The sequence below is a fragment of the Drosophila grimshawi genome, unplaced genomic scaffold (genome assembly GCF_018153295.1).
Source record: "Drosophila grimshawi isolate 15287-2541.00 unplaced genomic scaffold, ASM1815329v1 contig_1367, whole genome shotgun sequence".
Classification (NCBI taxonomy): Eukaryota; Metazoa; Arthropoda; class Insecta; order Diptera; family Drosophilidae; genus Drosophila; species Drosophila grimshawi.
This window is the reverse complement of record NW_025062889.1, coordinates 10968741-11090293: the sequence shown is the minus strand read 5'-3', so window position 1 is coordinate 11090293 and position 121553 is coordinate 10968741. Positions and strand designations below refer to the sequence as shown.

The 121553-nt window shown below is 40.1% G+C and overlaps 19 protein-coding genes across 42 annotated transcripts; 11 read left to right on the top strand and 8 right to left on the bottom strand.

Annotated features, from left to right (window-relative positions):
- Nucleotides 1-11098: 11098 nt before the first annotated feature.
- Nucleotides 11099-26335, bottom strand: LOC6561349 (protein vestigial). Its single transcript, XM_001986428.2, has 7 exons — nucleotides 26139-26335; nucleotides 20612-21035; nucleotides 19263-19595; nucleotides 12886-12977; nucleotides 12510-12706; nucleotides 11575-11648; nucleotides 11099-11388 (listed from the first exon to the last, which is right to left on the bottom strand). The coding sequence occupies exons 1-7, from the start codon at nucleotides 26232-26234 to the stop codon at nucleotides 11339-11341; spliced, it is 1266 nt and encodes a 421-aa protein (XP_001986464.1). The 5' UTR covers nucleotides 26235-26335; the 3' UTR covers nucleotides 11099-11338.
- A 5251-nt stretch (nucleotides 26336-31586) lies between these two features.
- On the bottom strand, nucleotides 31587-34608 carry LOC6561007 (aspartate--tRNA ligase, cytoplasmic). Its single transcript, XM_001986427.3, has 6 exons — nucleotides 34517-34608; nucleotides 33999-34094; nucleotides 33588-33913; nucleotides 33114-33520; nucleotides 32115-32732; nucleotides 31587-32051 (listed from the first exon to the last, which is right to left on the bottom strand). The coding sequence occupies exons 2-6, from the start codon at nucleotides 34083-34085 to the stop codon at nucleotides 31888-31890; spliced, it is 1602 nt and encodes a 533-aa protein (XP_001986463.1). The 5' UTR covers nucleotides 34086-34094; nucleotides 34517-34608; the 3' UTR covers nucleotides 31587-31887.
- A 291-nt stretch (nucleotides 34609-34899) lies between these two features.
- On the top strand, nucleotides 34900-38469 carry LOC6560473 (protein lifeguard 1). Of its 2 annotated transcripts, none has more exons than XM_001986426.2 (5): nucleotides 34900-34994; nucleotides 35678-35795; nucleotides 36725-37071; nucleotides 37130-37378; nucleotides 37450-38469. In XM_001986426.2, the coding sequence occupies exons 2-5, from the start codon at nucleotides 35756-35758 to the stop codon at nucleotides 37807-37809; spliced, it is 996 nt and encodes a 331-aa protein (XP_001986462.1). In that variant the 5' UTR covers nucleotides 34900-34994; nucleotides 35678-35755; the 3' UTR covers nucleotides 37810-38469. The 2 variants fall into 2 exon arrangements, with proteins under 2 accessions (XP_001986462.1, XP_032591364.1); XM_032735473.1 differs by lacking the exon at nucleotides 35678-35795 and adding an exon at nucleotides 35565-35614.
- A 181-nt stretch (nucleotides 38470-38650) lies between these two features.
- Nucleotides 38651-41049, top strand: LOC6560067 (protein lifeguard 1). 2 transcript variants are annotated; one of them, XM_032735475.1, is made up of 4 exons: nucleotides 38651-38932; nucleotides 39899-40005; nucleotides 40249-40350; nucleotides 40423-41049. In XM_032735475.1, exons 1-4 carry the CDS (start codon nucleotides 38914-38916, stop codon nucleotides 40927-40929), a joined length of 735 nt encoding a protein of 244 aa, XP_032591366.1. In that variant the 5' UTR covers nucleotides 38651-38913; the 3' UTR covers nucleotides 40930-41049. The 2 variants fall into 2 exon arrangements, with proteins under 2 accessions (XP_032591366.1, XP_001986461.1); XM_001986425.2 differs by lacking the exon at nucleotides 38651-38932 and adding an exon at nucleotides 39743-39822.
- A 601-nt stretch (nucleotides 41050-41650) lies between these two features.
- On the top strand, nucleotides 41651-44532 carry LOC6560066 (beta-alanine transporter). The gene is made up of 6 exons (XM_001986424.2): nucleotides 41651-41782; nucleotides 41877-42039; nucleotides 42717-42863; nucleotides 42924-43268; nucleotides 43364-44074; nucleotides 44149-44532. Exons 1-6 carry the CDS (start codon nucleotides 41670-41672, stop codon nucleotides 44473-44475), a joined length of 1806 nt encoding a protein of 601 aa, XP_001986460.1. The 5' UTR covers nucleotides 41651-41669; the 3' UTR covers nucleotides 44476-44532.
- Nucleotides 44533-46176: 1644 nt separating this feature from the next.
- Nucleotides 46177-48982, top strand: LOC6559835. The gene is made up of 3 exons (XM_001986423.3): nucleotides 46177-46396; nucleotides 47041-47318; nucleotides 48423-48982. Exons 2-3 carry the CDS (start codon nucleotides 47116-47118, stop codon nucleotides 48433-48435), a joined length of 216 nt encoding a protein of 71 aa, XP_001986459.1. The 5' UTR covers nucleotides 46177-46396; nucleotides 47041-47115; the 3' UTR covers nucleotides 48436-48982.
- LOC116806191 lies at nucleotides 48690-48982 on the top strand. The gene has a single exon (XM_043214873.1). It carries the CDS (start codon nucleotides 48690-48692, stop codon nucleotides 48825-48827), a length of 138 nt encoding a protein of 45 aa, XP_043070808.1. The 3' UTR covers nucleotides 48828-48982.
- Nucleotides 48983-49717: 735 nt separating this feature from the next.
- Nucleotides 49718-55352, top strand: LOC6571048 (dynein intermediate chain 2, ciliary). Its single transcript, XM_032742328.2, has 6 exons — nucleotides 49718-49875; nucleotides 52795-53460; nucleotides 53538-53964; nucleotides 54023-54100; nucleotides 54160-54973; nucleotides 55080-55352. The coding sequence occupies exons 1-6, from the start codon at nucleotides 49837-49839 to the stop codon at nucleotides 55261-55263; spliced, it is 2208 nt and encodes a 735-aa protein (XP_032598219.1). The 5' UTR covers nucleotides 49718-49836; the 3' UTR covers nucleotides 55264-55352.
- Nucleotides 55353-55598: 246 nt separating this feature from the next.
- On the bottom strand, nucleotides 55599-58166 carry LOC6560327 (fukutin-related protein). Its single transcript, XM_001986421.3, has 4 exons — nucleotides 57696-58166; nucleotides 57178-57628; nucleotides 56635-56751; nucleotides 55599-56580 (listed from the first exon to the last, which is right to left on the bottom strand). The coding sequence occupies exons 1-4, from the start codon at nucleotides 57983-57985 to the stop codon at nucleotides 55714-55716; spliced, it is 1725 nt and encodes a 574-aa protein (XP_001986457.2). The 5' UTR covers nucleotides 57986-58166; the 3' UTR covers nucleotides 55599-55713.
- A 1241-nt stretch (nucleotides 58167-59407) lies between these two features.
- Nucleotides 59408-64777, bottom strand: LOC6559935 (atrial natriuretic peptide receptor 1). Its single transcript, XM_001986420.1, has 13 exons — nucleotides 64552-64777; nucleotides 64366-64477; nucleotides 63443-63608; nucleotides 63090-63167; nucleotides 62619-62895; nucleotides 61994-62549; nucleotides 61817-61932; nucleotides 61682-61760; nucleotides 60958-61601; nucleotides 60521-60851; nucleotides 60031-60370; nucleotides 59686-59959; nucleotides 59408-59628 (listed from the first exon to the last, which is right to left on the bottom strand). Exons 1-13 carry the CDS (start codon nucleotides 64775-64777, stop codon nucleotides 59408-59410), a joined length of 3420 nt encoding a protein of 1139 aa, XP_001986456.1.
- A 1807-nt stretch (nucleotides 64778-66584) lies between these two features.
- On the top strand, nucleotides 66585-67816 carry LOC6559934 (proteasome subunit alpha type-4). The gene is made up of 3 exons (XM_001986419.3): nucleotides 66585-66719; nucleotides 66876-67081; nucleotides 67136-67816. The coding sequence occupies exons 1-3, from the start codon at nucleotides 66717-66719 to the stop codon at nucleotides 67716-67718; spliced, it is 792 nt and encodes a 263-aa protein (XP_001986455.1). The 5' UTR covers nucleotides 66585-66716; the 3' UTR covers nucleotides 67719-67816.
- An 838-nt stretch (nucleotides 67817-68654) lies between these two features.
- LOC6559941 lies at nucleotides 68655-81183 on the top strand. Its single transcript, XM_032735479.2, has 8 exons — nucleotides 68655-68837; nucleotides 74295-75485; nucleotides 75561-76039; nucleotides 76312-77248; nucleotides 77313-77442; nucleotides 77578-78032; nucleotides 78356-78464; nucleotides 78533-81183. Exons 1-8 carry the CDS (start codon nucleotides 68799-68801, stop codon nucleotides 80623-80625), a joined length of 5433 nt encoding a protein of 1810 aa, XP_032591370.1. The 5' UTR covers nucleotides 68655-68798; the 3' UTR covers nucleotides 80626-81183.
- Nucleotides 81184-82742: 1559 nt separating this feature from the next.
- Nucleotides 82743-84691, bottom strand: LOC6560373 (CDK5RAP3-like protein). The gene is made up of 4 exons (XM_001986417.2): nucleotides 84577-84691; nucleotides 84302-84476; nucleotides 83412-84239; nucleotides 82743-83350 (listed from the first exon to the last, which is right to left on the bottom strand). The coding sequence occupies exons 1-4, from the start codon at nucleotides 84580-84582 to the stop codon at nucleotides 82845-82847; spliced, it is 1515 nt and encodes a 504-aa protein (XP_001986453.1). The 5' UTR covers nucleotides 84583-84691; the 3' UTR covers nucleotides 82743-82844.
- A 737-nt stretch (nucleotides 84692-85428) lies between these two features.
- LOC6560595 (transcription factor grauzone) lies at nucleotides 85429-87691 on the bottom strand. The gene is made up of 5 exons (XM_001986416.3): nucleotides 87475-87691; nucleotides 86661-87400; nucleotides 86257-86466; nucleotides 85804-86179; nucleotides 85429-85739 (listed from the first exon to the last, which is right to left on the bottom strand). The coding sequence occupies exons 1-5, from the start codon at nucleotides 87628-87630 to the stop codon at nucleotides 85500-85502; spliced, it is 1722 nt and encodes a 573-aa protein (XP_001986452.1). The 5' UTR covers nucleotides 87631-87691; the 3' UTR covers nucleotides 85429-85499.
- A 169-nt stretch (nucleotides 87692-87860) lies between these two features.
- Nucleotides 87861-91559, top strand: LOC6559376 (U2 snRNP-associated SURP motif-containing protein). The gene is made up of 12 exons (XM_032743567.2): nucleotides 87861-87942; nucleotides 87998-88057; nucleotides 88120-88176; nucleotides 88241-88527; nucleotides 88588-89200; nucleotides 89258-89301; nucleotides 89363-89695; nucleotides 89760-90002; nucleotides 90063-90246; nucleotides 90304-90538; nucleotides 90598-90974; nucleotides 91039-91559. The coding sequence occupies exons 1-12, from the start codon at nucleotides 87937-87939 to the stop codon at nucleotides 91456-91458; spliced, it is 2859 nt and encodes a 952-aa protein (XP_032599458.1). The 5' UTR covers nucleotides 87861-87936; the 3' UTR covers nucleotides 91459-91559.
- A 40-nt stretch (nucleotides 91560-91599) lies between these two features.
- Nucleotides 91600-95128, bottom strand: LOC6559375 (cyclin-Q). 3 transcript variants are annotated; one of them, XM_032743568.1, is made up of 5 exons: nucleotides 95006-95128; nucleotides 92516-92565; nucleotides 92301-92445; nucleotides 92016-92237; nucleotides 91600-91935 (listed from the first exon to the last, which is right to left on the bottom strand). In XM_032743568.1, the coding sequence occupies exons 2-5, from the start codon at nucleotides 92533-92535 to the stop codon at nucleotides 91606-91608; spliced, it is 717 nt and encodes a 238-aa protein (XP_032599459.1). In that variant the 5' UTR covers nucleotides 92536-92565; nucleotides 95006-95128; the 3' UTR covers nucleotides 91600-91605. The 3 variants fall into 3 exon arrangements, with proteins under 3 accessions (XP_032599459.1, XP_032599460.1, XP_001986450.1); XM_032743569.1 differs by having other exon boundaries at nucleotides 92516-92562; nucleotides 95006-95042; XM_001986414.2 differs by lacking the exon at nucleotides 95006-95128 and having other exon boundaries at nucleotides 92516-92743.
- Nucleotides 93020-94905, bottom strand: LOC6560382 (E3 ubiquitin-protein ligase RMND5A). Its single transcript, XM_001986413.2, has one exon. The coding sequence runs from the start codon at nucleotides 94704-94706 to the stop codon at nucleotides 93318-93320; it is 1389 nt and encodes a 462-aa protein (XP_001986449.2). The 5' UTR covers nucleotides 94707-94905; the 3' UTR covers nucleotides 93020-93317.
- A 388-nt stretch (nucleotides 95129-95516) lies between the features above and the next one.
- On the top strand, nucleotides 95517-103883 carry LOC6559917 (resistance to inhibitors of cholinesterase protein 3). Of its 20 annotated transcripts, none has more exons than XM_032734326.1 (11): nucleotides 95543-95586; nucleotides 97000-97462; nucleotides 97591-97707; nucleotides 98368-98522; nucleotides 99225-99368; nucleotides 99432-99558; nucleotides 101868-101992; nucleotides 102347-102517; nucleotides 102612-102704; nucleotides 102857-103006; nucleotides 103066-103883. In XM_032734326.1, exons 2-11 carry the CDS (start codon nucleotides 97234-97236, stop codon nucleotides 103198-103200), a joined length of 1446 nt encoding a protein of 481 aa, XP_032590217.1. In that variant the 5' UTR covers nucleotides 95543-95586; nucleotides 97000-97233; the 3' UTR covers nucleotides 103201-103883. The 20 variants fall into 20 exon arrangements, with proteins under 20 accessions (XP_032590220.1, XP_032590217.1, XP_032590227.1 ...); XM_032734327.2 differs by lacking the exon at nucleotides 95543-95586 and adding an exon at nucleotides 96484-96505; XM_043215045.1 differs by lacking the exons at nucleotides 95543-95586; nucleotides 101868-101992 and adding exons at nucleotides 99807-99827; nucleotides 100277-100602.
- Nucleotides 103884-104058: 175 nt separating this feature from the next.
- LOC6559499 (NADH dehydrogenase [ubiquinone] 1 alpha subcomplex subunit 11) lies at nucleotides 104059-105131 on the top strand. Its single transcript, XM_001986411.3, has 4 exons — nucleotides 104059-104152; nucleotides 104368-104630; nucleotides 104697-104791; nucleotides 104860-105131. Exons 2-4 carry the CDS (start codon nucleotides 104374-104376, stop codon nucleotides 105009-105011), a joined length of 504 nt encoding a protein of 167 aa, XP_001986447.1. The 5' UTR covers nucleotides 104059-104152; nucleotides 104368-104373; the 3' UTR covers nucleotides 105012-105131.
- Nucleotides 105132-121553: the final 16422 nt, after the last annotated feature.

Sequence of the window (121553 nt, the reverse complement as noted above, 5' to 3'; positions counted from 1 at the left end):
TATCTGCCGAGGATATAATTTGATATGAATGAGAACTGCAAATTTGGGGGTGGTCCTCTTCATACATACAGCATACCAACTTGCTTAGCACTATCTCAGTGTGTCGAGGACTATTTGATGAGAAATAAAATTTAAAATGAAATTTTCAACAGCTGCACACATTAGATATATATATATTTATATAGACGACATACGTGCATAACAAGCATTCATAATATATGAGTGTGTTGAGGCGTGTGTGCATATATATCCATATAAGGTATAATGAGTGTCGACAGTTGTTGTTGCGACTACTGCCTTAAAAATGCAAATCAAGTTTCAAATATTTGAGCAATAATATTTGTGGAATGCCACGAAATGCCGAAGGAAACCCCAAACCGAAACCCAAACGGGCGAGAGCATATTTAAAATGTCGCGTGCCGTTAACTGTGAAATGCCACAAGTCGACTCTCTCTCTCTCTCTCACTTTGGAATACATTCTAATTAATAGTGCGAGCGCGGAATGGGTATATGGAATGGCTATTCAAATGGAGGACGGAAAGCGGACCAAAATGAACGGACCGTTGGCGGCATTAGAAAGCCGAGCCAGATGACAATGATGTGGCAGCAACGGTTCTGGCTTATGCAGGCAACGCCTGTCAAATGAATGCATTATGCAAACACACTCGAACCGGGTGCATCGCTCTCCATATCAAAATGTTGAAGGCATTTCCGTCGCTCCTGCCTGTGGTCACTTAGACGCATCCGTCGTTCCTTATCAGCGGCATTTGAACACAGCTACCGGCTGAGCCACCAACAGCAGCAGCAGTTGCACCAGACACTTGAGTGCCAAGCCTTGCCCCACTCCCATTCCCGTTCTCGTTCCCGATACCGTTCCTGCTCCCATTCTCGTTCCCATACCTGTTACCACACCACTTCACGCACCAGAAAAAAAAGAGTTTACTACAAATTTATAAACACCAACAAGATTTATTTACTCATTTAATCACAAAGTTTTGTTTTTTTATAATCCAATTTCATAGTTAATTAATTAAATTTTAATTGGATTTTTGCATTGTTAGTTATATTTCTTAAATACAGAATATATTATTGAGAGACATATCAACATAAAATTTCATCATGCAGTTAATTTTATCTATAAAAATAAAATCTTATTTTCACATCTTTATAAATTCGTTGGCATCCGATAATTTCTCCAAGTGCAATCTCGTTTCCCAGGCAACGTTTCGCTTTGCGTTTTGGGGGCGCTGATTTAGCTGGCCACCGGGTGCGTCCAGCTATCGACGACACATTGACAGGACATTATCGGCACACTTGTAAGCGTCTTATCTTAATTGCTACTGACCTGCACAACGTTCGAGGACGGCAGAACTCGTCGTTCGCCTTGTCGTTGTCGTGCTGTTGGCCAAGTTATTTTAAATGCGTTTTTCGAGTGCCTGCATACGAAATGACCAATACGACAAATGTGACCGTCAACAGAGACAGACATAAACAGACACAGAGACACAGAGAGAGAGATGCCCTCTTGAGAAGAGGGTGCGGTGCGTCTTCTGGCTGTGCGTCATATTTTACATATTTGTGGCAGCCTTTTTGGGGGCTACGCTAATTGGAGATTATGCCTAGCGCGTGTCCCCAACATTCCACAGATCCTCTGCTTTGATCAGCTGCTCGCAGCTGTTGCTAACTGCTTGCTGGGTGGGATGCTTTGAAAACGGGCTTTCAAACCTGAATGCAAACTGGTTAGACATTAGAAGCACACATTGTGGTTTATGCTCCAAAAAGGCAATTGACTGTTTTGTACTTCTTTTTATATTCCGCAGAAGTGTAAATTGCATCTCAATGTGCGAAATTATCATTTCCATATCGGGTCTAGGAATTTTAACGGCCATTTGTGTGTGCGCAGTCAACAACTAACAAAACTAACAAAAACAACAACAGAGACAACAAAATCTCAACGAAATCATGTTGAGTCGTAACTCGCAAGTCACAAGTTTGTTGTCGGATTTACGTGGAATTGTAAGCGGCTATCTTCCTGCGGCTGCTGCTGATGGTTGCACGCAGTCAGACAGGTGGACACCCAATATGGCTATTGAGTTATTCGCTTTGACATGCCGGCATTTCCACAGCAGAGCCAGCAGAGCTAGTGGAGCCAGCGGTGCCACCAACTCCAACCCAGCTGGGCGGTCTGCTAAGCTGCTGCGTATGGAATGCGTATTAGCAATAACACTGGTGCATATTTCATAATTTGGTCAGGCAGGCAGCTGAAGAATTATGACAACGTTGCATAGTTACCAAAGTATTTTCGTTTGCGGCAATTAGCAGTGTTGCTCATTCGTTTCGCTTTTGCATGCATTTCTCCACACACACACACACACACACATACACACAGAGCTGTGTAACCACCCTGTCACAGTATTTTGGCAGCCCTGCAATGTGCCAATTTTCACCATAAGGTCAGCAGTTTGAGTGGTGTGCTGTGTGCATGGAGTTTATCAAAATACGCGAGTGTTCCTGTCTCTCTGTGTGTGTGTGTCTGTGTCGGTGTCCTTTCGCCATTATTGTGTGTATAATCCCCAACGTGGTTGTTGTTGCTGCTTTTGCTGCTGCTGGCCAAGTCCAACCCTTGGCAAAAGATGTCTGCTTGCGCTGCTTGCTGCTCACACACACACACACACACAGCCACGCTCGCAATGACAGCAAACCGGTTTGCACACTCACACACACACACACACACAGAGAGATAGCCAAGGGGTTCACCCTGTACACTTGCATGGGGCGGAGACTTTTCTACTACTGCTGCTGCCACTGCTGTTGCTGTTGTTGTTGTTGCCTTTTTACTTGCTCTTATCTGATGGCAAATAAGCCGAAACCCGAAGCCTGTTCCCCCCCGCCCCCCTGCAAGCTCTTGTTGTTGCTGATATGTTGCACGAAATGAATTGTTTGCTTGCCAGGCGAATACATCACGCCAGCTACGCACAACACTATAGTCGTCCCGCTCGCACGCACGCAAAGCGCCATACCATGGAGCTGCACTGAATACTGAAACGGGAGCTGGAGTTGTAGTTGTAGCTGAAGCTGAAGCTAAAGCTGAAGCCATAACCAAAATGTGTTGCTTTTGGGCAAATGTTGCAACTGCTACTGCTGCTGCTACTGCTGCTGCTGCTACTATTGTTGTTGTTGTTGTTGTGAAAGGTGTGTTTGCTGGCTTTTGTTTTTCATTTTGTTCGCATTTGTTTCAATATTAAAATCGATCCAACGAAGTGAACTGCATTTGCGGCACTTGCACTTGAATGCATTTTAAAGCAGCTCAAGCGCATATATTTTTTTTCTTCATATATTTCACTAAGCTTGTTGTTTTTGTTGTTGTTTGCCAGTTTTCTGTTTTTACCGAATTTCAGCAATTTGAACAATTTCTGTTTGCATCCACGAGGCATTTGGCGTTATGAACTGCATACATGCGAGTATTTCTCTCTCTCTCTCCCTCTCTGGGTATATATATATATGTGTGTGTGTGTGTGGGTTTATGTGTGCATTATTAACCAAATATTTTATATTCATCTCTGAGTCTGCCTTTGTTATTTGGTTGATTTGCTGTCTTTTTCATGGCATTCGGTCGGCTCTCTCTTTCTCTCTCTCTCTCTCGTCTATTTGGGGCAGTTTCGTGTGGGGAGCTGCGGGGCGCAACAGATTCCATTTTAATTAACTCAATTTCATGCAATTTACAATTTTTTTCGCTGATCTGCACATATTTCATATCTGTTTTATTTACACTCAGTCTATTTCCTGCTCTTTTCATTTGCGTTAATCAGTCGAAGCGTTTTTCTTTTTATTTATTTATTTATTTTTTGCTGTTTATCATTGCATAAAATAAATGGGAAAACATTCAAGTCATGCATGTAAAACTATAAACAATGTAATACATGTTTTAATTAACTCCATACATTTTTCCGGCACGCACTACGAACATTAATTATGATTTAAAACCATAAAAATTTAAGTTTGAGATTTAATATAAGCGTATTTGAGCGGAAATACCTATTGAAATGCCTTGTGGGTTATAGTCAGAAAGATGGGAAAGGATTTTATAAAGTAACAGAGAAATTGCAGATTTAAACATGTAGGAATTCTAGCTCGATTTCTGCTTGTTGAACTCCATTCAAAAATGTAGTTCTTCCGATTAAGTTTAATAACAAACACATTGGAGTTTAAAATTAAAAATTGAACGACAAAAAACTATAGCATTTAAAATATGCGGAATGTACTTGAAAAAGGAACCCCAGAGTTTTTCGTTTGATGTATTCCGATGGTATTCCAGACTTTTCTCGGTCTCCTGGATTGCTTACATTCGTTTTCTATTTTCATAAAAAATATTTCACTTTAAATAAATCGACACAAAATAATCTGTTTCGCATTTTCGTATGCATAGTATCTTTTATTTAGTAAAAATGCTTAAAGACTTCAAAATATATGGAAATTGTGTTTAATTAATAGTGTAGTGTTGGGAAGTATACAGCTATGCTAGTAACTACGGCATGTAGACTTCCCAACACTATTATTTACACTTTTACAATGTATTCTAAGTGGAAGTATCGATTACCAACTATAGTAGATACTACGAATTGTAATTGCTTTCATAGCCGTGCTATTAAAAACAATTCGTAGAATTCTACCTTTAATTTAACATTTATTAAACTGTTTTTTGTAGTGTGATTAAATCTTGAATATGATTTTTATACTCTGCTGACTAGTCGAGTGCTCAGTAAAAAACAATTCGATTACTATTATTATATAAGTTGTGCTTCTATAATTCCTCTCATTGTTTGCTTGTAAGAATAACTAAGCCCTAATCCGATACTAAATATTGAAATTGTTTAAAATATAATAACAATTTAAACGTACGAACTGTTCTTATATAAATACAATATTTGAGCGTCTAAGTTCTTATAACTTATCTTATACATGGAACACTAATTCGCCTTTATTAAACAAGTCCATTTTCGATGGTTGCTGACTATATCAAGGGATGCGAAAGTTGTTTGCTTTTATTAAGAAAACGCGCCGCAATATTTTTCCCATTGAGTTTATAATCAAAAAGAAGTGTAGAAGGAAGTCTAGAAGGAAGGACGAAGCCAGATACCACGAGATGGGCTTGGAACTTAGGCCAGGCCAAGAACTAATAAACTCGGCTATTATCCTTCGGTTAAATGTTGCCCAAATCCACATGGACTCTCTTTGTCTTTCAGTTGGAGGAGTGTGCGCTCTGCTCTAATTGCTGTTTAAAGCGAGGAGGGTCCCATCCCTTTCCCCTGTGCCTCCTTCATCCGCCTCAAACAAATTTAGCAAAGTGCAAATGCAGCAACTCGAAGTGGAGCTGAATTTTTGTAAATTATTTTCCCATTATGAACAGATTAGGTTTATTGTGGAGCGTCTTGGCAACGGGGCGCCAAAGGAGTTTCCACCCAAGCGAAAGTAAAACGCCAGGAAAAACGGAAACTCAACTCAACTCAACCCAATTCGAGTCGCCTTGGGGCTTTAGAATATGGAAAGGTCTCCAGCCCAAGCAATGGCAGAAGGTGCTTCAAGGGAAGAACTGTTCATCGACTACTTTCTGTTGTACCATTTGTCTCTCGTCCTGCCTTGTCCTGTCGTCCTGTCCTCCTGTCGGGTTGTCTTCTTGTCATGTCGAAACGGTGAAAAGTTCTCCCGCTTTGCCGGTTGGCTTTTGTGAGGCAAATTGTAAAGAACAAAGGGGGAAAAGTATTTTAACGCGGTCTGAATTTCAAAAGTTTGCCAAGGTGCTCAATGTGAGAGACTCTGTTTTGTGGCAATGGGTGTTTGTTTCACTGTGTGTGTGTATGGGTGTGTGTGTGTATGGGTGTGTGTGTGTATGGATGTGTGTGAGTGTGCGGATAATGTTGGAGCAAGCGAGACACTTGAAATTCCCGCTTTGAAGCGTCTGTTTTTATGCGAATTTTCCATAATTTTCCCTTATTTGTGTAACGTGTAAATTACTGAATAACTGACAATGTCATTCCTTGGGTCACACTACGTAAGCACAACGAATATCTGGATAATTATGTATATACACTCGCAAAAAATACAGAGCTTACAGCTTACTGCAAAAGTTTCGCTTATTTTAAGCAAGTTTTTAGTAGTCGCAGTGCACTAAATCTGATATGGTATAAGAATAATATGATTGCTTTCACTTTAATACATTTACGTTCTTAAAATATGATAAATGAGATATTAATTACTCCTTCTATATATATATATATAGCGTCTTAAAATGAAACTAAATCAGCTTGAACTAAGAATCGAAGTGCATAGAGCAAGTATTACAAGTTCTACACTCGTTTTGAGTACACAAATGCTAGAAATCCATATTTCAGAATTGATTTAAGAGTTTTGGTTGAAGATTTGAATGTTTGTTGAATTTTGAAATAAGTAAGCCGATCTACACTTTTGTAAAATCGAATGAGAAAATGAAGTTGACATTTAAAGAGCAGAAATTCTAGACACGAATTGAGTACGGTGTTTTTCTCCAAGTGTAGTACACATGTAAGCATGTGTACTTTAAGATACATTAATTAGAATATCAATGAAGCATGCCTCTTTTCCAATATGTAGATGTTTGTTCCACAGGAAACGTCAATTGCGCCACCTTAAACAGCATCAGAAGCCGATTCACAAGCTGGGAATGGTTTAGTTGCGGATGCCCAGAGATCAGACAAATAAATCACAATAACGCCAGCTACTGACGTGACCGGCCAACCTACAAAAACCGCACAAACAAACAAACACACACACACACATGCACATATGGAGTTGCAGCACAAATGAACCCAAAATGAGAGAGAGAGATAGAGAGGGAAAGAGATAGAGGGAGAGTGGGAGGGCGAGAGACCCGCAAGGAAAAATGATGTATTGCTTTTTTAACGCTACTGATAGTCTGCGCAAACGCAATCGCAGGAGAACCGGGAACAGGGAATCGGGAACAGGGAGTCGGGAGCCGGGAACAAATGCCACATGGATATATGCGGATGCCGCTGCGACGGTGACGGCGACTGCGGCTGTGGCTGTGACAGTAATATGAAGAAACTGGTAGCTGGCTGTGTGGATTTGGTTTGTGAGTCTTTCGGACGTAATCAGCGCTGCATGTGGGATCAATAAACGGGCAGAATAAAACATGTGGTCGAAATATGTTAATTCCACGTTAATTATAAATTGATTTCGGTCTGCCAGAAAAGGACATACGCAGCCACATGCACCTCAAACACAAACAGCAACAGCTACATCTACAGCTACAGCTAAAAGTCAACAAGCACTCCCCATCTCCAGCCCAATTAGCAGACAATATAGAATTTGATCGAATTTACGATTGGCCATTAAGCATTTAAGAGCCACAGCGACTAATTCACGGGCACGGCACGGCACGGCACGGCACGGCACGGCACGGCTAGAGCAGCGATGAAAACCGTGAAAAGTGAGTCGAGAAACCGTGCAATGCCCCAAAGAAAACACTCGCAACTCTCGCTGGAAAAGTCGTTGTTTATTTATGTTTGTGGCCAGTAGAAAGGTAATGGGGCGTGCGGCGTGTGGCATGCGGCACGAGGCACGCATGGGAAACCATAACGCACTCGTTGGCCATAAAGTGTCAATAGTTCCAATAGTTCGACACTCGACACTCGAGTGTTGAACTCACATGTGTCTGCCCCAAAAATATACCTTTTTGTTATTTCAGTGATTTTATTATTATTGTTTTTCCATCTTATTTATTATCAACTTTTGGTTGTGGTTTTGGTTCTCCTCTGTTTTTGGCATTATTTAACACATCAAACGATTTGTTTGCGTTGACATTCTTCTGTTCTTTTCTTTTGTTTATCTGCACCAAAATTAATTTCCATTCAGCTTCAAATAAAAATGTAGACAATATAAATAGATTTGTAAGGAAGAAAGCAAAGTGACGGCTACTCTATTGAGAAAGTATTTTCAATTTACGCTGACTATATATAAATAACACTTGTACTAATAAATAAATATTATGCATATATATGTGAAGCGAATAATAAATGACCAGAATTCTTTACTCATCAGAGATCTATTATAAATGGTACACGTCTTATAAAACAATCCATAACTTTGTCTGAACCGTTTTTCAAACGTGAAACAAAAGCTATTTCAACTTTAAGATATATTCCAAGTTTAATAAAGATATTTGATATTCCTCTCATATATAGACGCAAAGAAGGACAAGCTGACAGCGCTATATCGACCGATACTGATCAAGAATATATATTCTGTATGAGATGGAAGAGGTCGCTTCAGTGATAATAATATAACAATAGGCAATGATAACCTGTACAAGTTTGTACAAATAGTTCTAGGAATGAAAAATCGCGCCTTAACCGTTTTTATAGAAGTTAAAAGTCACATTAACATATCTTTCAATATATTCAATCTAATGCAGGATTTTTGCTTATCAAAGCTTGTTACTTGTGTAAAAGTGCAATATCAAAAAATATATTGAGTTGCATTTTATTCTACAAATAGCTAAAGTTATGGAATGAAACACAAAAAGTTGGTTTAGATATCCACCGCAAAGTCTGAAGTCTTACTAAATCTTAAGATAAAGAATAAATATTTGTATGCTTTTGAGGATCCTTTCAACTTACCTTCTTGGTCATTCATCCCGATAAGAATCTACATTGTATAACGTAATCAAAGGTTGCTTAACTCGCTCAAATGAAAGCAGTCATAATTTATGCCTAATGATTTCATTCGGAGACTGAGAAAACGTGAGCTTGCAGACAAAACATCAAAAGAGAGAGAGAGAGAGAGAGAGAGAGAGAGAGAGAGGGAGGGAGAGATATGAATCAAGAAACAAATTTAATAATCGTGCATGTTTTCCACGCCATTTAGCCAGGCGCCTTATTAATCTCGGGCTATTTATCATCGGCGTTGGCGGACTGGGTTCCCCGAGACTACCGAAAGCCACAGAAGATGCATAATTAATGAAAAACAAATCTCAGATAGTCGCTCCGTCATAAATAAGACACAATATTTGTGCTCGGGACTGTGACGGTGACGGTGATGGAGACGGAGAAGCAAACGTTGCCAGCTACTGGGAGACCATTGGGCCATTGATACTTAAAGATACATAAATACTGGTATATCCATACAGATATAGATACAGATACAGCTACAAGGGCCTGCCACTTCCTGAGCTGTTTGGCAACGTTCTTATTATTGTTATTGCTATTATACAATACGGCTTGGAGGGCAGGGCGCGTAACATATTATTGACTTTCAATGACTTATCGCACAGTTGGTCAACCGAAGCTATGCAAGCAAGGTCCAACGGGGGAAGATCCCAAGCCGGCAGCCGTTCTCACCAAGAGAACAACCCATCCTCTGCAGCTCTGCTCTCCGCTCATGAATTAAAGAAATGGACAAACGTGCGACAAGCTCCCGTGTGCGTATTTACATCAAGAATTTTTGCCACACTGGCTAACTGGCTGACTGGCTAACTGGCTGACTGGCTAACTGGCTGACTGGTTTCAGTCGAGAGCCCAACTCTCGAGCCTCTGTCCGGCCGGCCTGTGGTCTGTGGGCAGCAGGCAGCAGGCAGCTCAACAAATTTATTACCGATCGCTGTCGCAGTTTGTGGCAGACTTGGTCACATTATTTTAGCATAAGAATTCCATAATTCGGTACGACGACGACGTGAACGTTTCACTAACTGGGCTAACTGGGCCACCGCTGTTGGCCAAGGCACAAGGTGTTCAACAATTGGCCAATGCGTTTGCTTTGGGTTTATCGCTTTTTAATAACTGCCACGTCCACTGTTTAAATTCATTTTTTTACTGTTCTCCTCGCTGCTCCTGTTTGTGGACGTTGTCACTCAACACGGGAATGCGACAGATGGTTCCGTTCAATTTTTTTTCGTTTTTTTTTTTGTTTTTTTGGCGGCACTTCCTTCTTCCGTTTTTGAGTCCTGAGTGAAAGAGGAGAAGTGCAACAGCTTTGGCAGTATCCAAGTTTATTGTCGCATTGTGTGTTAATGAGTTGGTTTTTACCCAAGTCCTGCATATCTTTAACTAGTCTTAACTCTGGATGTTTGTTTGAGTTTGGGAACTGGGTCGCAATCGCTGAAGAGCGGCAAATGTGTGAAGAAAACAAGTGGTTGGAGTTCATATCTAGTAAATCGACAAGGAACACTAAAATTCCAGACTATAAGACTACTTTTGGGGTGTGAAAAGCAGGGTATAAAATCAAATTGAATTTCTATTAATTTGGATTAACAGTTGCGTTTTGAATTTTGATTATTATGTTGCCAAATTATCAATATTAATTTCAATCTCGATATTTTTACAGAACAACAAAAATATCCTCGACTTTTCTAGCATCGATTACTTTGCAATCACTTTGCCCCCAATCAATAAAAAACAGCATTAAGATTTTGATTGTATTCAAATTGTTTTTTTTTGTTTTATTTTATCTCATTTTTTGTTTTTTGTTTGTTTTTTTTTTAGATTTTTTTGTTGTTGCATTCAATTTGTATAACCTAATTTGTGAAATTCCAAAATTGAAGATATTAAACAAAATAAAGTCTAGCTTTCAAATTTATGTCCAAGTCGTTAACTATACAAGAAATGTTGATTATTATCGTTAGTGTTTTATTATCGCTGTAGTAAATTGTTACCAAAAAACTCTAACGCGGATTATGCATAAGAATATATATATATATACGTATATATATATATCGATTTAGATTTATGTGTAGTTGTATATATATATATATATATATGTATGTATATTTTTTATTTATATATACGCTTGTCTAACTTGCTGATATGGGATGCTAAACTTATTGGGGTACAATACAAAAATTACACAATTTTTAATACGCGAATTGTTTACAAATATAAGAGTACAAATAATAATAAATTTAAACCTCCGACAGACTCACACATTTTATAAATTACAAACAAATTGCATTATTTATTATTATTATTATTATTATTATTATTAATAAATTCAGCCCAATAATTATCAGCAATTCGTTTAACAAATAATAATATTTAAAACAAAACTCAGCTGCAATTTCTTTGTTTTGTTTGTGTTGCGTTGTTTAACATAAGTTTTGCATTAGTTGCAGATCCTTCTTAATAATTAGAGCGGAGCATCCGTTTATTGTTTATTTGTTGGGCTGTGCTGTGGTAATTTGTAATTTATGATTATTTATCTGTGGAGAGTCGCTTTCCTTTTTGCCATCAAGCATCAACGAGAAATTCCCCTCACACCAGCTGGCTGCGTGGGATAACACTGGAGACCGTTTCTAGAACCAATACAGATCCTTTGACGATTCCTGCACTTGAGCTTCCAGACCTTTATTTCGCATGTGTGTGTGCAAACAACAAAGAGACAAACAAAACATATTTCATTAAAGCACAGGTCAAACGTTGTAAGTCATCCCATTGTCATGACAATGGCACACAAATGGACAAATCGCCAAATGGCCAAATGCCCAAATATGCCACAAAAGTCCTTAAAGATGTGGAGTCGAGTACGCACCTGCCATTGTTGGGTAGCTCGAGTAGGCTGCCGCACTCTCCAGGGCATGGGCCGTCTGCTGGTCATGGTGTAGTCTGCAATGAGGCCATACACGGGTCAGTAAGTAAGTAAGTGAGATAGTGTATATAAATGCATATATTTGTATGACCTTTTGGTTTGACCTTTTCAATAATACTCAAAGCACTCTTGATCTGCATATAGCATACATTTGCTATTCTTAGCCACTCGGCTATGTTCAGTTGGAGTCAGTGTGTCAAACCGAAAACAGAACCGCAACTTTACTGATTGAAATTCAGAAACCAAAATTCAACATATTGTAAGTATCAGTTACTGATGGCAATATATAATATATTATATAGCACCACAATGGAACTAAATACCGATAACAATTTTGAAACAATCCTTAACCTTTACTGCTCTAAAATCCATTTCGGAGCGGTTCCAAACTTTAAATGTCAAATTTACTTTGTCAAACTTGTATCGATCTATAATCATAGTTTGTCCAGTAGATTAATGCTGATTAGATCTAGATCTAGAAAGACTATTTTCGCTTGGAATTCTTGTAAGACTTCTATCCCAATATATACACTTACGGATGCTGAATAGAACCGATTTAGATTATAATAAGCATATATTAAAGAAAGTAGACTTTATCTGGAGATGAACCATAAGCCAAATAGTTTTGGGACTTAGGATCGTGTTAGTTTTTGAAATGCCATCAGGCTTGGGCACTTTTAGTGTTACATTTTATGTAAAACTGTTTAAATCTTTAAATTTTCCTTATATCTTTTCTTCTCCAAAATAAAATTATAGTTATTTGCACACTCAATTAAAATAGCTAAAGAGCATTGCTGAGTTTCTGTGAAAGACTTTTAAGTTGCTGCCTAGGCTTTTGTGGGCGGGGCGGGGAGGGGCGAGGGTATTTGTGTGCTCACCTTGTGCCGTGGCTGTATTGTTGGGGCAGGCGCAGCAGGCTGCCGTACTGGGCCATGTTGTGGTGGTAGGCGTGCGCGTGGGCCACATGCGCATGGGCGGCGTGCGCGTAGGAACCATAGTGCGCGGCTGCCGCATGTGGCACCCAGGGATCGGTGGCATAGCCAGTGTCTGTCGCTGTCCCATACAAGTCGCTAACCTGCATTTGGATATATACAAAAAAACAGAGAGATTGAGCAGTGCAGATATTGGCCACCGAATTACAACTTATTCAGAGTGCGTGCTTCTGCTGCAACTCGTAATTGCGGCACGTATTGCAGCTTAATCGGTTTTTCGTTGCCGATGCACACACACACACACACACACACACACACTTACCTGTGGATGTGTGGGGGCGGGAATGGGATGCACGTAATTGCTGTTCCAGAACGATGGTGGGAAATTGCGACTGGACATCGGATTGCTGCTATCTGCAAAAGAGTTGCAAGCCAAAAAAGAGTATTGTTGAGTCAGTGTTACTTTTGAGCAAATTTAGTGCAGTTTCCGGTAGAAATATCACTGAGTTTTCTAAGAAAATAAAATGTGTTAAGCGTTTTTGTCTTAAACTCAGAATTTCAGTTTGAGCAACAATTAAGTTTGATTCCACTTAAAAGCATAGTCTGTAAATGCTTAAATGGTTGCATTAGGTATTTTATAATTAACTCATTAGTTGAAGTTCTTTTAGAATAATTTACTGTTAAGAATTAAATGCTATAAAATCCCAGAACAGTTGTTCTTAATTTCATAATAATCCTCAGAGTATACATTGTGTAATGGGGCCTACTTTGGGAGTGTCAACAGCAGCAGCAGCAGCAACAGCAATTTCAATTCATGTGCATAATGATAAACTGAGCATCTGCTGCTGCTGCTGCTGTTGCTGCTGTTGTATTCGCGAATTGAAGCTGGGTGCACAGTCGAGCGGCACAGTGACTGCCACAGCCACAGCCACAGCCAGAGTCAGAGTCGTAGCCTTAGCCACGTACTTGGTTGTTGTCGGCGCCATGGCTTGTTGCAAATAACTGAGCGGAATGTTTGTTGTCATTGTCGTTGTTGTTGGTGTTGTCGGTGCCGTGTTCAGGATCATCACTTGTATTAAATGGTTGTAAATCTACGCGTTTATGAAATCGCAAAAGACGAACACGAAGACATCTCCATTATTGTGGCAAGCAGCCGCCGCCGCAGTCGCAGCACAAGCAGCGCAGCACTCTTGGAGTCGATTGTAATGGAGAGTTGCTGCTGCTGCTGCTGCTGTTGCTGCATGAAAATTGTTGCCGAAAATAGCAACAACTTTTGGTTGGTTGACTGCCTGTTTGGCGTCTGTGGCATGCACATGTGCCAAGGACTGCAACTTGGGACTGCTGAGTGGACTGGGCACACTGCCTCTGCCACTACCACTACCACTACCACTGCCACTGCCACTGCCACTGCAACTGCAACTGCCTCTGGGTACTTGGGACATAGGCGCATTTGCGTTGACAACATTCCAAACTCAATTCAAGAGAAAAATATACAACAACTGCTGCTTCTGCTGCTGCTGCTGCTGCTGCTGCTGCTGCTGCTGCTGTTGTTCTTCTGGGAGGGGCAATGGAAATAGAGACATGAGGCTTATGTGGCATAGGGGAGGCGCAGTTACTCTGCGCAGCTCTACACTCAGCAAAACAAATTTCACCTTGCCTTTAGCAGAACGACTTCATTTTTAAGATGCCCCGAAAGGAACAGAAATCATCTTTAAAACAAATTAAATTCAGCATTCAATATTTGTTCTGCTTTTTAGAAATTGTTGCTAAAATTAATATTTTCATTATTGATTACAAATATGAAGTGTTCTAATTTTTAGAAAGTAATTTCATCATAAAAAGACTTGTTTGATTTCGAAAATAAACAAAAATCGATCAAATAAATGAGATAGGATTTTTCTTTCTAAAAATAAATCGAGCTGCTCTTTTTAACTATGGATTGCATTTTTCTAAGTCTAGCTTTTTTCCAAGTGTAGCTTCGAGGATGTGCTTTGAACTGTTTGCAGCCGTCGCGGACTGCAACTGAGAAGTTGCGACTCGCTGTGGCACGTTGTGAGTGTGCCTTGAATGCTGATGATGTGGCTGACTGGTTGGTTGGCTGACTGACTGGCTGGCAGGCTGGCTGGCTGACTTGGTTGGTTGGTTAGCGATGCCGCGTGCCCCATTCGACGGCGCACAAAAAAAAAAAAACAGAAAAGAAAAAACGGCTGGCGAAAAAAAGTCGTCATCGTCGCCATCTTCAGCGTCATAGTCATTCACTCACTCACTCGCCCAACTGACGGCCAGGAATTCCCATTAAAGTGCAAACAAGCAAGTTGCAGCAAAGATTTGTGGGCGCTTCCTTGCTGCCGCCGCTTGTCGCCGCTTGTTTTCACTTTCAATTCAATGCGGCAATGCCGCATGGCTCAAATGACGCTGCAAAGAGCTGCAAATGCTACCTGTTCACCTTTCACCTGATCGCTGCCGGCCACTAATGAAGTTGCACCTGAATCGGAATCAACTGCAATGCTGATAAGCGACCACACACACAACCAAGAAAAAAAGAGGCGTTTGTCCTTTTAAATATATATATATATATATATATATATATATATATATATATATATATATATATAGAGAACATATAACCTAACCCAAATGGAAATAGTCAAAGAGCGAGCGAGAATCTTTCCTACTCTAAATATGTTGCTCTTCTTAGGTTTCGGGGTACGGTGTACGGTGCATGTTGCACGGGTTGTTCTCTGTTGCTTGCTGTTGCATCTGCGCCAGCGGCGGGTGCCAAGGAATTTTAAATCGAATTCTTCGGGGCATCTAATTAAATACGCGTAGCATTCGAATATCATATGAAAGTGCCACAAACACTGCAAACGAGGGCCAGCGTACACACACACAAACTGAAGGCTGCAGCTGAGGACATCTTTCTCTCTATCTCTCTTTCTCTCCCTCTCTCTCTCTGGGGCCACATAAGTACACAGTGGGAAAAGAGCTGGTGCAAGAAATGCCTGAACTGAAAACAAGTTTCTGTAAATTTGAAGAGCGAATCAGGCGAATAACATTTATTGACTTTAGTATAATTGATATTTGATTTAAAATTAACCATAAATGTTGCTTCAAAGTATATATGTATATGAGGCAAGTATATACAAGTAAGTGGATAATAAATTAGTCAAAAAATCAACAACAAAAATACAGAAAATGCATTAAAAAGAGAGAGAAGAAAAGCAGAAAATTGCACATAAAATGCATCGATTTTGCATTGCTTACATTTGTTCGGAGCCATTGGAATAGTTTCACTTAGTTGGAGTAATTTATGCTTAATTGAAAACTAATTCGTGCTTAAACAAAGTTCTGTTTGACTTCAAAGAACAGCAAAATATAAAACTCGTTTCAAAAAGAAAAGTTATTCTTGAATTGAGTACAGTCAAGAGTCAAGAGCAACATCACTGATTTAATTTCTCGCTGTGTATGCATGTGTGGATCTTCGGGGTGTTTGGTCGCACTGATGACGGCGATATATTTTAGGAGAACAGAACCGAAGCAAACCGAACCGAACAGAAGCCACAACAACTGAAAGTGCAAGCGTGCCACTGAGAATGTATCTGTATCTGCATCTGCATCTGTATTGGTAACTGTATCTGTGTGAGCGTATGCATCTGTATCTGTATCTGTGTCTGTGTACAATGCGATGCGATGCAATGCAATGTGAGTGTATCTCGAGTGAGCAGTTAATTGAAATGCATTTTAAAACCGTAATGAGGAATCTATGCGGCATTCGGCATTGGCACCGCCAGACGAACCACACAACGAACAGCAACAACAACGTCAGCAGCAAAAACAACATCGACCACATCGCATTCCGGCGACATTTTATAGCACATTCCAACTAGATATATACACAAACACATACACACGCACACCACAACAACAACAACAACAACAACAGCAGCAGCATTATGTATGTGCAAATTTAAAAAACAGCAAAAAAGAAGAAAAAACCTGCACATCAAGATAGAGAGAGAAAAATCTATATAAATGCTGAATAGTTTTTAAAGTACCAAACACGGTGTTAACATGTGTGCGAGTGTGTGTGTGTGTGTGTGTGCGAGTGTGTGTGTGTGTGTACTAACCACTCAAATAGACAAATGGCCAAAATGAACTTTAAATACCATTAAGTAGCGTCATACCACAAAAAAACGTGAACAAAGTTTGCTGCTGATTTTTGTGCTTTGTTTTTTATATTTTTTCTTGTTTTCATTTTTGTTATTTGAATTGCGCAAGTTTCACATTTTGCTTAGTGGGTGAGTTGAGTTGAGTGGTTGAGTGGTTTGGCTGGTGGCTACAACAACCACAACTATCATATTGAGAACCACAATTTTCTATAAGCGGAAACATTTTGAGTGAATTTTGTGCATAGCTCAATTAATTTTATAGAGAACAGCATAACATATTAATTACACATAATATTCAAAAGATTCCTTTCAACCGTTTATTGCCTGATGGATACTTGCAACACATAATGTGGATAACACTTGAATTGCTTCACTAAAAATTGTGTTTTTTTGAGCTTAATCATTTCTGAAAAATGAAACAATTTGTAAATGATACAAATATTGACATCCATCTATCTAATTAAATAACTCAACTTTTATGGATCCATTCAAAGCCCGCATTTGCAAAACTATACAAAAGTGACTAGCAGCAATAGAGTTGAAGATAAAAGCAATTTTAGCTTAATAAAAATCCAACTCAATGGAATTTGGCTAGTTCTGGCATATTGTTTTTGGGGAAATCACATCAAATTGAAAAGCGAATCGAATTTGATTGAATTAATCGGGCCTCCAAACTATAAACGTAAATTTCCAATTAACGCGCATCAAATCAAAAGCGTACCAAACTGAAATTACACAATCAAAGTGCCAGGTAGACACCCCCCCCCCCCCCCTTTCTGTACCACCCCACCAGCCAAAACACACACCCCCTCAGAGTGTCTGGCAGGCAGTCGCAGAGAAGCTCAATAAAAGGCAGCTGGAGCAATAAATGCGATTGCGATTAGTGGTAAAAAGAAAATACGCCACAAATTGTTTGAGTGCTCGTTGATTGGCCAAATGTTGTGGGTTGGAGTTGGGGATGCTGAGTACCCAATACAATACAAGGACACGTACGGCACATTAGCGTCACCTGGCGGTGGTTTCTGCTTAGCATGCAAATGTGCTTCGCAATAAAAGCGATAATTGATTGATTGAGCAAAGAACCGCAGTTTGAGGGAAATTTTACTTAACTGCTAAATAAACTTGCAGTTAAATTCGACTCAAAAATAAATTTAATAATAATTAAGACTATTTTTGAGGCCTTCCAGTTTATATAATAATTTAATATTTTTCTGGCGTTTCGAAATTAAAGAGAAACTTTTCTGTTCTTGTTTTGATTTTTGTATGCATGATCTAAACAGATGCAAAGAGGCAAATAATCGCATACACTTTATAAATAAAACGGAATATTAAAAAGAACTTGGGCGACTGCAGCCAAAAGATACAGCAAGTTGGACAGACAGACAGACAGATAAACAGGGGAAGAGGAAGGGGTTGGGGGAGAGTGCGACAGGCATGAACAAACGAAACGTTTATCTTCATTAAAGGAGGTAATTAATTTTGAAATCGAAAGAACAACCGAGTGGCAAGTGGCAACTTGATTTATTCGGTTTATTGTGCGACACACTGGCATTCAGTGCAACAAAGATACGACGAACAACAACAACGCGCCGAGGGAAAGGAAGTGGATTGTCTTGGTGGCATCATCGTCTTCGGAAGGAGTACGCAGCAAGATTGTATTGCCTGCTGAAAAGCAGGATTTGTCTAAAAACAATCCACTCTTCTTAAGCAATTAAATATTAATTATCTATATTTGAATCATTATTTTAATATTAATACTGTATTTTATTTAATAAATATTCTTTTTTCTATTTAGGAAAAATATTCGACTTGCTATTTGTCAATGAATTTTATTCAAGTTTTATGTTTAACAACTTAATGAAAGTTATCGCAAAAAGAATTTGTTGAGCTACACTTGGAAAAATAAGCATATTTCATTTACTCGCCTACGATTGAACAATACATATATATATTGAAATATTGTTAGATTCAATATAAATATAAAATGCTCACTCGAATTCAAGAAGTACTTTTATAAAATACTTAATTTTTTATTCCTTTCAAATCTTTTAGAAGCCGTTTTTAGTTGTAAACAATAATTGCAAGTATGGTTTCCTAGAAATGTAGAGCTGCTATTTAGAGGGTTACATTTTTCTTATATCCATTCAGCAAAACCCGCATCCCCTGCCATTTCCATTGCCATTCCCATTTGCACTTTCATGAGCAATTGCACGCGACATTTTAATAACTCCGCTCTGATTCTTGGCTAATTATGAGATACTTTTTGTTTGTTTTTTTTTTTTTTGGCTTGGCCTGGCCTGGCACCAGCATTCTGGCAACGGGGCTGTGAAACTGATTCTTGTGGTGGTTCTGGCTCTGGCTCTGGTTCTGGTTCTGGGTAATTGTGAACGCCAACACGCAAACTGACAGCTGGGACAAGTACATGACATGAGCGGGCCTTTTGATCCACATGTAAAATGTGGGATTGGGGTGTAACACATGACATGGATCATTTATATATATATCTGTATATATTTGGAGTAGTAGCTACCTTTAGCATCCTTATTGCTGTAGTTGAGCGCCCGGGAGAAGTGCTCATCCACAACGCTGGCCGTGTCGCCGGAGTAGTTTGTGAATACAACGCAGGTGGCCGACAGATACTGAGCGCGTCCTTGATTTCCTCCACCACTGCTGCTCGTGTCCAGTGGCAGCTCCTTGGACATGGCGCCCGTGCCAGCCGAGACACCCCCCGTGGACGCGCCCCCCGCACCGCCGTGCAGCGAATGCGGATGATTGGAGTGCGGATGGCGGGGCGAGTCGGGGCCAGAGGAGCAGGATGATTCATTATGATGATGATGCTGTTGTTGGGAGCCCACCAGGCGCGCTGCAATTGAATACGCATTTTATTATTGGCAACCCAATAGGACAGAGACAGAGACAGAGAGAGAGAGAGAGAGACAGAGAGATAGAGAAAGCTGCGAAGTTCATTGGATAGTTGCAAGTTATTCGCGTTGCATTTCCGCAATAAAATATGATATAAATTATTAAATGTTAACTCGTCGGAATGCCGGCGAACAATCTCAAAAATGTGCAAATTAATTAGCCTGTCGTTCTATCTCTCTCTCTCTCTATATGTGTATATATACATGTCTCTCTCTCTCTCTCTCTGTCTTTCTTTCAGACTATATTAAAACGGGAGCACATTCCACTGGCATGGCAAACAATCGATCTTCGATGCTGACAGCAGAAATGTGAACACATGCTTATCTTTTAATGGGCTTATCTTTGACTAAAGTAAACGTTAATGAATAAATTTCAAAATAAACATAAAGCATTTCAAAAATACTCTTGATTAATGAATCTAGCGGCCAGCATTTATTTCTTTACTGACAACCTTTTACTATGCTTAACTATAAATACATTTTAACAATAACAATTCTAAATTTCTTATTTAGTTGAGCTTTGTTGCAACATTTTAGCTAAGATTTATTTTGAATACACATTTTTATATAAATTTACGCATTTTGTATTTGGATTAGCATTGCTGCGAAATTTTAAAAGATTTATTTCGGATATTCAGTTATATACCAGTTTAGTTATCAATGGCAACTTGTCAAACTATTTTTTATATAACGTATCGAATTAATAATGTTGGTAATAATGATATGATGCTATAAATATATATATATTATTCTTATATATGCAAATAAATACATATTGAAAAAATGTTATCAATGTTTCCTACTGTCATTCATCGCTAGACTTAAGTCTTAAGTAATTTGTTCAATATTCCATTTGCGAAACTCTAAATTTATCCACAATCTTATCTCTTAGGTGCTATCACATATATATATATATATATCTGGATAATTAGGATTAGTCACAAAAGCTAGCACTCACCTTCAGCTTCGCTGCGCGGCACAATGAGATCCTCTTCTTTGGTTTGATGTGTCCGGCTGTGACTGTGGATGCCATGGCCAACACCGCCGGCGCCAGCGCCACTCAGCACCGGACTCATGCCCAGACCGGCGCTCGGAGCCAGATTTGAGCCGAGTAAACCGCTTGATGGGCCGCTGCCAACCACTCCACCACCGACGCCGCCACCCACTGCGCCCAGTTGCAGGCCAGAGGAGGAGGCTTGATTCGCAACCGCTGCAACGGCTGCTGCAGCTGAATTGTGTGCGGCGGCGGCAACAGCTGCTGCTGCCGCATTGGCGCTCACCGACGGCGGCAATATGGGGCTGCAGGGGGAGTGAGAGCTGCCGGAGGCGCTCGACGAGGCGGCCAGCTGTACGCCCGAGGACGAGTACAGATCCTGGTTGAACTGCAAGGAGAGACACAGAGAGCATTAGTTAGTGAGGGGGCAAACTGAAAACTGAAAATTGAAAATGGAAAATTGAAAAGTGAGAAATGAATTATGAGGCGCTCGGGTGCAAATTGAAAATGACACAATACGTAAATTTATGCCGATGGGAAAAAGATTTGAGTGTGAGACCATTAAATTTACGAGCGTTCGCATATTGTCACGCAGGAAATTAGAGCGGGCTGCGGGAGCGGTGAGGGGACAAGGGAACAAGAGGAGTGGGTGGGGGTGGGGGTCACAGTCTAAAGCCGTTCACAGGGCAGCGATAATCATGCCACAATCTTCCAGCTTGGCGACGTGTCAAACATAATGCGGCGCTCGAGACAATTTACGAGCGCAGTGCGACACCTACACCTATCCCTCCACCCTTAGCCCCGACTACCCCCTACTACCTCTGCCAGCGTTGCAACTACACTCGAAGAAAACAACGAAACCTGGCAGCAAATTTCTTGAGTTCATAGGAAATGGGAAAAAGGGTTTAGTCTGAGAGTTAGAGACTTCAAATTTGGAATGCCACGTTGATTTTACGTGTCGATAAAATCGATGCAAAGCAATTTTTGTGCCAATAAAATACACAATTGTATAGATATAGATCAGATTTATATTATTCCCAGACATATTATTGACCAACAATTTAATGAGAAACGCATATTTTGTTAGCTAAAACTAATTTTCATAATAAGGAAACTAATATTTGGATGTCTGCGATGTATTTAACAGCTGGGTGTAGGGTAACTTCTAGTCGAGCTCTTTTTCGACTAGATTATTCTAACTTGTTATCTTTCTGAGTGTTAGAATGAATATTTTTTCTTTTATACAAATATATTTCTTTTAAAAATAAAGAAAATAATTCAAAGAAAAATATGAAACGCTTAATTTTTGGGGATTGTCGATTTCTTGTTTCTCAGTGTAGAGAAATTTATATTTTCATATATTGAATTTTTTCTGGAAGCCAGAAAAACTTTCTAATTTTCAGTGCGATTCTCATTTGAGGTCAATTTTCATTTTACAAAGATTTTCACATGTCAGGTCCTATTTTTCCGAGTGTATTGCACGGCGTCTTTAATGAGCCCATTAGCGCGAGCGTTCTATAAGTGGCTGATAACCGGACGAGGGGCACGCTGCCGTTTCGCCACATTTGCGAGCGCCCCGAAAACGCATCTAAATTTAAACACGCTTCCCCCTTCCCCCAAACCCCCCACGCCTCACTCCACACACCTACGATAAAGGGCGGGCGACGGTTGGGGTGGGGGAGAGAGCACAGCAATTATGATGCTGGCCTCGGGGTTAATAATGGGTTAACCAGCACGATCCATTTGAAAAGTGCAGCGAGCATCGACAGCTCGAGCCATTTTCCATGATTTATGTGGAGCAAACAATGCGACGGCTGGCGTGGGTGTCGTCTGAAGTATCTCATAGATACTTACACTTGGAAAACTATATGGCCCAATATTGGAGTAAGTCGTGTTTCAAAACGCTTGACCTTAGCCGACTGTCAAAAATACATTATTTATTATTAAAGTTACTTTAAATTTGCAATCTTTTCATACAATTTTTTTGGAAATAACCAAATTTGCAAAATAAAATTCGGAAAAGTAGTAAATGTGTCTTTAAACACAGATACCAAGAGTAAAAACTGTTCTAAGTTCAAGTAAAATCGTTATCGAATTCCTTTTATTTACTTCTTAAAGGAATATCTTCAATTTTGCATAACTGGGAATAAAATTCACTCAAGGAAAGAGCTTCTAAATTTCAGAATTAAAATTTTACAGTTAAGCTTACCAAGTTTGATTTAAAATGATATTGATAACATTTAAGGAACTCAGCTACTTAAAGTAAACAAATATCTTAGCCAATAATATAACTCAATCAAATAACTAAATAAAGCTGAAACGTTTTTGGCTTAAGAAATAGTTTAACATATTAAAAGAAAAAACATTTTTAAGAGAAGAACTTCATTCTCCTTTCTCGTATTTCAATTATAGATTTAAGAACAACGTGCTCTTTACTTTTTTTAAGTGTGCTGAGTATCTTGTAGATACATTCCACGGCAGCAGCTGACACTTCGGCTTTTATGCTTGCGGCTTGTTTACAAAGTCTTAATTTGTTTGCCCCCAAAGTGCTAAGGGGCGCCCTAATTAGGCTAATCGAAAAGCGCCAACTCATTGCGGGCGTGAGCAGGCAGAATCGTGGCAGGATACGTTAAGGATAACGTGTTTGTATGCAGCAAGCAGCAAGCCGCATGCTGCATTCGCAATAAGTATCTCTATCTGTATCTTTATCTGTCAATCGTTTTAAGCACATAATCAATATGTTTGCCGCTGCTGTTGTTGCTGCTCTTGCTGCATGCCTTATCAGGCGACACGATCTGGGCCAAAGTGCAGTAGCCAACGATGTGCGAACAATGCTCAGATACAGAAAGTATCTGACTCGGAAACTGCAACTGCTGCATATAGTCACTGTTATTAGCTGCAGCGATATTTCGATTATGCTCAGCGATCAACTCGGCTGCTCACACGGCATAAATCACCAACTTGGACGAAGAACCTGTGACATCCCTCCTTCCCAGACTACTCACTTGGCTCGTTTCGCTTCGCTTTGTATGCCCTTGCTGAGGAGTACTATCATTTTGTTGTGCCGTTTTGTAATATCCTCTATATATGTATATATATATTCGTAATCTGCAGCACTAACCGTGTTCACATCCGCCAAGTTGGGATGTTTTTTTCTATCTATCGAAGTCGGCTGAATCGGTGTGACTCCCATGGGAATAATTACGTGAACTAACTAGACAAACTAATAAGTCTGATTCGTTGGTGGTTAATTATAAAGCAAAAGACTAGTTACGAGTCATTTTATATTGGATAACAGAATTATCCACATTTGACTACTATAATACAGAACTTTCAAAGGTGTTGCCCAATTTAGATGTCAGCAGGTGTTCAATGACTCCGTTTGGCAAAGGGCATCTCAGCTTCGGCGTGCCTACGATAGACGTTCCTTTTTTTGTTTTTTTTTTGTTGGTTTATCTGATCGTTTTTGATGTGCTCGGCAAGAACTAATGGCGATACACGCAATAAATTAAGAGAAAGGGAACACAGCAAAAACAACAACAAAGAGAAAAAAGCAAAGTGTCGACGGGACGACAAAACTGCCAGGGAGCCTGCCTCTCCTTTGTAAGAGGCTTGGGCAAATAAACCGGTCACCTCTTAGAGCCGATCACCGATCACCGATCACCGGTCAGCGGTCACCTGGTCTGGTTAGCCAAGAGCCAAGAGCCAACTGAGCAGACTGAGCAGACTCTGCGCTGCTGACTCAATCTGCGATTGGCTCGAACCCCAAAACCCAAACGCAAAGCCCAAAGCCCAAACCGAAATCCGAAAGCGAAACCGAACCCTTTACCCTTATGGCTTTGGCTTGACTTGGCCCAGGAGCGTCGTGCGGTGATCTCGGGAGTTTATCTCTCTTTCTGCGTCCTGTTTATGGTCATGCAAAAGCATAGAATCAGAATCGTGTTCGTATCGGTTACTTACATAAAAGGCCAATTTCGATTTGGGTGCCGCGGCCTTGTATAATTGGAACTTGCGACACAAGAATTTCTTTGTGCCACAGCGACATGCAGACAGTGGTGTCCAATGGAGTCCCAAAACCCAAACCAAAACACAAGCCCAGTTTCAGATTCAGATTCGGATTCAACTTGAGGGCTTCACTGTGTGTCCCTTTTGGGCCACAAAAAAGAACTGTGAAGCTCGAGCCGCGGCCATCGTGAGAACTTTTCTGTACTTGTCACAAAAAAATCACCAGATATCTTCGAAATCAATGTTTAGCAAAAAACTACAAAAACCACCAAAAAAAAAAAACCAAAACAAAAAATATAAAATAAAGAAAGACAAACGGCAAACAAAGCGACATTTGCTTTGTGGAATTCCTTGAAATCTTGCAAGCCGCATTCACATTGAAAAACGATTTGCGTTTTGCGTGAATTCTTATGATTTGTTTCAGTGGATTTAATTATACAAATGCCCCAGTCTTCAACGTAAACAAATTGCGGGCGGGTTGTGGAGGGGCAGAAGGGGCAGATTGCTGTCGACATTTGTGCGTGTTGATTTCTTGGCTTGTTAACGTTAATTAATATGCACATTTAATTAAGCATAAAAGTCACAATTACAGAAATTATAATGGCAAAAAGTATTGTAATAGCAAAGTTAATAAGATAAGATATTTAGAAATATTTTACTTGCGTCTAGTTTTAATATTTATAATATTTGGCTCTTGCTTGTTTCTTGGCTACACAAGACAAAATGTTCAATAATTCAAATATGCTATTGCTGGCCCAAGGTCAAGTTAATTAATCCATCTTAAAACTGTCTAATTTGGCATTTGACCAAGATCACCTTAGCTTGAAGTAGATCTTAGCTGCTGCGATATTTTCCCAAGTCAATGATAGATAGAAACTATTTTCATGAGCGAACAAGTATAGATTGATCGATACATAAATAAAGATATATACATAGATGTATAGATAGAAGCAAACGATATTTCCTTTGGCTATCGTTGAAGAAACAAGATTGTTGATGTTTTAACATGAAAATAATTTACTGCTATTTTTGTTCCACACTAGTCACTAATGAAAAATCAATTTCCTACAAGTTAAATAGTTTTAATTAACAATATAAGGACTTTAAATTTTGTTGAAATATATTAATGATAATGATATTGATGACTTTAATGCAGTTGCTGTCAAGGATAGCGACTCTTTTGTCTGCCATGAAAAACCCAAACGTGAAACGCAATTATTTCAGTGCAGAAAATGAATGGAAATTTATCTCAGGTGAAAGCTGACCATAAATAAATATAAAATCAGCATTTTCAGCTGCTTTAGCAATGGATTTATACACAAGACCGAGTTAAGAAAAATATGTAAATGGGAGATTTCCTTAATGTGCTTCGTAGGAGCTATGCTCTTAATTTAAATCGATAGCTATGCGAGAGGGATTGATTGATATATGTTATATATCGAATATATATATTATATATATATATAAATATATATATCGAACTTACCCTCTCATATTGATAAAATGAACGACTTGGTCCTGCGCGCCCATACAGATATGGATAATAGGCACCGTACATAACTTCTGGGCAGGACACTGCCATCGTCGCAGTTGCAGTTTGCAGTGGCAGCCCTCAAAACACCCAATCTATCCAATTTCCAATTATTACACACACACACACACACACACACTCGCGCACACACAACAACAATACACTAATCACAATAATCACAGTTTTTTTTTTGCGCGCTGTCAACTTTTCCACAATTTGCCGTTGCTTGTCTTTATTTACTTTTTTCTTTTGCCGTTTTCTGTTGGCTGTTTTTGGAGTCGCTTTCAGCCGTTGCAGTTGCGGTTGCAATGGCCGCGCCTGCGCCTGCGCCTGGGCCTGCAACACCGACGACAGCGAATACGAAAAAAAAAAATAAAAATATATTACTATTAAAAAACTTAACCGCCGGCCAGTCGAGTGATGTGAAGAGTAATTATAAAACCGGCTCAGAGTCGCAGTTGCAGTGGCGTGTTTTTTACTCTTTTTTTTTTTTTAGTTGTTTGATTTGCTTCTTTTTTTTTTTGTTTTTTTTTGTTCGCCGCCAAGTCGATTGGCAATGGCGAATTCCAGGAATGGAAACTCCGCTCGGCTAATTATATTTACATATTGTAAAACACCATCGCGTTTGTTTCAAGTGCTTTAATTACTTTTCATTTGGTTTTTTTTGTTGTTTTTTTTTATTATTGTTGTTGTTGTTTTTCTTCTTTCTTCGTGCTGTGGATGTTGCTGTTGCTGTTGCTGTTGTGTGTCAGTTGCTTTTCTTTGATTTGTTTCGCTAGCTCTGCCGATTGTTGCGTTTTTCTTTTGTGTGCAAACTTCTTTTTCTATGAATTTTCCTTGATTTTGTTGTTTGTTGTTGTCGTTGTTGTTGTTGTATTTTTCTTCGTTTTTTTTCAACTTCAACTTCAACTTTCCTCACCCGCTTTGCTTTGCTTTGCTTTTGTTATGCGCAGGCAATTGCAATTATCATTTCCACATTGCTGACTGCTGTTAGATGTTGTTATTTGTATTATTCTTGTTGTTGTTGTTGGTAGTAGTTGCTATTGTTATTGTTAATATTGTTGTTTCTGTTGCTGCTGCTGCTGCTGCTTTCCGGGCATCCATGTTGGGGCCGGGCCGTTCCCTTGCCCGAGTTTCCGTTGAAAAATTGCAAACTGTAAAAATAAGACAAGGCAATGAAAGGTATTAAAATTGTTGCTTGCGTCAAAAATATAAAATCCGACACATATTTAGTAATCGTTAGACGTTATGTATAATGCATCACTCTTAACAATGTATCTAAGTGTGCATTCATTATTTCTAATATCAAATAAATGCATAATCACATTGTGAACGTGGTCTTGTCACATATGTATATATATATATTATACAAATGTATTATATGAACCACTTTCCTAATTTATTGCAACCACATCCTATTTGCCACATTAATCTTAATCGTTGGCAATTCATTTGAGTTGAGTTTTAAATATGGATCTGTTATTATTGACTTTGCCAGAATGTGCTTAAAATTTTTATTAGTCATCAATCGTTTAAAAACACATTTGGTTTGTGAAATGTGAAAATAAATTCGTGACAATGATTTTGTATTTGATATACACATTTTTCAAATTGTTGCCAAAGTGTTAAGTTGTTGTTTAAGTATTGCATTAAGAATATTGAAATAGTTCACGTCGTATATATCAACTTGAAAGTAAGCACAGTCACAAAAATACCATTTGGCAATTGTATTAGTTCTATGATTTAAGCCTTCTGCATGATAAATGAATCAACTTCTATAATTTCGCTTACCAGTTACAATTTTATCAAGATATAACAGAAATATATCAGTTAATAATGTACATATATCGATATCTATCTATAGCTATTGATTCTATCATTATTACTCAGGTTCTTCCATCAAATTGATGATACTTTTGTGGCCGGCGGCATTTTTTACTGTCAATTTTGGCATCAAGCGTATTTTTTTTGTAAGCAAAAGTAATTTTATTTATTTAATTCATATTTACCCTTAAGTTTACTAACTTCTTAATGTCTAAAGAATGCGATTATATAATCTAATCAGTATCTTCCAACAAGTTTCGTTGCTATTCATTTTAAGTCGCCCCATTGGACATTAACATTTTTAATTGAATAATCACAAAGTACTTTAAAAAATATGAATGCATAATCCCATTAAAATATGCAGTTATTTGCTGTAACTAGAATATCTGAAATATCTGTTAATGTGAATCGTAGAAGCGTGCCTGAATTGAAGATGTAAGTCACAAATATTATAAATTATATAACCTGTTTATTATTATTTAAGTACTTAGCATTGCCAGACATTATATACATTCTTAGCTTATCTTTAAGCTAGGCCCTTGACTAGAACCCGTTCCACTCAGTAGTACATTAATAGTAGATTAATTCTAGCCACTTACCACTTAAAGTCTTTCGTTTTATAATCCAATTGTTCCAAAAATGTTTTATTCTTTGCGTGTTTTTTTTGTGTGTGAATATGACTGATGCACTTCAGCAATAAGCTGAAAACTTATATTTGATATTTTTTATGCTCATAGATTGAGAAAACACTTTTCTTGTTGTGAATCACATTTACGTGGTTTAGATTTTCACTGATTTTCACGGTTTTCTTTTACCGCCGTCATAAAAGCACGCGTTTTCTTTTTCTATTTTTCTTTGCTTTATTTTTGTGGTTGCGCGTTATGCTTTGCAGTTAATTTAAATAGTAATTACATTTGATAAGCACCGAAATTTGCACGTGAATATTTAAGATTTTAGCAATGCCTTTGCGACTGCAACGGGGGCGACTGCGACTGCGGCCAGACAATGAGGAAGGGAGGGTGGGGGATATGCAGGCGCAGCAATCCCGCAGCGCAACGAAAGATGTGAAAAACGAAGCGTACACAAAAACATTTGCTCGCGCACTCAATGAAAATATTTTCGCTAAATCCACAAATGCCAAATTCCATAAATTCTTTCCGAGTTGGCAGCGCAGCGCAAACGGCGACGGCGAAGGCGACCGAAGACGACAACGGAAACGTACTATAACGTAGAACGTTAGCGTAAACGTTGCTCACAATTCACATTAGTTTACGTTACGTATGCAGCATCGCTTGAGCCTAAAATGTATATGCATGGCAAATAAATCGAATAAATCTTTTAATTGCCAGCGTATGCACTCAGAAAATTGAACTAATACGCTGCACTTGCTGCGATCGCTCACATCGGTCTGTGAACGTTTAGAGAGAAGAGTACGCGGAGCGTGTGGCGTATGCGTAACCGCCAAACTGCCGCTCGATTGGAAGGGAGAAAACAAACTGCTGGCTGGCTGGCTGACTGGCTGCCTGCCTGCCTGCTTGCTGCTCGATGGATGCAGTCGCGACAGCAACAGCGTCGCAGCAGAAGCGCAAACAAAATGGCATTTCGAACGCATGCCATCTCCCTTGCCGCGCACATAGCAAGTGTGGGTTAGAGCGAGACAAGCACTGTATACACGATGTGCGAGCACTCAGCGACGCCCACTTTGAATGTGTATTAGTGTGTGTGCCTCTTACGTGCAGCTGTGCAGTGGTTTGTTATTGTTGCTGTCGTCGCTGTTGCTGTGCTTGTCGTTGTTGTTGTTGTTGTTGTTACGGTGTCTGAACTAACGATGCCGCGGTGTGAAAATAAAATGGAGTGCGTCTCAATTGTGTCTTGAAGTAGACGGACTCGCACAGCAGCAAATATTTGCTCCTGGCTGTGCCTGTGTCTGTTTGCTGTTTGCTGTGTTCGCCTCTCTCTTTCTGTTCTGCTGTGTTCTGTTGTGTTCTGTTTGTGCTTCTGTTTATTGTCTGATTTTAAAGTTCGTTTGCCGATAGCTGTGGAATCAACGCACAGAGTTAGTTGCTGTGCAGCAAACAACACACAGATTGAAAGGAATTCTCGTATTCGTATTCGTCCTTTTGTATTTGGCCAGAAAAGTATTTGCCAACTGTGTCAACAGTGTTCCTCTTGGACACATCGTGACGTATGCGAGAAGTACACACTTGTTTATTGATAATAATCTGATTGAGACCGAATACAATTTATTATGTGTGGCTATTGTTGTTGCTGTTGCTCGTCCTGTTGCTGTTGCTGACAAGAACAGCGAACACTTGTCCGATAAGTTAGCAATATATGTATATGTTTGTGTGCATGTCAAGATTCAGTGAGAAATCTTCATCACGATGAGGATAATGCATTAGCATGATTGCTTTATAATGAACTCGTCGTCAGTGGATGGCTGACACTATAAACTGCGACGAGTATTAAGAATGGACACTTCATTAAATCAATTAAAATGCATTTCCAAAATCAAAATAAATAACTAATAAACAAGACTATTGTGCGATAAATCTACCCCCTAATTTCAGCTCGAGTTTAATTCACTTGGTGAACTACAAAATAGTTTTTGTGTTTGCTTAAACGAGTACTTGATATTAAGACATAGTAAGGATGCCAGCACATATATTTATTATAAAGCCAAGATTTGCAGAGCAGTAGATGAAACCATCTTTAGTCTAGGATTGAATGTCTGCGGCTTATTTTATATAATAATATTTATAGAAATATGTTAGAATATTTTTTTGTGGGTATCTGAAGTGTTTTTCTACAGTTCCTCGACTTTTCACCCGTAATTTTAGAAAATACACATTTCCAGCTTGCTTAGTATCATAAATATCAAAAGAGAATACAGGAAAAATCTTCATCTAATCGAATCATTTTTGTCCAAGTTATGGCTGTTAGAAATCTTGGAAGGACCTTTCTCAGGTAATGTCAAAAATTGTATTACTATTTAAGCGCGAAAATCTTCTAAATTATGTGCATAATGAGCATAATGATTTGTGGATATACAATTGGTTTAAAACGGAGCTAAAATTTTGTTATGGAGTTTGAAATCTTAGCTGGACACTTCTAAGCAATTGGAAACTAGGCGATTTGTTTATATTTATATATTTATTTACCTGTTATGTATATTAATTATTTATGTCGATGTTAGTGCCAATAATAAGTATAAGATGCAGCTGGCGGCAAGTATTTAAATAGCATTTTCATTATTACATTTCTAAGCGGTTGTCTTTAATTAGAGTATTCAATGAAATTTCTAGAATTCATTTTTGTTTTGATGTATTGTAATATTGTGTGGTATTTTCTGTCAAACTTGCAATTGCTTTTAAAAAAATGTTGATGAAAGAGCATTAAATATATGTTGATAGAAGTACAATAATTATTCCCATATTGTAACTTTAAAGCCATTTCTAAATAGTCTTTAGATTGACAGATATGGAAGCGTTTAAAAACTAAGCAATATCGACTCTTGTCTGTCCTTCCTCATCCATCTTGACCCAACGTCGGTTCACCAATGAAATAAGCACAAATCAATTACTAAACACACTGGCAAAGATTTATTTCATACGATATTAAACAATAGTGACTCTAAGCAGTCTTTACAGTTCTCGTTGTCAAACAACTTTGCAGCATGCAAGTCTTAAAAAAAAGAGAGCGCACCAACATTAACTGGGATAGATTCTGGGTTCAGGGGGTCTACAAAAATAAAGATATTGAGAGTTGGGCACACAGTTATGGAAAGTTGGAGAAAATCATATAAATTGTTGCGAATTTCATTCATTAAGATAGAATAGGTGTTATTGTAATTATGTTATTGATGATGTGTTGGCCACATTTAAGGTGTTAACCGCTTGGGATCACGTGGGAACATTGATGTCTTCCTAATGTTATCCAAGCCCAGATACAACATAACGACACGTTCCATGCCAATGCCGCCGCCAGCGTGCGGTGGACAACCATAGCGGAAGGACTCAATATAAGCCGCAATTTTTGTGGTATCTACAAGCAAGAAAAGTGGTTAGATTAATGAAGCCTCTCCCCTTCAAGTATGTCGAGACTCACCAATATTGTGATGCTTGGCACGCTCAATTAAGTACTCTGGATCGTGGATACGTTGCGCACCCGAGAGAATCTCCTCGCCACGCATGAACATGTCATACGAATTGGAATAGATCGGATTGCTCGGATCGGGCATTGTGTAGAACGGACGTATCGACAGCGGAAACTTGTCGAGTATGTAGAAGTCCGTATCGTATTTGGCCTTCACCAGACGGCCCAGCAATTTCTCGTTTGGTGTCGACAGATCCTCCTCATCACCGGTTTCGATGCCAGCCTCACGCAACATTGCCACACCCTCGGCAAACTGCAGTATGAGCGGCGGCTCCAAGAACTTAAACGGTTCCACTTTGTACTGCTGTCCAACCGCCTCAATTTCGCGACTGTACTTGTCGCGCAGCCCCTTAAAGATGGCCGTAAACGTGTTGCCAATTGTGTGCAGCACTTCGTGGTAATGATACTTGAAGGCCATCTCCAAATCGAGACCAACAAATTCCGTCAAGTGCCTGTGCGTGTTTGAATCTTCGGCACGGAACACAGCTCCAACTGTGTAAACCTTGTCAAAGTCAGCTGCGATTGCCATCTGCTTGTACAGCTGCGGCGACTGTGCCAGATATGCCGAGTCTGCAAGATAAGCAGAATAAATTAAACTCAGAACAGAATAGCAGAATAGAATAGAATAGTTGAAAGCAGCTGTCGGCTTACAATCCAAGATCAGTTTTACATATTTTTAAGGTTTTAAGGTTAACGAAAAGCGATCAACATTTGGCTATGAAAATTTATGTTTTTCTTAGAAACAATTGCTTTAAATTTAAGTATTTCTTATTTATAAATTACAATTACTTGTTTCACTAATTTATCTATATTGTCAAGTCGAATCTATCTATGTTTTTGCATAAGATACAGACTTTTGAATAAGACAAATTGAAAAATAAACATAAAATTTAAATTCTGCATTAAAACACAAAACACGAATTGCAGATGTTCTTAAAACGCAGAACTTACCCTTAAAGTAGCTGACGGTAAAGACGTTGGCGCCACCCTCACTGGCAGCGGAAATGATCTTGGGCGTGTGGATCTCGGTGAAACCCTGATCGGTCAATATATCACGGAACAAACGGCAAACGCCGGCCTCCAGGCGAAAAATGGCCTGATTGGCTGGTGTCCTCAGATCGAGCACTCGATTATCCAATCTAGTGTCCTGATTGACGCGTATATTAAGTCCATCGGCATCATCTGCATTCTCCGGCCTCGATGCATCCTCAATCTGTAGCGGCAACTGTGCCTTCGCCTGCGAAATGACAAAAATCTGCTCGATGAACAGCTCCAGCAACTGTTCCGTGCACGACTCGATGCGATTGGGCACAGCCACCGCCTTGGCCTGGATATCAATTATGCTCTCCTTGGGTATGCTTGGGTAAGTAAGAAAATTGATTATCTAAGTGCGGAAGTTGTTAAATTTGTATTGTGGTTGCTTACTTTCCGGCAAACTTGACCATTTGCTTGGAGATGACATCGCCCACAGCGAGAATGCATTGGACGGTGCTGCTCTGCTGGCGCAGAATGAGGAAACATTGTTTGCCCTTGGCACGCGATGTATGCACACGTCCACGCACCCACAGCAGACCCTTGTCATTCACGTGGTTGCTCAGCTCCGACACGGAGACAAATTGACGTTCGCTACGCGTCTCCTTTGACTGAATCATCTCGTAGAGACCATAACGATCGGCAGCATGATCGGCGGCATTATCACCAGCAGCATCAACGGCAACGGCAGCAGCATTCTCTGCCTTCTGCTCAGCTTTCTACAGCGAGAGAGAGGGACAGATAGAGAGAGAAAGAACTTTAGACGATGTTTATCAGCTTTATAAATTTAGCCACGTAGCTCACCTTGGCGGCCTTTGCTTGCTTTTTGGCACCTTTCTTGGAGACCGGCTCCTGCCCCGCATTGGCAACATTCTCCTTTTCCTCGACCATTCTGGAATGCTGTAAAATAACAATATACTTTTTATTATTCGTATAAACCACAACTTGATAAGCAACAGGCGAGTGTGTGGCATGGGTGAAGGTGAGGAGAGGGGAACACGCATCCGGTACTCAACTATTGCGTCACATATATACAAACACATACACATGCGTGGGCATATTAATAGCAGCACTAGTTTAGCATATTGCACATTTCGAATTGAAATCGTCTTTGCTGCCGGTTTTTCATTTTGCTGCAGTTCAATCAACCCCGTTACATATGGACACATTGGCAGGGTGGTGGGGCGGTGGAGTCGCCACCGTTTCTTTGTCTCTTGCAGCTCACACACACATAACCTAAACGCAACACACTTAGTTGACTAATTTCAGCATTGTTGCCTTTTACATATTGATTTTGTGTTGGCACTTGCAATTTGGCTTACCAATTCTTGTCCCTTTTAATACACGAATCGAACGAATTTCACGAGTGTCGGCAACTATTGCAGCATGCTCGGCTGCAATGCAATTCGGTGTTATTTAGGTTGTTTTGTAGACCATTATCGATAGTTGGTATCGATATACGTGATATTTTAGAGCAATTCTTTACATTTGAGTGCGTTGCTTATATATACATATTAATAGCTTACACCGACCAACAGCTGATAAAGAATATGCATATTTATTTACTATACTTATTAACAAAACAAAACCTCCTGCCTGTAATAGTTTTGCCAGCGATAAATTGAGCTGCATACCCAACTTTGTTTAAAATTGTATCGATGTTTTCTGAGTGGGATGCTGTGTATCGATGTGCTCATGTTGCATCACTAAGAAACACAATTTTCTAGAAACCACACAACAAAAAAGCAGTTGTGGGAATTGTTTCACTTGTTTATATTTTTATTGTGCGCATTAAGGAAGGTAATTTTCGGTGGTTTCTCTATATTTAGAACACGCGCAGTTGTTGCAAAACAAAGACGAAACAGGTGTTTCATGTTCTCTCCGTATTTCCTTAACTAATTAGCTAAGTGGATAAAGTGACGCGTGAGTCACCAATCGAGAAATCTTTTGCTTAACCCCCGGGAAACTAATTTATGTTGGATAAGAACAGTGGCTGCAAAAAATACCACACATATACAATATGATGACGTAGCCACTTGAGCACAAGTTATATACATACTCATGTAGATAAGAGCGACACGCACACATTCAAAAGTGTGTATTTGTATACGTAAAAGGGGGCGTCAGAATTGACTAATTTTTGCAACGATTTTAGTCCAAGGCCCCCTTCTGCGTGCGCCTCTGTTTGTGTGTCACGTCATGTTTACCATTTGTTTTTGTTGTGCCACAACAAACCACGACTTGAAATTAATTTAGATCTAAAGAGACCCGACCGGTTATTAAAGTGAATTGAATTAAAATTGCTAAAACAAAACGCAATTGTGACTTATTCATCTCTCTTATCTTGATATTCTTTTTCTCAATTTGCAGGTAATCGAAATCGAGCTCTATCGATAAGCGATAACGAAAAAATATGCACGGTGAGTCCTGATGAACATACTCAACTAACTAACAGTTTCTTTGGGTCTTTATTTACTTCACAGCGGTTGATTGATCCTCCCTTGTAGCTAATCTGTAGGAGCAGATTGTTCAGTTCAGAAAAGCAAAAAACAGAGCAAAAAATGTCGTGGCAAAGTGTCCCCCAATATCCTCAATACCAAGGTTTACTTTATATTGACTTTTCATTTGTTGGTTACTTTTGTGCATAATAATTAATTTTGCTTGCTGTCTCGTTTCGTGCCCTCTTCGCATGCTTCTGTTGCCATTAATTAATTAAGTCTTTCTGCCCATTTGGGTAAATTGGCCACTTATTTTTTTTTTCAGTTTTAATCGATGGATGTCCTATATTATCTGTAGGTTCATTTCAATAATCGTGCACATCGATCATCAATACATATCCATAAATGTAATGGAATTCATATTTAACTGCAAGGGTTCAAGTTGCTTCTTCTTTTTGTGCATATAATGCAGTTATCTTGAGTTAATATATTATCATTCCGACCCTTAAGCATTTGTCAGCATTAAAAATGGTTTGTGTTTGCAACAGTAATAATATCTTTCACTTTGAGGAACCCCTGTATATTGTGTATTCATGCTATATCATCGTCACATATTCGATCAGTCATGGAAAAACTGACTCAGATGACAAATAAATTATTCCTATCTTTTCAGCAGAAATGCCCACTTTATTTACTTGACTTTTGGTATCGCAATAGATAACACTTACTTAAAGTTCATTTTTATTTAAAAGACGTGACTTCCCAACAAGACCTTCACAATGATTATTGATTTTATAAACACTGTCTGCGAGAAGAATTATATATTATTAGAAACATAGAGCATGTGCAATAATTATGTTGTTCCTTGTATACATTTTCTTCAGCTGCTCACTAGGCTCATTATTAAAATAGTTTTCCTTTAGGATTTATCTAATGTGTGGTAGATGTTATTGATTTATTGTTTTTATAAATGTCTTGCGAATATACTCATCGAATTTACTTATTAAACATATTATGTGTATGGAGCTCGGAATGGAGGAACGAATCCATTTGTTTTGTCTGATGATAAAGAAGTTCCTCATTCCCATACAGATCCCAATCAGCAGTACAACTACGGCGGTGGTTATCCACCACAAGGTGGCTATCCGCCACAGGGTGGCTATGGCGGTGGTTACCCGCAAGGACCGCCACAGGGAGGCGGTTATCCGCCGTACGGTCAGGGTGGCGGTCAGCCGTATCCTCAGGGACCATACGGCCAGGATCCATATGGTCAGGGTCAACCACCCGGTGGATATGCGCCCCAACCGGGTTTCATTCAACCACCGCCATCGACTGGCTACGGCGCCTACGATGATCCCGAGGGTCAGCCCAAGAACTTCTCTTTTGACGATCAGAGCATCCGTCGCGGCTTCATACGCAAAGTTTACATTATTCTAATGGTATGTATTGATAATGATTCCCTTTTCGAAGATTGCCCTAATTTTAGTTTATTTGCAGGGTCAACTCTTGGTGACGTTTGGAGCTGTTGCACTGTTTACCTTTCACGAGGGCACCAAGCGATTTGTACAAAAGAATAGCTACCTCTTTTGGGTGGCGCTGGCTGTTGTGATTGTGACCATGTTGTGCATGGCCTGCTGCGAGAGCGTTCGACGTCAGACACCAACCAACTTTATATTCCTCGGCTTGTTTACAGTGGCGCAATCGTTCCTCTTGGGCGTATCTGCCAGTCGCTTCGGTCAACAAGAGGTGCGTACGCTTCTTATCAGTCGTTAACAACCGTTATTTCCAAATATATATCTATCTTTTTCATCTGGCAGGTTCTAATGGCTGTGGGCATAACGGCTGCTGTTTGTCTCGCTTTGACAATCTTTGCCACGCAAACCAAGGTGGACTTTACCATGATGGGCGGCATCTTAGTCGCTTGCATGGTCGTCTTTATAATCTTTGGCATTGTGGCCATATTTGTAAAGGGCAAAATTATAACGCTTGTATATGCATCGATTGGTGCGCTGCTCTTCTCGGTGTATCTGATATATGACACCCAGCTGATGATGGGCGGTGATCACAAGTACTCGATTAGTCCCGAGGAGTATATATTTGCTGCACTGAATCTTTACTTGGATATAATCAACATCTTCATCTACATTCTAACCATAATTGGCGCCTCGCGCGATTAGAATCAGGCGCACAATTAACAACATTTTGGTTAGAACTTATTTTGATTTTAATCGGCAGCTTATTAATGTTTTGCTTCCTATTACTAGTTACGATAATCGCGTAATCTCATTTGAAAGCGTTCAGATATTATTGTATTAATCTATTTGGTTGCTGTATACATCAAGTATTTGTTTTCAGTACTTTGTGTTATCAATTAACTAATTTCCTTATATAGATTGTATTAATGTTAAGGTGAAATGAACGGAAAAAAATTCTTAAGTTGTTATGCATAAAAACAAAAATATGCACATATTTAGTTTTCATATGATAATAATAATAATATGTACTTCAAAATTTGTTAAAGCTCTGCATACCTGATATTGATTCGATTGATGGATGATTCCAAACCAAATAATTACCACATACAAACAATAAATAGTCGTGTACGTATTCACATAATAATACAATACAATAATTATATACATACCTCTCTACATATATTTATGCAGCGTTGCGTCGCCTCGCTTGCAGTTGTTAATCATATACAGAAAAAAAAACAATGTTTATTAAATGCAGACTTGTAAGGAAAAACAGAAACCCCCCAAAGAATATTCTACTATATACTGTGCAACGACACAGCTCAAAAGTCAACAATAAAGCGAATCTATTTATTTATTTAATTTAAAAGAAAGAAAAAACACAAAACGAACAAACAACTATCGGCGAATACTGGAAAGCGACTGAAAGGCAAAACTCTAAGACGCTGCATTGTGCGAGACTTGTGGGTCTTCCCCACAGTGGGGCGTTGGCAGCCACAGCAAGTATTGCATGCAGTAAATGCAACAGTTAACTGGTAGCAGTTACTTGCCAGCATTGGATTAGGCAACAGGCAAAGCAAAACAGTCGCAACAGCGCTTACAAATACTTATCATAGTTGGGCTACTTTCTTATCTGGCGATAAGTGTTGTGAGACAACACCAAAATATTTTGGAATTTTTGCGCTACCCGCGCAGTAAAATACACAAGGTTGTCAGTTTTATTCGGTAGTTAAAAGTCGTGCGAGCGTTTTACGGCCAGAAGCAACGGAAATAAAATAAATATCTTTGATTTCTTACAGTCATCAAATGTATCACTACCAGCAAGGCAAGTACCTTAACTGAACAACAACAATAAAATAAAAATCATAATGTGAGAAACTGCTTAAGATAAGATAATCGCCTAGCAACTTGTGTATAAAGTGTGACACATTAAAATAATATATATACAGTCCAGATTTGGTAACTTTGACTTATCAATGCATTGAGTGGTTCGAATTTTGTGTTTTTAAATCCAATTTTATTGTTTGCGGAAAAAAACCCTTAATTGGGACCTACACAGAAGCAAAAAAAATATATATATATAAATAGAGACTTGTGCAACTTCAAGTTTGGAAGTCAAAATTATATCTAATTTAATGGGAATAACAGAAAATTAAACTTACCAAAGTTCGCGTTACAGAAGCTTGACTGTGGTCTGTGGTAATCCCAGCTGAATCTGAAGGTGTCTCGATCTCTTCAACTTACCTCGCCTAATTGAAATCAGTTAAACATTTTCTTTGCATATCTGCACTTTTATTCCTTATCAAGAGCAATTTGATAAGACAAGAGTTATAACTGTGGGTGATTCACACACAGAGAGAGAGAGAAAGAGAGAGAGAGAGAGAGAGGGAGTGGTTTATACACTTTTCCAATCAATTGGTTGTATATAACAGGAATGCCAGGTGTGGTGGCACACTCGTTATCAGAAGCAGTGCTTATCAACAGCTGCAAAAGTGTTACAACTCCTGTCCACCCTCTCTGCTCCTTATCAACAGTTCTGCATTGGTGTGCGTTTGATAGCGAGCAGCTAATCTACAGAGTTATCGGAGTAGAATTGGAAGAGCTGAAATGGTCTGCGGCAATATTCATTAGCCGAACAACTCAGACACATTCAGACTTTATCCCGGTTACAAGCAGAACTAACTTTAGTCATGGGTGATACCCATTTTCAATATGGTCAGTCAGGTTGAATCAGATCAAATCTTGTTTGCTTTTCTTTAAACACTTTCATTCTGCTCTATTCCCATAACAGGCGATGGCAATGGCGTCTATTCGGATGCGGAGGCGGACAAGAGTTTCGCCTTCGATGATCAGACTATTCGCAAAGGATTCATCCGCAAGGTTTACCTCATACTCATGGTAAGTGAGTGATTAATTCATCAAAAACTTACTTTAAGTAAGATATATATTTCTTAATTTGAGTGTTTACGTTGTACAATCAAAGCTGATAGCTTTGATCAAGATCAAGAGCTTTAGCTCTTTAGTTGAAATCTAAAAAGTTTTTGCCTTCATAATGAGTAATTTGCACATGATTCATGTTCTCATTCATTCTCATATCACATAATAAAAGGATTATTAATAGATTTGATTGTTCCCAAATAGATGCAACTGCTGATCACGTTTGGCTTTGTGAGCGTGTTCACCTTCTCAGAGGCGACACAGAAGTGGGCACAGACCAATTACTGGCTCGTGTGGGTAGCACTGGTAAGTTCTACGACTTCAAGTGACTTTTTTTACAACTGTTGTATTAAATAGGTATTTTTTTACTGATTTTAGGCCGTGCTAATTGTGACCATGATCTGCATGGCCTGCTGCGAGAGTGTGCGCAGAAAAACGCCGCTAAATTTCATCTTTTTGTTCCTGTTCACGCTCGCAGAGTCCTTTCTGTTGGGCGTCATTGCCGGCACTTATGAGGCGGATGAGGTTCTCATGGCTGTTGGGATCACAGCAGCTGTTAGCCTGGGCTTAACTCTGTTTGCGCTACAAACCAAATACGACTTTACCATGTGCGGCGGAGTTCTGGTTGCCTGCCTGGTCGTGTTCATCATCTTTGGCATCATTGCCATCTTTATACCTGGAAAAATCATTGGACTGGTCTATGCCTCGCTAGGTGCCCTGCTCTTCTCTGTGTATCTAGTGTACGATACACAGTTGATGCTCGGTGGCAATCACAAGTACTCGATTAGTCCCGAGGAGTACATCTTTGCCGCACTCAATCTGTATTTGGACATAGTCAACATCTTTATGTACCTACTAACCATCATTGGACTGGCCCGCAGTTAAGTGAGGACTACAGACTAGATGTCGTCGTCTATCTAAAACTATTTATTATTATATAACCTTACTGAGATTACGTATCGGAATTGTTCAAGAAATACAGTTACAGCTGACTTATGTATATAAGTATATCTCTTTGTTATTGTACGTTTCTATACCCTTTGCAAAGAGAGAGGCTATTATTGAATCGTTGTGAGATATCTCCGATAAATATATAATATATATATATATATATATATATATGGAGAGGGTAGTCCATTTATCAGTCTCTTTGCAAAATAATCTCTCTGTTTAATAATTTGATGATATATTTCTGTGCCAACTATATATATATATATATTGCTATAGCCGAGCAAATATGCGTCATTCGAAAGATGAGCATTTTCCATAAATCATATTTTTTGTGGCTTTCTCAGTTGAGAAATATTATCAAAATATATGTTTCCTTTAAGAGCATTTAAACTTCGATGGGTAATTTTTTTCTATTGTTTTTTGGCGACTGTTGGTTTGTGCTTTGACCGCTGGGCGATCGCCCAGTTTTGCGATTTGGTCGCGACCCTGTCTCACGCAGCGGTGTCCAATTAATTAAAAGCATACGAAAGGCCGTAATGTAATTATGTCCAATTGAGATTTAGCCGCGTGGCGGAACACAGTACCCGGATTATTCTGGGGCCTGGAAATGCGCAAGGCCCCCTTCGCGATCAGTTGTGCGCGATTTGGAATCGGGTGCTGACGCGGATTCCACAATGGATTTCGATGAAGTACTTAAGGAGGTGGGAGCCTTCGGTCTATATCAAAAGATTATTATTTGCTCAGTGCTGCTGCCGGCCGCATTACCCTGCGCCTTTCACGCCTATAGGTGGGTCAAATAATTTGATCCACTCTCTGCTCACACTCACACCCTCAAATCGGATTAGCCCCCATTCAGACAAGGTCTAACATTCTCTTTGCAGTCAGTTGTTTATTGCAGCGACGCCAAAGCATTGGTGCCGCATACCGGAACTCGAGCCATGGACACAGGACTATATACAGCTCGTTCAAAATCTGAGCATTCCACGCGACGAACACGGATCCTTTGAGGAGTGCGCCATGTTCGTTCGCAACTACAGTGAAATAGTGCGTGAATCTCATTATCTTGATATACTCGTATACATATATTATATATATTACAGTATATATACATAAATAGATACATCCGTGTGGTTTTCTGGGTTCCATGTAGAAAATGCAAGTGTTTAGAAAGTTATAGTCTCTATTTAGACAGTAAAATATTAAATTAACTTAGGAATCTTCTCATAAAAATACCTCGATTATTCAATACTCGGTTTTTAATAGACACCAGTACAACTTGTAGTTAATTTGAAGTTTTTTGTACTTTTGGAACGGCATTGATTTACTTAAGTTTGAAGTTCATTGCTAGATAGTTAAAACATTAAAATCTTTGATTTTGCATACTGAGATTCTTTTATTGTTATAATCGGAAGTTCAGAATACAATATATTTATATATATTTTTGAATTTTTGGCAGCAACCAACTCACAATAGATTTACTTGCCAGACAAATATGGCATATAATTGAGGTTGTTGGAAAATGCAATGAGTGCATACAAAGTGCAATTAAGCAGTTGGCAAGCAGTTCACACGCATAATGAATGTCAAACTGTGGAAAATGTAAGCGATTTTAATTAGTTTTAAACTTTCAAAATTAAAATAGATTTCAATGCAAGGAGCAGAGTAAAGTTTTGTTAATTTTAGATATTTAGATATGATCATGTCTGTCTTGTATTGCATAGGTGCGTTACTTGGAGTATCGTACGCCATATGAGCTGCAAAAGGAGCAGGCGTCCAAGTTGTTAAGGATAGACCAAAATGCAGTAGTCCCCTGTCAGCATGGCTGGCACTACGATAGATCCATGTATCCCAGCACCGTAGTTCAGGAGGTGAGTCAAACTACATCAAGATAAACTGGCTTTTGTTAATATTCTGCTGGCTCTTGGCAGTGGAACCTGGTCTGCGACAGGAGTTTTTACGTCACCCTGGCACTAGTCATTTTTGGCCTGGGCGGTCTAATTGGCAACTATGTGTTTGGCTATATGGTCGATCTTTGGGGGCGGCGTCCTTCCTTCTACGCGTACCTGCTGCTTGAAGTTGTGGCGTGTGCGGCGAGCGCCTTTGCCTGGAACTACTACTCCTGGCTAGGACTCCGTTTTGTGGTCGGTCTTACAGTGCCTGCCATTTTAGCCAGTCCCTATGTGCTGGCAATTGAACTTGTCGGCCCGGAGCGGCGTGTCTTCTGCACAATCGTTTCCAATATTGCCTACTCGTTGGGTCTGGTCTTACTTGCGGTGAGTCTCGTTTTATATTTTTAGCTGAGACATTGTGGATTAGTTAGGACGAAAGTTTGATAGTTAAACGTAAAAATGTTGATAATATTTTCTAGGGTGTTGTCTACTTGGTGCGCGACTGGCGATATCTAACATTGGCCGTATCCCTGCCACTGCTGATGCTCTTCTCCTGCTTTTTTGTGCTGCCCGAGTCGCCACGCTGGCTGCTTGCCGTGGGACAACCAAAGCGAGCCGTTCGCATCCTGAAGGTGATGGCTCGTGTGAATGGGGTCCATGTGAGTCGGGAGTTTGTGGAGCGACTGCATCAGCGGTTGCATTCAACACAGCCGGCGGAGGCGACGCACTATGGTATTATGGATCTATTTCGTGGCACGAATATGCGACGCAAGACGCTAATTGTGACCCTGATCTGGTTTGCCAACACTAGCGTCTATGTGGGACTCAGCTACTATGCACCTGCACTGGGTGGCGATGAGATCTGGAACTTCTTCCTGGCTGGAGCAGTGGAGCTACCAACTTACTTACTACTCTGGCCGGGTCTGAGTTATTTTGGCCGACGCTGGATACTCTTCATATCGATGATTGTCGGCGGTGTGGCCTGTGTGACCACGCTGCTCTATCAGGAGCAGGCTGATGTGATGCTGCTCCTCTACTGCATTGGCAAAATGGGCATCTCATCTGCATTTGTTGTCCTGCCACTGCTTGCCTCCGAGCTGTATCCGACTGTGGTCCGTGGATTGGGCATGAGCTTCAGTTCTGTAGTGGCCATGACGGGCCCCATCATAATACCCATTATCAATCATATGGTAAGTGAGGCATGAGATATCAAATAGCGTATCGTATTTTAAATGTATAATCAAATCCTTGGATAAACGTGCAGGGCCAGCAGATGCTGGTGTTGCCACTGATTGTGATGGGAGGCCTGCTAATCGTGGGCGGCTTTGCCAGTCTCTTTCTGCCCGAGACGCGTGGCAAGAATCTGCCACAGAGCCTGGAGGAGGGTGAAGCGGTGCCGCTGAGCTTTCTGCTCTGCTGCTGCGTCGATACGAAGAAGCGACAGCAAAATAGCCGAAACACAGGACTCGGCAGGAGCAAGCTAATGTTACCCGAGGAAGCCGCAACTGTCTATCACAGAGTCGGTGTTGGCGGTCCTGCAACCTGTAAAATTGTCTGCAGTATTTGTAAAAAAGAAATGCGTACATTGTAAATGAATAAATACGCATATATTAATATATAGGTAACAATTAAATACTTCATTAGTCAATTAGTCATTAGTTAGTGGCTTTTATATCTATATGCATTGAGCGGAAAACATTTTTTTCTTCCGCCTGAAAGTATGCTTTAAAATGTTGCAGCACAAAAGGGCATCTGGCTTATCGTTTGCTGATAACATTTCTCAGATCGACTGTATTTGTAAATATTACTAACCCTTGAATGTGGAAGCATTTTAATTACTTGCCCTCAGGGCCACTCGAAAGATAATAGTTCCAATAACTGAGGAACTACTTGAAGTGTGTTTGTAAATATATATTTATGAAACATATATTTAGAGTAATTTAGATATGAGTTCAAGAGTATTTTCGAGTCGATTGTTTCTGGTTATTTGTGGGTTACAGTTTACAGCTTAAACACCATAATTCTGTCAACTTGTTGTTTTTATTGCTTGGCATTCATTTTAAACCCAAACACAATTCAGATTTGCATATGTAAATCAAAATACTATATATACTACATAATACTAAAGTATCTGTAGTGCGCGTGTATGCTCGAGAGTGTAAAGTGCAAGGGGCAAAGTCCGTCAGTGCATTGAGCGGACGCACGAGTCTCAATATAGACAGATGTATACATATGTATATATATATATAAGTTTAAACAGTTGTCAGATTGTATTCATATACACACATTTATATACCCTATAAGTTTAAACAGTTGTAAGATTGTATTCATCTTATCAATGACAGCAAATGGGTTAAGAAAAATACTCGATTTGAGGAAGTGTGGCTAATAAACAAACGCTGGCAGTGTGACAGGTATTCGAAGCAAATATATAGCTACAAATACACATTTATATATATAAACTTATTTACAGTTTACTTGCGCAACAGTCAAACAAAAGAGGCAAATGCGCTTTAAATCAACTATATATATTTAGATATATATGTAAATATTTATACTGTGTGAGTTTTATAGTATACAAGTTCCAAAAGAGGCTGGTTCAATTAGCATATATTAATTCGTATGGAAATTATACGATTATATTCGCACGACTTGCAAATATGTTTTGGAATTGTATCAAAAGCTGATTAAGTTAGTTGCATTGATATAAACATTAATTTGTATAAGCCTCGCCATTAAGTCAGCAAAATAACGATACCCAAAAATAAACGGTTGTTGATAATTTAATGGGTATTAAAAGTGACAGCTGTATCCAAGTCGTGCCTCGAAACACACCCTGTACATGTTGTATGTGAGTGACATTAGATTAATTGTGTATATGTATGTGTAACAAACACACTGAGAAACAACGATCACAACAAACAAGAAAAACTGCTCCGACCAGGCCGAAAAACATAAGACAACAATACACCAAAAAAAAAAGAAAAAGAAAACAGATGCCAGATGTCGACAGACTCGTTGAAACCCATGTGCATTTTAAAACATAAAGTAATCTGCTTGGTTATCTACACACACACACACACCGTACATAGACATATTTATATAGATACATATAGAAAAACATTCAATGTTGTGTTTGTGCCGCCTTCGCAATTGATTAAATGCTACGAAGCCACCGGCATCGAGCATCGTCGAGCATTTAACGACGCGCCTCGTTGTCGTCACAGCTGCGCTGCTCAGCGTTCAGCGTTCAGTGTTTGGTGTTCGCTATTCCGTTGTTCGTTGTTCAGTACGATCGCAGACATTGTGCTAAACGGTTCATCGCATTAGCTCGGCGCTTTGAGTGAGGTGTCTTGGAATTGAAATTGGAATCGGTCGCTGGAGCTTGTAACTGTGTCAAGCCAATTTTCGAAGTGTGCGGAAAAGGGCGTCAACTGAGGCGAAGCAAAACATCAATCATTTGATTCAATTACAGCAGAAACAAACAACTTGTCGTGTGAACGAACCTTGAGGTAGGTCCGATTCGGCAAAGTGTACACAATATTATTATATATGTAAGATTGTTAACCCCCTAGTGGTACTCAACAGCCATTTGAAGGACTTGCCACGTTGTTGAGAGTAAGTAAATTGTATTGAATTGTGGCGCGTGCTCAAGGCTTTGCTGATTTTGGCTATCAACCTGTTATCAGTGGCGCGAAGTGAACTGTTTTGAACTTGTTCAGTTGACTAAGTTCATTGATAATTGATAATATTCGACGAGTTAGTCAGTGTATATATATTTGGTAATCAACAGAAAAGCAGTGAATCTAAGACGCATTTTTTGAAGCAACCATTTTGATTATTCTTATCATAAAATTTCTTTTTGCAAAACAAGCTAAATATTTGTACGGCAAATATGGCCTTCAAATGCCACCAGCAAAGTTTCAAATCGTACCATTTTTATCATTGAATAATCTTGTATTTGCATCAAAATGATATCAAAAACTTCAGAAGTGGACATAATTTATAAAGAAACAATCAACAAACACCGTTAATATATACATACATATATTTCTATACACATTCGCATATATATATAAATATATTTATGACTTGGCAACGAGTCCACTAAAAACCCAAATTCATACAAAACAAATCACATCTGGTATATTTTTAGATTTGCTTACTTGTTGTCAATTCGGAGGCTCGACATATATCTGCTATCTGCGCACTTAAAAAATAAAAATAAGTCATGGACAGCGTCAGGTCGTTTTTTGCCAATGCAAACAAAGAAAACAATCTCGGAAATCAGCAAAATGGCGCAAGTGGCCGTTGGGCCACCTGGAATAGGAACATGCAATCGCCTGCGTGTCCGGGTTCGGTGAACGCCTCAATGAGGGATGTTAACCGTGGCGATGTCAAGCCCAAGGACAAAGATAATTACTTTTACATCATGTAAGTAGCAAAGATTGAAATATCTGCTAGTTTGAGAGAGTCAAAGATTTATGATTATTAGAGCATTTTCTTTTCATTCAAATGCACAAAGATATCTCTTATCATCTTTTCCATGATTACTTTTCGTTGTCAAATTGATAAAGTACAATTGCCAAATGCACTGCGGCAACAGCAAACATTATTTATAACTTTTTATAGGAAGGTAATTAAAGCAAGCTTTTAAAAGTTCTCTGCTAGCTTAGGTAAACCAGTTTTATTTTCTATCTGGTCGTTGGCGTTGCCATTGTTATTGCCTTGAAAAATACCAGTATTTTATATATAACCCACAATTTCAAATTCACAGACTAAAGCTTTTAACGTACACGCAAAAAAAAACAATTGAACTTGTTTTAGATTTTGTCTTACTTCTAGTAACTAAGACCATTTTTTCTAAGCTAAATTTGAATATAAAAAAATCTCAAAATATAAACAGAAATAAATCTCTCATGTTACAAGACATTCCAAACATTCCTGGGTAAAAATAAAATTTATAGTTGACTTTCTGAACTGTAAGCAATATTTTTTTAAATAAAAAAAAAAAAAAATTAATGTTACATTTCAAATATATTATTTGTTTTCAATAAAAATGACTTTTTAGTTGCAAAGGAATATATTTTTCTGAGTGTATGCTCAATGTTGAGTAAATGAATGTCTAATATTCGCATATAGAACGTTTGTAACGAGACAAAGAGCGAGGCAAAGAGAGAGAGAGAGAGAGAGAGAGAGAGAAAACCGGGTTTTTGGGCGATTACGACGTTCTCCCGTTCCCACATCAGTTACGAATTAGCTGGCAAAAGCGTCAGAGGTGTTTTTGTGGTAAAGCCCCGATTTTAGCTGTGAACTGGCTGGGTGAATATCCAAAAATAAATAAAGCTGGGCTGGCCGCTGAAGTATAAAGTGCGTGATTCAGCACAGCAGCTGCAACAGTCACAGTTTACCAACGGGCAGGGCAAGATTACATGCAGCGTAAGTTTGAAGATTAGATCAAGTTGGATTATTGTATCTCTAATTAAATATTTACCTTATGTAAATCAAACTAATTATCTTTTTCTATATTATTTACAGGTGGCGGGCTTGAAGTTAAAACCCCGAAAATCTGGCATATCATTTAGAAATTAAGTGTAAAGTGAACTATATAATTAGAAATATCGGTGCTGTAATAGGTGTATTTTATACTATTACACAATCTCCAATACCCGGTATTTAGTGATATTAGTTATTTAATTTTTTAATTGTGAAAGTTGTTATTATACAAAACCCATTGATTATTTGTCTGATCGAGACTGGCATTCATCCATAAAGCTCAAACACTTATTTTATATACTATTATATATGGACGCGATAACAGTTTTCGAGTTGATTTACTGGCTGATCTGCATGATTCTATTTGGACCATTGATGTTCTTTGTCTGCGTTTATCTACCCGAGCTGCCAGTGCGATATGTGAAGAGCTTGAGACAGCAAACATAGGTCTTTTTACACCCTACTTAATTGTTTATACATACATACATAGACTATATATATACATATATATATATATTGAAAATACTTATATTTATACTGATGTACTCGTATAATCAATATAACATCAAGCTCTACGTTACAATAAAATCATTGATGTGGAATATTCAGAAGTTGTACTCAATTTATTCTCGGCACTCAAGGCTATGATTTCAGCGATCTACGGAGAGGTTTATTGTCTGGGAGCGAGGCCTTATTTGAACCCATGTTTGGCCTTCTATGGACTACATTCGTTATTTTGCTCAAGACTTCTACTTGAGAGCGAGCGTTGAACTTTACTCGCCCAGTTGACGGCGTCTGAATTGTATTTTTGATCAACTTAGATAAATATGACGTCATTAAGTAAGACAAATGCATTTAAAACGGTGGGTAACTAAAATTATAGACTTGTGTATATTTGATAGATTTTACTTGCTGTAGATTTTATTATTGTCAAACTATTCTTTATCTTTTATTTAAATAAATATACTTTACAATAATATACTTAGCCTTTGGGGTACCACTTTTAACCCCAACAGACTCAGATGAGCTAGCTTCAGAAACAGCTTTTCCCTTGCTATACCAACCTGCTAATAAATATATACCATTCTCAAGGGGCTAAGAGTTGTAACAAAAGCCCAGTTCTGTACCAGGTTGTTGACATTACCAACTTTTTGTGTTGCCAAATCGATATGCAAATTTTGCAGCTAGTGCGTAAAACTGGCTTGTGGCATAAGCGAATTTCTATAGTAACTCGAATAAACAAAACAAGTCTCGTATGGAAAGGAAAAGCAAGCGGCGCATTCTATTGTTCTAATTCACAATTACGTAAAAGTTTAGACTGTGAAAAACAAGAAAATAAAATTGTTAGTAGCCCCGTGATAAGTGTTATTAAATAACAAGTGAGAGACACACTATTAAAACTTATTCACGAGCAGCGAGGAACAATTAAAGAAATAAAAACAGCCACAGCAACATTATGCCGGATACCAAACTCAAGGAGGGCAAACAAAAAAAGGTAAGTCAATTATAAATGCAATTATTGTGACACAGTTAAAATATAGCACACACTGCACAATTGCACAATTGCACAATTGAGACTGGAGTTCTGTGCTCCGCACATCCAAACACTTTGAGGTCTGACAGCATTGTGACTTTGCCATGGATATATATGCATATATATATATATATGTCAAGAAAAAAATATAAAAAAAACTCTCGTCCTTCGGCGGCCTTCGTTACATGTTTCTATTTTCGTATTTAAAAATTCGCGATTACTTTTTAATAAGTTCGCTGAAACGGAGCGTAGAAAAAGTTATTGGCCCTCTGATGGAACTTTGTCACGAAATATAATTTGCAATTTGCTCAAGGTGGCCAAAACGCAGGCGGTTGGGGTAAGGAAGTTTAGCATTTTTGGCATGTGCGTGCTGGCAAAAAGAATATAAAAAAAAGGAATGGAATGGAACTGCCAGAAATTTAGGCACACAGTAGATCAAATTGGTAAATGCAACTTTATCTAAGAACATACACATTTTCTATGGATACCTCAACTAGCCAGGGCCAATTGAGTGTCGATGGCAATCAATGTCGCCTTCGTCTGCACGTCTCATTCAACGCAATAAAATAGTCAATAAATCAGTCAGGGATATATGACTCTCAGCGCACCTTTACTGTGGGCCCATAAAAATATAAATATGTTACTTGAACTGACGCCTGAAGCACTCAGAGAAAATATATATAGAACGTATTTCTTATTTAAAAAATAGTAATAATAAATATTTAATAATAATAATCGGTCAAATTAAATTTGTTCAAAACGGAAACAGAAAAGTTTTGCGTAGATTTAAAAGAATTTATAGAAAAATATAATATAATATAAATATAATTATAAATAGATTTAGCTCTTATTTGGACTAGTTAAGTTAAGCGAATTGTACTCGAAATATGAATAAAAACAAAGTCAGGACTTCCATTCTATTTGAGCTTCAACTAACAAAAGCCTTTGTTCTCTGAGTGTGGGTATTGTAATTGACTTTGATGATAGTTTAGATGGTTGCTATTGTCCCAAGTTGAGTCTACTCCATGACTCCGGCGTAGTTGCGAGCTTTAATCGAGTTGTGTGCAATTTGTTTATTTACGCGCCCAGCTCCTAGCTACTGGCCCCAAACCAAAACCGGAAATGTCAAAACCCCGCTGCTCAAATCGCATCCTCACCTATGACGTGCTGCAGAGACGTCAGCGAGGAAAGTTTTCCATTTCCATTTAATTTTTTTTTTTTTTTTTAGATTTTTGTTGATTGCGAGTCGCAAGTTTTTCGCGAACGTCATCAGGTTCGTTTTCAGTCACATTGCGAAAAGGAGCTGAGCTGAGCTGTTGGCAGTATTCACTCGAGACTGTTCTCGACCAGGTCTCAGTTGTGTTGCGCTTTCCCACAACGAGTTGTCAACGCCTTCAGGCACGTCTCGTGTTTCTTAGTGTGCTCCTCTCCCCCCCTCCAAAACAGATATTTTTGGTCAAGATGTGGAAGCTAGCTAACAAAGCCATGGCGGTATATGCATGAGTATTCAATTGTAGCGATCTCTAACCGTATCTGTATCTGTATCTGTATCTGTATCTGCATCTCTGAGCAGTTTAGAACGCAAAGTTGCTTTTATCGCAAAAAGTAGTGCAAATTCAGTGTGTGTGTGTGTGGTGTGTGTATTTGTGTACAGGTATGAAAGTAGCCAAAGAACATGTAAATACAAGCCAGACTCTGAATCATTGCTCTTGCTCTGCATACTATCTGTAAATATGAACCCAATTTTCAATCTCAGTAATTTGTAGATCTGCTCATTCAGTCAGTTAATCGACAGCTGCTGCATACTGTATATATAAACATATCTATTATATTCAATCCATAAGTAGCTTAACCACGTCTCCCAGCTGTCTGTTTCGCACTCGATCAATTAGTGTTCTACCACATTACAGTTTAGTTGTTGTACAGTTGTTGAAAAAAAAAAAAAAAAAAATAAAATGTCAGCCGCTGATCCAGCGAAATTACCGGAGGACGAGGCTCGTCCTTGTGCCGGTAGTGCAGAAGAAGAGGCTGCAATGGACGAACTGCAACTGGACGAGGTAACTCTAAGCTGTCGACGCACAGAGAAACGAGCTGAGGAATGCTTTTTATTTCGGTACACCGAATACATATGCCCTTTCCAAATGTTTTCATTCAAAGAAATTACTTCCGACTTATGAGCGATATGTGATAAACCCCATCCTCACTAGACTAGCTGTACTATGGTGTTTCAAAGTATTTTAGATCTTATCCGTAGACAAAAAAAGTGGAAAATTACCTACTCTTAAGAACTAAAGTACAACTGCACTCGTCTAGATTTCATTATTTATGAAGATCCTATAACAATATGATATATTTTTAGTATATATAATGTTGAATTCTTAAAATGAAAAGCATTGTTATTATAGAATTTAATTTACCTTATCATAAAAGCAATTATCTTTCAGCTGTTATTGTTCCTTGTATTACCTAACCTTTCCCCAAATCTCTCGACCATTTTGGAAAGAGTATATGATTATATATGTATACTATATAGTAATATAGTTAGATCATACATTTAAAAGATTTGCATGCTGCGTGGCTCTGATTCTATTGTACTAGATGAATGAAATCCACATAATCACATATGTACTTCAAAATCGAAAGCACATTTTATTCAAACAATTGATGTATGATTCCTGTAAAGTATCCTCGCACCGAAGGTAAGTCACTGACCAGTTCGCCTTGTATCCTGCTCCTATCAGTTAATTAAAGATTCACGCGCACTTTTATCAATGTTGCATAGACACACTTTACACCACGACCCACTCCCAATTTTTCAATTGATCAGATCATTAAATCATTATATTAATTATATATATATATATGTATTATAAATAACAGAATAGAGGGTCGAAGACAAAGGGAGAAGGTGGCGGCGGTGGTGGCGATGCGGATGACTTCGATGCTTGGATGAAGTCGCGCCAATTGGTCAAGCCGGATGACCAATTGGATCTAACGGAGGCCGAGCTGGGCGAGGAGGTCAGCAAGATGCTGACACCGACCAATACAAATGTGCAGCGCAATTTGGTTGTGTACAGCTTCAAGGAAGGCGAATATGTGCTTGCACCGCTGCCGGGGAATACGGTGACCCTGATTAGCTTCCCGGGCAATTCGCTGCATGTTGACTCCGAGGAGGCGCGACGTCAGGTTGAGGAATCCGAGGAAATCGGCTATCCACTGCCAATGCCCAACTATGCAGTGGTGGAGCAACGTGAAACTGTCGTTGAGGGCGAGGATGAAGGCGAGGGCGAGGAGGATGAGAAGACTGACATGGATGGCAAACAAACTAGTGCCGGCGATGCTGGCGATGAGGAGGAAGCCGAGGAAGAAGAGGATGAGGAGGGCAAGGCAACGGAAGGTGAACAGGCAACCGAAACTGGAGCCGACGATGAGGAGCGTCCAGGAGAAACGCAACCAGCAACTGCTGCTCCAAGCAAGAAGCGAAAACTCATCAACCAATTCAACTACTGCGAACGCGCCACTCTCACCTACAACAATGCCAAGCGTGTAAGTAGCAACTCTCTGATAGCTTCCAGCTGCTCTCACAATCTCCGCTACACGTTCTGCGTTCTTTGTTCTTTTAGAGCGTGGATACCCAAACGATTCCACCGCCACGATCATCGTTTGGGGGCAATGTGCTGCAGTGGGTCATCTATGATACGTATCAGGAGGATTACGAGGCGACGCAGAAGGCGACCAGTTCGCAAGGCGATCACAAATCCCGATCCAGCAAGAAAAGCTACAAAAAGAAAACCGCTATGGCGGAGCAGCTAAATCGGAAATATATGCGATGCTGGCAGATACTCGAGCGTATGATTAATCAGAATATATTCGATGATATTGGCAACGATTATCGCTACTGGGAGGATCCGGCTGATGAGTATCGCGACGGCGAGGGCAATCTATTGCCACTCTGGAAGTTCCAATACGAGAAGACTAAGAAGATGAATGTCACCGAGATTACATTCAATCCATCCTACTACGATCTATTTGCCGTGTGCTTCGGTTCACGTGAGTTGAGACTGTGTAATACAATTGAAAATCCACACTTAGGTTTTATTCCTGGCAGATGATTTTCTTAAGCAGCCCAACGAGGGTTATCTGTGCCTGTTCACCGTCAAGAATCCCTCCTATCCCGATTACATAAGTGAGTTGAATTCCATGCTTTCTTTTTCTGGCATTTCCTCATCATTGCTTTGGTTGTAGTTCAAGCCGATTGTGGTGTCATGTGCTGTGACATCCATCCACATTATCCATTCCTTGTGGTCATTGGATTATACGATGGCAATGTGGCTGTCTATGATCTACGGGATGGCTGCAAGGAAGCCATGTATGTCTCGAGGGGAGTCAAATGCAAGCACGGCGAATGCGTCTGGCAAATCAAATGGGGACCGGACATGGCCGATGGTGAAATCAACTTCTTCTCGGTATCCTCTGATGGATGCGTCTTCAATTGGATTCTGATGCAAAACAAGCTTTGGGTTACGACCATAATTACGCTTTATTTAGAGAACGGCATTACAGATGGCCCGGATGGCACTAAAGTCGTCCTCAAGAGTGGCGGCTCCTGTGTACAATTCCATCCGACGAATCAAACCGTATTCCTTGTTGGCACCGAGTGTGGCTTGATCTACAAATGCAGCACGGCCTTCAGCTCCAAGTATCTGATGACCTACAATGCACACTATATGTCCGTGTATCGCATCGATTTCAATCGCTTCGACTCGAATATATTCGTATCCTGCAGCGGTGACTGGCGCGTCAAGGTCTGGGAGGATATGCGTGCAGATCCACTTTTTATATTCGATCTCGGCTCCGCTGTCGGCGATGTCAAATGGGCACCCTACTCAAGCACCGTATTCGCTGCCGTCACCAACGAGGGCAAGGTGCATGTTTTCGATCTCAATGTGAACAAATATAAGCCCATCTGTGTGCAAGCTGTGGTCCCCAAGCGAAAGAATAAACTGACACGCCTCGCATTCAACGAGAAGCTACCCTTCATTGTGGTGGGCGATGAGAAGTGAGTATGGAGTAAAGCATCCAAGTAGTACACCCCAGCTAGAAACACAACTTCCTACCTACAAAGTAGAATTTCTTGAATAACCCTCATTCTGTTCTCTTTCCAGGGGAGTAACCACCTCCTTGAAACTATCTCCGAATCTTCGTGTCATGGTCAAGCCGCCAAAGAAGCAGCTCTATCTCGATCAGCTGACACTGCAGAACGCAAAACTGGAGAAGCTGTTGTCCCTGGTGCGTGAGTTGCCAGAGGGTTCCGTAATTCCGGATGCTGCCACGACTGTGCGATCTTAGATTGTGAAATCCATACAAATGTATTATATTTAATAAGTTACCATTTATATATACATATATAAGAAGTACGACTGGTACAGAGAGGTTTATTGTACGGCTAAGTATATATATTACACAGACATGTATTCGGTTGTAGATAGTTCCGAGAGCTTTGGCTTAAGAAATTGTACTTACTAACTTAGATGTATATCTATATGATATATATATTTATATAACAACATAAACATGAAAACACACACCAAAATAAAGGAACACATAACCTCAATTTAAAAATACATATACATATATAAATATATATATATATATATATATATATATCTTAAGAATAACAACCATATAGTACATACAGAAAAAACCATTTTAAAAAATGTATAACTACATCTAATATCCTTAAAATGCAAGTCAACACAATTTATACTAAGTGGAAAGGACATTCTAATGGTATATCAGCTACTCCTCCTCAATGGGTACATCATTGGATTGTACTCGAATGTTTTTGGCATCCAGATACTCCAGCACATTGTTGGGACACATGACGCTCTTGCCCAGAAACAGCACCGTTGACATTGGATGCAAGTAGTCCGACGAGAATGTCGATGCTTTCCAGCCAAAAAATCCACTTGCCCGAACCTCATTGCCATTGATCTCGTAGGGCAGCAGATTGACTCCGACTTGATTGACCTTGGAGAACTGCACCCGAAAGTAATGGCCATCGGTGGCCTTTATCCAGTAGAAGCCCTCGCCGTCCACATGCGGTTTGCTCTGCGATTTCTTCATTGCATTCGATCGCTCCAGATCCTGAACATTGAAACTGATATCAATATCGTAGGCATCCGGCGACAGTTGATTCGTCTCGATGGCACCTTTGAGTGCATAGTTATCCAGCCAGTAGCGAATGCCCACATTCTCAAATTCCTCGAGCACATGGTTAAAGGTGGTCTTCAGCTTGTCCAGACAGCACGGCGGCGTATGCTTGCCCAGATAATAGTAGAAGGGTCGATTGTTGTAGACTTGTCCTATACACGATTTGGTTGTCCTCTCACAGCCAAACAGATCGATATCCGTGACGAGGGGCAGCGAGAAATTTGACGAGGAGAATTGGGCGTCGAGCACAGGACTATGCGGCTGCCAATTGCCTTCCTGTCGTCCTGTCGCTTTGCCACCAATCTTGTGGGTTCTTCTCACCAATCGCTTGATCTGCAGCTTCTTATACATCTCACGAAACTGACGACGACGCAACTCCATTCTCCTTTGCTTCGTGTGGAACGAGGCAAACAGACGGCGTCCCTCCAGAAAGGAGTGCGGAAACACACTCGTCTACAATGCGGTACAATTAGAGAAATGACAAGCATGGAATAAATGATTAGCTACCGTTAGTTCAGCAATCTTGGCCTGCACATAGAGCATCTCCGGAAAGGGCAGAGCGAAGGGTTCTGGCATTGTCCCAAGTGCAGCAACGTCTATTAGAATTGCGTGCTTCTGCAGGAACTATCAAGGAAGAAGCACAAGAAAACATAATAAATAAAATAATAGTTATTACAAGCAAAACTTGAATTCTTCGATTAAGAACTAAATATTTTGCTCCAAGTAATCATATTCTTGATATTGGGCATAGGCAGATATGGGCAGGGATGCTGCTGTCTTCTCCAAATCTCCGAATCTTAGTGAAGTTTAAATTAAATTATTACAATTCGAAATATTACGAAGTGCTGGCTACGCTTGGCTTGTTCTTGATTTCAGAAATATCTAGATATGTTTAAGAACAACCTCAATCAAACCGTCATCTGTCTTGACAACTTTCATACTAATTTGAGGACATCATTTTCTATTTTTGTTTTGAGTGTAACTGATATACATAAATATACATATAAATACATATCTATATATATAAGTATGTCATCTATATCCACCTACCAAGTCACAATGTGTGCTATCATTGCGAGCATCCAGTTTCATCGTCCAGTTGGGCAAATCCAGATTGAGTTTGGCGCAGCTGCTGAATGCCTTCTGATTGCCCGCAAATGGAACGATTAACAAACGACGCACTGTCTCCTCCATGGCGACAGTGACTCGCTGCTGCTGTGTTCCCGATTTGGTGTTCATCTCACGCAGTATCTTCTGCAATAAGTTCTTGCTGCTCAGCCGGACACTGTCCGGCATTAGCAGGGCGTATTTTGTGTGGATAGCTGCCAAGGGATTCAATTGTTCACGTGTCCGGCGCACATCGAAGGCGAGACTCATAAAGTGCACCGTCTGCTCCTCGCCGGTGGTCAAATTGCGCTCGAAGGTGATTGGTGGATAGGCGTATTCGGAGGTGCCCTCTTGCAGCACCAGAATGGGCATATTGGGCACCACGTCCAGTATGCTAATAATAAAATGAATATACAATATATTTGCATATACATCGATATATGTATATTCGAAATTATTACCTTTCGATGCTCGGTCGCAGGTCCTGCTCAAAGTTGTAGTGGCCAAAGAATACAATTGTTATGGACTTGCGTATGTGTTTGTTGGCATTCCTTGCTTTGTCCTTTGGCGAAAGCTTTGCTCCATGCATCGCATCCGCCTTTGGCTTCGTCTCGCTGCCCGCACCACCCCCAAGGGCTCGGGTGATGCGTCGCCAGAGCAGCGAGTTCCATGTGTAATACAACAGTATCAGATTGACAATAATAAAACCGAAAAGCAGCAATTTAACCAAGCGCAATCGGAATATTTTCATCTTATTGCTGGATGAGTTCTTTGGGGAGCTGTCTTGGATGCTGGCGAGGACTGATGACTGAACTAAACAGGTTGCACTTGTAGCTATATCTAGTATCTAGTATCTATTGGATCTACGTCGCTAATTTCGTTGGCCATGCAGCCTAGCGACAGCAAAGCAATTCTCTCGTATTCACTTTTATGTATTTTTTCAATTGGAAACACATTTCATTTAATATTTTCTCACTTTTGTTTTTGTTCAGTTTCCCTTTTCGCCTTCAGCTTTGCAAAGATATTTTTCTAATGTGAGCAAAGCTTTTACAACGCACAAACAGCTGATTCTCTGCAGGGGTTGGCCAACCAGACCGGTTGGTTACCGAGCTAAAATTCCGTTAAACATATCCTTGCATCAGGCTTTCGAAGCGAGCTTTCGCAAAACATACCCTTAACTTTTGTATCCCTTAAACTTGCAGGGAGGCGACGCCAGAAGTTTACAATTTAATTTCAATTTGAGGGATTTCAATTTATACGAAAATTTAATCGATATTTTACGGTTTTAAATATAATTTATAGTTTTTCGTTTTGGTAATTAAAATTCCTATCGCCGATTTTGTACTCTCAAAAATTTTGAGATTTTGCTATTATAAGAAATTAGAAAAAAGTAAGAAATACAAGAGTACAACAAACAAATTTTAATATGCTCAAAATAACACAAATACATAGCTTGTAAAAACTAAAATACAATCGAAAATAGTTTATGTATATATATAAAATCAATTTACTTTTGTTTACAGTTTAAGTACTCTTCAGCTAATACTTTTATTAAATTGATGAACTTAATACATAAATATAAAGGGATACAAAGCTATTAATTATTTTAAAAATACATAAGATAATATTATGGTAAACAAACATAGACTATACGTATATATATACCCTATATAAGCATACAAATTTCATGCATATTAATATGCGTTACAAAATAGCCACAGCAACACTTATACACATAATATAAATACATATTTGAATACATAAAAACATCGAATAATATATTTCAAAGAGTGAGGATCAACTTTGCGAAGATCTCAGATCAGATTGTTGCGATTATTAAATGTGTGTGGAATGCTTATAGAGAAGGATGCATAGTTGTGCTATTTTTAATGGGGGAATCATTCTATATTTAGTTTGTTCAAAATTTGTGCGCTTAGCTTTCATAAATATCACAGCGCTTTTAATGGTTGACTATTTAAAATACTTTGATCTTTTTCAGGTAACTTTAACTATTTTAAGAAGTTGATCAAATAGAAAATCAAAAATAAATTGAGCAACTAATTGGCTATATTTAATTCGATAGCCATTAATCATTAATAGACAGAGATCAAGCTGGATTTGTACTTGGCATACTTTGGTTGGCACTTAAAGGACATTCGGCGGAAAGTTCCCCTCACTTCCCCATGCCGGCAAAAAGCAGGGGAAAAGGCACCTCATCGTTGGTTATTTGCGGCGGAGTTGGAGCACGTGCCTCCGCCTCGGTGGTGCTATTTAGCCAGTAGGTGGTCACCGTACCCTTGCCCTTGAGCTCCACATCGCCCCTGTGCTCCAATTGAAATGTGCCAAACTTGTCCAAGATGGCCTTGGTGGCCGATGAAACATGAATCTTGCCAGCTATGAAAACAAATCAAATCAAATCAAATTATGCATATTATTATAGTGGTGACATACGCATTCCGGTTGTCTCCAAACGTGAAGCGGTGTTTACTGTATCCCCAAAGAGACAATAATGTGGCATCTTCTTGCCGACGACGCCGGCACAGACGGAGCCCGAATGCATTCCAATCCGTATCTGTATTTTGTAATCGGGCTTGTGTCTCAGATTAAAGGAGCACACAGCCTGTAGGATGTCCAGGGCCATCAAAGCGATTTCCCGGGCATGCTTATCGCCATTGGGTTCCGGGAGACCAGAGACCACCAGATAGGCATCGCCAATGGTTTCCACCTAACAAAAAGATAAATATATGGATATATTAGAAGAGTTATCGCTTTAAATCACGTCCAATCTTAATCCACCTTGTACACGTCGTAGAAGCCAATGATGCGATCGAAGGTGCTATAGAGATCATTGAGAAAATTGACCACATCCATGGGCGTACTGCGAGCACAGAGCTCGGTGAAGCCAACAATATCGCTAAAATAGATAGTCACGCTGCTGAACTCCTCGGGCTCCACCAGATCTCCTGCCATTAGCTGTTGAGCGACGGGACGTGGCAGTATCTGATATAACAACTCCTCGGTGCGCTGCTTCTCCAAACTGAGCTGACGGGTCTTCTCCTCCACGAGCGTCTCCAAGTTGTTGGCATAGTGTTCCATGCGATTCAGCAGATCGTCCATTAGATTCTCACAAAAGCCTCTGAAAAAAACAGAACAGAGTTCATTTAATATTGATCTATCTTATTATAATATAATATAAATAATAAATAATAAATATAAACTCAACTTTGAAATAAGACAAAAGACGATGCCAATTTGTTCGATCAATTCAAATTCCTAGATCACCTACTTCATAATGGTGCGTATGTTGCTTCTTATTATGGAGAATGCTGGACGTTCCTCCTGGTTGTCAGCCCAGCACTTTTCCATTAGCACTAGGAGATCCGGTGGGCATTCCCTCTCCCGTATGAGTGGTCGAAATGGGGGATACTCGCACTGGCGCACCTTATGCAGAATGGTGTGCACATCCATGCCCTGTTGTCGTGCCTCCTGATAGGGTCCACCTCGATTAACAATCTCCTCCAAAATAATGCCAAAGGAGTAAACGTCGCCGCGTTGCGTCGCCGGACAGCCGGGAATCGAGGTCATCGGCAGCAGCTCGGGGGCTATCCACAGCAGCTCTGAAATATAAACATCAATATAAAGGTTAAGGGAACACTCGCACAGAAAGACAAATTTCTCTAAGTGCATTTAAGGAATTTTCAAGAGTTGTGGCAGTGATCTTACTGGTATAATAGTTCTGATCGCGCACAAAATCCGAGGGTGTGGTTAGCGTGTTCAATCCAAAGTCGGAGATCTTCAGAACGAATCGTCCATCGATGAGACAATTGCAGGAGCGGAGTTTACCATGGGCGACGACATCGCTGTTGTGCAGATAACTCATGCCCTTGACAATGTCGTGTATCAGCGACATCCGAAAGTTCCAATCCAGCTCAATGGCCTCATTCTCGAGTACATCCTTCAGGCTGCCCCTCGAGCAGTATTCCGTGAGGATGAGGACAGTGGGTCGCGGCAAATCGATGCAGGCACCCACAAATCGCACTGTATTCTCGTGGCTCACATCGCGGGCCTGCTTGATCTCCCAGAGCAGCGTTGAGGTCACCTCCACCTTCTTGACATTCACCTTCTTGATGGCCACCCGTTCGCCCTTGAATTGTCCAATCGTTGTGTAGACTTGAGGCGGCAGCGATGCAAAGCTTGCAATCGAAGCTCTGCCCGAATGTATGCCAAACTGCTGCAGTGATATATTCTCCACATCCAGGCGCTGGAGTCCACCCTTCGAGCCAAACATGCCACCCATTTCGATCAGGACATCTTCGGGTCGCACTCTCCAGGACATATTGTGCAGCTCCTTGCTGAGCTTCATTTGTCTGGCGCAGAAGATAAACAATGATGATTATTTTGTTTTTCATTCAACATTTGAGCTCTTTTAAAATTCATTTTTACTCACTTTTGCAGCAGACAAATGACCAGGAGCACAAGACCCAAAAACAAAGCCAGTCCAAAAACCGAATACATAATTGTCGTCCCTACAACAGGACACTGATCAATATTTCGATAACAATGAATTAATGGTGTAGCTTACCATTACCATGACAGCCTGGAGCATTGCCCAGAAAACCGCAGGGTGGCACATCTGGTGGCGGTCCCTCCCAGCCACCCGGCCAATGTATCTTCTTGCCATGCGCAGCAGCATATTTCCTGCAAATCCCATAAACTAATGAAGGAATTGTATTTATTTAAATCACTAAAAGCAACACACTTGTGGAGACCGTAGTAGTGAGCAACCACTGAGAATTTGCCATTGATGGGATCCAAATCGAGAATCGAGTAATCTGCATCGCGGTCCCCATTGTTATCGATGCGAACCTGTCCCGTTATCCCTTCGAAAGTGCGATTCCACATCCGTCGAGTGATGGTCAACCCATCGCGTAAGTCACCGCCCTCGGTTAGAGTCTCATTCAGCGCCATGCCGAGCAGAAAGACACCATCGTAGAAGGCACCAATAAAGAAATTGACCTCCTCACCCTCGACAAACGTATAATTATACTCGGACAGGGCAATGCCCCGGACTTTATCCGCAAAGTCCTGATAGGTGGGACTCGTCGGCTGTAGCAGGGAGACACGCAACAGTGCCTCATATGCCTTGCGGGCACGCATATCATTCTCATCGCCCAACTCCCAATCCTTGTCGCCCCAGTAGGCGCTCTGAAAGATCTCCACATCGAGGAACACCCACTCCCCGTTCGTCATACCCAAACTGTGTGCGGCGAGCATAAATTTCCGTACGAGAACACCTCGCACAGACAAGATGACCACTGTAATTAAATACGTTGTATATATTGAACATATATAAGAAATAAATATGTATTTATTTGTATAATTACCACGCGCATACATGCTCGCATCCCTGAGATAGTTCTCATAGATCTCCTCCTCGTTGCCGTTCAGTTCGCGCACAAAACTCAAGAGTCCCTCCTGCAGCAGGCCGTATTCCAGATTCTTGCCCACGGTCAACGAGTACAGCTCGGAGCGATCGACGAGCAGCGCCACATGCTTCCACTTGAACTGACGGAAAACGCTGGCAAAGACCAGCTTCAGACGACACTGACAGTAGGACATTCGCGTCAATGTCGGATACTTGGATTTATCCTTGAACATGCCCTACAATTCAGTTATTGATAAGGCAAAGTATAAGCTACAAATTACCATGGACATTAATGTGGCCAAAACATTAAATTCTAACAAAACAAAAAGCCTCTAGATGAACTTCTAGTCGAGATGTTCTTGTCATTAACTAATTAATTAACTAAGTAATTAACTAAGTAATTAATATAGTTGTGTGTAAGTTCACCTACCGAACCCTCGTTCTTCCACTTGTGTATTCTGCCCAGGATGCCCGAGGTGACAGTCACTTCGCCCTCGGATGAAGGTGGCTTTGTGGGAAATGAAGAGATTGAGATATGTTTATGCAATGATTCAACGTTAAATGAGCACTCTTTGTGGCGACTACCAAAGCTGCTTAAAGTCGTGTTTAATTGTTAAGGGTCGCAAGCAGTTTGGCTGAAGGAGGGTCGATGGATTTGTTACCAAGCGGAGCACATAATTGAAAGCCACTTGCTGTGCAGTTTGCTCGAGGAATACGTGCTGGAATGACAAACCGCAGGCAGGATTGCCTCACACACACACACACACTGATCCAGATACTCACCTGATCTCCCATTCCCGTTATAATGGGCGTGTTCCAATAGGCGGCCAAGCGGGCAACCGGCTCCAGAGCAAATGCGCACGCGGGTCCTATGAACGCGATGACATCGTCCTTGAAATGCATATCCGCTGCCAGTCCGGGCGCCTTGGCTCCCGAGCAAGATGGGTAACTATCACGGAGTGGAGTGCAGTGGAGTGACGAGGAGGCAGTAGGCAAAGGCAAAAAGGTAATCGTTTAAGACTGGTTAGCAAAGCGCGCGTGGGAAAAGATACAAACCATTTTGTGTGGAAAACATGCATTGCAAACAGCTGGGGGTTGGCAATGGCAATGGGAATGGGAATGGGGCTGGGGCTGGGGATTAGGAGCAGAGTGCGCCCATGAAATTCGAGTAATTAACTCGACTCGTGCCGCACGCAACAAGCTGAGAGTGTTTGTACCTTGGAGTGCACTCGGAAAAAAATGAAAAAGACTCAAAAACGTAGAAAATCTCTGCTTTTCAGCAACAAAAAATGTTGTTAAATTAATTTCTACTAAATTTAAATAAGATACAACAATTCCATAAACATTTTTTATTTTTATGAATGTTTGAAAGAAAGTGTTTTTAATTTTCAAAAAATAAAACAATGTATTTTAGAAAAATGTTAAAAGAAAAATAACGTCTAATAAAAAATGATGTTTGAAAAAGTAAAAAAAAACGACGAAGAAATTCATAACATAACTTAAAAAACAATAAAATTATGTATAATAAACCAAGATTAATTTCCGTAATTAATGCTCTCGAGCAATGTATCTTTTTTTTGTGAGTGTAGAGCGCATTGGGAGGCGGAGAAAGGCTCAAAAGTCATTGATGGAGCACAAGTTCAATTCACGCAAAGCGAGAAAATGAGGACTGGAGTCAACGATGAAAGCAGCCATCCAGCACTCACCTGGCCTTCTTCTTGACCAGCCTGACATTATGTGGAGCGAGAAATTTTTTGTTAATCTGATCCAAGGCCAAATCGACAGCAGGTCCGCAACGTTCCAGATCAAAAGGTGAATCTGAAGCGCAAGAAAAACAGATTCCGGTTGCTGTCTCCGATTGGTTCCCCCAAAAACTGACAGAGTTCACTCACCCAAATGGGAGGCCATTAGGACGCCAACATTGTAGACACGCATCCTGCTAATGTCGCCTTCGTTGAGGGAGCCTTTTTGATTTTTGGACTCTCGGATGCGCTCAAAGACGTTTATATCGATGTTTTCACTGGCATTACTGGATCGAGCCTGATACATAACGCTATCTATGTTTGGTTCCCTTGGTTCCTCCCACGACTCTATGCCGCTACCCAATGCATGGGGCATCAGTGTAGTCAGATATATAATCTGTTTAATCCACAACATATTGTACATCAAGCTATTCAAAATGCGTTTAAAGAGAGTACATTAAATTTCCGAAATAAAAGATACACTTAGCTGAATTGTGCTTGAATCAATGGAAATAATTTCAAGTTTGAATATCTAAAGACTTTAATATGTAGATGCAAAGAAGTCGCTTACAAATTATATCACTTATAATTATATAACTGAAGACTGCAATGATTTGAGTTTTTTGAAAGTCCTTAAGCATCACTCAAACATGATTAAAAACTTTCTGAATTTACTTCTTAGCAACGAAATTCAAAAGTATGCTTAAATTCAAAGTAAAACAATAATTGTATGTATTCGACTAATTCACTTTAATGCGAAATTAATTCAAATAACACTTACACAAAGATAATGAGGCGCATCTAATTTTTTCGAGCGGCTGCTTTAAAATGTTTCCGAAACTTTTGCCACTTTAAAGAAGGGGGTTGTATTCAAGGACCGTAATCCTTTATTTCTTTTGTCAATAATTGAACTTTTCAGCTTTGCACTAAGTATTCCAAGTCACTTCTGATGAAATGCAACAGGTTCCACTTTAAATGAAGAAACTATTCCAGATTTCAGATGGTTATTGCTTTAAAATGTTTCCGAAACGTTTGCTACTTTAATGGTGGATAGTGCACAGGGGCCGCAATCCTTTAAAGATATGGTGAATAATTGAACTATTCAATTTGCATTAAATTTTCAAAGTCAATTCTAATGAAATGCAACAGGTTCCACTTTAAATAAAGAAAATATTCCAAGGCAAGGATTTGACTTATTCCGAGCAAAGTGTTCACCGAACATTGAAAGGCGCGTTTAACGAATGAGACCAGAGGCAAATGCTTGGACTCTTTATATAGGGACCACTACTCGGGGTGGCAGCAGGAGGAGGAGGAGGCGCAGGACACTCGTGGAAAGCATCCCAAGCCGAGACAAGGCAGCCAATGGCTGGCATTCGTTTCGGTTCGGCTAAATCGTCAGTGGGTGGCGCCACAGAAACTGAATTTCGGTGCCGGCCATCGTCAATTTAAATGCGTAAGTTGAAGGCTGCCACCAGAAGACGCAATGTCAGCCAACAACAGACACTTGGGCAACTGTTGCTTTTTTGTTGTTGTAATGCTCCATTTGAATTTAAACTGTTTGCCAGTCGAAAGGAGCAACAGTCGGGCAACAAAAAACTTGTGTCGCGTGCCACCAACAATTAAAGCGTCTCGATGTTGCACGCTGCGCGTCTCCAGCGTCCAAGCAATAATCGTGTCTGCTTCAGCTGTGTTTATTGCCCAGTGAATCCTGTGCTTCTGCCTAGTCTGGCTGGCAGTTTAGAAACTCACCATGATTTAATGTTGAAAACCAGAACAGAATAAATATATATATACTTTATTATAATTTAAGAAACCACATCCAGAATATCACTGTGTAACCCTATTTAAAAAATGTTCTAAAATTTGGAAATATTAATATTATTATCATATTTTATTCTATAATATGTACATTATTATTATATTTTAATTATTTAATTTGTAGTATTTTAATTATTTATATACTAATAAACCCATAATCAATTTAGAGCATTAACGGCATTTTCAATTGCCAAACAATTCAAATTACAAGCACAAATATCGTTCGAATGACCAGACTTACAGCATACAAAGTAGTCGATACTTATTCGTGTCCATTTATCATTTATCATTTATGGGACCACCAATCGCACGTTGCATCGCATTTTTCTTCAACTAGTGAATGCAAATATATCGATAGCTGCTCTAACAAACATAAGCCTGAGCAAGGCTGACAACTCTGATCGGGAATGACAAGTACAATTTGCAGGGAAAACATTCGACGCCGCAATTTTGCTTGATTTTCACAAAAAATACGTAAATTCTAAAACTAAAACAAAATGGTAAGTTCACTTAAGTGGGCAAATAAATAAAAGTATGTGTAGTGCAGGCAGTTCAATTGAAACAAACACACACTTATATATAATTAACTAGCATGTGCAATTTGCTTAATCACGGCCACTATTTGATTTTTTGGTGCTTCAATTTTTCATTTTTAGGCGCGTCGCTATGATTCTCGCACCACGATCTTTTCGCCGGAGGGTCGTCTGTATCAGGTGGAGTACGCCATGGAGGCGATATCGCATGCCGGCACATGCCTCGGCATCCTCGCCGAAGATGGCATTGTGCTTGCCGCCGAATGCCGCAGCACAAACAAATTGTTGGACAATGCGATCCCATCCGAGAAAATCTACAAATTAAATGAGTAAGACTTGAAAAATCCGTAATTCGCATATTTATTGCTAATTTAAATTCAAAGGAATATGGTCTGCTCTGTGGCTGGGATTACTTCGGATGCGAATGTGCTGACGTCGGAGCTGCGTTTGATTGCCCAACGCTATCAGTTCAGCTATGGCGAGGTGATTCCCTGTGAGCAGCTCGTCTCGCATCTGTGCGACATCAAGCAGGCCTACACCCAGTACGGTGGCAAGCGTCCCTTTGGCGTCTCGCTGCTGTACATGGGCTGGGACAGCAAGTATGGCTATCAGCTGTATCAGTCCGATCCCAGCGGCAACTATGGCGGCTGGAAGGCCACCTGTATTGGCAATAATTTTGGCGCCGCCATTTCCATGCTGAAACAGGAGTTGGCCGATAAGGATAACATTAAGTTGGAAGAGGCGAAGGATTTGGCTGTCAAGGTGCTGAGCAAGACATTGGATACCACAAAACTAACGCCGGAGAAGGTGGAAATGGCTACGTTGCAGCGCATCAACAATGCTACCGTTTACAATGTCCTCGAAAAATCGGATGTGGAGAAGCTAATTGTGAAATACAATAAGTTGGAGGCGGAGGCAGAGGCGGCTAAGAAGGAGAAGCAGGCCCAGCAGTCTAAATCATCCTAAGCATTCTTCATTACTCTCTTATCCTTGGTACATATTTTATTTGTAATTCTAATGGCAAACTGAGTTCATTTTGTAAGTGAAATAAAATTTCAAAATTATGGGATAGAAAATGCAATTTAAAAGCCAATCACGATATTACTGTGCCGATGTGGCAATTCGAGCGAGTTGGCAGCTCTTGTCGCAAGAAATGCGCTAAATATTACCCTTTTATTGTATGCACCAAAAAAATAAAAAAAAATACCGTACAAAACATTTTGTGGAAATTCCGTCGCTTTTTGCAGTTTTCGCTCCCAAAAAAAGTTAAATATATTTGTAAAATTAGTAAATAATCGGTTTCCCATGACGGAATAATACGCGTCTAGATTACGCGCATCGGAAAACCAATAAAAGCAAACGCATAGCCATTTTTCCTACGCAGCAGATCATCATTGAGCGCGCGTCTGTATGAGCGCGTGTGAGACAGTGTGCGTGCGTGCGTGCGTCTGTATGTGTGCGTGTGTGGATGTATGTGTGTGTGTGTGTGCGTGCGTGTGCCACAGAAAGTGGCAATCAGGCAAGCAGCAGCAATAGTTAAGTGTACATATATACATATATATATATATAGAAAGAGAGAGAAATATTCGTAAATCATTTGATATTTGTATAGATTTATGCAATAATAAAATGTGCATGTGAAATATGTGAATCTGTGAAACCAATGGCAATATCTCAATGTTGTCAATACAGTGAAAAGTTGTGTAGAAGCAGCTGCAGCAGCGACGACATCCGCAGTAGCCGTCAGCGTTAACAACGTATAAAAAGCCAAAAGAAAATGAGGAAAATGAAATAACATCAAAGAAAAAAAGGAAAAAAAGAGCTGCGCTGTAGCGAGCAAGTAGAAGAAACGCGAAACACAAGCAAAGAAAAATCGAAATAATAAAATACACACATACGTACGTGTACGTGTACGTGTGCTGTATATATGTAGAAATTGCGCTTGTATGCGCGCTGCAAGTGTATATGTGTGTCTGTGTGCAGTGTATGTGTGTGTAAGTGAAACGTATAAATAAAATTCAGCCAAATGCAGAAACCAACAACAAAATGGATAACAAAACTACACAGTTGGATTTTAAATTACTGGTAATTAAATAATGTTTCCTATTAAATGCCCTGACCCTCCACCTCCCCGTGCACCGACTACTTAAATAAGTACATTTAGCCATACATCCACACACAGACACATGTTTGTTTGTATATGTAAGTCTACATTCCGTGCGACTATCAAATGAGAGAGTGGCAAAACAACGTGTAATGCGTAGGCAAAGAAGAGAGCGGGAGCGGAGCGCACATAGAGCAGCCAGCCGAAAGCAGAGAGAGAGAGAGGGAGAGATAATAAATAAAGTGAAGTACAGTGTGCACTAGCCGCTTATATTAAACAGTATTGTATTTAAATAATTAATTATTGTCATGTTAAATTAAAAATATGTAGTTTTTTATATATTTTTTCAAATGATGATCAATTAGTTTGGATTGTAAATATTTATAAATATTGGCAGGTTTCTTAACTAAGAGATCAGTGACCGTAAATATAAATAAAACATGAATCGTGATCCCTATTTTGTGTGATTCCAGAGGTCAATACTTATTATTTGGTATTTTAGCCCTGCTTTCGAGATTGGGTTGTCTTATTATTTAAAAAAGTTTCATTTAACCTTCTCGATGTTCCCTTTCCGTTTCTCGTCTCTCAATCGGTTCTTCTTGCACAATACCAACACACACACACATAGAGACATTTTGTTTGCGTTTGTGTATGAAGAACTTCCGCAGAGTGTGGCGCGCCCTTGTCCCCCTCTACATCGCCCCTTCCCACTCCCAGCCACCCACCTACTAACCCATAGCACTCCCTTTCCTCATTGCCTCATTGCCCCAACCCGTGCCACACATAATAGCATTCTTCTCTTCTATTTTCTATTTTTCTTTTTTCTAAAATGAATTGTAGTTTTGTTTCCCCCACTCCTCCCCTGCCCTTCCTTAATCCATAGAAGCCAGTCAGTTTTAGGTTTTAGTTCTCCCACTTTCGACCCATTTATTCCTTATTATTGTTGTTGTTGTGGGGCTGACTATTATTCACTTTTGTTTTGTTTTCCTCGTCGTTTTGAGAAAATATTTATTTTTATTTTTATTAGTTTATAACCACATTACATTACTTGAACACACACACAAACATACACATACACATACACACACACATAGCAAGCAATCTTATGCTTAATATGAACAATGACATTTACATACTATTAAATATGTATGTATGTATGTGTGTATGTTTGTTTGTATCTATGTATGTGTACACAAATACTACGAATACTACGAAATTCAACTTGTGCGCGCCACTCTGACTACAAATACAATAAAAACAACAAAACAGCGAGAGCAGCGGCAGAGAGAGAGAGAGAGAGTGCATGAATTTGATTGTGTTTGTGTTTCTGTTTTGTGTTTGTGTTTGTGTAAGGGGGAGAGCGAATGGACGAGCAAAGCACAAGTAAAAAATTGTAAACAGCGTGCACAGTGGTACAATAACAGGCTTCTAGCCTCTTTTTTCATTTTCTGTTCTTGTTGGAATGCACTTGAAGAAGAGACTTGTGTTTCTCTTTCTGAGGAGAGCGAAATCGCCAATTGGGGACTCCCGAAAACCCATTAAACTAAGTAGAAGACCAGTGTCGGGGAATAGAAATCCATTGCAGTTTGTTGTTGTTGTTTTTTTCATTAATTGAGCTTGCCAATTAAAACTTTTATCGCTTCTAATTGAGTTTACTTCGTCGTAAAGGAAAGAGCATTTTTTCGGCTTGTTTCTTGTTTAACAGTAAAACTATATTTGAACAACTATTAGCAAATACAAAAAAAATATATATAAAGTATAAGTTTTACTTAAAATCTTAATCTTAAATATCGCAATTATTTTACGCTGTTTTCTTTGTTGATTTATGATAAATAGTTTGGGACATTTAAACTACGCTCCACTGTATCTACACACATATACATGCATGCATTCGAATGTGTGTGTGTTGCTAGTTTTGTTTCGCTTTGCGCCAATTTCATTAATAAAGGAGGACAACGTAAATGCTATTTTTATTTGATTAGTAAAACTACGTAACTACATACATATATATATAAATAGACATATATATATATATATGTATATGTATATGTATATGTATATGTGTATGTCAGCTTAAATGCATGACTGTGTGTGTGTTGGTACACGTTGTGCATGAGCGCAAAATGTAAAACATAAGTTTTTGCTAAAAATGCAGCCGCTATTCTTGCCCCACTTCAGCTACAGCTGCAACGTTTACAGTTTGGCAACCTAAATAAGCATGCGCTATGTATGTAAACAAATACACCTCTAAGTATGTATATCTGTATGTGAGTGTGCTGTCACTCTCTTTCTATTGTATCTCTCTTCCCCTGTTGCGTTGCCGTTTTTGTGTTTGTGCGTATGTTGAACAGATATATAACAATTTATTAAAATGAACTAGCAGATAATGAAGAAGAAGCAGCAGCAGCTAAGTCCAATAAATCAAGACCAAATACATTGTATTAAAAATTAAACGTGTACATAAAAACAATTGGTTATTACATACCCTAATATGAATTATTTAATGTTTACTGTAATTCATGTTTTGTTCTCTCAGTGTAGTTAGATTTACGTATGCACATACGGTAAATCCCATTCTTTACAACGTATCTTGATAAATGACCGGCACCCACCCCCATTCCCCCCTCCATCCCACACACACACACACACCCGATAAAAGCTAAAATTTAGTTTCGTAGCAAATGCCAGTGCTTTGAGCTTCGTGTTACTACTTAAATGCGATAAAAGGAGGAAACAAAGATCGAAAGGCCCATAAATTTTGTGTAAGACAAAAGAACACAAACAAAAATTTCTGTACATGTTTCTTTTGTTGTTGTGTCGCATAGAGATTTTAAGCCTTTGTGCCTATGTTCAAATATTTGTACATACATACATATATTTTAATGTATGTGTATACTAAATATACATGCACTAACACATACTCGTGCACTCTCACTACATATCTTTTGTAGTTGCTGTGCTCAATTGGATTCAAAGTTATTTAAAGAACTTTTTACATGCAAATTTTTTTTATTTTTGTATTTTAAGAAAAGAATCCCTTGTTAGCTAAAGTAATTAAATTTCAAGCTATTCACAGTAACAGGTATTTAAAAATAGATATTAGTCAAACTAAAATCGAAGAACCGGTTTAAATTGCATATAAATGTGTTTTTTAATTATTAAATATTTTTCTTAATCCTTGTCTCTCGCTCTCTTTGTCGCTCTCTTTTCCTCTGTTTAAGATGCATATTGTTAAGCACATAGCAACACTGTAATGCGTACTCAAACGCACGTGGACAAATTAAAATTTGGCAACACTGTCCAAATGTCCAATACGAGCACAATGCAAAGAGAGAGAGAGAGAGAGAGAATATTGCCACCCCGACAGAAATATTTTATTAATTCCTAATTAAAACATTTCAGAAGCAGTTATTCCATTTTTTGCTTGTTCTTTTAATGCTGCTTAAATAATAAACACAACGGGGCTTTGGGAAAAATAAACATTTGACGAGGCAATAAATAATAAATAAGTTGTTTTACAGCTAAACATACAAAAATACACATATCTACATAGTTTAAATATTCCTTCATTTTAAATTAAACTCGATTCCTTTTTTTCTGAACTCGCTCGTAATTAGTTCTCGCAATTTGATAAACATCGAATTAATTTAATACTGCTGCTAAAATAATATGTATTTAAAAATTGCCAGCGGGGCTCCGAGTTGTGTTGCTCAGTGCCGTTGTCCCCATCCCGTTCAAACCTCCATCTTCTCAGTTTGCCGCTCACTTACTCTCCCTCTAGCCCCATACACACATATATATATATATATATATATTTCATGCCTTCTCTTTCTCCCTCGCTCTCTCAAAACAAATGTCAGCCAGTGGGTGGGTTGTGGGAGAGCAATTTAGAGAGCGCCATCATGTTTTTACAACTACAACTACAATAATTTGTTGACTCGCAGCTTTAACGCACGCATACACACACACACACACACACACACACACACAGACTCACATAAATATAAACATACGCCGCACACATACATACATACAATGTGTACATAATATACACAGAGAAGAGATGGCAACAATGTGGAATGGGGAAAAAGTAGCACAAATTGTGCGCTGTTTTAATTTCTTTGCTTCCCCTTTTCGTTGCTGCCATCGACGCTGGCAGCGAGCTATTTTTTTTATTTTTATTATTATTGTATATGTATGTGTATATGTGTGTCTGTATATATGTAGTCTGTTTTTATTTTTCCTGCTATTTTTTATACACGTTTTGCCTTTGCCATCTTCCTTTTCGCTATGCTGTTGTTGTGCTGTGCGCTAATCGTTTGCGTTGGCAGCGCTGTTGATGTCGCTGTCGCCGCGCTGTCTGCTGACGGGTTTCACTGAAGTCGACGCTGACGTCGACTGAAGCTGAGCTGAGCAGAGCGCGCGCTCTTCCCGCTCTAATTGCATTAAATTGTTTGGAAAATCATAATCAGTAATTGCATTTAATGACAGTTTTTTGAGAGAACATGTGTATATGCGCGTGTGTGTGTGTGTGTTTTATCTCTGTTCAATTTAATTGGAATGAAAAACAAACATATATTAAATTACATTACATAAGTAAATGCACATAATTACTTGATTTAATTGGAGCGTTTAATTAATTTGACCACGTGGCAAAGCTATAGCTCTCTTAGTTATCATCCTCATTCGTTGTGGTAACAAATTGGGGCAATCTAGCGGAAGTTGGTCATTTTTTTCAACGCGAAATTGTAATTAACATTTAATTGAGATGGTCAACAAGCTGCCGCACCTGGAAATCTGCCCGAGTCACTATTGAAATAAAAGAGAAAAAACTATCAATTCACATTTGAAATAACTGGTTAACATTCACATAGAGTTCAAGTATCTTGTGGACATATATTTGATTATACATATATATATATATATATATATTTATATACATTAATTCCCGCTTTAAAGACAGTCAGAAAATCGATACGAAAAAACCAGTTTAGTCGATGGTGTCACGGAAATCTCTTTCAAACCAAATTCCAACCCAATTCCAATTCTTATTCGCATTCACAGTTAGATTATAAATCTGACTTATTCTATTTAGAAATTCTAGTAAATTATCTAAAAGAAATTTTTGATTAAATTTGGAAAGAGTTTATAATATGAACAGGATGATGAAAATGATTTGATTAAATATCTAAAATTCAATTGCATTTATAATCTAATCTTTTTTTGGCGATTTCCTAAACGAATAGAAAAGTCTATTTTAATGTGACACCTACTTTTATTTATGCTGTAGCAAATTAAGCTGCATTTTAAACATGACTCATATTCGGATTTATGTCTAAACAAAATTAAAAATCGAATGGAAAAGCCCCCGAACAAAACTGGATTTCCCTAACAACTTTAACACTGGCTAACACAATATTCGTTTCTTATCTTTGCAGGTGGATCAGTCAGTGAATCTACTGGACAGTCTGAACGCAGCGTCGCGGTGCGATGCAATTAAGTTTCTGCTGCAAACGCTTAAGTGCAAATATCCAGAGACCTGCGACAGAGTCGTCAGGAGTCTGTACGTTAACAGTAGTCACAACAAGCCGACGACTGACAATGGCGCCGGTGCGGAGATGGAGGTGGATGAGGAGCAGAAGGAGAAGGTCGGTGTGCAGCTAGCGAAGAGCGAACAGTTGCAGCTGCTGCTTGCTGCCACCGCCATGAAGAAGGAGAAGACGGAACCGGGCACTGGAATCGGGGTTGTGAAAATCAAGCTAGAGAACGAGGATGAAGCATCCGCGATCGATTTAAATCAAAACTTTGAGAAAATTCTCTGCAAGGAGGAGTTTATGTGCCTCGACGAGGAGGATGATTTCGTCGATAATGATGTGGCCGATGCTGATGCTGATGACGATGCCGACGCGGATGTCGACACCGAAGAGAACTCATCTTCCATTGGTAAACATGGACTGCATCACTATCATCGCAACAACAATGTGAATGCCGGAATTGACGGACGACGAGATGCCGGCCAAGCTCTGCTAAACACCAGTGATGATCCACTCGATCTGATACACACGGTGAAGCGAAGTTATGCGGCGACATTCGCTGATGATGACGAAGACGACGATGACGAGGAGGAGCACGAGCAGGCGGCGGAGCACGAGGCGGATGAGCTGCTCTCGGTGCGACGTCAACAAAAGCTAGCGAAACGAAAGCGCAGCAACAACAGCAATCACATTAGCAACAGTAGCTGCAGCAGCAACAGCAGCAATATCATCTCACCATCTGTCCACCTGCTGTCCACACGTTCCACACGTCTTGGCGATGGCTATGTGTTCCACGAGGACAACCAATACACTTTGCGCTATCATCACAGCAGCGGCGAGTTCAGCGAACGGGCATTCAAGGCACAGTTTCGCCTGCTGTTGCGTCTGGCACTGAGTCAGCATCACAAGCCGTTCCTTAAGCAGTTCTATGAGAATTTTGTGATCACCGGCCGGTTGCTGGGCACCACGCCCTCGACACGGGTGCTAAAGGAGCTCCGCGAACAGCGCCTGGATGAGTGGCGACGGCAACGTGAACGCAAACTGTTGGCGAAAACTGTTGCCGAGGCAGCTGCAGCTGCAGCAGCAGAGGAAGCGGCCGCAGCAGCAGCAGCAAAGGAAACGGCAGCAGCAACAGTTGCTGCCCGTCTAGCGCTGGAACAGCAGCAGGAGCAGCAGCAGCAGCAGCTGCTGGAGCTGGAAAAGCAAAAGCACAGCCAGCATCAGCAGCAGCAGCAGCAGTTGGAACAGCAATTGGATGTGGCAGTGTCACCGTTGCAACTGCAGCCAGATCACCAGCTGAGATCCATTTCGTTTGGTGACTCAGAGCTGGAGTCGGAAACGGAATCGCAGCTATCGTCAGCGGCGCAGGAGATTATGAAGTTTGAGGAGTTCATTGATGATGGTGTAGGCGCAGGTCGTCTCATCGATGGGCTCGAAATGGAGCCGGAAATAGATGAGATGATGCTGGCGGGTGCCGGTGGCAGCGGCGGCGACGTCGGTGACGGCGCCGGCAGTGGATTGGGCAGCGTAACGGGCACCTGCAGCGGCAGCGGGAACAGCAATAGCAACAGCAGCGCCGTTCATGACAACGGCATCGCCTCCCTCCTCATGGACACCAGCCATGGGCAGCAGCTTCATTCGCACCATCTGTAAGTTTAACCCACTGAAATGAACATTTAAGCACCCAAAGAGTTCTCTAGTCGACGATTCCATTTTTTTATTTATAATTAATTTCCTCAAGTAAATTATGTATTTTGTGTACACTCAGAAAAAAGAACACGCTAATTTGTAGTAAATCATTAGACCTAGTTAAATGATATCCTGCGTAGAACGCTCAACTAGAGAACATTAGCTTAATTGTTTATTTTATTAGATTGAAGAATTCAATTATACAAATATTTGACATTTAAATCAACAGCAGCAGCAACAGCAGCAGTAGTGGTGGAAATCTTGTGATCAATGGCCTTACGTCAAGCAATATGCACAGCAACAACATTAATTGTAACAAGAGCAACAATGCGCTCAATCCACAGCAGCAACTGGCGCCTGACCATCCCTCGAAGCAGTCCGGGCCGCATACGGATCGGGATCGGGAACGGGATCATCAGGCGCAGATGCAGCCGCAATCGCAACAATTATCGATGCCACCAATGAGGAGCGGATATGGCATCGATGGCGTTGCGATGTCGGCGACAACACAGCTGATGGCTGGCACTGAGATTCAGCTGCAGAACGAATCGCAGAACCAGACTCAGAATCAGAACCAGAATCATTATAATTCAAGCAATAATCCGCTCTCAATGCCGCCCATCATTGAGCAAATGATGCAAATGCAAATGCATCAGCAGCAGCAGCAGCAACAGAGCCCATTTCCCCAGCATCAGCATGCCCAGCTGATGAACAATCGTCAGTCGCATCTGCATCCGCATCCGCATCCACATCCACATCCACATCCACATCCCCAGTCACATCCACACTCGCAGTCGCAGCCAACGACGCATTTGGGTGCAGCGGGGAGCATCGGTGGATCATCGCAGCTGAACTCATCGCTGGAGCTGGACGACAATGAGTTGTCCGGCGAGGAGGATGACGATGACCTGGACAATGAGATTGACGAGCTGGATGCGGCCAAGCAGCAGCTCATCGATGGCGGCAGCAGCAGCAGCACCTCCCTGCAAGCGCCACCCTCCCAGCTCGGCGGCAGCCATACGCCCGGAGGCAGTAAAAAGGACAAGCCCAGCTATAATTGTCTGCTGTGCCCCAAGTCATATCGGAAGCGCAAATCGCTGCTGGATCACTATAAGATGCATCCCGGCTACTGTCACGACTGTGGCCAGCCCAATGGCAACACCCTGGAGGTAAGATAAAACGCAACTTTGAATCATAAATCATTAACTAATATTATATTTCATGTTATTGCAGGAGATAATTCAGCACAATCGGACAATGCATGTGAAGGAGTTTCCGTTTGTGTGCGAGACCTGCGGCGAATCCTATTCGCGTCGACAGCAGTTCCATGCCCATGTGGAGTCGCACAAGAAGGATTTCAAAAGTGAGTCGAGCCGAATGTAAATTTCACCAAAGCTACCGGCAGGCGAATGCGCATTTTCTTTTTATTTGATTCTTGTATTTTTGTAATCAACTAAAGCTTTGCAACTAATGCTCAATTTTGTATCTGGATTTGCAGTCTTTCCGTGCGGCGAGTGCGGCCTGAAGTTGTCGCAGAAGAAGCTGCAGCAGCACTTTGAGGAGACCGGCCACAAGGCTGATGGCGCCATCTGCGAGGTTTGCGGCGCCGAGTTCCCCTCGAAGAATGCCCTCTATCAGCACATCATACGGGTGCACAAGCGTGACAATTTCTTTGAGTGCCACATTTGCCAGAATCGTTTCACGCTCAAGGCCAATCTGGAGCGGCATGTGCAGCTGCACACAGAGGTGAAGCGCACGTATGTGTGCGATATGTGCGGCTCCTCCTATTTTACATATCCCGCACTCAAGGAGCACTACAGCAACGCCCACGTCGATGTCTCCGAGTGCAAGTGCACCCTATGTGGCAAGAGATTTGGCTCGGCCAAGTCACTGCAACGCCATTTGCCATCGCACTCGGAGGAGCGGCCGCATTGCTGCAATCACTGCGATCAGGTAAATCAAAAAATCTTGCATCCTGTGTGATGAAATAATTATATACACATATGGGCAGTAAAATAGTTGTGCAGAATCTTTTGAATATCATGTCCAAAATACAATATATTAATTAGTAAGTTGAGAGTGAAACAGGTGCGAGTTGCATAAAATGAAGACAGCTAAGATTTGAATATATTCATTGTAGTTATATATGTTAAATTAACTAATAAAGCCACCAAAATATTGTCTCCACACCTATTTCACTGTCCAGATGTGTATACAAATTAATACATTTAAATTCTGTAATCACTATTCCTTATTCTAATATTTTTATTATGCAGACTTTCAAGTGGAAGACGCATTTGGTGCGTCACAAACAGACAATGCATGGGAATCAGCCGCCGCCACCCAAAAAGGGCAAACAGCGTTTCCCCAAGGCCAACGAAGAGGGTAAGTGCCGAGATGCATCCTCAAATCCTGCACATTTTGTAAACTATTCATCTCTGTTGATATTGTAGATATGTTGCCACTGCCTGATATGCCAGGGCCGCCGCCGGTGAAGGCTAGCAAAAAGTCAGCGGTCAGCAAGGCAAAGTCACAAGCAGGTACGGCAGCTGCAGCCGCCACACAGCAGCAGCAACAGCAGCAACAACAGCAGCAGCAACAGCAGATGCAGTCGGGCGTTGGGAAGGGTGGTAGTGTGGGTGCCACGCCAACACCGCCGCCACCATTGTCGACGACGCCGGGCTGCTCGCAGCAGGATCCGTTTAATGCCGCCATTGTGAGCAGCAACAGTTCGCAATCATCGACGGCATCCACGTCACAGCACTCGGTCTCCACGAGCGAATCTCAGCAGAATTCCATGTACAATCAGAGCTTTAGTGCGGACAAGTTGCAACAGCAGCAGCAGCAGCCTCCGACGCAGCAACAACAGCAGCAGCAGCAGCAGCAAAATGCGTTGCATCAACATCAGCAGCAGCAGCAGCAACATGCGGCAGCAACGCCACCACCAACGCAACAGCAACAACAACAGCAAGCGTTGCCCACTGCACAGCAGCAACAGCAGCAGCCGCCGCATCATCGCCATACGCCGCATACGCCAAACAACAGCACGCCGGAACTGCATCTGCAGCGGATGAACAGCTTTGGTGGGCCGGAGAGCCAGTTTCACTTTGAGCCCACCGGCAATCCAGCTGTCGGCTATCAGCAGCATCAGGTCTTGAATCAGTATCAACAGCAACAACAACAGCAGCAGCAGCAAGCGCAACAACCGCAACAACAACAGCAGCCGCCGCAGCCACAGCCACCGCAGCAGCAGCAACAGCATATGCGCAGCCACACGCCACAGAGTCCACATCCGCATCCACATCCACATGCGCATGCACATCCGCATCAGGCACAGCAGTTGCAACAGCAGCAGCAACAGCAACACTTTAGCTCGCCGCATCACATGCCACCAATGCATCACCAGCATCAGTTGCTGTTGCAGCAGCATCGTCACAGTCATTCGCCGCAGCATCCGCAACACTCACGCTTGCAATCTCCACAGCCACAGCCGTCGCCATCGGCCGCTGCGTCAGCAACACAACAGCAATTCTTGCAACAGCAGCAGCAACAACAACAACAGCAAGCGACTGACTCATGGGGCAACATGGGCTTTGGCGGGGCACCAAATACGCAGCCGGTCGAGCTGAAGGACAACAAGTTCTACATTGTTGACTCGACCGAGTTTCTCGGGCTTCCAATGAACGTGGGCGCAACAGCGCCGCCCACTCAGCAGCAAGCCGCTGTTGTCGTCGGCAACAAGCCGCAGCAGCAGCAGCAACAGGCGCCACAAGATCCCGCCTTAGCTGGCGATCTATTGGGCTTCCAGCACATGTGGCCGCAGCAACAGCCGCAGCAACAGCAGCAACAACAGCAGCAGCAACAGCCGCCAACAGCAGCGCCGCAGGTGAATCAAGTGGGGCCGGGAGATCCACACAACTACAATAATATTGGCAGCATTCTGACGAATCTCATCGATACGAATCCCACGCCTTTGGAGTACAACTTTGATTTAATGCCACAATCGCAGCAGCAGCAACAACAACCCCAGCAACAGCAGCAGCAACCACAGCAGTCGCAGCAACAGCAGGCGGCTCAACAACATCACAATGCTGGTGCTGCTTACGGTGCTGGTCTAATGCGGCACGGAGTACCAGCGGGCAACGTTTACTACGAGCAGCAACAGCATCACAATCACAACCACAGTGCGCTGAGCGAGCAGCAGCAGCAGCAGCTAGTCAGCGAACAGCAGAAGCACAATAGCTTCCAGCCATATCATCCACATGCGCATCCACACCCGCATCCACATCCGCATCCGCATGGACTGCAACAGCAGCCGTTGCATTCGTTGGCGGGCGCCACACACTTGTTGCCACCGCCACCGCCGCATGGCAGCGTCTATGAGCGTACAGCGCCACCAGTGGGTGTGGGTGTTGGAGTGGGTGTTGGTGGCTATCCCATGCTGGGCGATGATAGCAAGTCTGTGTTGCCGCCAATCAATGACTATATGCATCATATGCAGCAACAGCAGCCCGATCTAATCTACTATCCAGTGAAGAACGATTGACAACCAAAGTAGCCGGCGCTGGGTGGTGCGCAAGGGCAACAGCAACAGCACCACCTGCAACAACAACAACAACACAACCAGCATCATCATCAGCAGCAGCAGCAGCACCACCACCACCACCACAACCACTACGCGCATAATAATCATAATCATAATCATACGCGCTGGTGGCCAGCACCAGCAGCAAGTTTAGGCGCCAAGAGAGGCGATGTTTTTCATTGAAAAGCATTCACAAAAAACGCAAAAAAAAAACAAAAAAGAAAAAAAATTATTATAAAAGGAAATTATATAATACACATTTTGTTTAGTCTGTTAAGTGTGGAGGATATCAGGATGTCAGAATTTCAGCAGCGAGAAAAGTGCTTGTGTAGATAAGAAAACAAAGAGGATAAGATAGGGTTTTTACCAATAAAAAAAATTAATAACAAAATGTTATGCAAAATTCATAGAGCAATAACTTCTGAAGATCTTGGGGGTTTCGATGCTCAGTTTTATCTACTCCGACCGATCGCTATGATACACCTTGTATACATGCAATAAACTGAATTCAAACACTCACATTAAATCAAATATAAAGAGTAAAACAACAGCGACAACAACAAAAACAACAACAACATGACTACAGACATATATAAATATATATAAATAGTAGCGTGTAAGCTAAAACAAACAAAATGGAATAAAACACTATAAATAATTACGTAAATGAAATGTAATAAAAATATGTAGCCTGTAAGCATGTACTAACTAACAGTAACGACAGACCACAACAAACAAACCAACCAACAACAAACCAATAAGCAACTTTCGAACAAATTTTTGCTACATAGTTTATGCTTACTTTAACTTTAAAACAAATTGAGATGGACACAAATACGTACGTTGTTGATATATAATCAAAGCAACATTTACATATAAATATATATATATATATATATATATATATATACATACAATACATACGCATACAATGTATCCACATATAAGTCGCAACGGATTGTAGATTTATTTTCAAAGAATTAATGCTTGGGGCCTGCATCACATAATAGCATATATATATGTATATGTATATATAGTAAAGTTGATGGCCAGATCGTGACCCAGACACAACCATATCAATGAGGCCCTTTGCGGTGACGTGACGAAAACAACATTAATTATCTATATATAAATGAAACACTTATAATTTGGATACTGCTTGTTATTTTCTATTTAGTTGAACAATCAATGATTATACATACATACATAATAAATACATACATACATATTTTATTAACATGATCCCCCAATATGCCGATGGAGCCCTCTTAATTGTAGCGCCACATTTTTGTTAGATTAGTGCCTAAGTCTAGTTGATATGTATATAGATATATATATATCTATATCTTGTATGTATACCCATTTTGTGGCTTTTTACACCCAAAACTTCTGTAATTATTATTAAATCAAGCATGCTGCAATTATAATATGGTATGCCCTGCTCCCCCGTGTCTCAGTCTCGTTTACCCCGTCGTATGTGCGTGTATGTATTTGTTTTTAACTTTATATATATATATATCTATATATATGTATATGCAGATAGATATATATATGCGATTTAAGCAAACCTTTTAAATCTCCTTACTTCCTTCGCTTCCAAACGCAACTAAATATGTTTATTATTGATTGGTATGTATGTATTTTTCCTTAACCAGCCCCCTATTTCAGACCCCTTAAGTTCTTATCATAAACATATTAATTATAGTGTTGTTATTGTTTACAAATTGTGTATTCAATTCAGCTAAGAAAAACATTACATAAGTGAAAGAAAGTTTAAAACGATACAAGTGTAAGGCTACTTTTATGAACAAAAAAGCAACCAACAACTACATTAAATTAAATTTGTATTCTGGATACAATAATAAGCAACAAACAAAGCAAATGCAAAAGCAAAAACAAAAGCAAAAACAAAAACAAAACAAAAAAAGGAATAAAAACAATTAAAACACAAAAAATATAAATAAAATTTGTATATTTAATAAAAATAGCAAAATAAAAATAAATAAAATTCTTTTAAAACAAACCATTCGATTTCCTTTAGAGTCTAAGATTCAATTTAGCCATTACCCACTGTACTTCTAAGCAAACAAATTTATTTTTTGTTAATATGTTCAACAATTTATTTGCACTTTTCCATACGTTTCCCTTGATAAACAATTTAAATACATCTTTAAAAATATCTAGTTAACACCGCCTATAAGATTCACCACACGATTCTTATAGCGTTTGGATATATCCTTCTCGATGTACGATTGCAGATTGCGGGTCTGTGCTATAAGTTCATCCAGGACGGGATTCAATTTCGAACGCTGCTCGCGAATTTCCACGGAACGCTTCTTGAGGACATCGCGCGTGTTGCGCAGCTTCTCCACGGCTTTTGTCATCTGCTGCAGCTTGCTGGCCAGCAGATCGGCATATTTGGGTGAATGTTTCAGCTGGAATAGATGACGTGTCTGCTCATCGGACTCCTGTTGAATGATCTTCTCCACGTCGCTCAATATTTTGCCAATGGTCTCGCTGTCGTGCGTCGCAATGCTGTCCATCAGAGAGAACATTATGTTGTTCGACGACTCCAAATGCTTAAGCTCGTAGAGGCGCATGAGCAGGAATGCCTCCAGTTCGTGGATTTCGTCCAGAAAACGATCGCGATAGTTGGGCGAGTCCAGCAGCGTATAGGCCTGATCACCTAAAGGAAGAAGTCAGTAATTAGTAAATGCTAATGGGATGATTAGCAAGTTAATGCCAACCTTTGGCAGTGCCACCATCCATGCCGGTGCCCTCGACAACAATGCCGTATTCCTCGACGGGTATATCGAAATTGATTTCGACAGCATCTGTGGGTGCACTTTCGATGCCCCAATCTATGTTGCCACCATCTGCTTCCGGGAAATCACCATAGTCGATAATCTCCGCCGAAACAGTGGATGATGTGCCACCATTGTCATCAGTGCCAAAGTCGATTTCGTTGCCTTCGTTGCCATCCTTACTGCTGCTGGATCCGCTGATGCTTAAACGCAGCTCAGGCTCCTCAATCGCAAGTGGCGCCTCTTTATGAATGTACTGATAAACGGTTGTGTTGCCATGCTCCACCAAATGCCGGAGTATGGGCAGGCATTGTTGCTGCCCGCTGACCTCGGCATAGAGATCGATGCCAGCCTGCACTCGGCCAATGTTCTGCAAGGATTTGGCATATAGATTCTGCAGGCCCCCAAGCACCTCAACAAATTCAGCATGTAGATTTTCGCCCTTGACGCCCAGCTGTTCCAGCAGAGCAGCATGCTCGGCCAGAAGTTGAGCCTCTGGCTTGTGCATATCATTGGCACGCTTCAGGCACTCATCCGTCTGCTGTTCCAATTTGATCATTTGTTTGCGCACGCCGGGAATTTCATAGTTAACATTCCTCACGAAGATTTGCGCCGTCTCCGCCAGATATGTGGCATTCTTCTCATACAGGCGACATATCTCCTGCCAGTCTTTCATGCGCTGACTGCCATAGGTACCGAACACGCTCTTCGTATCCTTTTCCGTCTGCTTCAAGATCTCGATGATCTCCTTCACATGCAAATAGTTTATATCTGCAAAATAATACGACCTTTAGTTGTAATCTCAAATGTACATCCATCTGGGGAGCACTTACTGGATCCGGACAAGAGTTTGATTAGTTGATCGTTGGCTGGCATATCTTGCAGGGCCTTTCTGATCCTTGAATGTATATCCTTGATTGGTGCCTGGATGTTTTTGGGCACAATCCGTCTGCTGATGAGCCAATCCTGCAGCTTCAGCGTGTGGATATCTATGGGTATCTCCGATTCCTGGTTTTTGGGTAAAAAAAATCATTTGAATGTCGTACACATAAGGCTCCACATTATGGATACTTTATTTATGGTAAAAATGTGATATGTTTTAGCTTACATTCATTTTAATGTTGTTGACGTTGCTGCTTGTATCAAGTGTCTTAAGTGGTCTAAGGTTGCGTACGATACGTCACAACTTTCGATGAAGACTTGCTGTGGATTCATCGATATATGCAGAAAGCTTATCGATAACAATTCTAATAAAATAAACAGTACGATTACTTATCATATGATTGTATAGCAATCATTGGTTATTGTTATTTGTAATATGCATAGATAATAGCGTAATTATAAATGTTATTATTATTTTCATAATAGTTTTAATTAATGCGATGATAACAATAACAATTTGATTTTTGAAATTTACCATATAAAATATTTCTGAATAAATGATTTCGTCAAACAAAACATAATTGATTTGTTCTTATTGACAGCAAAGAAATGATCAAAATAAAGGCTTTTTTTCAGTTTTCCCTAAAAGTATGCCGCATTTTTTGATTAGGTGCAATTTGGTTGGCAATAATTTATTTTCTTGAAAGGACACATATTTTTGAGCGCACAAGAGCAAAATCTATCGATCTACATTCAAAGATTCCAGAATTCGACAAAAATATTTGCGAAAATGTATACAAAAAATATACAAAAAAATGGAGAAAAATGTAAAAATTTGTTCTAAGTTGGTCGTTAATAATCATTGAATGCAGTTCGATAGAGTAGGTCCTATCTAGATCTTAATCTCCTTGTCCTTCGAAAATCTGTAAGAATTTGGATGAGCCTGAGCTATTCTCCTGCAAAGCAATTGTCCTGGCTGATTTACCCCAAAAGTATGCTTTAAAAATTTATTTTTTGAGTCAAGTTTGGAAAACTCAGTTCTCATCTCCACCCAATTGCATTAAACACATTTAGATTTATGTATGCATGTACATTTTATTTAAATATTTCAGAAAAATGTATATACAATAAGTGAGGGATAACTATATTCTAAAATACGTTGGATGTATTTGGAATGGCAAACGGATCCGAATCCTCCCTCAGCATTTGTGAGACCTGAGCGCTGGGGAGCATCTTCTGCGAGCTGCCCGTTTTCGTTTTACGCCAGTGATCCCATTCACTTGGATGCATTCGTTTCTTGTGCGAATGCATATTAGCATTTGAGTTGAATGTCCTCGTACAGAAGATACACTTATAGAGTGGCTCGCCCGTGTGCTGTGCCATGTGTTCCTGAAATCGTAAATTATTATTGGTAATTATAAATTTTAATAGTATACAAATAAAATTTAGTCACCTTAAGGCTGATATCCTTTTTGAAGGTCTTGCCGCACTGCTCGCACGGATAGACTGTGTTCGAGTGCGAGTAGCGCTTGTGTCCGATAAGAGCACGTGAATTCTTGCAACTCTTGCCACACTCGCTACAAATGAACGTTTTGCCCTCGTCATTGTGGCGCCTCAAATGCTGCTTCAAATTATCCTCATCCTTAAGCCAGCTCTCACAATCGGGACGAGGGCATTTAATGCGTGGTCCACTCTCCTCAAAGTGCAGTCGCACATGTTTCTCAAAGACCGCCTTGTCCTTGATTTCCTTGCCACATACATGACACACATTTGCCGCCTTCCGATGCTGCATGCTAACATGCACCTGCATGTGATATTCTGTAGCAAAGCTGTAAATACATTTTGTATAATACCTTGTATAATAATCGTTGCTAAATGCTATAGATATTAATGTAGTTAGACGTACGCATTATGTTTGGGGCACTCCTGACAGATGAACTTGCGCTCGCTGACCGGCACATGCGAGCCTTTGTGCAGCTCCAGGAGATTCTGGCGAGAGAATCGCTTGCCACACTCCTCGCACTGAAAGTCGCATTCCTCGTCCGGCACATGGTGTACCAGCCAATGGGCGCGCAGCACACTCGAATTGGCAAACACTTTGCCGCAGTCGTCACACCTGAAACCAAAGAATATAATTATTAGAAGAACGGTGCTGATTAACCTTGGATGGTATAGAGGGATAATTGCACTCGTAGGAGATGAATTTGGCTCTTGAGAGAATAGTTTGGATTCAAAATACACAGACTAACAGATGGACATGGCTACAATATACACAAAGGAAATAGCATCAAATATGAAGAAGATGCATACTTAATATACTCTGGATTCTCGTGACGTCTGGCATGCTCGACGATAAGGCAACGTTTGCTTAGCTTTCGACCGCAACATTTGATGTAGGGTCGTTCGTTGGGATGTTTATCCTTGAAATGATCCCGCATGCCATCGAAGTCATCGGCCAGAAAAATGCACAGTTCACAGCCCATAACAATATATTGCTTGATTAGATCCTCATCCTCCTTGCAGAACGGTGGATATTGATGCTTCTTGAATATCCGCTTGGCTGGAAACTTGCGTTTGTCATGACCCTTCGACTGCAGGGATTTCTTCAGTTTGACTGGCTTTAGCTTTTCATAGGTGTCCGTTTCTCGCTTCCACTTTCGGCCACTGCGAGTAACAATCATATTCGCATCATCCTGGTCCTTGACATAGTCATCTGGCGACAGTCTTTCCAGCTTAATGTCCGGCTTACTATCTGATTCTGTGCCCGTCTGATACGTGGACATCTCGACGTCCAGTTCATCGAGCGGATTGTTGCTGTTACTGGCATCGTTATTGACATCGCCATCGATTGTTAGCACCTCTGCTGGCATCATAACTTCCTCTGGCCATGGGGTGCACATAATTTCGGGATCCGGATCCTGTTTGAATTTCGGTGCACTGGCATAAATCACATGTGCGTCTTGGATGGATACGTAGAACTGATGAAATTCCGAAACTTGCGTCCAGCACACATTGCAAACCACTTTCGATATGGCATCGTTTGGTAATAACTGTAAAACAGGCAACGATAATATATGTATATATTTTGTGGGTGTGTGGGTATGTGTGTGTTTGTGCAGCTCACCTCAAACCAAAAGTGCTGGCGCAGAACTTCGGCAACATTTGGCACGTTACCCGCTGCTGCTGTTGCACCTGCTTCACCTGCATCGCTATTAAAGATTTGAAGGCACATCTGGGAACCACAACCACGCAGGCACAGGCGACATACTTGCGGTTCCATTGCTTATCATTAAGTTGCAAGCGCTGCAGCCAGCTTATGAGATCTGACAGTCTTATTTTACTGTATAAAAAATGTTAATTTAATTGTATTTAGGGATGATATATTCCTATCAATCATCGATAGATTATATCAAATGATATCGATTTGTTCTGCAGCAGACTGTCAAGCAGCTCTGCATGACGCACAAGGGTTGCAGTCTGCATTAAAACAATATCGACTAAAAGTTGTTCGGCAGCAAAATGCAGGGAGAATGTGTGAGACATAAATAAAAACCATAATATCAAACGAAATCAACAACTTTTCAAAATGAAGGTAAACAAACAAGATACAAACCACTGCCAAGTATTTAACTATCTTCTCCATTCAGCGCATAAGTGACAAGAAGCTGGAGGCTTTTACGGTTGGCACATTTTCCAAGCGGCAATTGGTAAGTTATGCGAAACGCCTAATTAATTTATTTGACCAAATTCCAAAAAACCTTGCCTTTAGTCCAAAAAAGAAATTGAAGAACAAAAGAAGAAGGAAGATGAGGCAGCTGCGGCACATGTGAGTGAGGAAATGTTGATGAATTGAAACTCGTTATTAGCAATTCTGTATTTTCAATGTGCAGGCGTTTAAGGAGTTTGTGGAGACGTTTCAGGAGGCGCCAACTGCCTCCTCCAAGGTGTGGGTTAAGGCCGGTACCTATGATGCGGGCTCCCGGCGTGAGGATAAAAGTGAGAAGGGCAAACTGTACAAGCCGGGCTCCAAGCTGATTGAGAAGAGTGCCTCCGAGAGGGCGGAAGATTATGCCAAACTCTTGGCCTCCGATCTCAAAAAGGATCCGGCACCATTGAAAAAGAAGAACCAGGAGAAGAAAAAGAGTAATTTGGAACTGTTCAAGGAGGAATTAAGACAGTAAGCAGAATGTTATTTGTAAATGAAAGAGATAATCTCCATTATGTATGCCATCCACAGAATACAGGAGGAGCGTGAGGAGCGGCACAAGTATAAGCATATGGTGGTGCCAAGTGCGCCATCCTCTTCCTCCCAGCAGCAGCAACAACAGCAGACGCAGCAACAACAACAGCAACCCTCATCGAGCAGTTCGCAACAGGCGAACAGTGCTCGAGATGGTGGTTCCTTTGACACGGGTGATCCTAATACAACCAATCTGTATTTGGGAAATCTAAATCCGAAGATCTCGGAGCAACAACTAATGGAAATTTTCGGTCGCTATGGTCCGCTGGCAAGCATCAAAATCATGTGGCCCCGCTCCGAGGAGGAGAAGCAACGTGGTCGCAATTGTGGCTTCGTGGCGTACATGAGCCGCAAAGATGCCGAGCGTGCACTGCGCACCCTTAACGGTCGCTACATCATGGGTTATGAGATGCGTCTGGGCTGGGGCAAGACGGTGCCAATTATGAATACGCCGATCTTTGCGCCACAGGCACTGCTGGAGTTGACGCTGCCTCCGCCGCCATCGGGTATGCCCTTCAATGCCCAGCCACCGCCCAGTGAGGCGAATACGCTGCCCAAAAAGAACTACAAGGATTACGATACCATCGAGGACAAAGAGAACATGGAGCGGGTAAGTCCCTTTGCCAACTAAGTCAATGAATATGTTTTAAAATTTTCTAATTGGCAGATTCTGGGCAAGTCCGTGGTGAAAGTCTTCATACCGACGGAAAAGTATGATTCACTTGGATTTAATTTAATGCTGTTGGTTTTAATTTGGATGTTTGCATTTTAGATCAGTGCTGAATATCATACATCGCATGATCGAGTTCGTGATACGTGAAGGACCCATGTTTGAGGCGCTGATCATGAGCCGCGAGATGGAGAATCCACTCTTCTCGTTCCTCTTCGATAACGAGAGTCCGGCGCACATTTATTACCGCTGGAAGCTCTACTCTCTGCTGCAGGGCGACACGCCGAGCGAGTGGCGCGAGCAACAGTTTCGCATGTTCAAGGATGGGCCCGTGTGGACGCCGCCCATTGCCAATTTCTATACGCAGGGAATGCCCGATGAGCTGGTCGTCGATCCCGATGCACCCGTTGTGCACAAGGGTGCCTTATCTAATGCGTAAATTTGTCTATATATGAACTTGACGTTTTTTATTGATTTAATGATTTCTTGTGGCTGGCAGGCAACGTGATCGCCTCGAAGACTTGATACGACATTTGACACCGGAGCGCGCTCGCATTGGCGACGCAATGATATTTTGCATTGAGCATGCCGATGCCGCCGACGAGATTTGCGAATGCATTGCCGAATCGTTGGCAAATTTGAAGACTCCCGCTTCCAAGAAGATCGCTCGTCTATATCTTGTTTCCGATATTCTACACAATTGCACTGTGAAGGTGTCGAACGCTTCGTTTTTTCGCAAATCGTAAGTTGACCACGGAAAGCTGGATGAGCCACAGACCTTAACTGGTTTATTTATTTACAGTGTGGAGAAACAATTGCTGGATATATTCGAGAGCTTGCATACCTATTATTTGGGTATAGAGAGTCGCCTGAAGGCGGAGGGATTCAAGACGCGAGTTTGCAATGTAATACGCACCTGGGAGGAGTGGACAATTTACCCAAAGGATTTCTTATCCCAATTGCATGCGGTATTCTTGGGTCGAACGGTATGTTTACAGCTGTAGCTAACCATATCATATTCATTTATTTTGTTTACTCTACAGGCAACCTCACCGGTCCAGGCAGATGAGTCACGCTCCGAGGAGGCCCTCGATGAGGACATAGATGGAGCACCACTGTCGGGCGAGGAGAAAGACGATGAAGATTTGGATGGTGTGCCGTTGGACGGTGCTGCATTGTTGAAGAGTGCACTGAAGCTAGCTCTACCTGATGCCACTGCTCAACAGCGAGATACACCCAAGCGGGAGCAGTATGTTGAAGAAATCGATGGTGTTCCAAGTAAGCCTCTATTTCCCATGCGTATCTATATATGTTATACATGTTTCGACTCCTTTTAGTGGATGATGATCTCGATGGTGTGCCCATGGAGCATGTACAGAAAGCCGCAGACAGCAAGTCGCATCCAAAAATGCCCGGCTTTATACCATCCAAATGGGAAACGGTTGATCCCACACAAATTGAGGCACAGGCCATTACGACTAGCAAATGGGACACATTGGATCCACCGGATCCGCCCAAGTTCTTCAGCTCGGACGAGGAGAGCGATGATGACAATTCACAGAAATACGATGACGAGAAGCGTCAAAAGTTACGTGAAATCGAACTGAAAGTTATGCAGTATCAGGATGAGCTTGAGTCGGGCAAGCGCCGTCTGGAATCCGGCTGGACACTGCCCGAGCAAGTTGAATATCATCGCAAGCGTTTGCTCAAGCGGGTAAGCTAGCTAATGGACAAAAACTATTTGCTAGAACCAACTCAAACAAATGTCCATCTTACAGAATTCACCTGTGGGATCTGTGGACTCGCCGCTGAGCTATATGAACACCAAGTCGAGGAGTTCACAGCGCAGCGAGAGTCCCGAGGGCCGACATGTTCTCGGTGGCCACTACAGCAGCAGCTCCCGTTCGAGTCCCGGCCTGCGCACCAGCCGTAAACGCTCCCATTCACCATTCAGTGGCGGGGAGAGCAGCAGTCGCAGCAGCCGATCTGTTAAGCGCAATCGTTCACGCAGTCAATCAGATTCACCCAAACGCTACTCAGACGCTACGCGTCCAGGTGGTCGCTTATCATCACGTAGATCTCCATCTCCGGTGCCTGCCTCCGGTTACAGTTCGCGTGCGGCTCGACGAGGCAGCGTCTCGCCGCCAGCTCGCCATCGTTCGGACAACAACAAGCACAAGCACAAACATCGCCATTGAATAGTTCATACTGCGTATTTTCATAAAGTATATAATATTCAGTGTAATTCAATAAATTGAAATGGCTTCTACAAATAAATAAAATTGTATGAAAATGGAAAGTTCAGCGTTATTAATGAAAATTGGTCGGTTGGTTAGCTGTATGGTTTAGGTGGAATTTAATGATGCTTCGTGTCGATAGACCTCAATGACATCCTCAATAATCTCCCATTGATTCTCTCGTGTGAAGTCCTTCACCAGTGGCTTATACCACATCGATGCCTCGTCCGATTCGTCGGTCAGGGGAACCTGTACGCCATATGTTTGCAGTGCCAGCGACAGACAACCGATTGCCACGTGCGTTGGCTTGTATTTCAAGATATTTGGGCTGTGGTGAAAGTCCTGTAAGTACGAGGCAGCCGTCTTGGCAATCGGCACAGAGCTCCACACATCCGCACCGATCCAATCTTGTAGTGTCTTCATGTAGTAGAGCAAGTACTGCCAAACGAAAGAGAAAGTTGAATTATTAATAAAAAAAGAGCGGCTTGAAAATTTGGTAACAACTTGCGGCTTCCTACTTTGTGCGCAAGCTCAATATTGAGATCAAAGCCCAATGTGCGTGTTATGAGCAACTCGGCCTGGACAATGGCATCCCGCATGGCCCAATATTCATCATTCAGATCCAATGGCGCACTGCCCCGATTCAGTGTGCCATATGCCACATTGATGACATCGCGAATTTTGACACTGTCATCGTCTTTGATTTTGCCAGCCAAATACAGCGACGAGGCGGCAATTAGCTGAAATGGGAAGTCGACACATTTCAGTTATGGAAACAGGAAGGATATCAACTCAATACTCACGAACTCATCGTAATCCGACGACTTGACCTCCTTGAAGAAGCGATGATAAACGATGGCTGCACAGGCCGCAGTCAGTGGCTTCATCTTTAGCTTGGCGGCGCACTCGAAGATGTAGAGTGGCACCAGACCAGGTTTACTCGAATTGCTGTAACATTTTGTGTTCACAAACTGAAATTGAAATTGCTGCTGCTTCAGTTGGTTGAAGCGTTGCTCACCGATAATCTATGGGCTTCATATTTTGTGCTTTGCTCGTTTCCACGTGCTGCTGCAACGACATGACATCCAATACGTTTTTCATTTGATTGAGTTGTAAAATAATTCAATTGTTTTGAATTCTAAAGAGTTTCGACAGTTCGTTGCCACCCACTAAACAAGTTGATGGACAGAGAAAGAGAGAGAGAGAGAGAGAGAGAAGAGCAAAGAGCACTTCAATGATTCCAATAATGAACACCGTTTCAGATCAGCTGTCTGAAAGGCACTGCAATCACAAAAAAAAAAACACACGAAATCAAGAAGCAAACGCAACACGTTGAAAATTCGAGACAGCGAGACACGAACGAAAGAAATAACCCGAAACCGGTTGAACGGCAGAAGCCGAGCACACAGTGGAACGCGTGCGCTGCTGTAAGTGTCTGCACAGTGGTGACACAACTCTTGAGCGAAAGCCATTCATTTCCTGCTTTCTTAAATTGCAAATTCGCATTAAAACAATGGCGTCGCACTTTTGAGATGAATGTTTATTTATTTATTAAATATACGTATGTTATTAAGAGCTAATGGGTTTATAGATGCGTTTTAGTTTCATTCTTGCCAAATTTATCTAAAGAACCAACTGAATTAAGGAAGAAGCTGGCGCAGTGGGAAACAGTAAAAACCAACATTATCAGCCGCTGACTGCTGCTCAACCTCGAGGCAGGCTCACAATTTTTATTAAATCTGATAATATAATTTGTATAATGATTTTAAGATGTAATTTTTCATGGGCTATGCATGGTTAGTGTTAGGTGTATGTGTATATTAAAAGTAAATACGAACGGCCTCCTCGGCATTCTGCTCAACAGGACAATAGGGACACTTGAGGATGTGCCCATTGCTCAGTTTGTGCAAGGCATCATTGGAGATGACATGACCGCATGTCAGCTTCTTGGGTGGATTGTCCTCCGTTGTCTGCTGCCGCAGAATGGGACATGCGAAGATCGAATGAAACCGAAACTCTGGCTGCAAATCAATCTCAATCGGCAGCTCATCGCATCCATTCCACATGCCCAGCACCTGGCGCGATTGCATCACCTGCTTGATGTTGAGCAGGGCGGGCAGAGCGGTGCAGCCGGCATTGACCACCACAGATAGGGCAGAGTTTTTACTGATGCCCAGCAGTTGGCAAGCATCGTTGAGGAACGTGAACGATAGCTCCGTCCACATCTCCTGGGCCAAGAAGATCTTGTAGGGTGTCTTCTCCAAGCCACCCGGCAGATATATAAAGCTGGCCATCAAGTTGGCAATCTCGTGCTCATACGGTTTGGCAAACTTCTGAAAATTGGTCCTGGCATACACGATTGCATCGTGCTGCGACTCCAGACCGTTGGAGACCAGCTGCATGAAACGCATGCGATGCAGCCGAAACTCCATGAGCGAATGACGCTCCAAGAGCTGAGTGGAGTGACGGATGGCCCATTTGAGGGCTTCGGTGAGTTCGCGCTTCTGTATCTGTATCCAGATGCTGTAGATTTCGGCAAACTCACGCTCCGAGTCGAACACATCCTGGGCATCGTTGTCGCTCATCTTGCACTCCTTGATCAGGGTGCGAGCCACCTCGTCCATGCCCTGGCGGCAATAATGCTTGGCAATCGCCTTATTGAGCAGCATTAAGTTGTCCTCATCCTGCAGTGCATCCACACGCATCGTCGAACTGAAGTCGGAGTTGAAATTCCGATCGATGGCCTTGCCAATTTTTGAAACGGCACCATGTGAGTCCCGATGCTCCGTCGATAGTTTCTGGACGCGCACATTACATTTGGAGATGGCATCGCGGATTATCTCCATTTGGCTTTCCGTTAAACGTTGTGGAGCTGACGGTTCTGTCTCCACCTGCATGTTCACAGTCTCGCCCATGGGATCATCGACGCTGCCAGGTGTACCCGGTGCATTCATTTGCGTACCAGTATTTAGAGTGGTGACCAACATTTGCTCTGCATTCTCCAGCACATTGACCAGCTGCGACATTAGCGATGCGACATCTCCGATTTCGGCAGAGGCGATCTCGTGGAGCTGCTCCAGCTTGCTGACGACGCGATCGAGCTCCTTCTCAACGGTCACACATGCCTCGTCGCCCATAATGGCCAACCCTGTCTGTGGCTCAACGTTAAATTTGGACAATTTGGAGCGACGCCAATCGACAGCTCGCATTAGATTTGCGTCAATTACAGTTTTTAAACTTTTAACACGCTAGTCTCTTTTGCGCCAATTGCAATTTTCACTGCAGGCTAAATGTAACAATTTTTCGATTATTTTGTTAAGTTCGCAATTTTATTTTGACTTTTGTCTACAATAACACAAAGAAAACATCACTACCAGAGTTGCCCTTCAGTTCACCTTATTTTTTCATAACGCACGATGACAGCTCTAGTCTCATGAACAGCTGTTTTTAATGTGGAACACAAACACAAAATTTGTGTGTATATGAGATTCCCATATTGTTTACTTACCCTTCTATTTCGAACTTTAACTTAATTATTTTAATGCCTGTTTTTATTAATTTACTAATTAATTATTACTTTGTAATTTAAATAATTTAAATATACTAAACACGCGTTGACATTTAAGCCGGGTGATTGCAGATGCTAGGGCTGCGTTACTTACTCAGAAGCCCCAGTCGAACCAAAAACATGAGCATTTAGTTACAATTTGTGCTTTTGGCTTTGTCAGTGACAATTACTTATTTGCTTATTGAATCTAAGAAATACAAATTTGTTAGATGTCATTAGAGAGGTGAATGATTCGATTTATCACAGCTGAAAACGAGTAAATATACATTCTTAAAAGTATGATGGAATTTTTAAAAACTTAATGAGCTTAATTATAAATTTATTTACCGCCAAATACCTTACTTTACATTGTTTAGTTGTTTTACAGTACTGGCTGTCTATCGATTATACTGTCGATTGATTGTGGCGGTAAGCCAATAGATTTGTCTGCATTCTATTGATTTTCCGACCCACTTCATAACGACAAACTTGTAGTTTGAATTTAGCATTTAAGAGTTGACGAATACTTAATCAAAATTATGGTAAATGTTGATATAAATTGGCTGCTATATTCAGTGTACATCGCATAAATTACCAAAATATGTTCGTTCACAAAATCGCAGCACAAAACGGTATCTAGTCGAGCGTTGCAAAAATTGTAGATATGTATTTATAAATAAAATATGAATAACATTTGTGAACTGTGCGACATTGAATTGTTACAATGCCACTGACACTAAAAATAAAACTAATTTGAGTGCTGGACATGAAAAATGAATGATATTCATTTTGTTGACCATCGGAAAAGGCACAGTGTTTTTAGATATATCTGTTTGCCATGCGACTTGTGTAAAGTAAAACAAAGTAAAAAAAAGTTATATGTATGAGTGTAATGCACTTTCAATACTTTCGCCAGTTAATGAGCACGAAAGCGAATTGAAAATTGCTAGAGAGACGCCGGACAACATCATTATGATGTATATGCTATATACATAGCTATATACATGAACGATTATATGAGTTTTTATATGCAACAATGCTCATCAAAAGAGTGAAAAGAGCATACCGTGAAAATGCTGATAAATGGTATGACAACAAACAATAACAAATGTACATAGCATATATATGTACATAACATAACTCGGTGAAAATACCGACGCACCCAAAATGATGGTGATCAGCGCGTGCGCTTATTATCCGGGACCAGGGGACCAGAACCGGGGTTCGTCAGAATATGCGCGGCGAGTGCAGGGCGAATTGTTGCAAATTATTTTGTCGCATTCATTATATTTTTGATTTCAGCCGCTAGCGGCAAAAATAAAAGACAAACGCTCAAATTATGGCCGACTGGGCCCAAGAAAACGAGCAGCAATGCGTCGTCGTCGTTGTGCTGTTTTTAAAAATTCGCTAATAGTTTCAAAAATTTGCTTGGCCAGTTCGGAAACAACATTGGAGCTTTGCGTAAGCATTCGTCGTTTCGCAGTTCGCTTAAATTAAATGCAGATACCACAATAATTTCCATTTATTATTATTAGAATTGTGCTTTATTATTTTACTTATTTTACCCCATTTGCTTAAATGTGCTTGTGGTTGATTGTGAAAAAATCACTTATGGTTTACGGAAAAAATAAATTATTAGCCAGTCAAAACGACTGAAAAGTGTGAGCGCTAAAAATAAAATAATCGGGACCGCTATTTATGTAATAAAAATTGTTGTTCTTGTTGTTGTTGTTGTTAAAAACATCAATATTCAGATACGCTGTGAATTGTGATCATTTAAAGTGATGTGTTCTTTGAGTTACAAATGAGTTACAACATATGTATTTTTAAATATATCCATACATACATATGTATATATATGTATATATATATAAATATATATACATATTTGTACTTGTGTAGGGATTATACAGAAGATGTATATGTATAAATGTATATGTGTATTTATTTTTCAGATAATGCAACATCAAGGAAATTATTAATAAAGAAAATTGCATAAATAAACGTAACAAAAATGCGCCTACGCCAAAGTTAACCTCAAATATTCGAAAAAGAAAACTAACAAAACAACAAAAACAAACAACATCATTCAGCATCAGTTAAAACACCGTAATAATTCTCAACTTGGAGTTCAAGCACAAACGGAGAGTTGCCTTAAGTATTGAAGCTTTAACCAGGAAACGGCAAAAATGTCCAAAACAATGTCACAACAACAGGCAGCAGCAGCGGGGAAGGGGAAGCATCGCACCGGAACGGAGGAGAGCATGTCGCCAAAGAAAATGGGCATCATTGCGATCGTAACGGTTGTTGGTTGCATTGCCATCTTATGGCCAAAGGTATTCCATCCCATGATGTTTGGCTCAGCGCCGCCAATCAAGCCAAACTTTAAGGATCAGCAACAGCGTGGCGGACCAGGCGGTGAGTGTTGAGGCCTTCATTTTTCACATATTTATTTTTATTAATTTATCAAATTTATTTATTATTTAAATATTGTCTAAATATTGTGTATGTGTGTGTGTTGGTGTTGTCTTGCTCACTGGGGTCAGGTTGTTGTGATGTCGTACTTGACCGGGAAGAGTTTATGAATGCCTCAAAGCCGAGCCCCGAACCGTTTGGTCCACATTTGTATCGCAAGCAGATCAATTTGTACACAGGCGAAATAAGTAGGTGGCGCCACTGTGCAACCGTTACCGTTACAATCAATTAATCTATAAATGCGCTTTCCACTAACTCTGTCAATTTGACTAACGGCACGTTTTGTCTTGAGAAACCTAACCAATCTAACAACTTTTTAAACTGTGGCTTTCTGGCATATGTTTCTACACATAATTACAGTGGTCGCTCGATGAATAGAACTAGAGCTGATTCTGATATTGTTTATATTTATAATTTGTGGCAATTAAAGCATTAAAAAATGAAAATAATAACTGTAAATTTATTTTAAGATTCCAAATGCGCGGGTAATGAAAAGATAATTTGTCCATAAATATTTTAAATTCATGATTTTCTATAGATATTAAAATCATGTTCTGCAATACAGTTTCCATTTAAAAATAAATTAAATAATATCTACACACATTTTGGTAAATTTATATCTATCGTTGTATTTATTTTTTAAATAAACAGCAATAAAAACGTGTTCTCCGTAATCAGAAGCAGACATTTTTGAAAAAATATAATTTTTCAAATGTTCTCATTATTATAATTGATTAGAATCAAGCGACTACTAATTGCTTTCAGTCAAAGACTGCCCCAAATCCCGTTTTGTAGAAAAGCCCAAATCGTTGTAACTTTAATTGGCATTTCAAATATTTCGCATATAGGTCTGCGTCAGGAACGACCAGCCCACCTGCATCCGGAGTCCATATATCAGGCGATGCGTGAACGTGGGCGGGCAATACCCGCCACGCCCACCGTCCCAATTGTAGAGCGCAAGACTTCGCCGAGTAATCCACCGCCACGGATCGTCGACGGCCGGGTGAGTTATGACTTCAAATTTGCAGCTCATTTTCCATTGACGACGAAAAGACGCGTCGGCAAACATTTTATATTATTTCGCATTGGGCATGGACGAGTTGGGACGTTTGTGGATGAGACATCGGCCAATTGCTATAAATAGACACGTTTAGTTTATTTGGATTTGGGTTTTTTGTTTTTATGACACTGCACGCAAATTGAAGGCGAAAAGACAGGCGAAACACAAAATATACAAAAGAAACTGTAAGGGAAGAGTGGGTTGAGCACATAGAAAAAAAGAAAATAAATAGAAATAAAAAAAATATTGTTCATATTGAACTTGTGCCAAATGTTATACGCCACCTTTCCGCGCCTCAATTTGTTGTACGATTCGACATTATATTGGATGTATGTGGTTCCGATATTCTACAAATTGATGCACATGTTTTTTTACATAATATAGCTTGTCAATTGTAAAAATCCCATCTTAAATGGATCGTACAAATAATTCCTGTCCAATTATAATCAAAAATTAATGTTTTCCCTAGGAATATATTTCATATTTAAATAAATATGAATAAATGTTTACAAACCGAAGGCAAAACAAACATAAATTTCGTAAAAAGAAGAATTTGAAAATCGTAAACATTTTGTTTCCATATGTTTTTGAAAGACCTGAACTGATTAATTAACTTATGAATGATTTTTATTTGAATTCACTTAGCCTGGACCGATTCCGGGCATGCGACCACCAATGGGAGCGGGTGCCTTTCATCAGCCCCAGCAAAGAGCTGGAAGCAGCATGGGTTTCCTAATGCCTCTGTATACCATTGGAATCGTTGTCTTCTTTGGCTATACAATTATGAAGGTTTGGCCGCTTTGATAATCTGAATTCGATGTGCCATAACTAATAAGCTGAAATGCATTATAGATTGTGTTTAAGAAGCAAGTGCCAAATGCTCCATATGGACCCGCTCCAGGAGATCCCAGTTTCCGCCAAGAAGTTTTTGGACATCAGAATCACAGTCAAGTGGAGGATTTGGGCGGCACCAAATTGGGTGAGTTAAGATAAAAGATAGAATCACATTTTTGTATAGAGTTATAGAACGATTTCCTGTAGTTAGACATACTGCATCCTTAAGAACACACACTCTTACACCCAAGCACATACAAAGCACACACTCACACACACTCCAGCACACACGTACCTAACTCATAATCAAAGAAACTAACCTAAAAATCGTTCACATTTGTATTTTTTTTCGTATTTTTCTGCATTGACATTTTGCGAAACCACAAATTAAAGGTTGGCGCGAACATCAGACAAGTAAGATAGAATTTATTTTTGATTTTGTTACAAGACTCTCTTTTTAAAAATGATCAATTTTGTGTGAATATATTAAGTACATTAAGTACGCGAGAGTTGGCTCTGTTGAGTTTTTAAAATATGTCCTCTTCATTTGGTGTGCTTAGCTGCTAAACAAACTTAAGGCTCAAACTTGATTTTGTATTTACACACATATATAAATATATCCTTAAATGTTGTACTTTTTTTTATATGTATGTACTATATAAGTGTCTACTAATTCACCAGCCATAACCACGCAAACAAACAAACAAAAAAAAAAAACATTTGAGTAGTTCGTGAATATTTTGTCATATATTTGATAGTCTGAAACTTAGTCACATGATCACTTGTTTATTATTTTGCTGTAAATACACTTTGTTATGCTAGTTTTTGTCTTTGCCACATTGCCACTAAACTGTCAGTTAAAGCAACAAATCCTACGAACACCTTTTTAGGAACTGCGACGAGCGCAGCAAATGGCAACAGGCGCAACAACGATAAGGAACTCTACAATGCCACATTATCGGCGACGGCATTGGCCACAAATCTGTCCACATCGCTGAGGGCTCACCAGGAGCAGTGTCACAGTGCTCCGACTGGGCCAAAGAGCCTCGCTGAGGTGGAGAAATCGCTGTTCAATAAGGAGACGCAACAGTTGATGGAAATTGAAAAGTTGCGACAGAAACTCGAGGATACGGAGCGTGAGATGGCAAAGTTAATTGCCGAAATGAACACCGATCAGTGTGAGGCAAAGGTTAGCATCATATATAAAAAAAAAAAAAACTACAACTGAAAAAAATCGTAGCTCTTGTGGCAAAATATTAGTATTCCATTTATCCTACATTTTTATCCCACGAATCATTTTAGATTTCTCGCTGAGATTTTAGTTGATGCGTTCAGTAGTGTTCAAAAAAAGCGCATTTTGATCTCATTTATTAATATATGCTATATTTTATTTGTATTCTCATTTTCAAGATGATTGCTCTGAACTTTCTCAAGCGGCAGCAAAATTTCTAATCCAACCAACTTTTATATACTCAAAAAAAAAAAAACAATCAATCAAATCACAGAAAAAAAGACCACAACTAAGTACAAGCCATACAAGTTCGTTTCTACTTTTGATTTCTAGTAAATAATGTACCCGAGTTCTGTTTGTATCATGTACCATGTATATAGCCCCAATTCCTCGGAACGGTTTAACAATCGAGTTGCATATCCGTCAGATCTGTGGCATGCATGCGAGAGCGCAGCTAAAATCATAAGGATCGTTGGCTATGAATGCGTTGCGTTGTTCTTGAAGCCTGCCTTCATCCAGTATCCCAATTTTATATATATATCTGTGTCCATTTCACTCACGCTTCAACTGTTGCATGTGTGTGGGCTTCGATTGAATTCTGTCTCTCTCTCTCTCTCTCTGTATCCCTCTCTCTCTCTCTCTCTGTGTCTTTCTCTCTCTTTGTTGCACTCTTACTAAACTATACTATATGCTAACTTTGCTCGTCTGCTCGATCAGCATGCGAATATTGTAGTCCTACTAACTATCCAGAATTACTAAATATATTTATACGTAATTGTGTCTGTAGCTTTCTTTAAAACAATATCAATACTTATGATGGGGACATATTTTAGAAACCATAACACAACGGTTTGAAATACAATAAACCATACATACATACATATATATATATATGCATATGTATTTATGTGTATAATAGCAACTTTTCGATTCATAGCTCATGTTCATGCCAAAAAAATCATTAAATTAAACAATAAATTCATGCGAACATCGAAGAGTTTTAGCTAAGCTTGATGTCAAAAGCAGAGCAAATGCCAAATGCTAAATGCCAAAAGCCAAAATTGTTTATAAACTCTACTTATATTCTCTGTCGTTTCTTCGTTTTCATGTTACACATGTGCAATTACTATATAACTATCTATATATATATGTCTCTCAACTCCTGTACTATATATTGTACCGAAAAAAAAAATGTCATGTTGCACAATTTACCATATATGTAGTTGTAACGGCGATCCAAGGTCTTATAGACGCTGCCGATGAGCAATTGAACGTTCGAGATGTGAAGGGGGCGAGGAGTGCAACTGAAACTGAAACTGAAACTGATACTGAAACTGATTTAAATAAGGTTAGCGCCGACGAACGGGCCACGTTGCAGCAATCGTTTGAAATTGAAATTGTTTCTTAACTCTCTTTCGTTATTCGTTTATTAACCACCAGCAAATGTAACTGAGTACTTCCCCCTAAAATTAATCTATTGTTTTTGTTGCGTTTCTTAACCACAATTAAGTAAATATTGTTTTTCATAAAATGAATTAATATTGATTTAACAAAATTTATATGTTGTTTTCTTGTTGAACCAAAACCAAAACCAAAACTAGAAATGCTCAATTTTTGGTTAATTGCATATTACAAGTCTTGGGCCACAAATAATAAGTATCAAAATTGTACTCCAAAAAAACAAAAAAAAAAAACAAAACAGCAAAATGACGACAACGAAAAATCGAATTTGACAAATGTAGAAAACCAAAACATTTCCAATGGGCAAACAGCAAGAAACGACCAAGAGCAGAACATGGCTAAAACTAAGCAACAACAACCATCACAACAACAAAGGAAACAACGCGACATCAGCGCTGAGCGCGAAATGACGGTGAGAAATAAATATGAAAATTAAGTATATATATTATTATAATTTTTGTATAATTACTGGCATGATTTATGTGTACTATATACATGTGGTGCAGGTTCTTGGCATGGAGTTAACAACTAGTTGCGAGGGCGGTCAAAGATGGACCGGAAGACCTCCAACGCCAGTTTATCGCACAAATAGTGGATATGTAAGTGTGCCTTGACTACTGCAAATCCTGCCAATCCACACTCAAAGAAATTTCCAAACAGCGAAACAGCTTTGAAATGCCGAAAGTGCTTACGACAACTAACAACCTAACCAAATTTATCAATAATAATTATTGTTTTTCATTGATTTCAGTCCAAATTGGAAGAAAAACTACCCGAGCCGCAGTCCATTTATTTGGAGGGCGCCTTGGCACACGACTCACAGATTTTGGTGGCCGATTCACAGACGAGACGTGAAGAGGTCTATGACACTGAACTCAATGGATCCATTGATGAGCCGGCCGTAAGACAAAGTTTGTTGACTATTATATACTCTAATTAAATGCTATCCATATTTACTAGGTCATACTCAGCAGCAAGATGACGTTATCATTGATTAATTTGGATGCAAATCAACAAAATGGTAACGATAACAAACCGGAAATCGAGAGTCCCTTGGCTGATGACATTGAAATAATTGGACACGACGAACACTAAATACGTGTAGTGCTCATATATATATTGCAAACTATATAATATATATACATATATATATTTGTTATGCTCATATATCGTTGTTAGGGCAGAACGACAATGCAGTCAACAATCGCATTGTCTTTTATCAAAAAACTAGTGCCACACGTTTGAAAGATATGAGTGAAATTTGACAAATTCACCGCAAATATTATGACTGATTAAACAAAGAAAAAAAAAATAGAACCTGATCATAATTTGACATTTGATTTGTATATAATTATTGCTTATGTATTGTGCGTCTTTTTTATATCGATTTTGTTTTCGAAATCATTTAGTTTTTTTGCTTTGTGTCTGCTCCTGTTTGGTCAACTGAACTCCTAAGTGTATGCCAACAAAAAAGAATTCATAGAATGGATATTTATACTCCTTATTTAAATCGCAAGATATTATGTGTATATTATTTAGTTGAAATGCAAATTAAACTAGTCTACCCCCATCGATTTAAGAACTTAACGTATTCATATTTAAAATCAAAATCGTCTATAATTATAAATGGTCGTTTTCGAAATAATTTACATCCTCACATTGAAGCCCATACAAAAATTTTCAATTGCACCTCATGTTTAACGAATATGTAATTAATGTTAGTGCCACAGTGTTTTTTGAAATTAGTTTAAATAAAACAGAATACGTATGAAATGAAATTAAATTTTAATCTTGATTTGGCAAAACATATCTGGTTTTTAATTAAACAAAATAAAAAATAAAGTATATGATTTCTTTCAATTAGAAAAAACGTTTTCTGAACTTCGTTACTTAACAGCATGTTAATTTGTACATTATGTTAACTCAAAATGGCATACTAGTATTTTTTGGTATAATACTTTTTAATTTTTGCCAATGGGTATACACTGATGCACAGCTGATTTGTCAAACTATTTTGCGTTTGGAAATAATTACGTAAATTCGGCAGGTTAGTAAATTATTGTATTTAACGTGAAATAAACAACAAAGCAACGTACAAGTCAAATATAGAATTGCCCAAAGTATGCTGCAATGTCGAAAGCGCATTGCGAATGCACTATGCTTAATGCTTGAGCGGTAGACAAATCTCTGTTTCACCTTGTAATAGCTTGTGATGATTATTTACAGATTAAATAAATTGATTTAATTTGCTTGTATTTGTAGCCGAGTATGTCGATCTTACACTCCAAATACTACGACCATCCCGATGGCGAAGATGCCTTTGGCAAGATTTGTGCCACAAACAGATACGCTGTTGCTGCCGGCCTGGCGTGGTCCACATTGGATGTGCTCACTCTGTCCAAACCACAGGGCTATATACCCACAATCGGTAGATTCGCCTACAATACGGGTCCACTGATGGGCATGGCGACGGCATTTACGCTAACAACGCTAGCTGCCACAAAAGCGCGCGGCAAGGATGATAAGTGAGACGAACCTTTGCCTTTGATTTCTCACTCATACAAATCATGATTAATAATATGCTTTTGCAGAATAAACTATCTGATTGGTGGGTTTGCTGCTGGTGGCGTCTTTGGTGCATGGAAGCGCAATCATGTAGCTGGCCTCTGTGCTGGCCTATTCCTTGGTGAGTTAATTTCTATACATATATATATTATGCTTCCTCATGTTTAATATTATATTTTACTGCTTCAGGTATAGCCGGTGTCATCAAGAAGATGTCCATTGAACAGGGCTGGGAATTCTTTCCCGATTCACCCACGCATCAATATGGCTCTGTGAATGTTGCCCAGAACGATTTCACCATTATGGCAGAGCGTCCCAAGAACTGGACAACGGAAAAATAGGAAAATGACCCAAACATGTCGCGCTTTGTTTTTAGTTAATAATTTACCGAAAAGAAACTGGCAATTTTGTGTAGCTTAAAAATCCAAATGCAACCCGAATAAATGCCATGTGAGAAGTGATACCTAAAAGCATATGTCAGTCTCCAAGTGCCAGCCAGCTGGCAAAGAAAGCGAAAGATATGCAAAAATATATAAATTGCAACATGTCACAGAAAGCTTATTGACGCCCATAAGCCGAAGATCACATAACAGACAACAACAGCAACAACAACGATAAGAGACAAGATTCGGAATCCAGTCACGCTCACAGTTAAGCCAACAGTTTTGTCTTTTTTTTATTATTTTTTTTTTATTCTTCGGCGTCCCATTTAAAAAACCATGAATGTGCACTTAGTCATTTTTTTGGCTCTTTTCTCTCATGCTTTTTTACCTTTCTTAAGCGTGACCGTGAGTCATGCAGCATGTGTGTAAATATGTATGTGGCATATGGGTATATATGTATGCATATAGACAAGACATGCACGCATACCTTTGAGCTGGATTATTCGAAAACTCTACATAAATCGCTTGTGGCTGAGCTTAATGCCTAAGTGCACATAGATAAACGAATCAGCTGCTAACGTGTGGCAAAGTAAACATTATTATCAGCTTATAATAATAAGCATTCTAGCTGACTACAGCTAGCAAAAGCCAGCAAGCGTGTGACCAATGGGAGAACTGGTTTTCCAGCGAAAATCTTTGTTCGCATCTAAGCAGCGATTTTTCACGCACACACACCAACAGGAAATACCGTCGAAATGCTAAGAAATAGTGAGGCAGCATTACTAACATTGCATTTCCTGTTGCCAGCTTTTAAAGTTGGCTATTTTATTATATTTCATAATTGTGCGTTTCTTTTTGGGCTGCTGTTTTGCTGCTGCTGCTGCTGCTGCTGCAGCTTGGAAATTTGCAATGCGCCAGCCAACCAATTTCTAGGGTCTTCTGCAAAAACAAAAACCCATTTCGGCTGCGGTTCGTTTAGCTGAGCATGAGAAGCGCTGAGGGAATGAGACGGAGATGAAGACGGAGTCAGAGTCGGAGTCTTGAGAGCTGAGACTGCGAAAGCATGAGGGTTAAGACCTCTTCATTTTTAGTGTTTCATAAATTATGCGGTTTCATTGTGTTCTCTGCTGATTCTTTTATTTTTTGCTGATGGGAGGAAAGTTTTGGTTTCTGTGACTGACCTCTAAGCTGGGAACCGTTAAACTTGCATTGCGTAAGATTGCTGTGGTTGTTTTCTTATGTACATAATAAGATTTGTATTTTTTTTTACGGTTTTTGATTGTCTAATTTTAGCCATTGTGTAAATTTTTCGGATAATTAAGTCGATTGATTTGATTAAACACTTTTGGCAATAACAACTAACAAACACGACTTCTGAACGAATATCTGGATGAGATAGTTTGAAAATAAACTAGAAAATTGTCTTCTTAATTAATACCCTCATTGAGTGTTAAAGAAATGCCTGTTGCTTTTCTAACAAACCTAATGAATTCTAAACTCACCTTGATCTTTGTGAAGCGCTCCCCTTCAACTCCCGAACTCCTCGACCCCATCCTATTTAAGCAAACCAGTTGAGCAACTTTGCCTGCTCCCAAGAGATTTGAAGTGCGCCAGTCACTAGAACTGACTAATCTCTGGCAGCTGCTCCACTTCCACTGTCCTCGACTCTTTTGGCGTGCAGCCACAGACTTAGCTGGGTATCCAGCTGTCAGAGAGCTTGAGCATGAGCGTCTACTCGGCGATCGCAGCATGATTTATTGGATGCTCTGCGAATGACATCATCCTCAACATCATTGGCAAAAAAATAATTCATTAAAATCTTGAATAAATTGCATCTTTGCACAAAACATTTTGCGTATCTCACTTTTCAGTTCTCCGCACGCGCTGACAGGCAATATTAAAAATCGGAGGGAAATGCTGCGAAGCGAGGCACAAAACAGTCGCATTTATAATACACATATTTAATAATTTGGAGTGGGGCTTACTACACTCGGAGAAAAACGGTGGTTTAAATGCAAGGTAATAGTGGCTACAAGAATTTGTGTTGCGGTTCAAACTTTAAAGATATACTCAAGCTTAATAAATATTGCAAATAATTCGAGGACTGATTTCAAAAGTTTAAAACTTAAACAATAACTAAATATTGTAATTAAAGTAAGTTTTTCAGTATTGATTTTCAAATCTCTAGTTTTTAACTTAAGTACAAAGCTTATTTCTGATCAGCTTATTTCTGATAGCAGCCTTGAAATAAGTATTATCTCTGGTCGATGATTTTCAAGCATTAAAATACTCCATACATTTTTTGAGTGTACCAGGATACACTGACACACACTCGGATATTATTTAAATATTTTGCTGCGACCCTTAATGACACTTTTTACTAATTGGCGTAACGCTGCTGCAGAGACCGGCCCTTCGTTAAATGTCAATTATTTGCGCCCCTGATGACACTTATCCTGGCTACTCAACTCTGGCGCAACATTGCCCCTGTCCCGTGGGTTCGCGTGTCAACAGGATACAAAACTTAAGTATGCAAATGTCAGGCAAGGATTATAGGGCAATAGTCCCTTGGGGGATTGTTCGAAAAGTATTGTATAGTTTATGGATATGGCTGTGGCCCAACTCCAACGATCTTCAAAGCTTTCAAATTAATGAGACACTTGAAGCAACAATGGCATAGCGCAGTTTTGTAATTGTCGTGTCAAAACATTGTACCACTGTGGCACTTTGGGCCGATGCGTTCGTAATTAATCTTATTACGAGTTGCCTGCTAGCATTTATGGAATTGCGGCTCCAGCTGCCGCCTCGCACATTCACATCTTGTAATCCTTTTAATAAGCCCGCGCAACTGACGCGACACCAGCGTCAATTAATCACCGCAGATCGGAGACGCAGATGGGCGGTGGATGGGCAACGCAGCAATGCCCGGCTTGCCACGGCCACAGCCACAGCCACCACGGCAGACACAGTCGCAGTCACATTCATCCTCATCTATGGGTCGGCAAACACAATTCTGCAATTAAAGATCAGCGACGAGGCAGGCGAGCACACACAAAAGAAGCTACACACAGCACACACACACGTAGGTACGCACACCAAAGTGTGTGTCGAGCTGTGGGTATCTGCATCTGCAAGTACAGCAACACACATTTGTTGTTATTGTAGTTGCTGCTGCTGCTGCTGCTGCTGCTGTTGTCATTGAATCGGTGTCAAACTCCAGCGAGTTGCCGCAGCGCACAGTGGGTCAAAGTAGTGCGAGGTCAAAAATTGAAAATTAATAAAAAATTGTGACAAGAGAAATGTTCTCAAATTATAATAAGCTGGCTAAGCATAAAAATCCCATTTCTTCTAAAGTGTCATACACAAGTCAAGCATAGCACTAAAATATTCAAATATTTAATTATTTTTTCACAAATTTTTAAAATTAAAATGAATTATTTGTTATGTTATTGTAATTGAATAATATTTAAAATATTTATATATATATATATATATATAGATTTTATAAGAAATATGCTATAAATTGCCTATTGTTTTGCTCTGTCAAAATACTCTTGTCAACCAGTGTGCAGTGAGTACTATTTTGGATGACACTGTGAGTGTGCTCACGATCAGTTGATTTCGCTACTGCCTTTGAAGATATATAGATACACACATATGCATGCATTTGGGGCCAGGGACACAATCCATCACTTTGTGCATTCTAAAGTATCTTTGCAGCTGCAACATGAGCTTGAGGTGATGCTCCGCAGTCGAAAGAGATAGTGAAAAATTGAGAGAGAGAGAGAGAGAGAGAGAGAGCGAGAGAGAGTTTTCTTTCGTGATTGTCATTCGCAATGACATTCTGAGTGGCCGCCGGCTAAACAGATAATTCGACTTCCAGCAACGCTTTCGAGATGCAAATGCAACCAGCAACAAAATCCGGGGTCCGTATCAGATTCACTTCACCCGATCGGCGACAAGCAGCGCCCGGCATGGGGGTCATAAGTGCAGAGTAAATAAAATACAATTTTTTTGTGTTTCTTCTCTTGAGTTGGACCACAAGATGGAAGACGTAACGAATGAAGTGATTGAATGCATTTTGCAGCTGTGGGAGAAAACGGGAAAGGGTTGGAGAAAGAAACAGAAACAGATACAGAGAGTGAGAGAGAGAGAGAGAGAGAGAGGAGGAGGTGGAGATTGATTGAAGTGAATGAGGGGGGCGATAACTGAATGGGAAAGCTATTTGGTTGTTATCCAGCGACAATAGCACGCGTTGGGGTCTCCTTACCGATCATTTATTTGAGTCGGGAAGTTGGATAACAACATACGAAAGACCGGTCCCCATTCCCCCCCTTGAACGACAGATTGATTTCTTTTTTCGTTTCCTTTTCGCATCCATCAATTGTGGCAAGCACTTTTCAATATACTATGCATCGTATCGTATATATATATGTGTGTTTGTTTATATGCACATATGTTTTATCGTTCCGTCGAACTCGAGCCATGGAATGTTTAGGGCCTTGTCGAGTGGGATGATGCCCATGCTCCAGTTGTTTTGATTGACATCTTTCAATGGACCGAGGGCATATCTCGTTGACATTAAAATGTTGCAACCCAACAAGGAGATGTTCAACAGTTCTTGCAGCTCATCAGGGTAGTTCAGCTATCAATGTTTAATAACAAAAGATATGCCAAGGTTTTCCTGCTATATGCTAGATTAAGCACACTGAAGATATTTTCGATTGAAGTTTGCTTGGCATCAATTTTATGTAATTTTGATCTTCAAATTCTAAGAAATTAATCAATTATTTGAGTAGGTTATAATCCAACTAAAATACTCCGATCAATAAGAATTCTTGCTTTGATTATATAATACTAAAATTAGAATATGGCTTTCTTTTGTCTAAAATTTCGGACAAGATTCGTTTTTTATTTTGGAAAATATTCAAATTTCTTGCAGAATGCACCTGCTTATTGGACTTTTAGATTTCCTGGCTTCCTGTTTTGAGTCACCCTAATGAAGGGAATGGCGAACAGGCAGCAGATGGAAATGTTTATGCGATCTTCTTCGGTTATAGCGTGTACCAACTTTGTAATGAATTGTTTCTGATTTGGTCATAAAGTCGCACCAACACAACATAGTGGCAAGAGGAGACACGAGAGGGGGTTAATGTGGCACATAAAACTGGCAATGCAAATGCATAAATCAAGTTTAAATTCGTCACACACGACACTTTGCTTGGGGGCAGACACATACAGATCTGCCGTCTGCCTCGTATAGACATGCAACATTTGTTGCAAATGAAGTGCGACACTTGGCTGTGGGTATGCTGTTGCAACTTCTTGGCTAGATCAGACACTAGCTCCAGCTCCAGCTACTACTATTTGTGTCGTGGCAAGTAACCGGAGGCAGAAGACAGCGCCACAACGCTAGTTTATGGGCCCTTTTGCCAACTTGCAGCATATTCAATTATGAGGCTTGTGGCAGCTGCTAATTTCCATTGTTGGGTGTCTGTTGCAAGCTGTGCGTCTTCCTGGCCACTCGATCCCATCTCACACACATACATTCGAATGCGAATTCTGAATTCTGAACACAAATACGAATACGAATACCAAAACGAATACTTGGTGGCGTCATTGTCTGCTCAAGTGGCATTCTTGGGCTGCCTCATTCCTGTGGCTCCTCTGCTGTCGAGTGGCTTCCGCTCTGTGGCTGGAGCGGTCGCACAGTAAATCTTTAGTGGGCGAACCGGTCGTGACGCATACCTCCTCAACCGTAACCTTAGTCGATGCGTAAGAAATCAAAACTTTTAAGTACGCGAAATGCATGTTTTTTTGTCTGTTTTTATTGTTGGCCATTTAAAATCAATTCCGAGGCTGCATCGTCTCCGTTAAGTGCCCCTAATGGCAGTCGATTGACATCGATCCATGTACACAAGTGCTGCGCAGTCGCAGCATGCTCCATGCCCCATGCCCCCATCAATTGCTGTTGCACCGAGACTTGAAATCTTAGCAGCTTTGGAAGCTTTCAATTGAAAGTCGACTACTACTGCTACTGGGGGCACTTGAGAACACTCCCCACTCACTCCACACTCACTCCCTTCTGCAGTAGTCGCTACTCCCTTATTTATTTGACTGCATTTCATGCCACTCATTTGCCCATTTATGCTGGCGATGGAAAAATCTCTGCTGCACATTGTTCACAAGTCCATTCGCTGGCCGAATTTGTTTGAATGCATTAATTATGTACTTATAATAAAATACCCAGCCTCAAACAAAACATAAGTGAGGGTATATACAAGCTTAAAAATGGATCAGAATTTGTAAGGGGTATAAAAAAAGCTTAAAGTACAATTTTTAAATATTATAGAGATACACTTTCCATTTCAATGAGTAACTTAAATCGAGTATTTTAATTTAAGTTATGGAATACATTATTTTTACTTTCATTTAAATTTTTCCAAGTACAGAGTATTTTTACACTCACCAACTCTTAACTTACATTAAAAAAATACTCTGGTAACATAATATTTTGGGTTCTGCTCGACTGTCAGTTAATTGATTCAATTATGCAGAGCAAATCATAATTTTTGTTTGATAAAATCTCACGATTCAATTTCAATTGCTCGATGGGCACCGCATTAAGTCCATAAGAAGTCGGTTCGCCCTAATGGAAATTCATCAGCGGATGACAGACAGTTTTTTGACTGCTTTCATTATCATTTCTGAAATTTGTGAATTATGCGCTTAAAGACCTTCATTGAAGTAATATAGTCGACAGTCCCTTTGTTAACAGAAGTTAACTCTTGTTGTCACCATAAATTGGAAAGGGGAGAGTTGCTGATGGATCACCCAGTTCAGTGCTAGGAATATATTGGTATATATATTATGTACAAGAATAATATTTGTAAGAAAAAAATATAAAATATTCTACACATGGAAATAATAATAAAAAGCTTTTATCGTTAAGTGAATTTAATTTGTTGAAGACAATTATAAACGATTTGTGTGGCGATGAATATATACATAAATGTTATCAAAAATTTACTCGCTTCAGCAATTATAGATTTTTCATTCGCCAAATTACTTAGAATTCTAAGAATGCAGAATTGGAATGTACAAATTGTGTATGTAATTTAAGACACTGAATTAAAGAAAATCTAATTATTTAATGCAAAATAGACACCAAGGCGTGCTCCTATGAGAGGCCTGAAATATGTTTAAAAAATCATTCATTATTTCTGGTGGATTATTCGACCAAAAATGAAATACTATTCTATTTCATACACAAGCTTTGCAATTGGAGTATTCCATGAGCTTATTATTTCCAATGGAATTTTAGTATACGCTGAACTGGGCAATTTTCCAATCAAGAAACAGGCTTCAAGTGTTACAAATGCCACAGAACTGCTTCTGGAGTACAAAGAAGAAACAGAAACAGAAACGAACAAAAAATGCATACATGCAGCATTATTCATAGTGATATCGGATTCCGGCATCTCTTTGGAGGCGAGTCCATTTCAATCGACACAATTGGGGCGAGGGCGAGGGCGACGATTGTCGATTGTCGATTTGTCAGCGAGACTTTTACTTTGCGGTTGCTTGTGCTTGTCTCTTCCACAACTATTGTGGATACCCACTTACACATGGCCAGGCACATCCACAAGACAGCGTTCAATTTGCGGTGCTTCACTTGGATCCCCGGCAGTGAAGCTATCTATTGAACACATTTAGCTGTCTCCAGCCAGCTAGCTTTTCACTGTGTCACGCTTTAATTGTCATTCTCTATTTGTCTGTCTGTCTGTCTGTCCGTCTGTCGTTTGTTTTGTCGTACTATCTGTCGTCAGTTACTTCAATTTCGGCTAGCTTCCGTTTTTGTGCGCTGCTATTTTGTACCCAGTATTTTGGGCTGTGCGTGGGGTTATTATATTTTGTGGCAGGTAGTGCAAACGAAGACAGCACAAAGACATGATAAAGTAAGAAATAGGGTAGTTAAAGACAACGGATTCTAAATATTTCTCATTTCTGAATAAAACTAATCATGATAAGAAATATGTATATTAATTGATTTCCTTCTATATAATCATAGTTAGCTTAATATATTATTGTTAAATTAACGATTATAATCACCAAAATTATACATGTTATTCGGGTTCTAAGTCTAGGTATGTAGGAAAGTTAATATTATTGTTTTGCTGCTATTTACAAGGTATCTCTTGGTCGACTTTCAACATAATTCATTCTAATTTTAGTGCGCCAATTTGGTATTGTTTGGTTGTATAGTTTTGATCGCATTGTATCGTTTTTATTATCACTGGGTGTGCTACTTATTAGATACAGTTTGGACATTTCTGTGGGGAGTGACAAGTGTGGTTGGCTAGGGAGGGGGAGGACTCAATGTTATTGCGTATTGACACACGCACACAAGCACACATACACACACACGAGCATACACACACACGCAAAATACGCATTTAAGTATTGTCTCGCTTTTATGCTTGCTCCTCCCTCATTCGCTTGGTCACCTGTGCTCAGCAATTCGTGACAATTCACATTTCTTACATTCACGGTATTCATCTCTAATTTACAGTTCTCTTCTTGTTCTTGTTGTTGTACTCCTCCCGGCTAATTTACAGCTTGCTTGCTTGTTGTTGTACTGCTCCCGGCTAGCGAGTTTGGCTGCCTGGCGGGAAATTAATAAACATCTGCCGCTAGATTTTGAACAGAGTAGATTATCACTTCTCGACATGCTTTTCTGAGTTTATGGCGAGCATCGAAGATTTGTCGCTGACAACTCGCGGAGCATGTGGAACTCCAATGTGGTAATTACTGCCATCACGCACATCTCCCATAAAACCAAACACAGCCACAAAGTTTTCATTTATTTTACGGGCAATTTAAAAGAAACGCGTGTAAAGAAATACTCATGTGTGAGCAAAATTGTTAGACTTTTGCTGTTTTATTCAATGGAATAATATTTATAGCAAATACTCACCAGATTTCACCTCTCGATTAATTGCATTCACTGGAAACTGTTATCAAAAGAGTACAAATATATATTTTCCGATATGAACTTATATTATTATATCAATTTTTACATCCATGTTTATGTACGAGTCGCATTCAATTTTTACATCCATGTTTATGTACGAGTCGCATTTACTGAAAAAGATTGCTCACCCTCAGATACTGGCCATAACTGCAGTAGTTTGTTATTGTTTTCTTGTCGAAAACATTATCGAAATTGAATCACTTGAGCAATTTGTAACGCAATACGCCCCAGCAAACAAGCTGGAAGAGAAGCTGTCACAATAGCAAAGTAAATTAAAGCAGAGCGCAAGTAGAGTACATATTCTACTTGTACTTTTAAGAGCAGGGTAAATCTGGGCTGGTCTGTATAAACATGACCAGAAAAATGTAAACATACGACGCTGTTTATTCTGAACTCTCCCTTAATTTTCCAGCCTATGGCACACTCGACTTTCTCTTTATTTTCCTTTTTGTTATTTGCATTGCATAAATTTTGGAGTAGACGCTGAAAATGGGGAAACCCCGCGTTGAAAAGAAAATAAAGTAAATGAAATTACTGGCACGGCATAAGGATACTACAGCTCTCCGGGGGCATCCTGCGGCGCAGCCTGTTGAGTAATGCGACTGACGCACGCGTTTAGCAAAAGACGGAAACAAACTAACCCCAGAAGCCAAAGCAGAAGCAGCTGCCGGCGGAGCGGGAGTGAAAGGGCTGAAATTGAACATGCATTTGTTGTCGTGGGGGGCAGACCATCTGGATTCAGATCCTGGTCTTCGATTCAGCTCGCTGATTTCATTACTTGCTGAGTTGCACTAAGCCCTTGTTGGTTGCCATGCCACGCCCTGCTCTTGTTGTGACAACCCCTGATGGTCTCTCCCCCCGTACGCGTCTGGCCTTGTGGCATTTTATGTGGTGGTCTGTAAACTTGCCGCTTATCAGCAGTTAAATCCTCTCGGCAGCAAGTCCACATAAACAAATACAACCCTTGGGACATGTCAAGAACTGTCTTCGGGATGTTTATTGCCTCCAAAGCCAATTTAATGCATTTGAATTCTTTTCATAACATTGCTTTCAATGGGACTTAACTTTATGATTCTTTCCCGATTTAAGATGTTTGTTATTTAAATAAACAAAAACGAATCTCTCTGGGCGGATTTCCATAAATCAAGAATTTCAAAACCTAACTCGAGAAAGACTAGACTAAAAGTAAAAGTAGTTAAACGAACTAATCCAATAGAGCATTCTTACACACTTCTTTCTTACTATAAAACTAATTTATTTTTACTTGTGCTTTTTTACGGAGTTTTCATGCTTTTAAAATTACATTTAAAGTACAAAAGTATCAAAATTCAATTAGAAAATGTGTTTTTTCTTTCGCCAATTAAAATTCGTTCTGTATCAAAAGCGAAAGTTAACAAAGTGAACAACCCGCTGGCCAGTCATAAACATTAACCCGTATTAATTATAATCATAAACTATAATTTTCACCCGACATGCGGCAAGCAAAAAGAATCACTGACCGGAAAGTCTGAACTTTTTTTGCGGGTCCGTTGACTGGAAAAGAAAGCGAGTGATGCCATCTACTCTATGCAAATGTAAATATATATTTTTTTTTTGTATAGATATATGCATACATATATGTTTATGTTCATAGGCTTAACTCTAATCTGCCAAAAGAATTTCGCAAGTTTGTCGTTTGCAATTTTATGCGAATTGTTTGTCAGCAAAGTCACATGTCACATGGGTCGGAGCACATTGCGAACCTCTACTCGGCATTACCATGTTACCATGTTCTGGTTCCAGTTGAGCACCTTTTGCGTGCAAACAAATAACGTAAGTAAAAAAAATAAATTTGACTTCTCTGGATCGCAAAAGTTTGCGTGGGCGCCCAAAACTTGACTTTGAAGCTAAGCTAAAATTGTTTATGCCAGTGGCATATCTAAATTTGGGAGCAGAGTCTTTTGGCGTGACTAACAGCAAAAAAAAACGTGCCGCTAATTTGCTTAATATTTTATTCGTTCTGGGTTAGTTTGTGAGTTAGACTGAGACTACAGGGCTACAGGGTAAGTTGTAGTCACGCATTTGTGACTGTTTCTTTAAATGTTAATCAAAGCCACCTACACATTTGCTCAAGATGCATTTCGACACTTCTTTACGTATGAATGTTCATATTTACATTTATACATATGCATAAACTCTTTCCTCCGTTGCAAGTTCACAGTTTTGAACATCATATTTTGCCTTTTACACGCAATTCCGTTGCGGAGTTGAAACTGGATTTTATGGAATGTCATGCGTAGGTGTGTGTATGCCTCTGTGTGTGTATGTATGTATGTATGTTGTGGTATGCGTGTTTGTTGCATTCAACATTGGGGTCGCATGTCCGTGTGCATGTCAGCGAATGTGACACTTTTCTCTTTTATTGCATTATGACATTTATTTATGATCGGCTCTCCCACTAAAAGTCACAAAAGGGAGTGTTGAGAAATGACAAGAAACGAATACAGGGTTGTTTCTTCCAAGTGGTCACTCTCAAATGCAGACTTGAAAAGTGCATTCACATCGTACAATTATGTTCGTATCTTTATACTTAAATTTAGAATTGTTATCAGTTAACTTGCGTATGTTATTCATGATTAATTCTTTATAGTGCATGCTTCCTCACTTTCTCTCTATGGAAATTGTCACGTACATAAATACATGTGTGCATGTTTACTTGCATGCACATTTATTATTATTGTATGCCAAATGCCAACTGCAAACCGAAGACTGAGCTCAAAGCTCAAGCTGGGCCTCCAGACTGAATCATGCCTTTGTTGCGCCGTTGCTTTTCAAATTGATAAATGAAAAGTCACATGCAACCACACACACAGCACACCTACAAACACACATGGACTTCCATCAATATGCTTGCGTCAAACTGTTGCTGTTGCTAAACGAGATCTGATCATTGCTCTGGGTGTGACATTGTGCATAAATCACAAATAAGATACACAAGCAACCTAGGCTTAAGTGCTGAGTATTTTGTTCTCTCTGCTTTGCCATTTACTCTCTCTCTTTCTCTTTCGCATAATTGTTTTTCGAGAACAGTTAACCAAAAACTTGCGTAATGCAATTAAGACAAAGGGCGAGAAAGAGAGCAAGAGCGAGAGAGCGTGTGAGCCCTTGACATAGTCAATTTGAAGATCAGTCGCTGAAAAGAGATAGCAGTTGTCAGACTGGCAATGAGTCTATCATAATTGCTGTCGATGCGCAGAACAATTTAAATTCATTTAAAAACAACTCGTAAACTTAATTAATGTGAAGCGAGCAACAGCAGCAACTAAAGTGTGGGTCACAAACTGAATACGCTGCAAAAAAATTACATCCTAAATAAAATTCAGTGTCAATGTGAAGTGGGGGAACAATTTAAGACTTTCAGTATGTGTGTGTGTGTGTACATGTATATTTTAAGTGCGACTGTATTAAGTGTCTAGAAAACAATTACCAAAAAGCATTGTTGCACGTATCTTATGAATTATAATAGTGAGCATTCACAAAAATAAAAATATGTCATGGCATACCTTAGACATAAATATGAATGAATGTATATGTATATATAATAACATAAGCGACAATAATTTTATAAGACGCTGGGTTGAAATGAGTGAACATTCGGTACTCGACCCACTTTTGCATTTGACTTTTTTTTACATATTATTCTTAAGAATTGCTCGTTAAACCATTAAAGATAATGTGTAAGTTTTGCAGGTTTATCCCACAGATTATATTTAAGCGTTAAGCATATTTTCAAAGCCCAATTGTAAAAATCTACACTGATTTTTTACTTAGAAACTCATTTTTGAAAATAGTTAATGACATATTTTGATATATTTTAATATTTTGTATTTGTCTATATTGAAAATATATTCATACATAAAATACTTACCTTCTTGACTTACCAATCTCATATTTTTACTCTGTCTATTTATTTTTTGTATCTAAGAATATTTTCTACAATTTTCTGTGTTATAGTTTCGAAATTTGGTCTTGTAAGTGCGCTAAATAATTGACCCAAGTGTTTGGTTGCTTTGTTTTTCTTTGACCTGCAACTGCACATTGACCACGAAGGTGTCTTAACGGCTCTGGTACGTGGTGTCTGGAACATTTGGGATCTAGCAATCTTGCCTGGCGGCAGTGAAACTTGTGCCGGTCAAGTCGAGAGAAGGAGGCCCTAAAGTGTAAATTGGCCATGTCCAGCGCTAATGGATCGACGCATGCCAGCGCAAAAGGAAAATAGAAAACGGCTTATGGGCATATACAAACACAAACACACTTACACTCACAAACACACACTCACACACATACACACAGGCAGCACATAAATGGCAATGAATTGGCCAACAGATCGTGCAGGAAAATACCATGGAAAACTTGTTCAACACGAAAACACGCGCCAAAACAATTCCCAATGCGATGGGAAAGTTGAAGAGGCCTTAGCCTGGCTAACAGCCAAACTGGCCAATTGCAGCCGCAGCTGTTTGGAGAGTGTGAAAAGCTATTATGGATTGTTAAAGGGTTTTTTCTTTCGCTTTTCCGTTAACCCTAAAACATAAAAAATCCTAAAATAAGAAAACGACTTTCAACTTAGATTTTTTTTTGTTGGTTCCAGTTGGGGACGTCAGATTTCAAGCTCAACTAAGCCTCGATTGCTCGCATTGTGTCAGGAATGTGATGGGCATCCTCCAGCCACTCTGATAACAAAGTTATTTTTATTAAAGCGCACACACATCAAATTAAATTCGTGTACAAAATGCAAAGGCTCTGAAAAGACAGGCTTCGAAGAAGAAGCGTTGCAAAAAAACAAAAAAAACTGCAAGCTTGAAAATATTTTTATGTATAAACAAGGCGCAATATAAATATGATGAAAATAATTAACGCCGAACTGCAAATACTCTGAACTTATAAGTGCATCTTAAATGCAATCCTAAGGCACTTCAATTAAGTTCAAATGAGACTCGAATAAAGTAATTCGAGTTAACCGTATTTGATCTAAGAGTAATTTAATTCGCAGTGCTAGCTTACCAAACTAGATCTCATAAGCCAATTTGGAGTGAAAACTAAACGAGTCTGCAACACTGCAGCGCAACTAAATCGTTTAGTTGTAAGTTTTTTTAATTTGTTAATATAATTAACATTTTGTGAGGGTGTTAAACTGAGCTGCGACTGCGTCGAAAGTAAGTTAGTCAACAGTTGGTCGTGTTAACTTTTGAGCCATGTTGTTGTTACTGCTGTTACTGCTGCTGCTGGTGCTGTGGCTTTCAAGCTGGCCAACAAGCAACGCAAACAGTACGTAAACTTGAAAACTGGAAATTGTTGGCTTAAGGAGTGGGGAAGCTAGAGAGTGAGAGAAAGAGCAAAAGACCGGTTTGGCGAACTTAAACAAAATGCACAAAACGGAAAAGAGACAAGCAGCAGGCATAAACATAAACGCTGGCAATCAAATGAGGCTTGCCAGTTGCAAAAGAGGTCAAAGTTGATCACGGCATTCACAGTCACAGTCACAGTCACAGTCATACAAAAGAAAATCATAAATACAATTTCTGTGCTTTAATTTGTTAACACTCGCAGTATACTGCAATTTGCATTGAGCATCTATTAATATATTTTGACAGACAGCAGAGAACCAGTCAGCGGCAGATTGCCAGTAAAGACACAATATATTTATCGTCTAAGTATACAGTATATTTCTGGATTCCTGTGTCAAGCAGCAGACGTCAGCAATATAATATACATATATAATTTTGCAGTGATTTTGCAGTTTTCTTTCTGTTTACGAAAACATTTTAAAAGGCTTTACAATCAAGATATTATTCTAAAGTAAAACAGAACAAACAACTGATTTGTGCTATTTTTATATAAGACTTTCGGGGTTCCCAAATTTATAGGAAACTCAACGCCCAAAGAGAATCATAATTACCATCATGGCATAAAACATAAAATTAAGTTATGAGATTGAGGCTTTCACACCCCATTGTAATTATGCGCTTATAATTTATGATCATGTTTCCAACACCTTTTCAAATTACGTTTACAAGAGTCTCAAAAAGCCAATGCTATAAAACTTAAATGAAGCATACTAAAAAACAAGTAAGTTTTGCCGATTTTGGACGACAGATGCGGGCGTTCTTCGGAACATGTTCAACTCGTTAAATATTAAAATTAATCAAATGGAAACTCGATAGGGGGTGGCATGAAATGGGCGGATGCGTATAAATCATGAAATCACAATTAAACAATTCTTGTTTTTAATATGTTAGAAATGAATTATTGTGTTTTTTTTTTCAGCGTAATCGGAGATAAATAATACATTTTTCAGGCCGTTTGACAACTTGAAACTTTAACCTTACATGGAAAACTGAGTCTAAATATAAAAAATGCTGTGAATAACTCGCAACCAACTTAAGAGTCAATTGAACAAAAGTCTTAGAAAAAATCAAATCCAAAAAAAAGCATTGTGAAATGCTTTAATGTTTTGGGTCTGGTTAAGCGGCACTTGGAACTGATGTCGGTGTCGCAGTTCACAATTTGGAGCGAGCTGAAACGTCATTGAGCTGTCAGGCTGAGGCAGTCAGTCTTCCAAACTCCGCCAGACACACTTACAAGCATGATTATTTCAAATTCAATTAAAACTCGCCCTGATTGACAGACAGACAGGGGGCTTGCCACAAATTCGTATTGACGCCGAACAGGCAGGCGAGTTGAAAAGGAGTTTTCGATTCTACGAATTTAACCGAATCTATTAACAGCTCTCAGCTCTCAGCCTCAGCATGGCGGCATATTGTTTAGAACTTGCCTTGCAAGTATTTCGCCTCTAATTTTATTATTCGCTGGGGAAAATCGAACAGCAACCAAATCAGTTTGTATTTGTGGGAGGAGAAAGTGTGCGCTTCTTGTGTTCCAGTTTGTGCCTATTTTTGGGGTCATGCCCGCTCTGCATGTCTATAAAAATCATATTAATTATCGCATATATGCTGGGCATTTATCAAAAACTGAAAGAAGTAAACCAAACCAAAGCGCATTCATTTACAAAAGTGTCAGTGAAATATTTCACACAAAATGGGCAACCAAAGCTAATATAAAGATTTTAATTAAGAGCCCTCGTCCCCCGCCTCCTCCTCATATTATTTATGAGCTTGTGCCCATTTATAGTTCGAGGAAGTGGAGTTTCTGGGGATGTTTACCAGCCTAAGAGTCGAATCCAATTCATTTATTTGTCGATCAAAAGCTTTGCATTTTTTAATAAACATTTCTTTTTTTTTTGCTTATTTATGAAATTTTTGTCAGCGAACTCTCACAGAATGCGCATCCCCATCCCCATCTCTCGTCCTATTTTCTTCCGCACACGCACGGGATTTGTAATTGCCCATAAATCTTCTGGCTCCCCGCTTGCCCCGCCTCTATGCGCTGACAGTGGCAGTTGCCCATTAAGCGACACCAGGAATCAA

Excerpts from the sequence above, each read along its gene's own strand:
- LOC6561349 (XM_001986428.2), bottom strand. The coding sequence starts at position 26,234 with ATGGCAGTGTCCTGCCCAGAAGTTATGTACGGTGCCTATTATCCATAT. Across the intron at positions 21,036-26,138 it reads CATTTTATCAATATGAGAGG|TTCAACCAGGATCTGTACTC; the intron begins GTAAGTTCGATA and ends CTCTCCTTGCAG. Across the intron at positions 12,978-19,262 it reads CAGCAATAAGGATGCTAAAG|ATAGCAGCAATCCGATGTCC; the intron begins GTAGCTACTACT and ends ACTCTTTTGCAG.
- LOC6561007 (XM_001986427.3), bottom strand. The coding sequence starts at position 34,085 with ATGGTCGAGGAAAAGGAGAATGTTGCCAATGCGGGGCAGGAGCCGGTC. Across the intron at positions 33,914-33,998 it reads AGCAAGCAAAGGCCGCCAAG|AAAGCTGAGCAGAAGGCAGA; the intron begins GTGAGCTACGTG and ends CTCTCGCTGTAG. Across the intron at positions 33,521-33,587 it reads ATGGTCAAGTTTGCCGGAAA|CATACCCAAGGAGAGCATAA; the intron begins GTAAGCAACCAC and ends TACTTACCCAAG.
- LOC6560473 (XM_001986426.2), top strand. The coding sequence starts at position 35,756 with ATGTCGTGGCAAAGTGTCCCCCAATATCCTCAATACCAAG. Across the intron at positions 37,072-37,129 it reads AAGTTTACATTATTCTAATG|GGTCAACTCTTGGTGACGTT; the intron begins GTATGTATTGAT and ends GTTTATTTGCAG. Across the intron at positions 37,379-37,449 it reads GTCGCTTCGGTCAACAAGAG|GTTCTAATGGCTGTGGGCAT; the intron begins GTGCGTACGCTT and ends TTCATCTGGCAG.
- LOC6560067 (XM_001986425.2), top strand. The coding sequence starts at position 39,798 with ATGGGTGATACCCATTTTCAATATG. Across the intron at positions 39,823-39,898 it reads TGATACCCATTTTCAATATG|GCGATGGCAATGGCGTCTAT; the intron begins GTCAGTCAGGTT and ends TTCCCATAACAG. Across the intron at positions 40,351-40,422 it reads GGCTCGTGTGGGTAGCACTG|GCCGTGCTAATTGTGACCAT; the intron begins GTAAGTTCTACG and ends TACTGATTTTAG.
- LOC6560066 (XM_001986424.2), top strand. The coding sequence starts at position 41,670 with ATGGATTTCGATGAAGTACTTAAGGAGGTGGGAGCCTTCGGTCTATAT. Across the intron at positions 41,783-41,876 it reads TGCGCCTTTCACGCCTATAG|TCAGTTGTTTATTGCAGCGA; the intron begins GTGGGTCAAATA and ends TTCTCTTTGCAG. Across the intron at positions 44,075-44,148 it reads TACCCATTATCAATCATATG|GGCCAGCAGATGCTGGTGTT; the intron begins GTAAGTGAGGCA and ends ATAAACGTGCAG.
- LOC6559835 (XM_001986423.3), top strand. The coding sequence starts at position 47,116 with ATGGACAGCGTCAGGTCGTTTTTTGCCAATGCAAACAAAGAAAACAAT.
- LOC116806191 (XM_043214873.1), top strand. The coding sequence starts at position 48,690 with ATGGACGCGATAACAGTTTTCGAGTTGATTTACTGGCTGATCTGCATG.
- LOC6571048 (XM_032742328.2), top strand. The coding sequence starts at position 49,837 with ATGCCGGATACCAAACTCAAGGAGGGCAAACAAAAAAAG. Across the intron at positions 49,876-52,794 it reads AGGAGGGCAAACAAAAAAAG|AATAGAGGGTCGAAGACAAA; the intron begins GTAAGTCAATTA and ends TATAAATAACAG. Across the intron at positions 54,101-54,159 it reads CTCCTATCCCGATTACATAA|TTCAAGCCGATTGTGGTGTC; the intron begins GTGAGTTGAATT and ends CTTTGGTTGTAG.
- LOC6560327 (XM_001986421.3), bottom strand. The coding sequence starts at position 57,985 with ATGAAAATATTCCGATTGCGCTTGGTTAAATTGCTGCTTTTCGGTTTT. Across the intron at positions 57,629-57,695 it reads CTGCGACCGAGCATCGAAAG|CATACTGGACGTGGTGCCCA; the intron begins GTAATAATTTCG and ends TTTTATTATTAG. Across the intron at positions 56,581-56,634 it reads CCAAGATTGCTGAACTAACG|ACGAGTGTGTTTCCGCACTC; the intron begins GTAGCTAATCAT and ends ACCGCATTGTAG.
- LOC6559935 (XM_001986420.1), bottom strand. The coding sequence starts at position 64,777 with ATGCCCCATGCATTGGGTAGCGGCATAGAGTCGTGGGAGGAACCAAGG. Across the intron at positions 64,478-64,551 it reads CCTAATGGCCTCCCATTTGG|ATTCACCTTTTGATCTGGAA; the intron begins GTGAGTGAACTC and ends CTTGCGCTTCAG. Across the intron at positions 59,629-59,685 it reads TTTGGAGACAACCGGAATGC|CTGGCAAGATTCATGTTTCA; the intron begins GTATGTCACCAC and ends TTGTTTTCATAG.
- LOC6559934 (XM_001986419.3), top strand. Across the intron at positions 67,082-67,135 it reads AAAATCTACAAATTAAATGA|GAATATGGTCTGCTCTGTGG; the intron begins GTAAGACTTGAA and ends TTAAATTCAAAG.
- LOC6559941 (XM_032735479.2), top strand. The coding sequence starts at position 68,799 with ATGGATAACAAAACTACACAGTTGGATTTTAAATTACTG. Across the intron at positions 75,486-75,560 it reads CTGCAGCAGCAGAGGAAGCG|CAGCAGCAGCAGCAGCTGCT; the intron begins GCCGCAGCAGCA and ends CAGCAGCAGGAG. Across the intron at positions 78,033-78,355 it reads GCTGCAATCACTGCGATCAG|ACTTTCAAGTGGAAGACGCA; the intron begins GTAAATCAAAAA and ends TTTATTATGCAG.
- LOC6560373 (XM_001986417.2), bottom strand. Across the intron at positions 84,240-84,301 it reads CAAACTCTTGTCCGGATCCA|ATATAAACTATTTGCATGTG; the intron begins GTAAGTGCTCCC and ends ATTATTTTGCAG. Across the intron at positions 83,351-83,411 it reads GGATGGTGGCACTGCCAAAG|GTGATCAGGCCTATACGCTG; the intron begins GTTGGCATTAAC and ends TTCTTCCTTTAG.
- LOC6560595 (XM_001986416.3), bottom strand. The coding sequence starts at position 87,630 with ATGGAACCGCAAGTATGTCGCCTGTGCCTGCGTGGTTGTGGTTCCCAG. Across the intron at positions 86,467-86,660 it reads GAGAATCCAGAGTATATTAA|GTGTGACGACTGCGGCAAAG; the intron begins GTATGCATCTTC and ends CTTTGGTTTCAG. Across the intron at positions 86,180-86,256 it reads GAGTGCCCCAAACATAATGC|CTTTGCTACAGAATATCACA; the intron begins GTACGTCTAACT and ends ATGTATTTACAG.
- LOC6559376 (XM_032743567.2), top strand. Across the intron at positions 89,302-89,362 it reads GTCTTCATACCGACGGAAAA|ATCAGTGCTGAATATCATAC; the intron begins GTATGATTCACT and ends TTTGCATTTTAG. Across the intron at positions 90,975-91,038 it reads GCAAGCGTTTGCTCAAGCGG|AATTCACCTGTGGGATCTGT; the intron begins GTAAGCTAGCTA and ends TCCATCTTACAG.
- LOC6559375 (XM_001986414.2), bottom strand. The coding sequence starts at position 92,598 with ATGAAAAACGTATTGGATGTCATGTCGTTGCAGCAGCACGTGGAAACG. Across the intron at positions 92,446-92,515 it reads ATGAAGCCCATAGATTATCG|CAATTCGAGTAAACCTGGTC; the intron begins GTGAGCAACGCT and ends AAAATGTTACAG. Across the intron at positions 91,936-92,015 it reads ATATTGAGCTTGCGCACAAA|TACTTGCTCTACTACATGAA; the intron begins GTAGGAAGCCGC and ends TTCGTTTGGCAG.
- LOC6560382 (XM_001986413.2), bottom strand. The coding sequence starts at position 94,706 with ATGCGAGCTGTCGATTGGCGTCGCTCCAAATTGTCCAAATTTAACGTT.
- LOC6559917 (XM_043215045.1), top strand. The coding sequence starts at position 97,234 with ATGTCCAAAACAATGTCACAACAACAGGCAGCAGCAGCGGGGAAGGGG. Across the intron at positions 97,708-98,367 it reads TTTGTACACAGGCGAAATAA|GTCTGCGTCAGGAACGACCA; the intron begins GTAGGTGGCGCC and ends TTTCGCATATAG. Across the intron at positions 102,518-102,611 it reads GCGCTGAGCGCGAAATGACG|GTTCTTGGCATGGAGTTAAC; the intron begins GTGAGAAATAAA and ends CATGTGGTGCAG.
- LOC6559499 (XM_001986411.3), top strand. The coding sequence starts at position 104,374 with ATGTCGATCTTACACTCCAAATACTACGACCATCCCGATGGCGAAGAT. Across the intron at positions 104,631-104,696 it reads GCGCGCGGCAAGGATGATAA|AATAAACTATCTGATTGGTG; the intron begins GTGAGACGAACC and ends ATGCTTTTGCAG. Across the intron at positions 104,792-104,859 it reads CTGTGCTGGCCTATTCCTTG|GTATAGCCGGTGTCATCAAG; the intron begins GTGAGTTAATTT and ends TTACTGCTTCAG.